Source organism: Electrophorus electricus, chromosome 12, assembly GCF_041902795.1.
Source record: "Electrophorus electricus isolate QZ-2024a chromosome 12, ASM4190279v1, whole genome shotgun sequence".
Lineage (NCBI taxonomy): Eukaryota > Metazoa > Chordata > Actinopteri > Gymnotiformes > Gymnotidae > Electrophorus > Electrophorus electricus.
Genome location: NC_137508.1, coordinates 2981390 through 3122892, shown reverse-complemented (window position 1 = coordinate 3122892; position 141503 = coordinate 2981390). Strand labels below are relative to the sequence as shown.

Here is a 141503-nt window from a genome sequence, read left to right as displayed (position 1 = left end):
ATGTCATATAGGAAGTCATTCTAACTCAGGGGGTAGTTGGCCAGACCTGTGAATCACACCCAGAGAACCAGGATGTGAATAGAAGTTAGACTACTTTAGTGGTGCTCCTTACACATCTGATAGTTCTGGGAAAAGTCCCCTAGCTGTGTTGAGGGCACTTTCTGATTGGGCCATGGAAATGTTACAAGTACTGCTTTCCTTCTCTGCTCTGTTTTATTTGCCATGAGTTGGACTAGGGTATGCCTCTGGTTTTCCCCGAGGTCGTATTTAAACTTTGTCTCACATACTGTCACACACTGTGTGTTTGCGTCTATGGGTGATGCCTAACCTCATTAATTGGAGCGGTTATGCGCCTTTAGTAAAAGGGTCAGCCAGGCCTTGTGAGTTGAGGTGAGGAAGCTTTGGTTTGAGATGAGGGAGAATGCACTGTTACCAGAAAACTCTTTTGTTTTCCAGGATCAGCTTTTGTCTCTGTCTGAATAGCTTTATTGTGGGAAATTGTTCTGTTTTCCTGCCTCCAGTCTCACTCATGCAGTTCAGTCAAAATGGTTTTTTTCGTTGTTTTTTTTTTTTTGTTTTTTTGTTTTTTTTTTTCTTTTTCTTTTGTTAACTTGCGCATACGGTATCAGGCTTGGTTTCAGTCCTCCTACTGGGTATTATCTCAGGAAGCAGGCTTTCCCTTGTGCTGCAATTGGGGGAGTGGATGGAGCTGGGGGTTGGGTTGGTGTTTACACGGTTCAGCATGTATGGTTCGGGCCAGCGTGGAGTGGAGCAAGGCCTGGTCTGTTGGTGCCTGCTGCTGCTTCATCCGTGCCCGAGGCACCTGCTGCTCTGACATCACGCCTTCTGGAAGAAAAACAAAGACGTATGTAACTCCTTACTGACTGCAGAGCCCATTCCATATGACAGAAGCTCACTTCTGGTCATGTGTGTCCTTCAGCTTGTGTCAAAATTATGATCTAACTTTGTGTAAAGAATAATGCAGTATTAATTCAAAGAGCATGAAGAGTTGAGTTGGTTCTTAAAACAGTAAATGCTCTCTACTATTTGCAGTCCCAGGATATTAGGCTATTTGTAAGTACACAGGGTTTGCTGCTTGAATACAGAACTGATTCTGGTTTTCTCTGGATTGAAAGGCTTATACTCACACATTTTAACCACAAGGGAACCTGGACCTCTGGTAAAAACCAGTGCTGCTGTCCTACACTGATGGGCTACAGAAATGGCCCTCTTAGGCCTTCTGGGACCCCAGAATTGATTGGTAGGTCATGACAGTGACTGTATGAGTCTGTTCCATGAAAGAAGAACCTTTAACATCTGCCGGGGTAAAGCTCTGTGAGAACTTCCACACCCCTGTGAGTTCACCAAAAAGCAGCCATGTCATTCTGAAAGTGTTCAGACTGATTTCACAGCTTCGTTCTCTTTTATTCATCACAGTAAGTACTTCACCCTCTACTGATAACTGTTCATCATCTCTATCGGCCAGCACTGACCCATTTTTAAATATTTATTTATTGCATTTGTATTTACCTAATTTGGTTGTAGAATTGGTTCTCTCCTCTGTTCTCAGTTAGAGAGGAAGAGGATAACACTTACCTATTTTACACGTATAATAACCCTCCAAAAACAAATTCTGTATGCAAGCAATTTCTCTGTAAGATCTAATACATTGGTTTTGTTGTTTGCTCTCCATTTGTTTTGATGCACCCTTATAACATTTAAGTTTTCATAGGAGTCAAACTTCAGCTTCCCCCCCCAGAGTGTGAGTTTTCAGTCATGGGTAAAAGACAGGAGCTGCCAGTTTGGCAACTCGCTGCATTAAACTTTAACATACAGTTACAAATAATTGGCCTGCTTATCTCTGGGTGGAGAAAGAAGTTGTGGCACAAAGTGTTATTTTTTCTTTCTGTCATTAGTCAGCCAGTAAATGGTTTGGGTCTCTGAAAATTGCGGCGTTTGGAGAATGAGTTTGGTGCTTAAAGTCTGTCTTTAAATTCAGGTTTAAAAAAAAAAGTTTATATATATATATATATATATATATATATATATATATAATATAGTGTGTGTGTGTATGTAAAAATTGTGTGCTGAGTGAGAAATGTAAACTACTTTTCTCCTAAATTACGTATGCATCCAGATTGAATAGATTACACGCCTTGTACTATGAAAGAGACATCGGCTCAAGCTACATATGAGAACCAAACTTTGACACACTCTTCAGATCACGTCAAGTTAATAACACTCAAATCTATGTGAATGCGTATGTATTGATTGATTTTTTTTTAACTTTTTTTTTTAGCTGCTGAATCAAAGATCAATATTCTTTGTCTGTCAGACCACTCGTACATAGGACATTAAAATTAAACTCTAAGAAGCGTTACAACCATAATTAATGTTAGAAACAACCCTATTAACCTCAGCTCTAAAACAACCCAGTGTAGCTCCCACAGTAGGCTTTCCAGATAGCACGCGCATTGTAGCGTGCGCTCCGGCGTGCAGGGAGCTCGAGCTGCAGGTAATGGCGCCACCCCTCCCCCAGCCGGTGTTGAGCGCGCGCAGTAATTGGCGTTCTGCGGTGTCTAACGAGTCTAACGGTCACAGCCGAGGGACTGAGGCGGGATGACGACGCGGTGTCCCGGTCATTAATTGATCACTTTCATCGCAATTTGAATGGATAAGCCTGAGCTGATCTCCTTTTAGCCGTGGTGGTGGGACATTCACAAGGGAGGTGGTTGTTTGGGCGACGCTTATTGTTCACTCAGCATCCGAGCGGCTAGGAGGCTTTGCGCTACACGTACTCGGGAAGTTTGTGGTAAGCTGACGTTCGCTAACCTAGTTAGCGTGGACAAACTGTTTTTTAGTTTGTTTTTTTCTTAAATGGACAACCCTGACGAGGTCTTTTTTCCCCACAGGGACAGTGTGTATAGTAGCTAGCTATTTTGGCGGAGGAGAAAGTTTATAGGAGATGCTCTCAGCTTGATTCCGCGCCGAGGTTAATCGGTATGCTTTGACTAAAAAATGTCAAATGAAACCTTTATCGCCGGCTAACTGTGTCCGTCCGTTTGCTCCGCGTAATCGATTGAGATTCGGGATATTAATGACGCTCCTCGTGCGGGAAATGCCTGCACGTGCCTGCTTCTTCTCGCGCTCCAAGCGAACGCGCAACTGTGCAGACCACTGACGAACAGATGAGCCTTCGAAGCGTAAGCAATTTAAAGTGTCGTTTTTACAAAGAAAACACTTGTGTATTTAAGTTTGAGTAATAAATTGTGATACCCTATATCTGCTAAATTTTCACTTTACATTTTGGGCAAACTGTAATGCTGCAAGTGGGCACCTTCAAAGGATTTACACCGTGTAAGCGTGGATGGCAAAAAATGATCTCACGTGGTTTTTGGACCACGGCCGCTTAATTTCAGTCCCACGTTACGACAAGAAACGTGGGCTTTATTACTGGCCTATTATTACATACATGGCTAATCCATTAAGGATAACTCGCGCTCGTATCCTCAGTCCGCAGGTCTCCCTTTCCTCCTATTGAATCTTCTGTTGGACAGAGGTCTGGTTATTTTCTTAATAACTGTTACATTAGGGTTCAAATCAAAGACGGGAGTCCATATTCTTAATCCCATTTATGACAAGGCTTCAAATCACAGGTTATTTCTCAGATGTAAAAACAAAAGGGGTAGGGCAGTTTTGTTCCTTTTATGCTGTTACAACTTTTTGTCATTTTTACACAAGAATAATGAAGTGCATCTTAACAAAGTGCACGAGAAGCATGTTTTCATCCAGATGTAAATATCCTAGATAAAGAGTTTGCTTTTAAGAGATAAATGGCTCAAAACCACATTTTTTGGAGCGGTGTGGCTATGTTGTGGTACCAAAAAACTGATCCGCTATGGTCAGTGCTGTTCCAATCCAGTGTTTGCATCTTCATTATATAACAGCTTGCACTATCGCTGGAATGCACCACAGGAAGTACTCCTGCAGCTTTCAAGTTAAGGTGTTTAAGAATTGCAAAGTGCACAGGGGCCTTCAGTCCAGACACTTGGAGGTCAGTGTTGGTTTAATTGCATTGTCATGGGATCTGGCTTGAGATCAGAAAGATCTGGCTAACCGGCTTTGGCACACACGAGTGAGCAATCTGTGAAGTAATCTAAATCCTGTTTTTCTGTCTTTAACGAGCATCACGGATGTCATGCTTCTGTTTTGCTTCTCTTTTTTTATTTTTGGCTTGTGGGCTTGCGTGAAGACCTCTGCCTTCGTTTTGATTATCACATGGCTAATGAATGTTAACTAAGGGTGCCTGAGGTACATTTTTCCTTCAGCCTACAGGGTAACTGCTGGGATATCAGCAACTCTTTTATGCCTTTAAGTGTTCTCTCTCTCTAAGTTCTGCTCCCTCATTCATCCATTCGGTCCTCGTCTTTTGCCTTTTGACTCCGTCATCGGTACCAGTTGCAATATTTTTGCACAATTTTTTTTGTTACTTGTTGGACCCCCTACTAAGAGCATTTTCCTGTGAGAGGTGTTCTCAGCTGGTATTTATTATGGTCTGGCTCTGCAGTCAGCATGTCATGGCTTTATCAAGCAATGTAGACTGAATTCCTCACAGCATGGTGGCAGTGTGCTGTAGGTTTATCACTTCTGCAACATTATTTTTGAGATGCAGTGTATATGGTCAGGAATTGATCTTATTTGAAGATGTTGATGTAGCATTAGTTTAGCATAGTTTAGTTTAGTAACTGGTACTCAGAGTCAACTGAGTTTTCCCCTTGTTTTAATTCTTTGGTATTAAAGCAATGTGCCTTTTAATTTCAGCACAAATCTCTGACTACATGAGTTTGCACCTCACCCTGTCATTAGGTCAAAGTCTCTATGGCAACCAGTGTAGTCTTTGTGGCCTTGGAATCTGTATGGTGTAGTCATGACCTGTACTTGCACAGCAGTTCAGACCTCAGCTAGTGTGGTGATGTCATTGTAGATCTTGGAGGGAGAGTCCCTCAGGACCAAAGCCCTTTTCTGTTGCATATGTTCGACATAGTGTAGACATGCTGTTGCATCATAAAATACAATAAAAAATTGAGGTGACAAAATCATTCAAGGGGACTAATGCAAAAATTGACCTACCTTACGGGTTTGTTCTGTGGTAGTTTTTGCGGACCAGTTTTGGTGTATTTTAGTTTGATTGCAGTAATGTTTCCATGCATTATCTGACGCTTTCTGTTGAGCAGACATTGTCTATCTTCAGTTTCTGCATGGGTCCATCATGAACTGCAGAGCTACAGGTCCCTTTAGACCTTCTGTTGGCTATTTACTTACCCCTGAATTAATTAACCACAGTGTTGCAGTGCTGTTTTTTTTAACGGCAGGCTGTTTTCTGAGAGAACCTGATTGATAAAGTAGTACTTGGAATAAAAAGTTGTTTTTTTTTTTAAATCCTCTGTGCTAGGTTAAGTGGTCTAATCGGACTAAAAAAGAAAACTGAAGAACTTTTAAAAGCTTGTAAAAACTGTTGCTAAAATGTCGTCATCTGGTAGGATTTGCACACTTGAAACGGATCTGTGAATAATCCAGAATATTAGGTTATTTGATGTTAACTAGACCATTTGATCAACTTTTTTCTTTTTTTGCACACAGTATTATTTGTGATTTAGGCCCATATTATTATTTTAATTGGCCTTGTAGGCTACATTCACAATCATATTAAATAAATTAACCTTTGAAGTATCATTAAACCAGTAGGGGCTTTCAGAGATATTTAAAGTCTTTGTGCAAAACTCATGCTGATATTTCATTATTTAAAAATATTTTAATATTCTCATGAATATTCATATAGTATTTTTGGTTTTTATAGTTCTCACTCAATTTCATTTGGCACATTGCTCAAAAAGGTGGTAATAAACCCCTAAACTTCAACTTTGTGAAGCTGATTTAAAAATAAGAAATAAAAATTTAATTTTTTTATTTTAAGAAATAAAAAAATGCTTTGAACACATCCAGCTTTCCACCAGTCTGTTTCCAAAGCATGACTGGCTGGAGGCCTGTCTGACAGCACTGTAGCTATTTATCTGCTTGTCTGTATCAAGCTTTTGTCCCTGTTGGATATTTTCTCACTGTTGCTTCGAGTGAAGTTTGGCAAGAACAGAAGCTGTTGGTGTTAGACTCGGGTGTGAAACTGCATGGTGGTGAGGCATTACAGATTTCATTAGTAGTGTAAATGCCAGTAGTGTACATACTATGCCAGTGTGAAAATGTCAAGATGGTAGCGTCAGAGGGTGTGTGGGGGATGGAATTCTCACCTCTGATGGTTTAAACAATCTCTTCTGTTCCCAGCAGAACTGATTAGTCACTGAATAGCCCATTGCATCCCATTGGTCTCGTATGGCTATTTAAAGGAGTCATCGTGGTCTCATTTTTAGCCTGTATGACGTGTTTTCTCCTGCCGGTCGTACAGTCTTTAGTGGCACCGACACGTTGCTCTCTTGGATTTGGATTCAGACATGCCAACTAAATGGTGACTGCAGGGTTGTAGATTCCTTCCAGAGGGGGTACCATGGAAAATTGTCCTTTCTCTCCTGCCAGTCCATCATGTGCAAAAACAGGGTTCTTCAGGTTTGCAGCCACTATCGCCGCTTGCCCTGGATTTGTGTATTCAGGGAACATCTGAAGGAGCTTTTCCTGTTGGTCCACATGGGGTAGCTTGGTCTTGTTTCTGGTGTTAGTGGGCTTGGATTGTGGGGTGGGCATCACCAGCAGCTGTATGTCTCTGGAGCCCAGCCAGACTGAGGCATTTGAGGTGATTAGGGGCGTGTAGTGGGCTATGGTGCCAAGCATGTCTGCAGTCATCCATATGCTGTCATGTTGCATAACTGCTAATAGCTGCAGTTCACTGGGAGCAGTCGGAAGCAAAGATTTAGCTGCATGTTCTGTCTCCCCAGATAATAGGTTAGTATAAGTTAATGATGTGCTTTTAAACACCAGATTCCATCATGAGGGTTTCATTTTAGCTTTACTCTAACCTGCATTATGTTGGTACATAAACAATCAAATTAATTATGTCAGAAGAATAGTCTCTCAAACTCAGTTTAAGCCCTTAAAACGCATTTGCCTCATCAGTGTATTTCTGACTTATGGCAGGACAGATGCTCTGTACCTTAAAGTCCATTAATATCTTTATACATTCGACTTACTGATAATAGGCCAACATAGTCCATTGCCACTGAAATTGTCTAATTGGCCTGTGCACTTTAACTTGGTACATAAATTTATAAACTTTGACACTGAAGGCCTACATGTTTGACTTTAATTGCTGATTACTCTGTATTAGGAGAATTGGTCCCCTTAGACCTATGCAGGCTATACTACTTTAGTGCACAGTAATTTAGCTCGATGTGGGGGAGTTCTTAAGATTGATGGACAATACCCATGTGGCTGGACTGTACCAGGCTAGTTGAACAGAATCTTGTTGTTTCCTGTTCATAGAGGTCATGGTACACGGGGTCAGGCTAAACAGTGCTGAGAAGGAGGCAGAAATTGCCACAGTAAACATTTCTGAGGACTTGGAAGTGTATAAGTGTATACATGTGTATGTGTGTGTGTGTGTGTGTGTGTGTGTGTGTGTGTGTCTGAATGGGTAATGTACTTCCCTACTTGGAACTGTGAGGAGGCGATCTTGTTTACCCACATCTTGTGGCTTACCAACAACCATGTGACCATGCTTGCTTGTTTACCACAGTTTACATTTGGCCCATAGACGCTTGCATCCTCCTCTAGAAGAGGGACCTCCTTAGTTCCCCACATGGCTGCATTTTGCCAGCAAGATTCATCCCCACACCACAGGACCGACTAACCTCCCATCCCCCCGTCTTATCCAGCTAATCCTTTGGCTCGACCTGTCACTCATATGACCGCATTCAGTGCAGATCAGAACAGCCCACACATAGATAAGCCAAGCCAAATTTCTGATCTGTAGACATGTTGTAGACTGTAGTGTAGTCCTGCTCTTGGTGTATACTCACTATTCCATAGCTTTTTTTCTCTATTTACTTTTCCCATGATGAAAAGAGGTTTGTAATGAATGTTTGTTTTTTTTTTTGTTTTTAGGAATACTAAAGACCTAAAAACTCATTAAATCTGTCTGACACTCACTCTTTCATTTCAGGCACCGCTCCCCCAGTTTTTTCTCTGCTGCTCCACTGTTCATGCTACTCTGTCTATTTAAGCTCTAGAACACTGTCCTCAAGCCTGTCCTCATTTAAAAGCACATCAGACATTGAAGGACATAGTCAGATTTGCCAAAACTGACTTGAGAGGAGCTCCTTGAAGGTTCTGCTTTTGCGCATCGATCCTTGCAACCGGAGGTAAAACTGAATGGTAAATGGGATGAATAATACACTTTTGAATGAAGAGCCAAACCCTCTGCCCTGCTCTATTTGAACTTGCCAGGGGAGACGTGGCTTAAGAGCCACATCCATTGTGTCGTCCTTTAGTGCTGTAATGACATCTCAGGGCCTGGTTCCTAGGAGGCAGGTGTTTGAGCTGCCAGCCCCGTCCTTGCTGGCGTCAGACTGGGCCGAAGTATTTTTCAAGTGTCCTGCAGTTTGCCAACAGAGTTTTTCAGTGTGAGGTTGCAGTGGAGACCGGCCATGTTTATCAGCTGACGGTGAAGGAGAGGGAAGTTGGCTTTGTGTGCCCTTCACCTGTGAGGGGAGACAGCTACTTTGAGTGGTGCTGGGATTAGACATGGAGCCAGACGTTAATGTTTTCTTTATCTCCACTCTCTTGCAGATGTGTTGAAGTGTGAGGATTCACGCCCCATTGACATGTTTACCATCATGGGAAGGACAAGGACGACCTCATCCCCCTGAACCTGGCTGGACAGTGCTGCTGCTGTTTGAGACTGTAAGGTCTACAGTGGGTGTAGTCACAGCCACCACGCAACCGAGGCATCCCTGACCAGAGCTCCGAGAGAGTTAGGGCGTGGATGACGGAAAAGTGTGAAAAGTGGAGGACTAGTGTGTAAGTTGGTCTGGATCAACTCCAGTGCAACTGTTGGCACCCATCACAGTCTATTTCTGATGCCTTTCTGTGAGTGTGAGCCTCTGAAAACCAGTGGAATCCAAGGAATTATGTCATACTACTTTCTTAAATAAAATAAAATAACAAAGTTGGGTTTTTTGGACACAGTTCATTAATTAAATTTTTTTCGTGGGGCACTTTTTAGAGTATGACACCCTGGCTGGTATTACTGGGACAGACCGGTTGCTGAAACCAACTTCCACCATGTCGTGGAAAAGGAACTACTTTGCCTCTGGCAGCAGTGGGCTGCAGGGCATGTTCACCCCACGGACCATGAGTTCCATCGCCCCCAGCAAAGGCCTGAGCAACGAGCCAGGGCAAAACAGCTGCTTCCTCAACAGCGCCCTGCAGGTAGGCCAGCTGTTTCATGCACACTTCCCTTCTCTAGCACACAGGCACGGTCCTGCTGACACTCCGCTGAGAGCATGATAAAGTAGCTGATCAGCTGAATATGTTGTGATGGGTGCCAGCGAAGGGGGTCCTACCTGGATAGATTAACCCCAAACGAGCCACGCGAGAAATGGCAACATGTCAATAACATAAGATGTCATTCATCGAGTTCACAGGTGTTTCGCATCAGTCCCTCTCTGTAAGTAGTACAGGAGAGGAGGAGGACCCTGCTGACATGCAGGCTCCCTGTTCTGCTAGCTCCTTACATATTTGTTATTTTTTTAGGGATACTGATTATTCAATAGCTTATATAGATTGTGAGGTTCCTAATTATGGTGATTATGCTTTCTCATGATTGGTTAGTATAGCTGGATCTTGTTAAAATGTAAAGCTTTTAGTTAACCTTGATTATAGAGCAGTTGTGAGGATTTTTTCTTAGTGACGGATTTCACAATATCAACACCGTTTAGCCTAAGAGCTACCTAATTAAAAAAAAAAAACACTTAAATGTTGGGAGGGAAGAAGCTACTCCTAGCATGGCTGCATTGTTGGAACAGTGGTTTCAGGAGAAAACTCCACAGCTTCTGTGGTTATCTCAAAGGCAACATTTTACCAGCCACCAAGAACTTCAGATGATTTTTTTTTTTTTAAAGCACAACTGAGAGTCCTGTTTCCATTTAAAAAAAGGAAATTATGCCTGTACGAACAACACAACACGGACTTGTCAGTTGAACGTGAGAAAGGGAGAGACGAAACTGCTGAAGTTGAGCCAGCTGTAATTAGATTACAGCCTAGTCTAACAGCTCCGTTTCACATCTGACAGGAGAGCAGACAAACGGCACATTCCTGTTTCTTGTTGGGTTTTGTTAGCTGTTGTGATGTGACCTAGTAGACATGCAGGAGTTGAGCGCCGTGGCTCCACTTAGCCTAACCACTGTTCTTCTTTGTAATTGTGAGCTACAGGTAAGAAATATGAAGATTGAAGCATGTTCTTTGCATTGATACATGGACAAGATCAAAAATGATAGATTATTTAATAAATAGCTGGATCTGTATTATATTGGCCCTTGCACTACTGTACTAAAACCTTGATTTTGTTTTTTTTTTTCTTACACACACAAATGAGACGAACCTCATTTTACATTGTTTTTGGACGTTCATAAAAAGGTTTGCAGGTGCATCATCTTCTCTCTCTCTCTCTCTCTCTCTCTCTCTCTCTCTCTCTCTCTCTCTCTGTGTGTGTGTGTGTGTGTGTGTGTGTGTGTGTGTGTGTGTGTGTGTGTGTGTGTGTGTGTGTGTGTGTGTGTGTGTGTGTGTGTGTGTGTGTGTGTGTGTGTGTGTGTGTGTGTCTTTGTCTTTGTATGGTGGCTAAAAGTTAAAGGAGTCCTGAAGGGTGTGCACTGACTAGATGCTGAGGAAGTAAACATGAGGAGCTTTTGAGAAGCCCCCCCCTTCATGTTAGGCATTCAGACTTGAAATACCTCCTTTGATGAAATTAAGTAGGGGTGTAACTAATGAACTTTTGGCGATTGAATTCAAATTTTGATGAAATGGTTTGTGAAGTTTTTCTACAGCCAGGGGTTTTATTTGGAAAGATTTGAACCGTTCCAATACACTAAAACAATTCGGGAGCAAGACAATTTTCACACTTCTAGTTGAATTTTACAGTTTTGCAGGCTTGTTGGAAGTGAAAGAAATCTCGAGGTCCTTCACAACTTTTAACACATTACCAAGATGAGAATCAAGCCATTGGAGGGTTTTTTTGGAAAGAGGTTTTCTGGGAAGTTGCTCCATGTGGACTGACCAAGTCACTTATTTCACCTCTCCTGCCTGTGTCAGGAACGACATTTCAAGTTGACTCAACTTCCTTAGCAAAGGCATATATTCTGGCAAGCTCTTATCCATGCTAACCAGCCATTGACCTAACTCTAACAAAACAAGCCTTCACAGTAAGCCTCTCATCAGTGTTTGCATTTCAAGATTAACAAAGTGTTCATCTTGTCGTTTTCTGGCTTCACATTTTTAACCTATTTATTTGGTCATCCTTTGCAGAGTAAAAGCATGCACTACTTTGCTGCTCCAGGCCCTTTGCAGTAATGGGTTTCTGGCTGGGCATGGCCAAGCCCTGGCTTCCTGGGGATTACACGGAGACCCTGCTGTTCTCTGTCCTCCACCCCCACCACCCACCCATTTTAATTTCCCTCTTTTCTCTGCCTGTCAGCCTGATAAAATTCATTTTGCTGAATCGATGAGATCTCCGATAAGTTTCAGCTTTGTGAAGAAGGTCATTTTATGGTTAAAGTGAGGGATCAGATTACAGATATTGCAAGTAGACTCTTGCTGGCATCATTTCTTTTCTTGCCTCATCCTTAGTCAGTATTTGGTAACTTGGGTCCTGCCACCTATGTTCATACTTTCTGGTCTGCGCATCGCTGAATACATTCACCTTTTGTGACATTCTGTGACCTGTGACATTTTTGCGTAGAGAGATTTGTGCAGAGCAGTCCTTTCCTGTTCTGTGTTCATGGTTCCATTCTGTTGATTAAGTGTACAGACCCGAAGGAAGGACTTTAACTGAATTTATAGAATGCTTATAACAGTTTTACAAAGGAGTTTTATGTTTAACACGCATGTATCAGTCAATATAATGTCTTGACATGTGCTTGAGTCTATCTTTGTCATAATCCTTTGGAGAAACATGGTCCTCGAAGACACACACACACACACACACATTCATGCTCAATGGGGGGGGGTGCCTTGCCTCTAGATTTTCTTTCATGCATGAGCAGAGCTGTGTGCATCTTGCCTGCCTTTTGTTTCCCAGTAGTGCCTATGATGCACTTAGTGATGACTCAGACCCTGTCTGCAATAGACCCCACAAACAACTGTCAGACAGTTGCCTGCACAGACAATAATTACCATGTACAGCAACCTGCCATTAGGTCCCCTCTATTTTTGGATTACAGTATAATCAGCTATATGGGGGGGAAAAAGCAGCTTAGTTGTCTGATAATGCGTCCAAAGCTACAAATTAGTGTCAGTTATGAGTATGTGGGGGAGGGGGGGGGGACTGTTTTGCTGTATTGTCTGCTCCTTTAAGCCATGACATGGTGTCAAGACAGCAAATCGAGAGCCTCAAGGGCGAAAACAGTAATTTCTTTGACTGGTGTTAAATGCAGCACATTAACAAGTGTTTATTAATATTTTTTTGATGATTGTCTTTCTGCCTGCAGTGGGTTATTGTACTTAAATGTTGGGTCCATGAACAGTTTTGGTTCTGAGTCCAATCCTGGTCAAGAAGTGCTGAGCATGACTCTCACCCCAGGACCAGCTCCAAGGTGACTAATAGAAAGCTGATCCACACATGTTTTATATTTATGGGTGAGGAAATCACAGGTGAAATGAACTTTGGAGCATTGCAGTGATTCAGAATTTTAAAATTAATTTTTTGTTTATTTTTTCCCATATGGAAAGTTCAGGAGAAGGTGTGTGTGTGTGTGTGTGTGTGTGTGTGTGTGTGTGTGTGTGTGTGTGTGTGTGTGTGTGTGTGTGTGTGTGTGTGTGTGGGTGGTGAGCGTCACTTGTTAAGGAGGAGTTCTTTACTTTCCTGAACTTCTCAAGTTTCTCCTACATCCACTCTCGGAATGTTCTAGAAGGCACTCAACCCATTCGGCTGTCTTCATCCATGAATTAAGGACCTTTTTGTCTTAGTCATTTCTAACAGCCTGTTTCCATTTTCAGTGGGTGCATTTTGTCTCTAAACATGTTTTTTTATTTATTTTAAAATATATGTTAATAAAATGACTTGGATTTTAAGCAATTTCAAGTGTCCAAATACATTGTTTTTGTCAAGATTAGTCCCTCCCAGCTTCCATGTTTCCCCTGTCTTGTGTATTTTAGTTCCATGACATAGTTAATTTTCTCCACCCCTTGTTTGATTTGCTCACACCTGTCCCTCCTTCATGTTAAGTTCATGGATTTAAACGCTGTCGTGTTCCCTGTGTCTTGGCTGTTTATTTGATGGTTGCATTTGTGTTTACTTCATTGCATTTATGCGTTCATTGTGGTTGTTAGGCTTCATTGCGTTTGTGTTTGATGAAAGTTTTTGAAAGCCTGTATATGCATGTATTTAAGTTTGTATTCCATGCCTTTTGTGTTTAGACTAGCTTTCATGTTTCCTATCCTTTTCCTAACCTATAGCCTACTTTCCCTGTTTGTCTTCGTATGTTTTGTTTGTTTGATCATGTATCCCCGTAATCTCCGTATTGGCTCAGTGACCCTGGACTACCCTTACGACTATGACTCTGGATTTGTACTTAATAAATCTCGCTCTTCTCCGCACATGCGTCTGCCTCCTTACCACTGACCATTACAGTTTGTCATTTTAAAAGCTGTCATTGGAGCCTTTCTTTAACGCACTTGTTTGTGATGATGATATGGCAGCAGTACTCTGCTTGTGAAATGCTGCCCCTTATGAATGGACCATAATCAACAGAAATGGCCAACGTTAAGTCTTTTTCCAACACGTTCATCTCCTTTTTTTTATCCAGAAGCTGGTTCTCTGAATCTAACCAGTGTTTGAGTCATCCATGTGCTAATGTACTTCTGGAAATGAGAATGAATATTTTTGGTAAACCCTGAGGACTCTTGAACACCTTCTGCTTACTTGGAGTTTGCTGAACTGACTGTGGTTGTCCCTAGTGACCCCACCTCTCTAACCTGTCAAAAAAGATTGCTCACAGATTGCACAATAGAGCACAGAGAAGAGGAGGGTGGTGGTTATATTCGCATCTTGACGCAACCCGCTGTCCGAGGTTCATCTCAGTCTTACAACACGTGTATGTATGGAGAACAGGTGTACGTATGGCAGCGCGTTGGTCATAATGGCACAACGAAGTTGATCTGATATCCATGACCAGAACAAACTGGCCTTTAAAATCTACAGCAGTCTGAACACGGAACTGCCCCCAAAGTGAAAGCAAGGATGCTGCATGAAGGACTAAAGGAAGAAGCAGGCTAATGGCAGGGAGTGGTTATGACTTGGCTGCTTGTATTTACAAACAATTTTCTTTTCTCCTACTGAGTCCAGGGCTGGTGTTGGCACAGGCCAAGTCAGGATGTGGAATCAGCTCTTTCCTGTTAAAGCAACCACAGAAATCTGTGTGAAGGCAGAAGGACCTGTGGCTTTGGTGGCTTTCAGGCTGTAGGTAAAGTACAAGCTCTGTCACAAACCATTTTTACAAAAAGGTTTTATGTGATTACATGCAGCAGTGAGCCTGTCCTGCAAGCAGGCAGACACACACCTACCCTCCCTCCTTCAGCAGATGTGGCTTAGGAGAAAAATGAATAAGCTGGCCTTAGCTCTTCCTTCCTTCCTTCTCTTGCCGTTGTTCTTTATCCCTATATCGTTCTCTGAGTGTTTAGTGTATCCAGCATGATACGTGTAAACGCATCTTGACGGTGGACTGTCCTTGCCGTCGTGCCTGTAACAGCGCTGTGCATTCCTATAGTGGTTCAGGCCTCAGGATTTGTGCAGCCCTTCTGAGTCGTTTCCCTGAGTCATGGAGCAGCAGACCTCTGGGAGTGCCGGACCAGTTAGGTAGTAGCGGCTGCCTCAACCCGTGAGCCACTGCCTTGTGCCTCTTCACTTCCTCTCGTTTGGCCTGCCTCATTTTACTTTTAAAAAATTACCTTTCTTTTCCATATATTCCTCTCAAAATGAGCGATTCTCCGTCTCATTTAACTAGTTAAATACATTTTACTCTTGTAATGCAAAACTACTTCAGATTTTTTTTACATTTTTGAGCTCCTTTGCACTGGGTTTCATTTCCGCGCCACTTTACCAGCAGTGCTCCTGAGCAGAGTTGCCACGCATCTTCAAAGATGGACCGGGACACCAAGCAACAGCCGAGGACGACGTCACTATTCAGGCTCGCAGACAAAAACTGCCATTTCCCCATGAACCCATAATGAAGGAGCTCTGCTTTGTGGTAGTTGGATTTTTAAAAATGTTTTTTTTTAAAGCTAAATAAGTTTCTTAATTATTGATTCTTCTTGGCAGGTTTTCTGAAGTTTCAGTCTTTCTCGGTATGCTGTGTTTGGTTTAGAACTAGACAGACATAGAATTTAGTTTGGCTTTTGGTTTTAAATTTGAGCAAGTCCTTCTTTTGATGATGTGCTGCTTTTAACTGTCATGTATAATGACCTTTTTTAGCTGTCGTTTTTACAGCCTTTTATGTTTGGGGCTGTTGGGTAACCCTATAGATGCCTGCTCTTACTGCAGATGTTCGCTATCAGTTTGTCAGTAGCTGTTTTCCAACACAGCTACAGCATTCGTTTGGAGCCCAATTGTGTGTATGGTCCCTGCCAGAGGTTGGCACTCTTCTGACCCAACTTTTGAATATTTATCGGGACACTGACAATGATGAATTCGTGGCAAAATAAAAAAAGATTCAACGAATGAGAGGGCCTTGAGTATGTCGAGGTCGTCTGTGTTGGCTCCAGGCATGCAGTGGCTGCTGGTTCCAGTACGTCACGGGACATGGCGTCACCTTCAGAGGACGGCCCTCTCCGCTTCTTGCACTCGTGGATCGAGCGGACGTGCAGCCGGTCGGGTGGCCGACACTAACACAGGGCTCCCCTGAAGCCTGGCACACTACCTTCTCTACTCACAACTGTTCTGTGCTTCACTCGCAACTTTAGCCAATGGAAATAAAAGCTGTGGTGCTCGTGGAACTTTCCATGTATTATCTGCTCATGTGTATGAGATTTGGTGGCAGATACAGGACAGACACTCTTGTTTTTCCACTCTAGCTTGCCAGCTCTTTGCTAGTCCTGTCCTTACTGGTGTTGTGATGGTAGCTTCAGTAGTCCGTTTCAAACGGTCATCAGTTTGCTGCTTGGCCCAGCTGTATTTCTCAGCTTCTTTCTCATGCCAGTGTAGTGACCCGCAAAGGAGCTGAAACTCCACATACATAGCAAAAAGTTCAGTGCTTCTCAGAAGATATGTTTTGTCTGATTTGTTTCATTGGTATCTTCCATTAAAATGTACATAAATATTGGAAAATTCAACAGTCACTGAAGAATAAAAGAAAAATGGATAAATAGAAGTAGAATTTAGTTATTTAAACTGTTTCCAACTTCATTGATTAGCAGAATATTCTAAATAACGCATATCTATAGAAACCTGGTGAATTTCACTTGTAATTGAAAAATAAAAGGATTTCACTCCATTGACCTTGATGTTTTGTGTTCTACTTTTTCCTATGTGATTTGTGTAACTCAAACAGGGTGTGTGAGTGAGAGTGTGAGAGCGCAAATGCCAGGATAGTTATTGTTCACAGACACCCTGTATCATACTTCACCAGGAACAAGGCTCCTCACTTTTTTCACCCACATTACTTCATTTAATTTCTTTCCTCTCTCTCTGTGTCTCTCCCTTCCACCAAGCCCCAGGCTGCTTCACCCAGAGGTGTGGTTAAGTGCATAAGACATCTGACATGCAAGGCCCCTGTCTGTAGCTGTATCAGGCCTTGCACAGAGCTGCTGGTTTTAGCTGTGTCACTAGGCACTAGGGCAGGCCTGGCACAGAGCTGCTGGTTGTAGCTGTATCACTAGAGCAGGCCTGGCACAGAGATGTTGGTTGGTTGTCCCTCTCCCCTTTCGTTGTAGGAGATGTATCTTCCAGCACGTACGCTACTGCACACACTTTGTTCTTCTCAACATGCTCCATCCCCTTCAACAGAACCTGTTGTGTTTTTAAAGCTGCTGCCTGTTGAACATCTTTCCTGGCACAGTAACGAGTGCAGTCAGTGTGGAACGTTGACTGCCACCACGCAGGGCAGCTCATGGAGCACGTTTGTGTTTTTGATGGTTGAAGCTGCCGAGATGCTTGGGAGGCCAGTGGGAGAGTGTCTGGAGCATGACAACTCCTGCTCATGTCCCAGAGTACCCTCCCTACTGCAGGGTTCCACTGCATCCGTCCTGCAGTGACTCCCTGACGGCTTCCTGAGGGGAAATGCTGCTGTTCTGGAGCCGATTTGTCACATTCCTTTGTTTTTCTTCCCTGACAGGTCCTTTGGCACCTGGACATTTTCCGCAGAAGTTTCCGGCAGCTAACGATACACAAGTGCATGGAGGACTCGTGCATCTTCTGTGCTCTCAAGGTGAGGGAGACGCACGGTCTGACAGGTGAACGAGCAGCCCACCACTTGCTAATGATTTAATTGGCCACAGGTATTTTAGAGTGGCCTTGTTCCTTGTGGTCACTGCGGGCAAACAGACTCCTCTGGGTTCGTGTCTGTGTCTTTTTACTGCTTGAATGTCATTGGGTGTCTCAGGGCCTGCTGGATATCTGAGATCTACTTGAAGTTATGTAGAGAATGACTAGGTTGTCATTTTGGCAGGGTTTGGCTTTTGTGGAATAGAAGAGTACACTTCTTGTGGTAAACCATCATAGTGTCCATTTACATGTAACATAGATCAGGGGGACAAATTAGTTTAGGCAGCTTTCTCACACTCTCTCTCTCTCTCTCTCTCTCTCTCTCTCTCTCTCTCTCTCTTCTCTCACCTTAGTTTCCATTCCATTTACTTTTTTGGTACATTCCACCTAATCCATTGGAGTGCCGTGGTGCTCTCCATCACAAACTCAGTAACTTAACTGGAACTGGTAGCCTTGTAGGTACTGCCATGGTGCACTCGGTCAGCTTTCTTTCTGCCTCCCCCGCAGGCCTGCTGCCTTAGAGGCTGCCTGCCTATCAGAACAGGCTCCTGCATAGAGGCAGCTACTGTGAGATGACCTTAGGGCTGTTTTGTACACGTTTTATTAATTGTTCACATCATCCGCCCTTTACCGAGGCATTCAGATCCCTTACTGTAAAGAATCGATTTATAGATCGTGATAATAGTAGAGTGTGCGTGTAGTGAGGCACCTTCTCCCTTGGTTGCATCAAGAATCATATCTGCAAAAGCTGTGTTCCACTGATTATAGAGTATTTGAAGAGCCTATCATGTGTGTTTTGTGTTTTTCTAAGCACATTTTACTAGAGTGGTATCGGGATTTGTTTGTGCTGCCGCGCTGTGTATGGTCTTATGCAGTATGTTTATACAAGAGTTCCTGGTGCTGCTGCCACAGCTAAAAGCAATCTGGCCAACTGGCATTGTCCAGAGATGGAGGGAGGGAGGGAGAAAGAGCCAGAAAGAGAGAAACTGAGGGAGAGGGTGAGTGGGAGTGGAGGCGGGGGGGGTGTTACACATGGAGAGACGGAAGGAGAAGGATGGGGAAGGGAGGGAGGAAGTGAGATGAATAACAGAGGGAGAGAGTCCCATATGTTTGCTCTGCATGTAGTGTTACAGAACTCTGCAGTTTTAGCTGTTCACCTGCGTCTTCAGCAGGGTAAAAATTTGCCATTCGTCAGCGTCCCTTTGATCGCCCTGTGCTACGGAAGAGCATGAGCTCAGCTTCTGTTCCTGTTGTGTCAGTCTTTGTCCGCACTTCCCTCTTCTCCTATAGGCCAGATATAATTTCATCAATGTACATGGAAAAAGTAACTATATTAGCTGATAAAGTAGTATCAGTGTTTCTGCACTCTTTATAGTTGCATTCTTGGTGCCAAATCTCTGTCCAGTCCTGTGCAGCAGTGGGTGGGCATGTGCGTTAGCTATGTGTTTGGGTTTTGTCAGGCCGTGACCGGGCCATGTGCTGCGCTGTCCTCTTGCAGAGCATCTTCGTGCAGTTCCAGTTCAGCAGTGAGAAGGTGCTGCCGTCGGACGCCCTGCGCACCGCCCTGGCCAAGACCTTCCAGGATGAGCAGCGCTTCCAGCTGGGCATCATGGATGACGCCGCCGAGTGCTTCGTAAGTGTAACAGAAGCACTGTGGAGGTAAAAGCAGATCAGTAGGAGCTCCTGCAGAAATGATGTCATTCCTATAGCAGCTGCAACCTCCCAGGCAGCTGATGCGTGCACACACAGTCCTGCTTTAGGTTTAAAAGCTACACCTTTCCCTTTTCTTACTCTCCACTTCTCTTCCTCTCACAGAACTGAGATGCTGTGTTTGCCATTAAAGATTTGACATTAATTTCAGTGAGCGAAGCATGGTTCTCACTTGTTGTCATTATAGACCAACACACTATAAGGACAAAAGCTTTTTTGTTGCATTTTTAATCAGAACACCTGGGAGAACTTTGTTGAGGTGCTGATATGTAGGCAGCCAGCTGGAGAGTCGCTCGCTAGGTGTGTCTTAATGGGCTCCTGGCCACTGAGTGAGGAATGGTGGTCATGTCTGGGCGCAGACACATCTGTCTCGCGCTCCCTCCCTCTCCCTCCCTCTCCCTCTGCGCACACACACACACACACACACACACACAGAGCCCTGCTACCGTCCTGTAGAGCTCTCACTGCCAAGAAGCACTCAAAGCCGCAAGAATCGATTTGCACGCGACCTGAAGGACAGGGCCTCTGCCTCTCCTCTCAGCTCATCTTTCACCCCAATAACTTACTGTTTGATAGTTTATTAACAACATTATTCTGCATCTGTAAGTCCAAAGAGTGACTTCTTCAGTCATGTTCTCATGGTATGCCTGCAGGTCCTACTGTAACCAGGATTTTATTATAAATCTTAGTGTGCAGTATGCCAGCGATGTACAGACTGACATGTGCACTCTCATGCAGGAAAACATCTTAATGCGTATCCACTTTCACATTGCTGACGAGACCAAGGAGGACATCTGTACTGCCAGACACTGCATTCCTCACCAGAAATTTGCCATGACTCTGGTTGAGCAGGTAAGTTTCTTACACCTACCGTTTTCTCTCTCTCTCTCTCTCTCTCAACTGCATGTTATTGTGTAGAGGAATACTGGCAGGTCAAGTCCCTCCTCAGCTTCTCTATAACTATTGTTTCTCTCACTCTTCAAGCAGTAAAATGTTTTGCCCATCTTGTACCCACCTCTCTCCTCTCTGCCTCCCCCAGTGTGTATGTGGCAGCTGTGGGGCGGCGTCAGACCCGCTGCCCTTCGTGCAGATGGTGCACTACATCTCGACCACATCCCTTTGGTGAGTTCTGTCTGGCTGGCCAGCCATGTCCAAGCCACTCTGGGCCGATCAGCCAGGCCGGCGTGCCAACAGAGCGCAGCCTGTACCATGGAGACCGCACAAAGTTTCTCTGCCCCTCTACCTAAAAAAAGTTTAAATGTTTAAAAAAACAAACAAACAAATAAACTACTCTTAAATAATGTGTTAGACACTGAATAATTGAATGGGTCATGCAATAATCATTGTTTGCATGTGACAGTTCAGTGTAGATTTAAAGGTAATTGTTAGCTAGCTGAATCATTCTTCTTGGTGCAGAATGTCGTCATCTTTTAATTAAAAGCTATCCAAATGGACAGATGTGTTGTGGGTGAAAGAAGATTGGAAGGGGACTTCCAAGCACAAGTGAGACATCAAACGCTCCAGAGCAGGAAACGCTCTTGCGGTGCAGGGAGGAGTATTTCAGCTTCCTGGCATTTATTACATTAATTGAAAGATTTTACCTAGTGTTAGCCTACTTAAAACCTCCATGGGTCCTTGAGGTAAATAATTAAGTTTGAAGCATCCAAAAAAAGCCGAGGATCCCTGTATTAGAGGAGAGTAACTGAGGCAGTAGAGTGTTGGAGAGGGCCAGGGGTGGGGTCATGAAGGACCAGGGGTGGGGTCATGAAGGGCCAGGGGTGGGGTCATGAAGGGCCAGGGGTGAGGTCATGAAGCAGTGAGAGTTTTGGGGCACATTTGAGCAAAGTCACAGTTCCTTATGGATGGACGGAGGGAAGGAGGTAGGGAGGGGAAGAGAACGGTACACGGGTAAAGTGCTGGAAAATATTTTGCAGTGCAAGTAAGGTGGGTGTGTGAACGTCTTCGTTCAGAATAATGTGAACATGCACTAATACACACCTACACAACAGGAGGGGTGTATCCTGATAGCAGGTTGCCAGCATAATGCATCTGTGTCTGCAGAGGTAGCCCAACTCTGAGAGGGAGGGAGGGGTAGTAGTGCTATAAGGGTGTTTGTGTGTGCGCGTGTGTTTTAGTGCATGCATGTGTATGTGAGCACATGTTTCTTCAAGGAGCTTACGGCATGCGGGGGGAGGGAGGATTCTTGCAGGTCACCTTACGGGCGGTGCACGCACATGCAAATACTTGTAATGTTTTGAGTAAAGTTGTTTTGCTATCAGTTCTAAAATTAATGCATTGTGGAGGTGGTAATTGTATTAGGAGATGAGCTCCTTAACGTCTCATCTCAAAGTATCTACATTGAACATATTTAAACATGACTAATAAAAAATGAGGTGGGAAAATAAAGAGGTGTGTGACGATGTGCTGCAGTAACCAGGCTGTGAGAATGTTGGAGTGCCGAGAGAAGCCGACTCCAGTCATGTTTGGAGAGCTGCTGAGGAACGCTAGCACCATGGGAGACCTGCGCAACTGTCCTGTGAGCACACGTGCACACGCCCACCCACCCACCCCCACTCCTAAGATCAAATTAATGAACTATGAATGTAGTGCTGCCGTGTGTTTGTGTGTATAGTACAGTATTTCTTTTCATATGTGTTGAGAGTGTGGCTGTCCGTAATAAATGGGTCAAGGTGAAAAGGATGGGAGGAAGTTTGTGTGGTTCCCTTGGGGGATTCATCTGTATTTTATCTTTGTGTGTGTGAGGGAGAGAGAGACACACTCAGACACTCATCTCCTTTCCTTCACTCTCACGCATATTAGTTGTTAGTAAGAACACCCTTGTATTGTGGCGTTAGGCATCAATGAATGAGGGTGCCCAACAAATTCTGATACTGCTCAAAGCTCTGCATTGAATATTTAAACCAAAAACTAAAAACCAGTGTGTCATAATAAAACAATATTTGTCATTCTGTATTGTTTCATCCAAAGTAGATGGGGTGTTCCTCTCCAGATGCAGTGAGAGTGGTGAAATACCAGTGCTGTAGTCTTTGGGGCTGACTGAGCTGTGTTAATGGGGGAGTTCTTCACTCTTCACTGCAGATTTGGCACAGACCCCCTACTAGCCTTTTTTTCCCTCTCCCTCCCTCTCTCTCTCTCTCTCAGGGTAATTGTGGGGAGAAGCTTCGTATTCGGCGTGTGCTCCTGAACTCTCCGGAGATCATCACCATCGGCCTGGTCTGGGACTCGGACCACTCTGACCTGGCCGAGGATGTGATTCACAGCCTGGGCACCATCCTACGCCTTGGAGATGTAAGACACACACGTGCACACGCACACGTGCATATATTTATATAGCAATTTTGCTGCATCCGATCCCACGTTTTTGGACAGAAAACGGCCAAATGGTTGTATATATCCAATGAGTCTAATTTTAGAAAGAGATCTGGGACAGAGAGAGTGGTCTAGAAAGAAGAGGGAATTTATGACCACGACTGAGTTGACATCTACTGTGTGTGTGTGTGTGTGTTTGCGCGTGCGTGCACTTGAAGTGCGAGATCAGGATCATACACTGACCATGTATGGCTGGCAGAAAAGGTGATTTCTCCTGTGTGTCATGCAAACACACCTAGCTGAGATTCGAGTGTGTGTGGGTGTGGGTGGTTGTTGGGGTATGTAAATAACCCCTGCTGTCTGCAGCTCTTCTACAGGGTGACTGAAGACAAGGCCAGGCAAGCGGAGCTCTACCTAGTGGGCATGGTGTGTTACTACGGCAAGCACTACTCCACCTTCTTCTTCCAGACCAAGATCCGCAAGTGGATGTATTTTGATGACGCACACGTCAAAGAGGTGATGCACAGTGTGAATGCCTCCAGCACTGTAGCAGAATGGATGCCTTTAATGACCGCATAGTAAATGCTTTTGGTTTGCTAATCATGCTGAACCCATATCATGCTGCTGTGTCTCTTTGTCTGTTCAGGGAAGGTTGCTGTTGGGATTTACAGTAGGCTAGACACTGTTTTAGTGTTAGTATGGTTGGTGTTGGTGACTGTGTGTGTGCGTGTGTGCGCGCGCGCGCGTGTGCACGTGGTCTGTGTGGGAGGTGGAAGGTCTGCGGAGCCAGAACTGCTGTGTTCACCGTGCTCCCCTCCATCAGGATTAACAGACGGCCCTGCCATGTTTTCATACTTGTGATGGTGCCGTCTGGCTCCTGGCCTGCAGCTCTGAAGGTCCAAGGAGACGAGTTGGCCTTAGAGCGGCTCTGTGGTCGCAAATTCTCCTGGATGAAGGCATGTGTGGCGCAGAGCTGGGCCCAAGGCCGCACATGTCTGTCGGCAGCCGTCACACGAGCAGGTGCCAACCCCCTCAGCAGATGGCCACAATTGGATCACGCCTGCACGTTGAAACTAGGAAGCAGCCATCCCCTGCGAGCCACTCGACTCAGCTCAAGGACGGGAGCGTCCGGGAGGATTCCCGCACAGCAGAGGATAGGGTGTGGCCACTGTGGAAGGGCGTGGCCGATCATGGAAGCCGTGAGGTAGCGTGACTGGCGCGTCGGCAGCAGACGAGCTGCTGGGTGGATGAGGCGTGTGGCGTGCACTCGAACCCACCCCTGCTCCGGCGCATATGCTGCTCTTACTGTAGCAGACCACAAAAACACGGGTATGGCCGAAACCCGACAGATGGGCACATAACGACACCACTCAAGATGTCTTCCTGCGTCAGAGCATCTCACAGCAGGCTGGGTCTCCTCCCTAATGCGCACTGTCACTGCTTTCCACCTTGGTGTCATTATGTGACTCAGTGGTGTTAAGAGTCATTGGCTCAGTCCTTGTTCAGGCGTGTGGGCCAAAGAAAGCTGCTGCACAGCGGCTCACGCACCGATATGTCTGGAGATCACAGTTGGATTTTCTGATTACTTATTTATAGTTACCACTACTAGTGTTTAAAAAAAAAAAAAAAAAACTACTTTCACCAGGTGAAAAAAAGTTTTCTTTGTTTTTGCACTGGTGTGGGTGTGTGCATGGCAGGGGCAGGGGCAGGGGCTGCAGATAGTGTGCTATTCTGTGCTGCAGTGGAGCCCCACAGGTCTTTGGACACCCAGAGGAAACAGTTTTGTATGTGTTGCGCTCCGGATGGAGGAGTGTTGCACACAAAGCAGCTTTTGCAGCAGGCCTCCCCCGGCCAGAGCACGTGAGGTGCACGGGGGCTGCACAATGTGCACAGAGAACAAGGATATCCCTCTATTGTTATCCTTCCCAGCTGGACAGGGGCTGGGTGTGGCTAGCAACGAGGCTGCAGCCGTCATAATGTCCCATCTCTCTCTCTCTCTCTTTCTCTTGCACGTGCGCGCGCACACACACACACTAGAGCTTTCTCTCATATATTTTCTCACTCACACATGCGCATGCATGTACACACACACACACACACACACACAATCTAGCACATTCTTTTTTTTCATGATGATCGGGTCAGGTTGTGTGGATATCCTGTCTCTGTGTGTGAAGGAACTCAGAGAAAATCTTCAGTTTAGGAAATCGGCACTGGGGTAAGAGCTGGTCGGAAAACTGTGGCGCCCGCCTCGGAAGCGGCGCTTGTGAAGGTTTTATTTTCATTTTAAAACCGTTCCAAGTGCTGCTTCCGAGGCGCGGTCCACAGTCTGCTGCTCTCTGTGGTCTGTATGTGGCTAATCATATTGGTTTTGTCCATGCAGATGTTAGTGAGCAAGAAGCTTGAGTTATGAGATGTTAAATGAATTTGTTTCCTGCTCCTGTCTTTCTTTCTACTTCTATCTCTTACTCTGCTGCTTCTCTCTCTTGCGCTCTAAGATTGGGCCAAAATGGAGGGATGTAGTGTCTCGCTGTATAAAGGGCCACTACCAGCCGCTGTTGCTGCTCTACGCTGACCCTCGGGGCACGCCGGTGTCTGTGCAGGACCTGGCCTCTCGCCTCACCCTGCACCACTACACCAGAACCTACTACGACAGCGAGGACTCCGGTAGCCTCCCCGCTAGCTGCACGCTAGCTTCCACCTAGCTTGTTTCTTTATGTGTTGTTATATAGTAGAGAAAATCTGGATTTGTGTACTGAAATGTACTGTTGAAAAGGCATTTCTGCTTTTTATTGCGAAATGTATAATTTGATTAATGTTTCAAACTTCCTTGTCATTCATATTAAAATTTGATCTAAAACTTTAACTGATGCTGATCAAATGTTGGCAGCTACAAGGGTTCATTTAAGTTAATTTTTTGCTGCTTCAAAATAATTATATAATAACTTTATTGCTGTGAATTGCATCATTTCCAGGCATGTTTTTTTATAAATACATGGCACTCTTTCTGCAGTGTAGTAACCCAGTTTAAAAGTTCCTCTGCTTGTTGCTGTCTCTTCTGCCTGTTTTTGTGTTGGTGGATTTAAAAAGGCTTTTTTTTTTTTTTTTTTTTTTTTTTTTTTTTTTGCGCCGTCTAAGTTTGGTTTGTGTTTGGCCAGGCCGTGAGCCCTCCATCTCAAGTGACACACGGACGGACTCGTCGACGGACAGCTACAGCCACAAGCCCTCACAGACACACCACGAGTCGACGGTCTCACACTTCTCCTCCGACTCGCAGGGAACCATTGTGTGCAGTGCCGACACGTCTGCGTCCCATGGCAGCCTCGACGCTGCGGGTGCGGCTACGTCCAGACACGCACGCGCACAAACACACGGGCATTTGCAGATTCTTTCTAAAAGTGCACTTGTTTGGTCAATCTTACTGTGAGGCATATTTGGATGTTGCATGCTGCTGTAGTTTTTGGCTGGTGTAAGCGTCGGGGGAGAGTTTGAAGGCATGTGTGATTGCCCAACGCTGCTCTTTCCCCTCGTTCAGGCCCTCTGACGGACAGCGAGTCCGCACAGCGGCACGTCCTGCGGAAAGGCAGCCCGGCAGACAGGAAGAGCGGGGTCCTTGACAGGAAGAGGAGCGCCAGTCGTCCCCGGCACTTCGAGGAGAGGAGCCACGGCTCGAAGCCTGACGAGGTGTCTTCCGCAGGATACCACAGCGAGGGTACACAACCACCCAGCACACAGGGCCTGTGCTCGGCTCAGCTGGCTGACGCCTGCAGCCGGCCTCTTCCGCTTAGCTCCGCCCTGCAGAGCTCCGCCTCTTTCACTTGTAACCACATCTCACCAAGGGGTTCGAATAAGTATCGTCTGCAGGCTTGGCCCTAAAGCCCTTGTAGACAATGGGCCTTCAGGTGAAATGCCCTGACTGCCGCCACCACACAGAGGCTCACACTGCCGTTATTAGACAGGGGAGAAAGGAACTGTGGAGAAAAGGCGGGAAAATGATTCTTAACGTGTGAGACGACGGCTCATGTATGGTGAGCACGGAGCCTGTTGAGTTGCTTCGTGTTCTGACCCTTCACCTTTTTGTCTCATGCTCTGTCCGTGCCTGTTGTCCCTTCCCCTCCGTGTGTGTGTGTGTGTGTGTGTGTGTGTGTGTGTGTGTGTGTGTGTGTGTGCGTGCGCGAGAACAGGGGAAACCCTAAAGGAGCAGCAGGTCCCGCGCAACGGCCCCAAGCCCCCTTCCAGCCGCCTGCGCGAACTGAAGGACACCGTGAGCAGCATGATCCTCAGCCGGCCCCTCTCCGCCTCCTCCTCCTCATCTAGCTCGGTGGCGCTTTCCGACGGCGGGGCCCGGCGCCGCGACGGGGAGGCCGAGGCCCGGGGCCGACTGGCCTGGCGGCCGCGACGCGAAGCACTCAACATCGACAGCATCTTCAGCCGGGAGCGCCGCCGACAGGCGGGCTACAGCCCGCTGGGTGTCCTGCCGGGCGAGGACGTGCAGGCCCCGCCGGGCGAGACACCTGCGCAAGAGTGCCACCCACCGCCGCACCCGCCCAGGCTCATTCAGAGGATGGAGAGCGGCTACGAGAGCAGCGAGAGGAACAGCAACAGCCCCATCAGCCTGGACCTGCCCCTGGGCGAGGGCGCCAGCAACAGGCCACACAGGTGCGTGAGCACATCTTTCACCCGCCACCAACGTTACCATGGCCTCGTGCACGCTCGCTCACCAGGCTCTTCTCGCCCTTCTCGCCTCAGGGTGACGAGCGCGGCCTCTGGGAAGCCTCCGTCTGCAGGAAGCCCCACCTGGAAGAGCGTGCACCAATCCAAGAGCAGCAGCACCCTCCTACAAGACGTCAAAGCCTCGCTCCAAGGGAGCAGCCATGTGAGCTTAGGTGTGTGTGCTGCGTGAAATCGTGTGTGTGTTCGTGCAGTTTTTGTCCCTGATCCCTTCCATTTCCAAAAGTGAGACTCATGTTTGTCTAACCAACCATTCGGCTCTCACAGTCACTGTACATAACGTGATCTGTACTTGCAGCACACACTCTGTGGGTGTGAGAAGTGTAATTACATCTGTGTGTTTTATGACCACAGTTTAACAACATCCTGACACTGTTGTCCAGTATATTTACGTGTGTGTGTGTGTGTGTGTGTGTGTGTGTGTGTGTGTGTGTGTGCGTGCGCGCACTCGCAGCGGGAGAAGGCCGGAGTGAACTAGATGAACTGCAGGAGGAGGTGGCCCGTAGAGCCCATGAGCAGGAGCTGCAGAGGAGGAAGGAGAAGGAGAGGGAGGCAGCCATGGGCTTCAACCCCAGACCCAGCAAGTTCATGGACCTGGATGAGCTGCAGAACCAAGGTAAGAGCCTTGCATGCTGCCTGCTGTGAACTACCCAGAGGGGCCTTTTCAGGGCCACTGTGAGGGGCCGCACGCTTGCACAGGGTGGTGTGTGGGTGTGACGCAAGGGCTACCCTTTGTTAAACTGGGATTGAAGATTTTTTAAAAAATTTTTTATTTTATTTATTTATTTTTAGCACTAGTCACCGGGCTTCCTGAGACAAAACGATGAAGGTTTTGAGCCTGCAAGCCTGCAGTTGTGATCCGTTTCTTCTTACAGCATGTTTACAGATTAATAGGAGAGGTGTTTGTGTAGAAACGTGCAGTGAACTATGACATGAACGGGGATCTACCCTGCACATGCTCTCGAGCTGCACTACAGTATTTCTTCAGACATTTTTTTGTTTTCATTAAAAAAAAAACAAAGACAAATAATGTGCACCAGCTTCGGTAATTGGACTTCAGCTGATGGCACTTTGGCTTGAAAGTAAAAAATGCAATTTTTACATAAATATAACTGCTCCTATACCTACGTTTGTCTTGTGTGGAAGCTAATGGTTTATGTCTTCCTAGCTCACATGACGGGGTCAGGCCGCGTGTCACTGCTGGGATGTGTGTTTGCAATCGCATGCCATGCACGGTGAAGCATGTTCGTGGACGCATGCGTTAACCCGCAAATGCCTGCCTCTGCATGTGGGGTTGTGGGCTTCCAGTCTTGCTTGCGATGCATTGCTTTTGGGGTGTGTGTGTGTGTCTGCAGGGAAGGGGGACTTTGAGCGGTGTGTGCTCGAGGCGGAGGTGCTCTTAGATCAGTCTCTGAGGCTGGAGCAGGCGGGTGAGGTCGCTGCTGCACTCTCTGTGGTAAACGAAGCCGTGTGTAAGTAGTCTTAACCCACGCTCTAACGTCTGCCCTCAACTGTTACCATCTTCGTCATCTCCACCGCCTCTGCCATCTCCACTGTGTGTGTGTGTGCGCGCGAGCGAATGAGAGAGAGAGATGGGCAGAGGGAGAATCTGTGTGAAACTTTTTCCTAACCCAGCCTTGGCATGGTGTGTCTGTGTGTGTGTCTGTGTGTGTGTGTCTGTGTGTGTAACTGGACCTGGGTAAGACCTACTCCTCATATTCAGGGTTTCTTTACGATGACCAGTCTGATCAGGCCCCCACACAGTTTCCACCATTGTGCAAAAACTATACCCCGACATCACTAATGCTGAAAAACAGGTGCTGGCATCAAACAATGGAAGCTAAAAACATTTTTTCCCATCATTAAGCTAAACTCTCAGAGTAGAGGGGAGCTGTCTTCTGACAGCTTCAGAGTGTACGTTTGACTGGTTTAACAGAGTGTTGCCAAAGGTGTGTTCTTGAGCTGTACTTTCCTTTTACATGTTTAGCGTTTCCAGTGACTCTCCTGAGTCACCTGTCAGAAAGCAGAGTCACAGGCTTCCAAAATTTGAGTTCTAGTCCGTCATATCTTTAGAAATCGGCATATAATGACACTCCTTTCTCCTTGCTTGCATTACCCACGCTGAGCTGTAGTGGGTTCTGTTGTATACACCGTGTGTGTGTGTGTGTCTGTGTGTGTCTGTGTGAGCAAGCGCGCGCAAAGTCATAATAGTCCACCAGGGACCGGCAAAGCTAGGTCCCTATACATCTCCTCCTATGTGTTGACGTGCTGTCAAATCCAGCACGGGTGTGTCCAGTTGAGGAGTGGCAGGCCCATCTGTGGCCTGTTTCCCAGTCACCATAGAAATGGCAAACTAGGGAACGGGGGCGGGGCCTGCTGCTATGGCAACCTCTTCATAATTGGATTGCTTGAGTCTGCGTTGGCTTGTAAATGCCAGCAAGTCACTTTTGGCGGCTTGGCCATGTGCCGGGGGCCGGGGGTTTTCATCGTTGCTGTTTTTTTTCCCTGTGTGTGTGTGTGTGTGTGTGTGTGTGTGAGATGGACGTGCCAAAGCACCTGAGCACATAAACACCTGGTTTTCTGCTCTGAGTAGTACGTTTTTTGCTAATCGTGGTGATGTCACCTCAACCCTCCCCTCCTCCTCCTCCTCCTCCTCCCCTTTCTCAGGACCCCTCGCGCACTCATAGGTATCACAGATTAGATTTATCAGGTCACCTAAGCCTAGAATAGTACTGTCCTGTCTCTGGAATTATGCAGGAGCTAGGCCTGCATTGAAGCTCGGATGAAGGTCTATTTTAGGTTTTTTCAGTTATTGCTTGCTTATTTATTGGTTTGCTTATTTATTTATTTTGATGGCTGAACTGTTTGTTTTCATTTAATTCCATGGCTCGATGTTGGACACTTTATTTGATGAATTCAGCACTTGTATTAATTTCACGGTTTTGTCCTGACACAGTTACGGTTCTATTTGGTGCAACATTAGCATCAGATTTCTGTTCCACATCTCACGGTCTACCTTGTCTGTGTTTCTAGCCGTATCCCACCTCCCATATTATCTAACCCACTGTCATGTTTTTCTACACAGTAAATGTGTTTGCATGTATCCCATGACACTTTTTTCCCCTACATCAGTTCATTTTCTTTTTTTTTTTTTTCTTTTTTTTTTTTTTCCTGTATTTTTATGTTCTTGCTGTCAAAGCCAAACTGCGGCACCCTGTGCATGAGTGCGGTGTCCCTGGGCAAGGCCGGCCGGTGGCTGACCCCCTGCTGCAAAAGTGCATGAGGCGAGCACGAAGCCTGCAGCAACACATGCAGCAGAGACACAGGCAGCAGCAGCAGCAGCAGGAGGAGGAGGAGAGGGAGGAAGAGCAGGAAGGAAAACTGCCCACCAGGTACCCGATACTGGCTCTGGTGTGTGTGTGTGTGTACATGCGTGTGGAGCCGGCCACTACACACACACACGTTTCCATCAGCGCGGTGCACAGGTGATGGCGAAGGGATGATAATGTCAGGTGTGACTGAGAGCTGAGAGCTTGCCAAGGGCTTTGTCTGTTCCTCAGGTTTGATTGACCTGCTGATTTGTGTTGGAGTGTAAAATATCTCATCACATCATGTGCAGATAGATACTGATCTACAGCCTTTGCTACACTCACTTCTAAACTTCTGAGAGTAACTGAGCTCCTTACCCACAGACTCAATTTCTTTTTTTTCTTTTTTTCTTTTTTCTTTTTTTCCCCTGCACAGTGAACAGCCTGTCCAAATACTTCTGACAGGCAGTCAGGAGGAATTTATGGAAGCACTTCCGGAAGCTTCCTTAGGCCTGCCGTCACCCCCCACTTGCCCTGCCTCCACTGTCCCTCGTACTGATGTTCCCTCTCCCAGTGCACGGCCGGATGCACCTGCCCACCTACCCGTTGTCACAGAGCTGGCTTTTCCCCCCACTGCCATGGCGCCCGCACACCAATTGGATGTCATGGATTTTATTTCTCCCACACTCAGAGGTCCCACCCCCTCACCCACACTCACAGGTCCCACTCCCCCTTCTATGGTACCAAGTCCTGCCCACACTCCCACACTCAAAGGTCCCACACCCCTTCCCACACTGACATGTTCTGCCCCCCAAGTTGGCTCCAAAGACAGTCACAAGTGCGCTGTAGCCTCCGATGACAGGCAGCCTGAAGAGCTGTACTTGGACTCTTGGGAGCACCCTGCCGGGATGGGCTCCTCCATGCGCTCGGCCAGCATACTGGGCAGAATCTCCACAACTGTGCTTGCTGTCAACGGCTACATGGCACCGGCAAGCCGTGAAGGCACCACTGTGCTACTCCCCCAGTCCGGAGCTGGAGCCAGCCCCAGTACCATCACACCCTGGGACACTCAGAGCCTCCACATGCCTCACACACACTCGCACGCGCTTTCTTCCTCCTCGTCCTTCTCCCTCCCAGAACCCTGCAGCCCAGAGGAGAAGGGGCAAGGCTCCAGGCTCCACGCCCACCCACCTCTGCTCCGCATGCACAGCAGGAGTCCGGAGAGCCCCCACACCAACACGGCCACCAAGGACCTTGTGCGTGACCCCCCTGCACACTCCTGCGTCTCGTCTCGCTCCCCCTCATCCCCGCCGCAGCACCGGCTACACATGCCCGTGGAGCGCTGGGCTGAAAACGTCAACAGATACTACATCTCCCAGAATGCTTTGAGGCCACGGTGTGGCTCACCCTGTGAGGAGCTGTCTGAACTCGACTCGCTGTACAGGGCCAGCCTGCGGGCTCCCAGCATGCCCCGGAGCCCCTGTGTGCCCAGTCCACACCCTACTGGTAGACAAGGTATTCACTTATTTAAAGTAAAGAAATTCTGTGAGTCATGACACATGGGTGAAACTCTCAGAGATGCTAATGATGTGCTACTGAGGTAGTAGCTCTAGCTAAAAAAGGAAAACGAATCTGAAAGGTAATGTACATGCTAGGAAAGAGAATGGAGTGATCTGATGTCGCAGGCTTTTGGCCACCTGTTGATCCCATGATGAGCCCAGCCACTACTATTGTGTAATATAACTATATACCATAAGTGTAGCTATCGTCCCGAGAGTACTAGGGTATGATGGTGATCTTAGCCGGGTTGTGGGAAGCAGTTGATGTGACCTATGTGTTCAGGCCCTGCTTCAGCACGTAAGCTGTCAGCTGGACCCCTGGGCCGCTCCAAAACCCCCACCGCAGAGCTGGAGAGGAGTGCCTACAGCAAATCCTCCCACCCCAGCAACACCGCATACAGAGTGGGTGCTCCATGTGTGTGTGTGTGTCTGAGTGTGTGTGCATGTTAAAATGATATACTTGAGAATAATGGGTATTGAAAGTGATAATGTTCAAGGCTAATTAGTGTATGAAATACTAAGTGTGTGTGTGTGTGTGTGTGTGTGTGTGTGTGTGTGTGTGTGTGTGTGTGTGTGTGTGTGTGTGTGTGTGTGTGTGTGTGTGTGTGTGTGTGTGTGTGTGTGTGTGGTGGTCAGCCTGTGTCTCCTGCAGTGTGTGCCATGCCGCTAGGTGAGGATGAGCAGTACAGCGCTGAGAACATGCGCCGAATCGCCCGGAGTCTCAGTGGGAGCGTGATTGGGGGACATGCCCAAACCTTGCCCTCCTCCCACAGTCTCAGTGGCAACGTGATTGGGGGGCAGGCCAACACCAGCCCCTCCTCTCACAGTCTTAGTAGGGGTGTGATTGGGCGAGAGGCAGACACCACCGTCTCCTCCCGCAGTCTCAGTGGGTGCATCGTTGGGGGGCGAGCCCAGACCATTGCCTTCTCCCACAGCTCAGTGAGTTCCATACAACCCCCCCCCCCCACTTCCTTGCTGCAGTTGCTATGCTGTTCTGATACATACATGATCTCTCAGATGTGTGTTATCTATACACCCTGCCATCTACACTTGTCACTTTTTCCTTTATAATCCCCTCTGTCTTATTGGTGCTGTTCTCAATTTCGTGCCCCATTTAAAGGACCACGCTGGCCCGCGGACGGTGAAGCACGCGGACGTGCACCACCTTAGCACCTCCCTGAATGCTCCACCTTTCCCCCGTGCTCCTCCGCAGTCCAGCCGTGAACTCGTACACCAGCGTCTGCGTCCTGGCCAGCCGATGTCTCTACCTCGGACGGCCTTGTGGCCCTGTGCGTTGGGGCCCTCTCGTGGACACCCAGGTAACCACCCCCCTCATGGGCATCAAGCTGTGGGCAGGCACACAAATGTAACTTTATGGCATTTTGCAGGCACTCTTATCCAGAGCAACTTACAAAAGTGCTTTGTGATTCACTCACAGAATGTATCCTAGCAAGTACAGTAGGTTAGAGTCCAATATACTATTGAACTAGAACACTGTTGAAATACAGGGATCACTGCTGATGCCTAGAAATACAAAACACGTATCAGCTATATAACAGACAACAACAAGTGCAATAACAAACAATATCAAGTGCAGCTCTCACGGGGACCAGGCAGGGGGTGCTGTGGGCCTCCATCTCTGTTGATGTCCACTATCAACACCCTTTCATTTCCGTTACAGGACAGAGATGTCGCTTATGTTTGATGTTTTGAATTTTGCTCTGCTACAGGCAACCCTCTATCTTGCAGTTGGGGCCTAATCTTAAAAAAAAAACTGCCCTTAGATTAATGGTGAAGTTGAATTTTGCAGGGCAGTTGGTCACCAGGAGCAGGGCTGTACGACTCCAAGCAATAACACCTAGATTTCTGCTGCAAATTAAACTGAACTACATTAGTGTTTTAATTTGCTGACATCTGAGCTGTTATCATCTTGTTTATGCTGAAGTGTGAGCATTTGATGTGAAAGTGACAGCTGGTTCCTTCTACAGGAGAGTCCCAGAAAGAGCTTCTGGCTTTGCCTGACCGGGGTGAAGCTGCCTCCCGCCAAAACTGCCACAATGTTGCACTGAGCTATGGCACGTTGCCGCGGGCTACACGAAGGCCCGCCCCCTCTGATACTACCCTGCCCCATGACGGGGCAGGAGCCGCCACTGCCCCCGAGCTCTGGAGCCACTCGGTTGCCAACTTCACCTCCCTGGCTCACCCCCGCCGCTTGGTCCCCATCAATAGAACCCTGGAGCCCCCCCATCCGTGGCTCCAGCACCCCACGCGGCCTGCTCCAGCTGCCCAGGGTGCTCTGCCTCCTGCCCGGCCCCTGCGTCTGGACATGCCTCCGGAGGGCGACTGGAGGACAGTGGACTACAGGGCCGGCCCCACAGAAGGCCAGGTGTTCCCTGGACTTGACCCCCGTGCCAGAGCCCTCCGGGGCCCTCCGCCCCCGCTCTGCCCTATCTGCCAGCGGAACCCAGCTGAGGCTACTCGTGGCTGCTGCCACGCTTGCGCCGTCTACGTGAGCCGCTGCAGAGCGAGTAGCTAAATCCAATAGTCCCCACCTTCAGTCTCCCCTAACCACTTCCAACAGTCCCCAACTTCAGCCTGCCCTGTTGCCTGATGAAGAATAGCCTCTAGACGGAGCTTTAGGGCTTCACATCTATGCCGTGTGTGCACCAACATGGCTAATAGATGAGACTTTTTAGAGCATTATTAGTTGTGATTTTACTGATTTCCATGTAAGGGGTAGAATTTAATCCATTCCTGGAGTGGCTCACCAATGTGTGATTTGGTATTTAGTGCTTGGTAACAAAGCTACAAGGGTTGAACAAGGGGAAGAGGACATTCCTCTGCATTTTTAGGAGAACAAAAAGCACATGTCTAAAGACTTAGAAAGATCTTTCTATTTTTCGATTACTGGCTCACAGGCCTCTACTTCACAGCCGATATTTCCTCCTATAGTACGGATTACTGAATGTACATGGATTACTGTACATTCAATAATCCGTACTGTAGTATGGATTACTGAATGTCAACCTGCTTAATGATGAGCAGAATGTTAAAACATGAACATGAACATTTAGAAAATCTTGAGAAACATTGTTCTTAATTAGCAGTAGCAGGGTCGAATGTTGCACTGTGAAGAGAGATCACCATAGTTGTCCTAGAACTGGAAAATGCCTTCATTTTCAACCGTGCTTGGGGTGGCACTTGCTTTTTGTACCATTGTCATGAGTTTCATGACCAGCCAATAGAGGCCACATCTAATACTTGGTCTCTTTCAGTGTTAAAGTCCTCGATGTATTCAGGGTGGAAATAATCACCATTTAAAGGTCTTACTGGAAAAGGCATGATGAATCTTTTTTTTTTTTTTTTTTTTTTACATCAGAATGATGTTACAGCTCTGCACACACAATAGAGCTTTTTCTATTTTTACAGTATCAATGGTCAGAAAGGTCAACATGCGCTTAGCTGGAGTTTGTACAACGATCATGTCTGTTTTTTTCTCTTATCATGTCACAACACTAAACATTTGCTTTGGTGCATTTATGAACATGACTTGGATTGTTCCAGTAAACATTTATTTATTTGGTGTGAATGCACATCTTTACGTGTTGTCCTACCAAACTCGAATTATTTCCTCTTGAGCCAAAACCAGAAGACAGTAAATGGCCAAGACACTGAATTTGGTCGATTTGGTTAGTGGTAATGACGGCAATAAAATGTCTTGCGGTGATTTTATTCAAACACAATTTGAGAAAAATCACCGTCATCTCTGTAACAATAGCTACATGATGTATATGCAATGTCACAAAACCTGCATTCTTAAGAACCAGTGCTGTTTGCTAACCACACTTAGCTTTGCCATTTTGCTTAACTTGAAAACTTGGTTTAGTGCACTTCACAAGTGTTACATTAGAAATGTGCCTCTGTTGTAACGCCACCCATAATTTAATGTTTGTATGTATAACTGAGTAATCTATAGCTCTGTATCGTAAATATAAAGCCTTAGAAGAGATTCCAAAAGTTTTCTATGCTACACTGGCACTGAATATTATCAGGATGTTCAGTTTTCATCAAGTATTGTACTTTAAAATATAGTTGTGTAAAGACGCAGAAGTGAAAAGCCTCACTTGGCTGTTGGGTTGCTCACTCTTTACCCACTCTGAGAGAGATGAGATCCAACACGTGGACAGCTGTTCTGGAGAGAGCAGTGCTTGATCTAATGGATTATACTTCTGTAGTTCATAGACAGCTTTGTTTTATGCAGTATACCTTGTGATACATATAACTGTGAAATGTTACTCTTACTACATTTTTAAAAAGGCAGGAAGGGAAGTACTGGGAGGCACAGTGACGAGATCGGTGGTGGTCTTTGGACGTCATGCCTTAATATCAGCATTTCTGGTCTTTCGCATTACATGGATTAAAAAATATTTACACACTTAGAAGGCGTTAGGATTCATATGAGAATTTAAACTTTTTTTTCCCCCAGTTAAGCAAATTTAAATCTATATTATTTCTGCATTATTAGAAGGTCTTCTGTTTTTTTAAAAACACCACAGAATGGTGTTGTGGAGTGTTCAGTCCAAGTGAACTGAAGGAGGGTCCAGAGGCCCTGAGAGCGTTGCGCCGATGCTGGGTCCACGCGGCCTACACCACGCAGTGGTGCTCAGCACACCACACAGATGCGTCTACTTTTTCATTTTCTTTTCTTTTTTTCTGGAATGAAAAACAGACGTGGCAAAAAGGTGAACAATGTAAATATATGTACAGATATCTATAGTGTTCAGGCTTTAACATGGAGAGAATACTTTGAACCGTTTGTAAATGCTGTGGTAGAAAATTAAACTTGTATTTTTCCAATAAAGCTAAAGTGATGTGCTCTAGTCAGGAGCGAAACAGAAATGTGTGAATTACTGATTTTTTTTTTTCTCCCTTCTTCCTTTTAAATGTACCTTCTGTTTTTTTCTGTGCTTTAGTGCTGAATGTTCCCAGTAAACCCAGTGACTAACACTTCCCGAGGTGTTCTGTGTGCTGCTGTTCCTGATCTGAAGCCAGTGTCGGCGGCTCACAGCTGCTGATTTTGTCCGAAGTGACGTACATGGAGCAGAAGAACCTCCCCTCTGAACTGTTCTGGGACCAGTTTTATTTAAAAACACGTTGGCAGGAACAGTATTTGCAATTGCCCTTTTGCTGAATGATTTGTGCCGTCTGAGTAATTCGGTTAATCTCGTCTGTTGAGAACTCATTAGCCAAGGTTCAGAATGTTTGAAATTGAAACGTTAAATCTCAACAGAAATCCAATTTGTCTATGTGGTACGTTGCTGTTTTGGTGACTAGTTTAAGATATATTACATGTAGCCAAAGTCATTAAAAAATATATTGTTGCTTTACAAAATAATTGTCACACAGCATATAAAAGGGAGACAAATCTAAACACAAGCATACTTGTATTCCGCTCTAGTTACACAATTTGGTAACTACCCTAAAGAGAAATGGCAGCTGTCTTCCCCCATCACTTTGGATGTAAAGTTGAGAGATGTCTGCCCTGCGGGAAACTAGACAGATTACGTCCCGTTCAGGACGGGGCGTCCTTATCGGCACGTTTCTCAGTATGCGACATTCACAAGGAACTTAAGTGATCTATATGGGTCATGAAATAATTTATGGCGAGCAGCTTTTGTGTGGGGGGGGGCGGGTTTCACACGCACACTGCTCTGCAGTGTAACTGAAGCCCTGCTAAGAGGTCAATACTCTGCAGCTTGGACGCATCAAAGCGTGCGGATGTTGCATCTCCCTCCCGGCCTCTAAGCGATGCGATTTAAATTGTGAGCACCGCAGCTGCCTCTGCGTTTTCTTCATTATTCTACAGCGAAAATCTTTTAATGAGCTAAACTGTGAACCTGAGGCACGAATCTTTCCCTGCAGTCTGCAAAATGACCCGGTCGTTACTGCATCCGTTATCGTTTCAGCAGTAAAACGTCCACTAGACAAGTGGATCTCTCAACTTGAAGAAGGCTGCAGTAATCGTCAATCACCACTAGGTGATGCTGTTGTCTATGCGCAATTACTACACGAAATACACCCTGTGCTTCTCCGCTTGGAAAAAGGACAGGGAGGTGTAGTACGAGATCCCAGAGGTTAGGTCGGCAGTCTCTTTCGGTGGTATCTCCCAGTTTTTTTCATCTCGGTGCCAGTTTTAACTGTTCAAATTAGTTGGGCAAATCAAATAAAATCCCTGATACTCCGTAAATGCTCTCGCTAAACACACCGCCTCGTATCTGGCTCCAAACTATGGTTATTTCATTTGTGGCATAACTGCCAGTAAAATGTATATGTTGTATGCATACGTATGATATTATTGGAAAGATGTTGTATCCTTTGATACGAGCCTTTAGCTCGGTAAAGTCTTAAAGTTTAAATGTTTCATCGAAGATATGATACAAGATATTAACAAAAATATAAATTATAAATAATAATGGTCATTGATTGATGAATTAATTATAAATAATGTCACATTATCAATACTGATCAATAGTATTATAACATTTCAACTTTGTAATAAAGCACGTTACCAACACAAAGATAAACAAATTAGCTCTGTATAATCACTTACATTGGACTGTTCCTGTCACACCGGCACTCGGCAGTACTCACGCTGACCACCAGAGGGCGTCTCTGCACCTGTGTCTTGTTAGTTTTTCCACCCTTATGTACCTAAACTCCTGTATGTCACCACTGTACCAATCTTTGTTTGTGCATCTCTGTATCTTTTCTGTGTTTAGACTATGTTTTTGCGTTTCATGTTATCTCGTTTGGATCGTCCCCATTTGTACTTTTGCCCTGACTGGTTTGGTTTTCTGGTTGTTTGATTTCCTGCTCTGTACTCTCACCCTGTTTTAGGATTTACCCTTGCAGAGACCTGCACACGTCAGTCAGTATCTATGCACACGCAAACATATATGCACACACATTTTGGCTTCATAATTTTTATTTTGCAGAAATCTTACATAAAAAAAAAAAGAAAAAAGTTCAGTTTTGCCAAGGTTGTGTGCGCCAAGCTGGCACTTAGCCTCACATCCTGGGTCAAGGACCCAGATGAGAACTCTGCCTTTCCATCTGCCCACATCTTCTGCCCCTGCCCTATTCCAGAGGTCGTGGGGTGCAGGGAGCAAGCCTGATGTTCTAATGCCTCAGTAGCCCTCTGTACCCTGTCTACTTCAGTACAATTACCTTCTATTACTGTAACAGGAAACGGGCCAACTCATCATGGACTTAAGGTGTCCAGTGAAACGTATATGACACCTGACAACATGTTTTAGCTGTTTTCTAGCTCCTAAAATGAGGTATTTTTTTTTAAATCCTTTTTTGATTGGTTGATTAAATATAGAGCAGTATGACTCATGATGGAGAGTAATCACGTCTACAGGCATAATTGGGAAAATGCTGCTGTGAACCCCAAATCACTTTTGGAGAGTTCAATCAAGCTTCTGTTAATTCTTCACAACAACCAAGAAAGATTTGTGTGACAGAAATCACAGTACACCGAATGTCCGCACCACTGGCAGTTGGCAGCACATCAGAAACCGACCTGTATGGCCCCAGAACACATCAGCACACAAGCAAGGAAACAACCAGGCAAACAAAACCTTGAGTACCCAGATCAGTTACAGAAGTAATAATGTAAACAGATAAGTTTTGCATTTCGAGCATGTATAGTAGTAAGAGTAGTAGGAAAACTGGAATCCAGTACCAAAAAACAGTTTTCTTTTCGATAGATCCTTCGTTAAAAGCTACTACTAAATTTATTTAAATTATTTTTAAGTTTTTTGAAAAATCTGTATCAAATTGAAATGTATCTGGAAATTGTTGTTGTGGCAGTATGTATTTCATTCAGATGGTAGTCTTTGTCCAGGTAGAGCACAAACTATTACTTTAACCTATGGTAATTGCTTGGTGGTTTGGACCCTACTGTATGATGGTATGGCTATATAATGGTTTTGTCTGATAGTTGTGTGGCTCCTATAAACACACATGTGCATGCACACAGGCACACATATTAGGTAGGGGGCAGAGATCACCTTAGTCTGCTTGTTGCCCGTCAATCAGAATAATGTATCTTCCAGTTTTACAAATAAAATCAACCCTTTTTTGAATGCTGATACTACTAGCAAGCTCTTAAATACTGATTGCTGATGTTAGCTGATCTAGTTGATCTAGTTATTGATCTATTACTGATCTTTTTTTTTTCTTTTTTTTTAAAAAAGCTTTTTACTATATACAGTTTGATTACCTGTGACAACCAATCCCACACATGCTCATAAAAAAGTTATGCAATTGATTTTGATATTAAATTAATTCATTTTCAGGACTGAAAACTGCTAATGTTTAAACAGGCTAAAATGTTTTAATGGTTGGACTGTCAATATAAAGTGTTGCTTCTGAAGACAAAACCTTTTTCATTCCCGGTAAAGGAATCCTGAATTTCCATTCTGCTTAGCTGTTTTGTGAGGCGGATATTTTGAAGCGCTTGTGAAGTTGTCCAATGTCACTGGCTCCAGGCTGCGGTGTGTCTCTGATGGAAAAGCAGAATCTCACCCTGTTCAGGCCCACATTTAAGATGCTGTACATGTCAGCACTTATCTAGGCATGAATCTGAAATTCGTTCAGCGCCAGCATGGAGTGACTCACTGATTGTGTGCACATCGTGGCCCTGGATTCAGGCAGAGTCTCCCAGTGTCTCATAGGGTTCAGTGACTGGTTGAGTACGATTGTCGTACTCCTGGGACTAAACAGACTGGAAACATGTCATTCAGATTTATTGGCTCCTGAAATTAATAAAGAAGACTGAAATCAAATGTACTTCCTGTCTCGCAAATGTCTGGCATAATGTCATTTGGTAAGATAAGGTTTTTTTGTTTGTTTTTTTAAATGCAATATGTTGGTTACAGTGGCTGAATCATACTTGACCCACAAGAAAGCAATCAGTTAGATAGCAGAATAATGCCTTGTTGTAATGTCCCTGAGTGTGTCAGTGTGAAAGCATAATCCAAACTGGTAGGGCACAGAACAGGACAGAGGCTGGCATCGGGCCACTACCAGTATCTCCACACCCTCCTTTCACAATCATACTGTCACGATCAGTCCCTCCCAGGTTCCATGTTCCGTGTTTTCTTTGTCTTGTGTTTTTCAGTCCCGTTCCATAATTTCGTTTTCTCCGACCCTCGTTTGATTTTCAACACCTGTCCCTCGTTTAGTTGATTGTATTTAAACCCTGCCTTGTAACCTTATTTTGGCTGTTCGTTGTGCATGTTTCTTGACTCCGTGTGTACATATAATTTTGAATCATGCTGTTTGTTAAGTTTGTACTTTGTGTTTCTTAGCCCGGAGTTTTCCTAGCGTCTTGTTATAGCCCGGTTCCCGTTTGCCTTCGTGTGTTTTTGTTTGTTAATCATGTATCCCCGTACTCTCCGCATTGGTAATTTGACCCTGGGCCGTTATAGTGACCGTTTAAGTGATCGGCGATCACTTAAACGTGGTGAAATCAGATCGTAGAAAAACCACAGTAGAACTCAGGGATATGTTTAATAGTGAAAGTAAGAGCATTTCCACACACACAATGCGAAGGGAACTCAAGGGATTTGGACTATACAGCTGTGTAGCCTTAGGAAAACCACTTGTCATTGAGGCTAACCAGCAAAAACGGCTTCAATTTGCTAGGGAGCATAGAGATTGGACTCTGGAGCAATGGATGAAAGTCATGTGGTCTGATGAGTCCAGATTGACCCTGTTCCAGAGTGATGGGTGCATCAGGGTAAGAAGAGAGGCGGCTGAAGTGATGCACCCATCATGCCTAGTGCCTACTGTACAAGCCTGTGGAGGCAGTGCTATGATCTGAGGTCGCTGCAGTTGGTCATGTCTAGACTCAGCAACGTTACGTGCCCAAAGAATGAGGTCAGCTGAGTACCTGAATATACTTATCGACCAGGTTATTGCATCAATGGATTTTTTCTTCCCTGATGGCACCGGTATATTCCAAGATGCCGGGCTCAAATTCATTGGGCTCAGATTGTGAAAGAGTGGTTCAAGGAGCATGAGACATCATTTTCACACATGGATTGGCCACTACAGAGTCCAGACCTGAACTCTATTGAGAATCTTTGGGATGTGCTGGAGAAGACTTTGTGTAGTGGTCCATATCTCCCATCATCAATACAAGATCTTGGGGGGGAAAATTAATGCATCTCTGGACAGAAATAAATGTTGTGACATTGCAGAAGCTTTTGGAAATGATGCCACAGTGAATGCATGCCATAATCAAAGTTAAAGGCAGTCCAACGAAATATTAGAGTGTGTGACTTTTTTTTTTTTTGGGCCAGGCAGTGTATGTTGAAGTATAAATCACCAAGTGAACACTTTTAGTAGTGTTCTCCACTTAATCATTCAGGCTTAATCATTCACAGCATTGCTGAGTTTCTGACTGTTAAAAACATCTATATCCATATGCAGCTAATGTGACTTGTAGTGACTAACACAAAGCTTGATTTGTCAGAAAAATCAGTGCATTTGCTAAACTGAATCCTAGTCTCATCGTGTCATTACCCTGCCAGTCCTCCTGTGACAGGGGTGATGCATCAGTGGCTAGTGTACAGCTATGTGGACTTCAATATGCCCTACCGTGCTACAGATGCCAATACTGCTGAACTCAGTGCCAGAGCATCTCTCTACTGACCCTTGTCACAGAGAAGGCTGGTGCCCTCTCCTGGGTCAAGCACTCGCACATTTGTGGCTATAATACCTGACACTGCTTCCAAAAATAAATGTCCTGAGTCATCTCCTGCCCATATTTCTTTATTTCTAAACAAACATGTAAATAGACAGACACTGCAAAATCAGCCTGTAAATAATGTTATGTTATTGCTAGTTGCTTGTTGTTGTTGTTGGTTGATTTCTCCACACAGTCACATTGGCCTTTATAGTAGAAGAACACTTAGGGTCGTTTGGGGAGGTTATGGATAGTTTAGGGTTGTTAAGAGTGAATTAGGGAGGTTTAGAGTGGATTAGGGTCATTCAGGGTGGTTTAGTATGGTTTGCAGTGGATTGGGGTTGTTTAGGGTGGTTTAAGCGTCGTTCAGGGAGGATTAGGGAGGATTAGGGTAGTTCAGGATAGTTAAAGAAGGTTTAGGATAGTTTGAGATAGTTTAGGGTGATTAAGGCTGTTTTTCTTCTGGATCTCTGTATCCTATTTTCTTCATTATTTTGCACTTTTTACTAAAAAAGGGGGAGTGGGATGGGGAGAATTTCCCATCTGATATGACAAAGTACAGCAGTGCCCTGTTCCAATCTAACATTTGTTTGTGGAGTTCTACAAATTATTAGACATGATACAGAAAATTAGTGGGGATTAGCAACCTGGTTGTTGTTACTGATTTTTCTAAACATTGTCTAAATGTTCACTGGTTTTTATCCTAAACATCCCTTGCCTTAGAGCCTAAATGTTTTAACAGAAATTTACAAATATCCCCTCAAATATTCCCACCAATCAGAGCTTCTGAGATGAACAAAGACAGTGGTCACTGGTCAATATGTCAATAAGAAGGGGATGACTATGATGAAAATGAAGTACAGAAGCTCCACAGCACGACAAACCTCTGTGAACACCTGGTCCATCCAGCACTAACACCTAACAGACCACAGGGGCAGGAGCGACTCTGAGACACAACAGAAAAATAGAGAAAGAACTGCCACAAATGCAGCGAAGGCCGGAGTGAGAGGGCCAATAAAAATAACTCTGTTAACAAGTGATGTTAAAATTGTGAAATATAAAATTTCATAAAAAAATAATCCAGATTCTTTTGCAGATAATTTAATTTTCCAGTCTGGATTTGATGATTGTGAGTGTGTCTGAATCTCGTCTGTGTCGGAATTTCATCTGAAGAAGGAACAACTCAGGAACTGCTCGTGGAGAGAGAAGCATGGTCAGGTGGACAGACCTGAGTGTGTGGGCAGTGAATGATGGCAGCTTCCACATGTCAGAAAATACATTACATTTATACTGCAATATACAACAGATAAAACCAGTACATGTCATACAACAGTACAAGTTAACTGTAAGCCAGTGTTTATGTGTGAAAGAAAAAAAATGGCAAAGCCTTAGCAGTGTTGAACCAAACTGGCTTATTTAGAGAGATGATATTCAGCCTCTTGATATCCTTTGTCTTTTTTGCTGCTACCTGTAAAAAATAATTTAAATATGGACCTGATATCCTTATGGAAATTGTAAAGTGTTTACTTCTGTAGGGAAATAATTAGATAATTACTAATTAAGTAAAAATGTATAAGATAAAAACTAATTAAGATGCTAGATGAGATATTTTCTCCATGTTGTCTCTAATCATCTCACATCTATGGGTAGAGATACCCCGCAATATTTTGCCTAGTGGTTAAAAGTTATTTGGTTTATTTAGATATTTTATAATTCTATATCATTCTAATCTAATAATAATTTTAATCCTGATCATTTTACTGTAATGTTTCTGATTTATTTTTTTATTTTTAATATGGGGGGCATTCTTTGTTTCTAGTCATTGGGTAATTGAAGTTACCTATTTGAGTTACCTATTTATTAGTCTGGCAGAATATGAAAAAAACTAATATTTGCATTATTACATGTTAATTTGCATTTGCAAACTTCGGAGTTAGCGCAACTGGTGGCCTGGTTCAGTCATGGAGGCGCAACTCTGACCTCTACTGGCCATAGTGTGAACTGCTTGTTTCATTACTCACGTAGACCCTATGTCTTAATTCAGGAATATCACGGCTGTAAATCTTGAGCAAAGGCGTTTAGCCTCCTCAGAAACCATTCTATAGTTGTATGACTGAGTTTCAGTTTCCCAGTTTCATTCTATTTTTTTATTCATTGGGTCGTGACCCCTCAATGCAGCAACAGAATACCAGCCTGCAGGTCAGTGAACTGAAGGGTTTTCTAAGATAGCAGTCTATCCACTGCTTTTATGGTGGTTTCTATTTTGTTCTCGCTGGAGCAGTGAAAACTCCAAATCTCTCACTATATTTGCCATTCAAAAACCATATATGAAATCTTTTCTTGTGGGCTGACGTCTGTATTTTTATAACTCTTACGTAAAAATACATATTTAGATGCCTTATCATAGTCTTTCTCTCTATGATGTGTATGCATTATCTAGTGATAAAAAATAACAAAATGGGTTTCCACCTGAACTTTGATGTGTCACCCTTTAATTTAATATACGATTAAGGCTTGGTTTGGTTTGGCATTGGCTTGGGCTGAGAATCCACAATAACGCTATAACAGATTTCATTACCGCTGCCCACACACAATATTTGACAATATGCCAGTGGCAGCACATGAAGATTCCTCAAATGTTTCAGATAGAATTTGAACAAATTGCCGCAAGTGTACAAATCGAGGACACACTAATTAAAATAGGCCAATTTTTCTACCTTAACCAAAAAGTTTAGAAAGGAAGAACGAAAGATGCAGACAAACTTAACTTAGTAAGATGTGATAAATGCATAAAGGCACACTGGGAACAGTGTCAAGCCACGTCACTGATAGTATGCTTATTTAAACATAAAGCCATCTGAAAATAATATTTAAACAAAAAATAAGATAAAAAAAAAAGTTTAGTCAAGATGGCTGAAACTGAAGCAAGCATGCTGAGGGTAGATGGAATCTGAGCAAGAAGGTAGGAATGTGACTTTTTCTAGAGATATGATTAATTCTAATGAATAATTTATTATAATCATCCTAATTTTAAAATGTTCAAACTCCAGATGGCTTTTCAGAAGTTTGTCTGTTTAAAGGGAGAAGTAATTCCTATACCTTCAAATCCACTGGCCAATTCATTCTTCAGAGTCATCTGTAGTCTACATTTAGTACGCGTTCACCATAGACCGGCGATGTCAAACAGTGTTTGTACGTTTTATAGACAAAAAAAAAAAAAGGTAAAGATATTTATTCTCATCAAAACAATTTTCCTTTTCCTCTTCCGACGCACCTTATAACCGACCCAGGACTGTCGCTTTAATAATCCTTATTGAACCCCCCCGCCTGCGTAGGCAAGGGTCCCGGGAGGCGGACCGAGCTGGTGTGAGTGCCACCGCTTACCGGAGTTGAAGGGAGGAAGATGCGCCTTTCTGTACGGAAACTTGTCTTGGCTGCGGCAATGAAATGTACGCTGACCGAGTGAAGTGATTTCAGCAGTTTTTGCACTTTCTGAACTTTTGCGGTATGGCGGAGGCTGCGCGAGACTCGGGGAATAAGCGCAAACAGGACGTGCACCGCGTTCGTTAATAGAGCTAAAGACGAAAGGAATAAAAGCACCTTACGTGTCCCGCTCGCAGTTACCCTGGTTTAAGTGCGGAAGCCCTTTTTTTAATTTCTTATGTAGACAAAGTGCCGACAAACGGCTTGTGCAGGCATGTGGAAAAGACGGACAGGTAGCCAAATACCATGACAGGTGGTTGACGGGTTTAAAGTCTGCTTTGGAACACGCTGGCAATGAAGGACCACCTGATTATCTTTGCTACAGAATTTGCTGTGAAGCAGTAGTCTATTTTCCCCCACTAATTTGTTAAATTTGTTAAATTATTCATATGACCATTACAGTAAACTTTGTAAACATTTTTAGTGTTGGGTTGATAATGATTGTTATTTACCAGTATAAATACTTTCAGTCTGCATTATTTGTTTTGGGTTAATTTTGCTTAATTAGGTATTTTAGTTATATTACCTACCGTTGGACTTTCGGTCACATAACAATTTTCCTTTTTTATTGTAAACCAGTAGACTTTGCAATAATGGTCTGTTTCATTCGCTTTGACATAAATGTCTTTTTAATTAACACAAAGGTATTATATGTATTAGGTTTACTTATAACCAAGTTTACCTCAGATACTGTAAGTTCCCTGTTATGCCAGATACATTTCTTTTTCAAGGCTAGATCTGTACAGATCCCTCAGGATCCCTGTCTCTTTGACTGCTCTGGTCCTTCTGTGGTAAATATTGCAGAGTAGTGTGTTCTGTGAGTTCCCCCTCTAGATGTGTTTGTTCTGGTGTTTTTTTGCATTGCTGTTGTAAGGGACTAGAATGTCAGTGGGTGTACCCATCTGGTAGGTTACCTTTAAGTGTATATGTGTGTGTGTGTGTGTGTGTGTTTGTGTGTGTGTGTGTGTGTGTGTGTGTGTGTAAATGAGTGAATAGGGGTATTCTCAGGTGGGTGTGTGGAATCACTCCCTGCCGACGTACTGTTGATAATCAGTGACTTACAAACTCATTTTGCAGTGGTCTCAATGATCAACTGAGTGTTATGTTTATGCAAGTTATGTTTTCAATAATAGTGGCTTAAACTTGCCATGACAAAGCTATGTTGGTAGAGCCAATCTGAGATTGCAGTCAAACCGTCTCGTGTAAAACCAATAAAAATAAGACAGAGGGTCCCTTACATTAAAGTCACCACGCTAGAAGGGATTTGTTCTGAAATTCACCTAAGCCACAGTAACCATATTTTATTGCATGCAAGCAGATGTTTACTGACACATCCTACTATCGACCCTGATATCATACTGATGCAATAAAAACCAACTTGACAGCATCCATGCCAACAGTGACGCCATGCACAGGATGTTTCTACTTTTGCCACATTACTGCTCATGCTTGCTGTCTGTAATCCTGCTTGTGACATTATCATGGGCGCTTGAGTTCAGAACACTTGAGTATTACTTCAAATTCTTCCACTGACAAAGAGTTCTAAATTTAGCTACTGGAGAGTAGGGCTTCTAAATTAGGCCGGGGGAACAGGCTTTAAGCGATCAGGTCCCTGCCTCGTATCATGCTCTCGGCCCTCTCACTTATCTGTGTGCAGAGAGGAGTGAGAGCAGCAGGATCTCTCACGGACTTACTTCTGAGGAACCGTTGCTAACCTCTTACAGTGCAGTACAGCTTAATTACGAAGTGAAAGAACAATTTAGGTGAAAATAGAATAATGCTGCTAGAATAATGCTGCTAGTTTAAATCACAGAATTAACAGCATGTGTACATTTGGAAAACTTCACTAAGTCCTGAAGCATGGCAGGACTGAGGTTGTGGGAAATCGCAAAGCAGATAAAAGTAGCAGATAAAGGTTTAATAAAAAGTCTCAGAGTACATTCTTGGAAACTTCTTTTGTCTGTTTTTGGTTCTTTTCCCAGTCCAAGTGATGTCACACTGCTTATGTCATGTTGACAGTGGGGCTCGGCTCTGCCCAGTATGTCTTAAGTCATGTTGTGGGTGGGGCTCGGCTCTGCCCAGTATGTCTTAAGTCATGTTGTGGGTGGGGCTTGGCTCTGCCCAGTATGTCTTAAGTCATGTTGTCAGTGGGGCTTGGCTCTGCCCAGTATGTCTTAATTGTATTATAATGTTTTATTGTTCCTGTTTCCCTAATTGCTTTCCCTAATGCAATTACCACTGAATATAAATTCTATGCATAATAGAATTCTATCTATGTTAATATAATTCTATTTGTATTTTATAATCTATGCATCTATTGATAGCTTGGAAATCGGATTCGGTCATAACACTAGACTGTCATAATGTCGCGCATACGGTGTGCTCCAAAATAGCATTTACAAATGGCATTATAGCTTCTTCCTAATCACTGTGATGGAGACATTTTGTTTTGTTAATTGCCTTGATCACATAACCTATTTGCTGCACTGGCCACTGTGTAAAGTGGTCTAGAAACATCCTTAGGCCACAGAGAAGGCTATATTAGCCCTGTGAATCATGGGAGGCCTGACATTGTGGGTGTCCCCTTACACACCATATAAGGGCCCCCCCACCCCACCCTACCCCTCACCCCTCCCCACAATGCCTCAGTACTATCATTTTCTGCAGAGAGGCCGCTATTCTTAGGCTGTCACTCCAGCTCATCTGAGCAGGCAAGATCTCTCTTTCTCTGTTCTCTCTGCCTCATTATTTCACTCTAGCTATAGTTTGGGTGGGCCAAAACTGATTGTTGTGGCATACATTTTTACTTATCCTGTCTACTTGCTGTTTTTGGTGGTGGCGGGGGGGGGGGGGGGGGGGGGGGGGTTGTTTCTTTTTTTTCTCCCACCTTCATATTTTTTACATCTTTTTTTCTCCTTTCAGAGGCTACTTGGCACCTGCCACTCCTGCACCTCCATTTTTCCTGTCCGTTTGGAGGCCGAAGTTCAACCCAAACAAACCAGCTGCATAGGTGTTTTTGAACAATGAGTGCTTACACTGTGACTCTCGCCGGACCTGCGCCTTATGGCTTCCGCCTGCAAGGAGGCAAGGACTTCAACATGCCCCTCACCATTTCCCGGGTAAGGTCCCCCAGAAGCCTGGGCTGCCTAAGGCCACTTTACAGAAGCCCCTCAGACTGAGAGATTAAGCCTGATTGGTTCTGCTCAGAGCAGTCTGTGGCCTGCGTTTGAATGAGAGCTGCATAGGTTGCGCCACTGACCAAAGCAGATAAGATGTATAGTGTACACATTCCCACAGGACGCTCTGAACGTACTGAGTTTGTGGCTTTGGTTTGGTTCGATCTTGTTCATTCATGCTGTGTGCTTGATCCAGGGTGTATGAGATGTAGGCTTTATCCTTCATGTAGTAATAACATAATCAACAGTTATTCCACTGGCTATTTCATGTTTATGACTCTTAGTGCGTGCGGGTATAGACTCCTTTTCTGTGCTGCTTTATTATCTGTCTGAAAAGAATCAGTGGATCAGGATACTGATCAGTAGGAAATTGAAATGTCCACTAGGACAATAAGTTTATTTTGTGACTTCATTTTGGTCATTATATGAGACAGGAATGAAATTCTAAACTTCAGAGGAAGGCGTTCTCATTGTGTTCTGTGTAAGAGACATTATAGCTCTCCACATATGATCTGGAACTATGACTTCAGGCCATGACCGTGAGATGTAGTTGATTACAAAGCACAGAAATACATATATGGGTTATTTACTGTATCTACACTCAACTGTATGTGTTGTGTGTGTGTGGGGGGGGGGTTTGTGTGTGTATCCATGTGCCCGTGAGTTAAAATGCTAGACTGCACTATTCTCAGCTCTGGTGAGAAAAGTCTTGCCACTCAATAGTCAGGCTGACATTAAAGGGTTTCAAAAAACCAATGTAGAAGGTGGCAGAATGTAGTATCTGGAAGCCCGACACGTGGTGATGATGCATTCCTATTCTGTCACCCTGCCTGTCATGCCTCATGGTCAGGAGAGACTGTATGTCCACCCGTCCTCTGGTTAGGTCTCCACATATGTCACTCCCATGATATAAACCCCCATTTGCGGAGTGTCATTTTCAATGGTCCTACCAGTCATGTTCAGTAGAAAGTCATCATCACACTGCTTTTGTGTATGGGTACAGAATTCTGCTGTTACATCCAAACATAGTTGGGTCCACCACTGTCTTTAGGCTGCTTCTGCACTTTGGCCGGAGCTTGGCGTTAGAGTTTGATTGTGGTTGAGAGTAAGCCCGGCTAAATGCAGGAGTGTGAGTCAAGTTCGAGGCCAGAAGGCTTTCCCCTTGCAGTAGGAGAAAAGGAACAGAAGGCCTAGTCTATCACCGTGACGACAGGTGAGACCCAAGGCGGCCTGGTCTGACAGGCGGGGGTGTTCCTCTAAAAATACCCCCAAATAATGACAGTTTTAACTACAGCCAGGCGGGTGTGCTGCTGTTGGACGCCAGATGTGAAGGAGACAGGTGGAAGTGCGTGTGTGTGTGTGTGTGTGTGTGTGTGTGTGTGTGTGTGTGTGTGTGTGCATGCATATGTGCTGTTTTAGATGGGGAGTATCATTTGTAAGTGACCAAGTCCTATACCTTATGGTACTATGGTATGGTACTGTGAAGGATGACACATGATAAAACAAATGTTTGTCAGTGCTTGAAGCCTTCAGTAACCGACACACTCACATATGGTGCTACAGTTATAGGTACATAGTAAAACTGGTCAGTGTGATCAGATATTTTTTGTATTTTACATTTTATTTTTTCAGATTTGCATATCAATAAAAAATGTTTACAATATATTGTGATGTAGAAATTTGTACACAGCCTTAGCTGGTGCTAACGCTGTATTCAGTGAGTGAATGTAAAGGATGGTATGGCTGTAAATCTCTTACCTGATTTAACTGGATTATGATGTTTTAGAAAATGATTCAATACATTATTACATTTCATTATGTTCATTGCCATTATTTCATTAAGGTTTAGAATTAATTAAAATTCTTATGCTGCTGGATATAGAGATGGCAAATATTTTTGCTTAAATCCAGTTGAAATAATTGATTAATTACATTTTATGTTATTTGTATCAAGACCCTTTTTAGATCACTATTTTTATATTTTAAACAATGAAATATGTTTTATAAGCTAAATATATATGTTTACATTTTTAAAAATATTAAAATAGCATATAGTCCAGGCCTAATAATCTTGATTCTTTTTTTACCACCTCGCCCCTGAAACTTCAGATGTTCGAACACTAGTCACCCAGCACAATAAACTGCTATAAACAGAACTGTATTAACTGCACATTCAGAGTAATGCATTGCAATAGATGAGATGTGTTTGTCTAAATACGCCGTTGTTTAATTCCATGCCTGCACTCGTATCCATGCGCCTAACTTGACTTTAGTCTGCAGTTGGCCAAATGTCAGACTGGATGTGAGCAGCTAGCATTAGCCATACCCAGCGCGCTTCTTTGCTGCCGCTCCTGTGACACGTCTCCTTGGATTTTTATGCTTATAAAAACTCTATATTTTGTTTTAATTTTCACTTTGTTAATATTATTTTAACAGATTATAATCACTGTTATCATTACAAAATCAGTGCAGATGCATCGCTACCTTCAGATTAGATTGTTTGATATTTTCACCCCCAGTGCAAGTGATTGAGCACGGAGGGTCGCTTTGTCATGTTCCTGCGGCCCACCTGGTCGAGCAGGTAACACGTGGTGCTAGTAACGTCACGCCACTCGTACAGTCACACTGATAAATATGTAGCACTGTCGCTCATAATAGGTGCGTCCGCCAGACGCTGTGAATGTAATCAGCCATTTCAATCCGTAACCAAATAAAGTAACTCGCTTAAATCATGAGTCCACTATGAGCTCAGCATGCTAATTCTTACCATGTAATGCTTATTTAATTCTTACCATGTTTTTTTGTTTCACATTTCTGATAAGGGCAAACGAGTTAAGATCTTAATAATGTTTTTCATAATAAAATAAATAAATAAATAAAAACTTTTATATATATATATATATATATATATATATATATATATATATATATATATATATATATATATATATATATATATATATAATTTATTTATTTATTTTTTTAAAGGACAACTGACCCTGTTCCCATATTGACTGACTAAATTAGTAAATTAGTACTTATTGTAGGGTACTGTTTGTGTTGTTTAACAAACTCTAGCACTTATTGTTTATTGCACTTATCATTGTTTAAGATAGACCTTATGTATTTTGCACATCTAGGTATCAGCATTCATCCCTGTATTCTACACTGTTCTAGTTCATTGCTATGTTGGACTCTAACCTACTGTACTGTACTAGGATATATTCTATGAGTAAACTACAAAGCACTTTTGTCTGGATAAGACCTCTGGATAAGAGTGTCTGCTAAATGACGTAAATGTAAATGTACTTTGCAAAATTGTCTGTCATCAGGAACTCATGAACTCATGAACTCATGAAAATGTGGCACTGGAAATGAAGACTTTTTCTGGGGGAGACCAGTAAAAAAAAAGAAGAGAAAAGAAACAGATGGCATAGAGAAAGCACGAGCTTGCAACTTTCTTATAACCGAAAGCAGCAGATGAGAGATATAAATACCTCCGTGTGCAGCGCGGATGAAGAGCGAGTGCCAGGGGCTTTAGAGCGCTGCAGTATCTTGGGGCATTTGAGTTGAAATGGAGACTGAAGCTAAAGTAAGATTGGGCCAAAGCACTGTGCACAAGGGAGGTAGTGCCATGATTTGGGAAGTTCAGCTGTGCAAGAAACCGGATGTTGGCTTCACTGTTTGTTTTAAATTTTGATTATCCTCTCTTTAATGTTACTGGCATGGTTTTCAATTTTGTGTTCTTCACAGAATAATCCGATTTAATCAAGGAATAAAAATAAGACAGAAATGGTTTTTATTTATTTATTTATTTTTATATGCGGACACTTTAAAGTAGCTTTTAAGATAAATTCACCTTGGACTAACCCATAGCCTAGTGAATTTATTCCTCACAAAATTGCCAGGCGAATAGGATTAACTTCCATTGTAATTACTGTTTATGGTATTGTAGTGGTAACATCTTTGGTATAGATGTTGTATAGCTGGTCATTAGTGAGCTCTGCTGAACAGGTTATGTATTGCGTTGTCTTTCTGTTTGGACTGGATTTAGCTCACAATGTGGTGGGGTTACGTTTCCTGATATTTTGTGGCCCTGTGACATTTGATATAACACCACTGTGCCATCAGAAATTCTTTTGGCTTTCAATGGGTGATAGACTGAAACATCAGCCAGGTTATTCATAATTCCTGATATAACACCTTTGGAATGCTTTATTAGTTATGTGCTTCTACAATAGATGAACCATTATAAATTAGCCGTTTGACTCTGTGTGTGCGCACATGTGTGTGCATGTGCGTGTGTGTGTGTGTTTGTGTGTATGTGTGTGTGTGTGTGTGTGTGTGTGTGTGCATGTGTGTTTGAACTGATGATTCAAAATAGTTTTTTAGTATTTCACCATGCTCAAACCATTAGCATATTTAAATATACACTACTGCTTATCATTCAGATGACATTTATTGATTGATCCCTGTTCCTCCCAAAACCATTGAGTTTTCTGCATTGCCTGAATCTGATCTGTATTTATCCTTGGGTTTTATGCTATGACAGTTTCCAGTGCTGGCTTATGAAAGTCTTAAGGCTAAGGATTGGTGAGCCCCCTGTTGGGAGCTTTGCTTCTGCAAGGAGAGTTTTCCTGGTTGTGATGGTTTCTGTCCTGTCTATATAAGCCAGTCATATAAGGGCTGTGCAAAGATTAGCATGCATGTGCACAGTGAATATATAGTGAATGATATGTCTGAATCTTTGTTCTTATACATATGTGGTGCATTTTTGAGATCACCGAACTGCCTGTCCCCTCCTGCATGCACCATTTGAAACAAGCGGAACAGAGCTAACATCGTATCACAATTGACCTTCTGCTGTTTATGCCATTTGACACTAAATGATACCAATGGAGCTATGATACTATATACTGAACATGTAGCAGCATCCGTTCATCCATCGGCAGCCCTAACCACCTGTTTCATTCCTCTGTCTGTCCAGCCGTCCATTTCCCCGTTCACTTCCACCATGTTACGTAAGGTTCATGTAAAGGTGAGGATCTCCCAGTGGCCAGTTTTATTCAAGAGTGAGTTCTGAAGGTTTTTATTCAATTTTTGGGGTTTGAATTTGTGATTTTGCGGTTGTAGACTTCAAATAACAAACTGTAACTTGAGATTTTTCAGACTACTTGAATTCACTTTTAGAACCATTCGAGCTGAATTTTGCCTCCTGTACTGCAGACCAACACCTAATGACTCTTGGGCCTATGCATGTGATGTAGGTATTTTGGACTATCAACATCCCGGGTGACGATAACATACGCCAGTCACGGTGCATGCTGTGACCTGTGCTGCACATTCTGGATCCCAGCCACCCATCAGATAACTTGCATGTGGGCTCATGTGGGCTCTTTGTGGTCAGATCACCTGCGTACCAGCAGCTCTGGAGCCCCCATCCCAACCCCGCCCTGCCCTGACCTGGTCTGTGGCGTGAGAGCCAGTGGCTGAGTGTGCTGACAGGGCTAGTTGTTTTTAGCGCACTGCTGAAGGTCAGGTCAGAACTATTGGAGAGACAGTGAGGGTTATATATACCATCAGCACCCTCCCACACCCATCCAAACCAACTGATGTTAAACACTTTTGTAAAACCTGAAAGTCACCCAGTGGGTACAACATCATATTTTATCTTAAAACTGGGAATTAAATTTACTTGACAGATTATAAACTAAAACCTTTCGGACACTAAAATTCAAAACCATACTTTTTACACAGTTTACACAATTTCACAATGTCAGTCTACAATCTGAAATATTCACTTATGGATTACGCTTTATGTAGTTATCTGACAAATGCTTACTACTTTACTATTTGGGGAAATGAGAAATATTAGGCCTAATTTATTTATTTTTTTTAAAATAAATAAATCATTTTAGAATAAACCATCTTCAAGCACTACAGTATCAAATGTAAGTGCTGGCAGTTATTAGTGCTCCCTACTGAGAGAGTGTGTGAAGTCTGTGTTGATTCAGTCATGATGTTTCATTTCCACCCTTCATACGGTACATCTTGTGCTGGTAATAATGCTATGACCAATGACAGGAGCAAATCTCACTCTCTTGGCTTTCTGCTCCAACCATCGCCTTTGTCTTCTCAAATTCTCATCACTCTCGTTCCCTTCCTCTTAGTGGCCCACTTTCTTGCTCTCTGCTTTCACTGACCTACAGAACAGGCCTTTTGTGCAAGCAAACAGGAGATTTGAACTGGCATATCTGCCTCCCATTCACCCAGGCATCAGCTGGAATGAGCTGATAGCGGAGCGTCAGAGTGGCGTTTGTGAGCCTCTGCACATGTCCGCAGAGCCTCTGTGGTCTCATGTTCCGTTTCCTCTCCCTGGTAGCACGGCGCACAGGACAGGGCCGCTACTGACGAAGCGCCGAACAGCCTGCGTCTAGTTCTACATATTCAGCCAAATAACTGTAGCCCCAGATAAATGGGCATCTAATACTTAGGTTTCAGGCAAAACAATTACTTGTCCTTATGTTTGATTTTTGATCAGGGTGATCCACATTTTGAATTGGTAGAAAGACCAGTGCTCATTTGAAGCTGTGCCCGGTGATAATGAAAAAAAAATGGCAGAAGTGGTAAGAAGCAACATCTCCTCATAGCTGCTTTAGATAGTTCAGTGCTGGAATTGTGAGCAGCAATGCCCTGTTTCTGAATGGGCCCCGACTTTCAATACAGTGTGGGACGTACTTGAGTGACAGTAGGAGGCCTATGGGAGGCCTAGCCAACCTCAGAGCTACCGGCAGCTGAGCAGAAAACCAGGATCTTGCACTATGCAGCCAAAGGTCAAATTCTTTTATTAAGGTTCCTCCAGCACTGCGGGTCGCCAAGTGGGTGGCATCCCTGCAGTCACTGCCACTGTTGCCGATGCTAACCTTTACGCTGGTGTCAGGACTGTCCCATGGCTGCAGTAGCCAATCACAGCTGCCATTTCCAGAACAGTGTGAAGAGTGTCTAAGAGCCCTGTCTCCTGATCACGGTGGCCAGTGCAAAGACTCGCCGTACGATTTCAGCTGTCGGGCTGGCAAAGAGCCGACCGGCCCCCACCCACAGCGACAGCGACACCCTCCAACTTTAAAGTTGGAGATCGCCCTCAGCTGTAGATATCTCAGTGTCTCTTGTCCTAGCCAACCTTTCAGCCCTAAAATCCCAACGCCGTTCAACTGCATGCACTCTGTTGTAAGAGAAAGAGTTCAAATAAGACCACCCTCTTCTAATTAGCAAGGTTTATCCTGACAGACCAGCACCAGAGTCAGCATATGATACAGTCAAAAAGTATCCGTGAGTAGTGCCAACGGATAAGGTATCCCGGGCCCTGGGAGGGTCATTACAGAACGATCACGATCAGGGGGCTCGAACCTGAGTCGGGTAATTAATAGCGACAAAAATGGGCCCAAAGCCAATCATAAACCACACCATGGCACTGAGGGTGACTATAGAGCACTCTGCCTGTGGTATACTCTAAATAGAGGTATGACCCAGCTCAGTCTGGTATGAGTATGCACTATGGGTATAAACCTCAGGATTTGGCTTGCTATGATGGTATGACAGTGTGTAAGGCCACAATTGATATGACTTTTGCACACAAAAGTTTATCTTATAATTCACAAAAAAGTCTGCTTGGAGGTGGACATTCATTAAGCTCTGCTTGAATCAGCTTCATAGAGAAGAATCATCTTTGACCACAAAACAATGTGGAAAACATGTGAATGAACTCTTAGTAGTTGCACACTATATAGACAAAGGTGCATACTGTAACAGCCATGTGTATGCAGTGACACAGGGCGTTTGCATGTTTGAAAGCTGTGTGTCGTCACTGGCTGTACTGACTAATCTAATAAAACCCAACTTTAGAGAATAAATGGGCCCTCTGGACTGCCTACACAAGCCACCTGTGTCACTGCTCATGTGCTGTGTGCTCTGAAGCACTGCTCTCCTTCACTCTAGGTAGAACTGTTACAGTACGTTGGAAAGATGAAGGCACAGCCTTTAAAATCACTGCATTGATTCACTGTTGCATCGCCGCCGTCAAATCTATGCAGAAATATATAAATTTCTAAAGGGTTCACAATCTTTCAAGCACAACTGTATATGAATAGGTCAATGTTTTTAATTTACTTTATTCATGAAATATTTTTATATTTCTTCTGTCCACTTTTCTGACGGGTTAGAAGGGTGTGACTACACACCACTGAGAGACTCATCTGTTGGCTCCAGGTCGAGTTATGACATACAGCGGCTCTGCATGCTAAAGTTCTGTTTCAGCTGTCTGCACAGCTGCAGCTGGACAGCCCGTGCTCCTGGTGCCTTGTTCTCCTTGATTCCTGATTGAATGAGATGGCTAAATTGGACCAAGTGGGTGGGACCAAGCCAAAAATACACACTTACAAAGCCTGGCGATTTTAACAGACAAAAAGAAAAATGTCAACACAGACTTCCGGACTGCTGTATGTAAATATGTGACTATCCAGTTTATCTGTCATGGTATGACTGGGTCAGCACAGGATGGCATTTTGAGTCTACTTTTAAATGTTTCTCCATCAAACGTGTGTCTGTTGTCTAAGACGTATGGAAACATACTGATGACTCAGGACTGAAGCTGGAGTGATGGGTTCACTGAAGCTAATTTTCTCTGTATTTTTTAAACCACTTTAATTGGTCTTCAAGGAGGGGAGAACGTGCTGAGACACATGTTTTGCTCAGCTGTTAGAAGACTGAGACCAGCAAGCAAACTGAGTGCTATCCAGTCTACATCTGCCTGTTTGAATACCTGCTGACCTCGCAGTCCTCTGTAGACATGACCGCCTCACCTTGTGTTTTTAAATGCACGGTTATGCAAATATTTTTGATTAAAGGTTTGTCTCGTATGTCCACAGATCTCACCTGGCAGCAAAGCCGCTTCAGGGAACCTGATACAGGGTGACATCATTGTAGCCATCGATGGTGTCAGTACCGATGGAATGACTCACCTTGAGGCTCAGAACAAGATTAAGTGTGCCAACTTCAACCTGGCCCTCACCCTGCAGAGGTACAGTGCCCTACTGCACCTGTGGGTTTTGTGAGCGTGATGTTGTTCATGAGCCTGTGAGGGGTGGGGGAGCATGTATGTCCTTGTAATTCTTGCAGTGTGCAAATACCTTGTGTCACACCATTAAACCTTCATACAGTATAGTGTTGCCAATATATACAAAACAGATAATGAATATATTACATTCACACAATATAAGTTAACTGATAGCTCAATTACCAACAGAACAATAGAAGATTGTTAGTGCCAGTATATAATAAAACATTTACAGAACAGAAACATATACAGTTTTTTCATAGTACATCTGTGACATGACAGCACATAGATGAAGAATGTTTTTAATTGATATAGTGAGACAGGTTACACTGGTTTTATTGCTCCTAGTACTGTAGACCTTTACTGTAGGTATTCCATCAAAACATATAGCCCAACGTCCTGATGCAGCAGTGATCTCTGACGGGCGGACATGCTCTCCATGAGCCAGTGTCTGTACTGTTTATTGTTTCAGTAATACAGGGACGCTGTGAGCTGGTTTGCTGACCGAGCTGGTATAATGTGCCTGAGGGACCTTTCTATAATTTCAGCAGAATAGAAGTTCAAATTTAAATTCGAATAGATTTGTACAGTGCTTTTTACAATCGATGTTACAAAGTAGCTTTAGAGATATTTACTTTATAGAGAATCAAGTGAAAGGTGACAGTGGCAAGGAAAAATAAGTGCTATAACCTAGAGAGGCCCCAAGGCTCAAGGAGAACGCATCCTCCTACGGTTGACATTGGACCACTGAAATATACAGTGATGGATTGTAGCAAAGGCAGAGGGCAGAAACCATATGGCGGGGCAGGCAGAACACATGCTTACCCTCGAGAGCGATACTGCCTTCTCGTCACACTGCCTTCTCCCTCAGTGGGGACAGTCACATTGGTCTCGCCCTCAGAGGGGGACACTCATGGTGTCCTCGCCTTCAGTAGGGGATGGTCACACTGCCCTCTGTCCTCAGTGGGGACAGTCCCTCTCACATGGATAAAGAAGCTAGGTGAGCATAATCAGTAGGCTGAAGTATTCAGAAGAATCAGTAAGAACCACAGTCCAGGGTCAGAGGGCCAGCACAGACAGTCCGGGAATACCTGGCAACAGGGAACAAGATGGAGCCAAAAAATGGAAATAGGTTATAACAAAATAGCAATAACACAAGCAATAACAAACAAGGCATGGAGTAACACAGGGTACATATACAAGTACAAACACAGGGTAGAAATAGAAATACAAACAGGGTGTATATATACACAAGTACAAACACAGGGTATATATAGAAGTGCAAACACAGGGTATATACACAAGTACAAACACAGGGTGTATATACAAGTACAAATGAAAACTAACTAGAAACAGGTGAGAACATTGAAGCAAGGTGGGCGGGACACACCAAACGAGGGGCGTAACTAACAGAATGACAACAAGAGAGCACATGGAAAAGAAAGAAGAAAACAAGGACCCAATGGTAAAAGAGTTACCATGGAGACAAGACACTAGGAAGGGCCAATCATAACAGTTATAGTCAGAGTCTGCCCAGGAAACATATAAACACAGTCTAGCAAGAGTGCAGGGGGAGGTGGAAATTATAGGATATTCATTAAAGTCTCCATGACGTGGCCCAGGCAGGTGAGCCTGCCAGGCACACCTGGAGGGTCTGTGGCACATGTTGGTGACTCCATATTGGTTAGACTGGTCTGGGTGGGCATATGAGTAGGGGAGCTCAATTTCAGCATTGAGCTTGCATCGTGCATCAGATAGTACAGTTTGCCAAAAACAAAAACAAACAAACAAACAAAACCCTTCCTTCGCATGGATGTGCTATTAAATCTCATGACCAGTTTGAGTACCATTGCTGTTTAAGGGAATCAGAAGGTCCAGACGCACTGAGCAGTGGCAAACATCACCGGGTCAGATGAAGCCAGATTTCTGTTGCACCATGCTGGTGAGAGGGTCAGAATTTGGCATCAATGGTGGAGGTTAAGTAATGATGTGGAATGTTTTCTTGGTGTACTCTGGGTTTTCTGATCCCTGTGGATGGATATTTGAACAGTAGGGTTTACCTAAGCATTGTGGTTGACCAAGTCCATCCCTTCATGGTAACTGTTTACTCTCTGGCCTAAGGAAGCATTCAACAAGACAAGGCACCATGCCACAAGGTTTGTATAGTCATGGATTGTTTCCAAGAGCATGACAGTGAGTTTTCATTGTTTCCCTGGCCTTCATGGTCCGCAGACAAGGTAGAACAGGCTATTTATAGCATGTCAGTACCTCCATCTAATTTGCAGCTACTGCTTGAGGCAGTCCTGTCTGCACGGGCCAAGATTCCTTCAAAAACGATTTCAACACCTAGTGGAATCTATGTCACACGGGATCGCCGTGGTTCTGAAGGCCAAATGGCGGCCATCGCACTACTAAATGAGTGTCTATAATAAAGTAGCCAATCAGTGTATACATTCAGTGCAGCAAAGACCCCAGCAAACGCAGAAAATTAAGAGGCAGAATGTAACCCCAGTATGAGGACTCCCTAAGACATCCCCCCACTGTCACCAAACCTGTCTGAACTGGGAATACACCCTCCTCTTTAAATATTGACCACCTTCTATCAAATGGTGTGCAAGACAAACTTTCATAAGGAAATAAATGGCACAATGTAACACGTCCCTCAGCAAGTTTAAAGAACCAGGTAACCTAAATCTGTGTTCATTCGTAATTGGGTTAATCATACTCTTCTGAGAACACAATATTCGTGTACAAATGTGTCCTGTGAATACCATTCCAAAGTCCAGTTGATTTCACCAGAATTTCTGCCCTTCCTGTGAAGGATTGGTTGTACTTATGTTGCAGAAGTTATTTTTCAGTGTCTATGCAAGTCTATGTAATTTTTCATGGTTCATGGATCTAGCTGTTTGTGCCTAGGGCTATAGTTACATTTATATCTGGATAGAAAATATAAACCTATCAATCCATCAGTACTAGTGCATAGGGCTTATGTGGTGTCTGAATAGAATTATTTGCAATGTTATTCTCGTTAAGTTAGGTTCATGTACAGTATTATATCATTTCTACATCCTTGTGTCAGTATATTTAGCAGACAGCAAGTCTGTAATAGCAGGCTGTCATTCAAGCAAGCTCATTTGAATACTGGAACCATGCCCATATTCTCAGCTAGGACTGAACAGCAAATTTGATTGGTATTTGAGCAGTATTTTATCACGTTTCTGTTCGCTTTTATAAATTGAAAAATTTACTGCATGTTTAATGTACCACAAGTTGCTGCATGTGTAATTTAACATAAGTTGAGAATCCTATAAACTGCTTTAGTACCTTAAAATTGGTTTCTTGGTTCTTTAAATGTTTTCATTTCAGAGAACTATGAAGAATCAGAATGAGAGCATGGCCGCTGTGGTCGTTGCATGACATAAACCATTTTAATGAATATACAGTATTTCTGGTAGTTGGCAAGCATATTTACAGCACTTTTGGAGTAGCTCTGAAGTGGAAAGCCATTGAAGACATTTTATTTTCTGTGTTCTGCCATGTTCCAAGCCTCAGCCTGACTTTTTTATTTTTATTGCCTCATAGTTTGTCATAAATGTCACTAGTGCTTACTGGTATTTGTGAATTTAGTAATTGGTTTATGTGTGTGAGACATTCATTTGCGCGAGTGCACGTGTGCGTGCGTGTGTTTAAGTGTGTAGAGAAAGTAGCACAGTGTCTAGCCAGAGAAAAGGTCACGCTGCTTAATTTCCCTCATGCTTCCTTTCAGTCTGTTAGTCAGTCTGCAGGCAGTTTTGCCTAATAAAACAGATAAGATGTGAAACCAGACACACACACACACACACACACACACACACACACACACACACTGCTGTACTGGATTATGGTGATATGGTAGAGTGTATGGATCCTGCAACACTTCCACACATAAACCATTTCAAGGAGCTTAGAAGGCAGGAAGCAGCTCTGTATGGCTGCAAAAAACCCCAAAACCCAAAGCCTTTCCTGTCAAACTAAGGTGGCAATAAAGCTTCTGGCACCACTTCAGAAAGGCCTGAGGAAAGGCCTGAGCATGGATGTGACAAAGAACCTCCATGGTAACTCTGCATCAGTGACTAAGCCCAGGTATTACCATCTCTGGTACTCCAGGTGGTGTGTTCGGTTTAAGCCGCCTGGCTGCTTTTTTCTCGTTTGATGCCAAAAGTCCCCCGCCAAAAAAAACCCTCTTTGCTTGATGAGGAATATTTGAGAAGGGACTCAAGAACCAAACAGGACTCAAGAAGCCAAGGGGTGTAATAACAACCCCAGGACCTGCCACAACATGAATTTCACTTGTAAGCTGTAAATGGCTGGACTGAATCTAATCATAACCCAAAACTAAAATGAAAGGCACACGGTGTGTTTTTTATCACTTAGTATCTACAGATTTACAGTGTTTCAAAAAACTTATTATTAATTATTCATTGTATCAGTGAATGACATTTACATGGCATAAACATTATCATAATCCAGTGACTAATGCAAAGGGTTTTTTGAACCTGTGGCATTATTACTGCACGAAGGACAATATATTGGCACATTTCAACACTGTTGTTTGTTATAGCCACCGCTTACAATACATGTAAAAGTTCTTTGGATTGGTTGTTTATGCACCTCATACAAATAAAAAACAAAACAAAAAAAACCCAGCATTACTCTTGAGAAAATAAGATCATTATAACGTAGGATTTCCTGTGAAGCTGTAGACTGGCTTGTCTGTGAATTTGTAATGTTAAAATGTAACTCATCTTTCACTTATAGGTATGAAAAATGCCAGATGATAGCCAATCTTAATCACACATTTTGAGCATCTTAAAATCCATTTTTTTTACACCCAGCAAAGTGAAACATGTTGGATTGATAATATATTTATTAGATAGAGTTAACAATTCCATTTAAGGATCCGTTGCATGAATTATTTGAAAGTAAAAGCTGGTGTCTGAGGTGAGAGAAGGCGGGTGGTTGGCGAATGTAAGAGCGGTAGAAACGGGTGTTGGGGGTTTGCAAAGGCTGCAGCTTTACTGCTTGTGCAGTTCGGCCTTAGAGGCTGTAAGCTAAGAGCAGTTGTGTCTGAGGAGTCTGGAGCTGTACATCAGAAGCCGACAGGGCTACTTAGCAGTTGTAGTTAAGCAGAACTCACCCTAGGTGAAGTTACCACACCGTAAAGGCCGAGATTGTCATGTCACTGACCAGGCGTTAACAGTGCCGGCTTTAGCCACTGGGGGGGCCAGGATGGACCTCTTGTGTTGGAGATCGCTTTCAGTTATAATCAGTAAAATCCATGTAGAACTGGTGACACTGAGTAGGCATTAACGGTGCCAGTGTCTTGGGATTAATTCAGTGAACCACCAACAGAGGGAGGTGCCTACCTGCTGAGCCCTGAGAAGAGGGTCTGTGGTTGGCATAATGTAGAGAATAAACTGAGCCATGTGTGGAGCTCTAATGGAGTAGGATGTCTTACATCTCATCCTGTGTACAATTACCATACTACATCATCACAAGCATGCAATATAAGCTAGTATGTTAATGTAAACTATCTCTATCACATCTCTACTATCTTAACTGTTAAATGATTACAGTAATATTTAAATTTGAGGAATACACACCCACATGAACTGACACAACTTTTTGATCTATGTCACTCCGCAGTGAGTTCATCCCCTCTTTTTGATCTATGTCTTTTTGATCTATGTCTCTGCAACTATCCCAAAATGAAGCAGATGTGGATTTAGTTTTTGAGCAAACTCCACTGGTGATCACCTATCAATAAATGTTCCTGGTATCTCTCACTGCTTGCTTGCTAGCTAGCATTAATGGGTCTGAAATGTGGTTTGCTAGACCCCCTGCACGTGCATGTTTTGGACTCAGTCCATCAGAGAAAATGCCTCTTCTAATCCGGTCTGCAAGGCAGTGAATCCTTATATCAACCAATATGTTCATAGTGCATTTAGGGTCTTGCTGTCAGAGCTAGCTTCAATTTTTCATACTTCCAAAAATTTTGCATACAGTTTGATTCAATGCACAGTTAGGCATGATATGCCATTCCATGCTTAAAATCGATTCCAAGTTATTAACATTTATACTCGTATCTAGAGCAACTTACATGTTTTTAAAAATGACAGTGTGCACCTTACTTTACCTGCCCTACATGCTTTTTGGTCATTAGAAACTCTTTCTCTTTTAACTTTGAATGTCCTCTGTTGTGCCACAGGTCAAAGCGTCCCACCCCCGTGCCCATGACTGCAGCAAGAATTGAAACTCCAGTCCCAATCATCCCCCACCAGAAGGTATACCCACCCAGGCCAAGTAATGGAACACATTAAGAAGCCATATTTCAGTCCAAGTGCAAGTCATGTTCCCTAATCTTCTTCTATAATGTGAAGCTTACATGGACCAGAGCCCGGGTGATCTTCAGCCAGTGTTAGGGAGAGTGTTATTACTTGGCCTTACATGAAAGGCATAACTCTGAGGAATCCTCTAAATCCTTTTGCCTTTCTGTAGCATTTTACCAAAGACTCCTCACATTCTCAGGGGGACGACCTACTTTTTTCATTTTGAAAGTCTTATAATGCCCCCTAGTGGCATCCAAACAAAAAGCCACGTGTTCAAGGAATCAGCCTGACCATTTTCCACAGATACAGTCGTGTGTGGAGCTTCACCCCCTCACTCCATCCTCCGTGTGTCTCCTCCTTTAAGGGCCAGCCTAATCAAATCAATGGTGGCCTTTCTGCCCCTGCTGAAACAAACTCCCGCTGCACCAGCAAACAGGAGCTTGGCCTGCCCCTCCCCACAGCGCAGCCCAGCAGAGGAGGGGCCACATCACCACCTGCCTCAGGGGGCCGGTCAGCCTCCGCCCAAAAGAGACAGCAGTATAACTCCCCCATTGGCCTGTACTCAGCTGAGACGCTGAGAGAAATAGCCCTGCAGCAGGAGAGAATTAAAAGCCAGGGTCCTGCCGACCCGCTGGGGTACGTAAGCAGGATGTGAGCTACTAGTGCTAGTGCTAGTGCTAGCAGCCAGGTGTGGTAAGCCCCTCCAAATCCCACTGAAAAACAAGCCCCATGCTCATCACCTGCAACTCAGTGATGAAATTCTTACTTTTGACCAGCAGAGCGAGATATCATGGGCTCTCAGTGCTTGAAGTCGTATAGCTTAGCCAGAAATTAAATTCATTACAACAATGTTTCAAGCAAGGATACACACATGCATTAAATGACACAACATTTCCATGGTTTGCATGGTAGACATGGGGTTGAGGGTCCTCCCACCAGGCTGCTGACTGGCATCTGTTGCATAACAGAAGGATGACAGCAATGAAAAAGCAGTTAGTCATCTGTTATCACAGTGCTGCCCAAAATATCTTGCGCATGAATCTCTTTGGTCAGTAGAGTTCAGGAGAGTCCACAAACCCCAGGGGCCCATGGACGCATGCACCAGACACTGTGACTGCTTCTCGCTGACTGGTGTCACTCTAAATTTTGACCATTTGTAATTTATAATTTTTTTGGATTAAACATTTAGAACACTCAAAAAATATTTACAAATACTGTAAAAAACAATGAGCCCATATATTTTGCAAATTGTGAATATATTTGACCATTTTATATATTTTGGTGCAACTTGATGGGCCTGAGTTTGGGAACCACCACGTCATCTCCAGGACACAGACAGATCTCGTAAAGTCTGTGAGCCCTTCTGGAACATGTGAGGAAGCCAAGTGGCTCTAAGCTTTCCAGTGCTGCGCTCATGGCCCTCCTGCAGGACATCCGAGCAGGCTTCAGGAGACGATAGGGCCACCAAAAAGTTCACATTTAGACACTGACCCCTAATCTAAACTAATACTATTCTCCAAAATGTGACTAAAAGTATGTTAACATAATTTGGGCTTGATGTGGTTCAGAGTAACACAGCTTTGACACCGACACTCACAGGGGATGTCTGCAGTTTCACCCAAACATAGCACAGATAAATATCAGCATTTCAGAGCAGTGACAGGGCATTTGAGTGCAGTTTAGATGGCTGCCAAGCGAGGAAGCTGAGAAAAGCCAGAACAAGACGGAGGAATCTTTCAGCCTGCTCAAACAGACCTACGTGGTAAAAGACGGGACAGAGAAATTGTTTAAATGTGTTGCATACAGCGCAGTGGGAGTCCCATAAGCACAGGGTGATACAGTTACACTGTTGCCATGAAGGCTGAGGTGAGGGAGAAGGATCACCTGTTAGTGCTAAAACTAAAAAAGGCCATGGAATGCCAGGGCTCAGGTTCCCAACTCTCACAATCATCCATCTTCCACTTCCACTGTTCACCTTCTGCTTTTCACCCTTTTGCTAGAAAATAGTTGAACATTTATGGAAGAAATGGAATTCACTTGGAGTGCTTTATTTTGTGGAGGGCGTGATGTTTTCAGCTTTCCTCTTGGGCATCTTCCAGGGTGCTCATAAGACATTCATTTTATGTGAGAGTCCATTGTTGGAGTGAAATTTGTGTATTTTTAAACCAGTACCCAGTAGCTGCTGGCTTTGGTTTATTAACATGCTCTCTCTGACAGGTGCTCACAGGTTTTCTTGCTCTGCCCTCTGTTTTATCACTCTTCTTCTTTTGATTCTCTTTTGCTTTTCACCATAGAGGAATTCCACATCCTGACATCCTTAAAATCAGAATGTGACCAAGTTCTTAACGGTTCTCTCTCTCTCTCTCTCTCTCTCTCTCTCTCTCTGTCTCTCTCTCTCTCTCTTCCTCATACTCTCTCTCTCTCATTTTTCATGCATAGGTTATTACCAACACACCTGCCAAGTTAGTACAATGGCTCTGGGTGCTGTAGTGTGGTGTGTGTGGTTTATATGCATGGTCATGCACTGAATCTGTGCTGTGTAGCCTAGCATTCCATACATACTCAGCTCAAAGCTGCTCTTACCTCATTTCTGCATCTGCCTACCAACACTTACGTTTGCATCGCAGAGTTGAAGTGGCAGAATTTGGCAGGCGTCCGCTGGCGCGAGCTTCGGGACTCCGTGTTTATGTGGAGGTCTGGCACTGTGCTGTGCGTGGTGGAGTCAGGAATGAAAGGCTTGCAGAAAGACTAGCCTGACGATCTGTGCAGCTGCATGACTGTCATACTCTCAGCTTGCGTTCACAGAATGGCCAGTGGACAACATGGTGAGGACATATGCTTGTCACCATAATCTTGTCTGTAGTTGATGTGATGTGCATGTCCGGTTAACATTTTCTGGTCTTTAAAGGAGCAAGTTTGATTTGAAAGTAAAGATTCTTATAGTAGCTTTGTAGCCCATCAATTTCAGGCCTTAACTGAGAGGTGTTAACCAACATGCATCATCTTACCTCGCTTCATTGTCTGTCAGTTGCTTCTTCTCTTAAGTCCATCCAACATGCTGGGCACTGTTTCTCCTTTAAAGCATGCCTGTTCTAACAGTGCTTCGTCGATTCCTCCGGCTGTCTCTCCTGCAACACTCCTCTGGCCGTCTCGCCCCACAATTCATCCTCCCTCCCTCTCTCTTTCCCACTGCCCCACCCCATCACAATAACTCCAACTGCCACCGCAGTGAGTTCATCCCCCCTTTCGACCCCATTGCCCTGAAGGACACTGCTCTTTCCACCAACAAGCCCATAGAGGTGAAGGGGCCCGGAGGCAAGGCCACCATCATCCACGCCCAGTACAACACCCCCATTAGCATGTACTCACAGGACGCCATCATGGATGCCATCGCTGGCCAGTCTCAGGCCAGGGGTGCCGAGATGTCTGGGTAAGGCGTCCACACCTCCTCGTGCACCTCCTCGTCCTCCCCTCCCGCTTGCATGAGCCGCACCTCCCCTCTGTGCTGGTCAGTTAGTCATGCTCGATCCGGCTGCTGCCGTGTGCTAAGATTGGCGCCCGGATGTCTAACTCAACATGTCTGATTCTCTGTCTCCTCCCTCGTTTTCCTGATATGGTCATAGTGGAGATTTAAAGTGCTGGGTGACCTGTAGGTGCAGCTTGGGTCCGTAAAACAGAAAAGCTGAGGGTATTTATTTTTCAAGGTTTATGAAGGTTTGCTTTGTGAATCTGTGTGGATATTGAGAGAACATTTGTTGTCAGTGGAGCACGACAAAATACATTCTCTTATCACCTCGTAATGAAGGCTGAAGGCAGCCACTCTCCCCGAGACTCGAACCCTTCAGGACTGACGGGAGGTAAACATGAGTTCTGACCACCAGTCCAAAGCAGCCAGAGCACCTGTTTAACCTTCCTAAATGACGTCTCCATCACGCTCCTGTATTATAGCTTATGTTCTTTCTCGTGTTTTTATGCGTATTAGCTTTCATCATTCATTACCTTTTTTATTATTTATAGCTAATCCTGCAGTGTTCCACCTTTCTATCATATCTATGAATTTTAGATTTGTATAATTAAAATGAAAACTGACAGAAAGGTCTCATAGACAATCACAACTTCTTTCTTAGGGAGCGCTAAGGTGGAACTTGTACTGAGAGGTCTTATAGTTGTGTTTTTTTGGGAAATACTGCACATTATCATATGTATTGCTGCTTTTATCTTGAAAATCTAGTTCATTACGGGACGTTGGTTTCCTCCTGCGAAAATGTGCTCCTCTGTCCATCTCCCTATTGGTCCAATCACCTGCCCATCACGTTGCACACTCTGCCCCTCTCCTTCCGTTCATCCATGGTATTGTCCCACCCCTGTCCCTGTCTGTGCTCTCTGGCTCTTTCTGTCTCCCTCTCACACTTAGGCGTATCCGCTCACCTCCAGAGCTCCTTTTTCCACCCCTCTCTCGCTTTCTCTCTTATTACTTCCTTCTGACTGGTCACAGAGAACCTGGGTTGGCATCCTGGCCTTGATATTGACCAGATATCGGTTACCCTAGCAATTTTGTCATCGATTATTGAAGGAGGGTCTGCTGAGATGGGCGTCGGTCTGCCTGTGCCTCTGGTCTAATCAGTCATTTTGCGTATTCATTTAAGATCTTTTGTCTTATATGTTAGATGTATCAGTTGACTCTGGAAATTGCTTTCTGCTCTTCTCTGTCATCCTTCTGGGCAAGAGATTGAATGTTTGTGTTTGTAGTGCTGCGTTAGGCAAGCTTCTGCCGTATAGAGAGCTCACTTCCCACGCCTTTCTTATTCTGTTTGTGAGCTTCTGCTAGAGGGTGCTGCCTCTTCTCCTTGCACCATAAAATAAGCTTCTTAATGTGCAGTCTACAACCCCCCCCCAAAAAAAACAAAACAAAACAAAACACAGCAACAAAGCGACAAGCACTAACAGTTCACCTTCATCAGCACAGTCACTGTTACCCAAGTAACCACCACACTTTTAGCTGGCATATTTATTCATTATTACATATATCACAATAAGATCGTTCCACAGTTAACCCAGCCAAGCAGTGCACTCACCTAGACCTTGAGCCGTGCAGTCTGCGGCGCGCGTGCGTGTTTTACGGTTGCGGCTCTCTCTGTGGTTGCAGTAGGCTGCGCGTTAAAGACCGTGTTATAGACAGTGCTTCCCCAGTGTGTCAGGCCGTGGTCCCCAGGGAGGACCAGGAGATGGGCCCTGCAGAATGGGCCCGAAGAGCTGCCCATATGCAGTCCAGATCCTTCCGCACCCTCGCCCACGTCACCGGCACAGAATACCGTGAGTCTGCTGTACGCGCAAGGCTAGACTCATCCACCTCTGTTCATTCACCACTCACAGATCATGTATCACCTTGCTGGAAGGCCTGCATCTCATATGCCCCTTTCTAAATGATCCAGGTAGTTATTAAGTTTGAACAGGTGTGTCAGGGCGGTGAGAATCCAGCTGGGCAGTGCTACCACAGGGATTCAGTTTCACAACACTGGGCTGGATCATTTAGAACTCAGCAAATGAGATGGCAAACAGGTGAGACAGTGAGCAGTAACTAGCTCACGGTGAATATTGGTGAATATTGGTGAAGTTCTTAGTTGCTGGGCTAAACGCTGTTGTTCTAATGATCTTAGCCTTACTCAGCAGTGAGCGCATCTCTAATACTGTTCTCTCTTTTCTCCTAATTCTGCTCCTCTGCAGTGCAAGACCCAGATGAGGAGGCTCTTAGAAAGTCCAGGTAAGCAGCTAGCAGCAGCATCTGGTGGCCCGTCAGTAACCCTGTACACCGCTTTAACTGGTGAGGGGCTGAGCAGAAACGCTGGTGTTTGAACACAAGTCCTCCTTACCCAGACCTCCTTGTCTGACTCCTCTCTGTGCTGAACTTGAAGCATTCAGGCTAAATGACAAAACCCTCACATGCTCCACACACACGGATTTCCCTATTCTTGAGCTTCCCACGCTGTAGCGTGCAATTCTCACACTAGAACTCGTCACATCTAATGTCATGCAGTCTCACAAATGTCAAGTGTAACTGTACTGGGGCTTGGACCCAGACATGTGTGAAGCTGCTTTGTGCCAACAGCTGTTGTAAAAAGCACGATATAAATAAACTTTTCTTTGTCTTGCTTTGCGCTGTGTAAGGTAGCGGTAGTGGGGTTTCTGCACAGCAGCGCAGGTTCAGGTTGAAGCACACTCTAGGAGGCTCTGTGCATTTGAACCCGCACAGATCTGTGGGCAGGCACGGGGAGGTCACGGCAGCTTACTCATTTTTCTCCTTTTTCTTCTTCTTTTCCTCTTTCCCCTCTTTCTCTCTGCACCTCTCTTCACTGCCACAGGGAAAGGTTTGAGTCGGAAGCGAAGGGCCCCCGTTTTGCTAAACTGAAACACTGGCACAATGGCTTGTCCGCCCAAATCCTTAACCTAGCTGGGTAAAACGCTCCGTACAGGCAGGCCACAGTCTGGAAAGCAGACAGGCAATGCTTGTGTGAGAGAAGAGCCTCTGACAGATGAGAAACAGGAGAGAGAGAGAGAGAGAGAGAGAGAGAGAGAGAGAGAGAGAGAAAGAGACTGGAGTGTTGGCAAGAGAGCAGCGGCTCACTGATCATCACATGGATAGAGTTCGGATTTAAGCTCGCTACTCACACTGTGATGTGTTCTGGTTGTATTCTGTTCTGCTGAGCGTTGTGGCGGCCATGTCTTCTCCTCCTCACGCTGTCCCTGTACACAAGTCTGAGCCATTCAGTGAATAAAAGCTGTCAATGAAACCTGTGGGCACGCTTGTTGGCATTTTGGTTGTTCTCCTTTTCTGTTCTTTTGTTCTTTTGTTTGTTTGTTTGTTTATCAACTGGCCAAAATTGGAACAGCCATATAGGTCTGCAAAAGTGAACTGGATGAATTTAAGAGCAATTGGTGGTGGGGTGAAGCTTCTAAACTCTTGCAAAAATGCTGCTTTTTTAAAATTCTACAATGCTGAATTAGAGAAGCAGCCCTATCTTGATTTGGCTTGAAAAATATAACAAAAATATTGATCATAATCTTCCTCTGGTTTCCCACTAACAACAGATGATCAATCAAACATGAACATCCATAAATGGGCCCAAATGCTTTTATAGCACATTAGCTCTATGGTCCATAGCATCTATGGTCTATAACACTATCTTAATGTCATTTGCATAATGAATCTGTTTGACTGTATTGTCTTTCTTTCTCCACAAAAGTCTAGTCTTGCAGAAAATAACGTTGACGTTTAGCAATAGAGCAGAATGAGTGGTTGTGCAGCCCGGCTCGGCGCTGCTGATGTGGAGAGTGTGTTCTGCAGACCAGCGATCGACCACTTCCACCTCCCTCTTGCAGATACTAAATAAAAGTTACTGCCATCATCTAAATTGCTTACATTTAAAGCACAGATTGTTAAACGGAGCTTTTGAAAACTTTAGGCATCTCTGGTTCTTCAAGGAACCCGTAGGTGATGCCCTGACTTATGCTGAGACATAGTACTGACATAGTACTGTTTAGGTGAAAAAACTGACCGCATGGTCTGGAAGCGTTTCATTTCAACATTGCAGTACTTCTGGGGAAGCATTTCCCACCTTTTTCAGTTTCCTCTGTGTCATTTTATACAAAGGAGCTAAGCTTAAACATTTACGTATTAGCAAGAGTTGTGGCTCAGAGGACATATCAGAGACGGAAACCATAAGATCTCCGCATCGTTGGACATCTGTCCGTCCTTCCATCCAAAGACACAATAAAAGCAAGAAGGAAGTCTGTAGGTGGGAATAGAGACAGTGGTATACGTCCCAGGACTTTTTCACTAAGGTAATTCTGCCTGTGGATGTCACATAGGGCGATGGTATTGGGCTGTACCATGAGCTGTTGATGGCTAGACTGTTTGGTGTTTGGCTAAAATTGCCAGCTCTGCTAACTGCCTGGCCGTCCTCATGGCATTCTACCATGGGCTTTTCTCCACTTCTTCTGAGCCTCCCCTACACCACCTACTTGCATGCAGTGCATGCTGGGTAGAGCGTATGATGTCGCTGGAGTAATTGTGCCTTTTGATGGCTGGCCCCCTTCTTGCCCTTCATCTTGCTTTCTCTCCCTCATCCCATCATCTTCACACACATTTACAAAATAATAGGCTTCATCCTTGAGTCATCCTCATCTTCATCTGTTCTTTTGGCTAAGTCATACTTCACACTTTAGATTTATTTTCATCTCCCGTGTGACTAGTTGACTAAGTTCACCACTATAAAGGTTTACTTATTTAATATTAGCAAATATCAACAGAGAATTTAACTGTTTTCTCTCAGTCGGTTCTACTGTTTTCTTGCGTTAAAGTTTGGCATGGTTACTGTCTTGTCAGGTAGCCCAAGTTTCATGCAGCTTGTAGAACAGATTGGCAACTATCAGTTGATACATAGTGTTGATTTTAGGATATTCTTATCTGTTTCAAGTTTTGTCATTGGAAAATCGAAAATTTATGCTGTCCATGTGCATGCGCCTTAGCTTCAGTGCCTAGTTTAGTGGGTTTGTTCATACTAGAGTTCAACTAGAGTTGAACTAGAGTTTAAGTAGAATGCAATCACAGTGAATTTGCCTAAATAATTATCCCAACTTTATTGTGTGTTATGGACAGGCTTACTCATATAGTTATGGTTAGGGCTACAGTTACGCTAGGAGTCATCAAAGTTTATGGTTAACATTTTGATTTGGGTAGCCTGGTCTTTTATGGAAGTGTGTGTGTGTGTGTGTGTGTGTGTGTGTGTGTGTGTGTGTGTGTGTGTGTGTGTGTGTGTGTGTGCTCTGTGAGGCCTTGGCTAGTTAATATCTGTAAATGTATGTTTTATAACATTTCTTTGCTAATCACCTGTAAAGAGGTGGATTTAAAGGCTACAAAGTTTAAAGATCAGTCAAAGTTTCTTTAAATGTTTTAAAAGTTCAGATGTAACCTTCAATTAACCATCAACCCAACACCCATTCTTTAGGCTTTAGACTATGCCAATAAACCTTTAACTCCACTTTAGTCTAACTAGTGCCAGCTTTTGTTCTGTTGTCAATATGTTAAATCTTGTCCTTTTGTTCTAACACTAATTCAGCATGAAGAGTTATAATATATGTTAAAAACACACTCACAAATGTGGAAAATATTGATAGAAAATTCAGTGTCAAAACTAAATAAAAATCTGGGGGTTTGCTAACAAGCTGAATTAGCCACTTTGCTCTAGCAAACAGGTACTGGTACCTTTCAAAAACATTTTATTTACCATTTACAAAAATTAACTTAAATTTTAGAAGTGGACAAAAAATATATAACAGATCAAAACCTGAGCCATAATACAGTTCCTTGTTGCTGCCTAACTCCTGGTAACACCACTGGGTGTTGTATAAAGAGCCACTATAGTTGATCAGAAGAGCACATTTTAATGTAATGTATCATGATAACTATCTTGGATTTTAGCAAGTTCATTGTTTATTCAGAAGTTGAAATGGAAATGTGAGTGACTTTAGTAGTAGGTTTAATGTATTGTAGCACCAGAACAGAGGAAGATCCAGTAAATGGCATGATCAATACATGATCAATACATGATCAATACAGTAATTGTGCTGATTTATTACAGCAGACATGTACAGGGGGTAGCGCCTCCTAAACACTAAACACGCCTAGTTAACACTAAACTAGGACAGGGCTGTGTTCCTCCCCACTCCCATGTCCCACCTCTACTACGTAGGCTGGCAATGATCAGCTAACAATTAACTTTGCTCTAAAAAATAATTAATAGTTAATCATTAAACCAATTAACTAATTAATTTAAACCTCTGTTTCAGACATCGGTCTTCTTTCACAAATCCAGGTTCCAGGTTTACTGAACTGTGCACTGTGTCTCAGACAATATGAGCAGAGGTAGATGGAGATTTTCACTGTGCACTGGGCTGCTTTTAAAGCTTCTCAACTCTAGAGCAAAGGAGCACCTCTGCCCTATATTATGGAGTTTTGTCTCTGCAGTAATGCCTTTGTTGTAGCTCATGAAGGCCCAGTTAGTTCAATACTTGAATTCGGTGTTCACACCAGGAGAAATCATGAAGTCAAGGGCTTCTTCAGATCTGAGAAACTGTGCATAATGGAGTTTTTATTTCAACCAAGTAGTACTCCAGAGCCTGTACATGTTTGCTGGAGCCATGCTCAGTTTCTGATAGAGAAGTGAGCCTGTTAGTGAGATGAGGGTGGAAGAAATGCCCTGTGCCCTTCATTCAGTGGCATGGCGGTACACTGTGAGCTCGCTTCAACCGCCATCTGAATCTGTACTACACAGAGATTTTTCAGCAGGTGGCAGCACTGTGCCAAAAATGACTCTCCCTTTCTGCACTACCTTCAGCTTGCAATGTACCATAAGTTGCTTCCTGATACAGTGGTTATGAAGTGTCTTCGTATTCTTTAATGCCCAACGTGCTTGCTATCTCTTGTATCCTTTTTCAGGCATTTTTGTTTGCTTTCATGTATGTGTGTGTGTGTGTGTGTGTTGGTGTGTGTGTGTGTGTGTGTGTGTGTGTGTGTGTGTGTGTGTGTGTGTGTGTGTGTGTGTGTGTGTGTGTGTGTGTGTGTGTATGTATGAGAGAGAGAGAGAGAGAGAGAGAGAGAGAGAGAGAGAGCTGGTGATGGTATAGTAGTAATAATAAAGTAGTATTAGTAAGCACACTGCGATCTTCAGAGGCAGAAGCAGCTGTTGGCTGTTGGTGCTGTGACTTGTGTTCAGTATCTCCTCATGTCCTCGTTGCTGTCTGCTTTCTGCCTCCAAAACCACGAACCATGACGCACTTCACACAAACCGCACACACCTAGTCAAGCACACTTAGATGTTACATGCAAATAACATAAAAGCACTGGGCAAGTTCACCACAGAAAGTGATGAAGACTTCATAGGCACCTTGCAACCACTGACTGAAGAAAGACGGATGTACCCTTTTACGTCTGTCTGGGATGTTTGGGAGCTGGGGGAGGAAGGGCATTGGGAATTTGGAAGGGCGGTTGTGTGTGTTTGAGAGAGAAGGGGTCAGCCATCAGTCCACCACCAGGCGTCTGCTGCTGCTAGGTGCTTGCCTCTTACCGTCTCCTCTCCGCCAGGGTCGCTTCCTTCACCAGTATCACTCACCAAATGTTTGGGTATATCAGGGAGATCTTAAACTTTAATGTTTTTATGCCACCAGGATTAAAGTCTATAGTCCATCTGTCTGCGCACTGGGGAAATAAATTGTTTTCCTGTGACAGTTTTCCTTCTACTGGTCCCCACACCCCCCCAACTACATCCACTTTTGCTGTTTCTGCATATATATATATAAAACATTTCAACATGCACTGTTGAGATGTACTGCTGTATCGACGTGGTGAGAGTGCGTCAATATTTCTTGTCTCCTCAGTCAATTCAGTTAAGCCATAATTTTAGAAGCTTTTTAGCAAGAGTAGATGCATCTCTAAGAGTAGATGTAACTCTAAGAGTAGATGCATCTCTAAGAGTAGATGTAACTCTAAGAGTAGATGCATCTCTAAGAGTAGATGCATCTCTAAGAGTAGATACATCTCTAGGAGTAGATGCATCTCTAAGAGTAGATGCATCTCTAAGAGTAGCTACACAGCTTCTGGAATTATTGCCATCTTTGTAAAGATGAGCCATGGAATAGCCATGGAAAAATGCTATTATTTATATATAACCTGACAAATGGGAGAAATCTGACCATTTAAGCATTTTACGGTAAAATGTTTAAAATCACTGGAGATGTTAAGAAGAAGCTTGGAAAAGGTCATGTGTATTTCTCCCCCGCACGGTAAAGAGCATGATTTGAAAGGCAGAGCAGTTCTCTAGTGGTCCCAGTTGTAGTAATGTGTGTGTATCACCACTGAATCTTCCACCAACACACAGCGCCCCGGTCGTCCTCCGCAATCTAGCAACAATGGCTCAGTGAGCAACAAATCAGGTTTTTTCACTGACGTGCCCAGTACCCTGACTGAACCTCCCAGAGAAAACCTGTGAGGTAAGATCAGAAGTCAATCCCAGAAGCCAGGGCCAGGAACTCTCAGAAATGTGGACATATTGTCCATTGAGAGATGATATCAGATACCTTGCTCATCAAATATCATCGTGGAAGATTGTTGCTGCTGTTTTTGCAAAGGGAGGATTTGCATAATTTCTAGGTCCAAAAATTGGGATGCACCTCTTTTTCAGGACAAAAACATCACCACTGATTTCACAGTATCCACTGATATCCACTGATATCAGAGTATCCACTGATATCCACTGATAGCACAATACCCACTGATATCCACTGATAGCACAGTATCCACTGATATCTACTGATATCACAGTATCCATTGATATCCACTGATATCGCAGTATCCACTGATATCCACTGATAGCACAGTATCCACTGATATCCACTGATATCGCAGTATCCACTGTTATCTACTGATATCACAGCATGATTACCACGGACACAACAGTAAACCATAGAGTAAACCAGAGAGTTCATCACCTCAGTCCACCCACACATCCTAGGGTAGCCAAGAGCGTTCCATCATCAGATCAGTGGTCACCACTCTCCTCTAAGTTGTGAATATATTCCTCGATTAGGCTACCAAATTTATTCTGCGTTGGGTTGGTTTTAAAATCCGCAACAGAGCTCCTAGCCTTCCTAGAAAAATATTATCTTGTGCTCTTTCCTGGGTTTCTGCTTCCTTGATGGACATCCTTGTACTGGGCTGAGTAACACTGATGCCTCTAGTTTGCATGGGCCTGAAGCAGCTGCCTTTCCGAGTGTCTTCTGCGGAAATGACCTCTCTTATCTGAGCATGTCAACTCAAGCGTGCGGTGTGATTATGTGACATGGAGGCTGATGTCTGTCTACACACGTGACTTTATCTTTCTGTGTAATGTGTTCTGTGCAACCTAACCTCCTCTCCAGTGTGGCGGTCAAGCATGCTCTTTTCTCCACCAGCACAGCGTCTGTCGCTCTGCCTAGTACCGCAGCTTTGCCCAATCAGCTTGCAGCTGAGCCACAGCTAGCGAATCAGGTGCCTGGGCCTGATGCTGAGCAGACTCCAGAACCTGCCTCTAGAGACCTTACCCAGGACAGGTAATGCCGCATGCTCTCAAGATTTCTTGCTATGTGTGCTGCCATGTCACTGATTGCCTGACCTTGGGTATGTTTAGTATGTGAAAAAGTTCATGTTTGATATTGGTTTTCATGGTTTTTAAACTTGTGAAGTGTTTGATAATGTAAATATTTTCTTATGTGTACATATGTTTTTGACCTGACAATGAGAAAACAGTGAGTATTTAATCAAGTAGGTAAAGGATGGAATGAATCACAAAACCCATGAATTCTTCTTTAAAATGCTAAAATATATTAGACATGTCTGTCATTAATGTCTTGAATAAGGAACGGTATTCTAAGTATGACTTTATGATTCCATGTGATTCTAATTTGCTCTGTAAATAGTTTCTTTTATATCTTTGCATTCTGTAAATGTAGTTTTCCTCTGTGTTTTCCAATCGAGAGAAGAGATTTAATTAGGAGTTTGGTCATTGAAATTGCTGTTAGAACAGAGAGCATCTCCATTGCAGTTGAAAGCTGTTCCTCCAGTCCGATTAATGCTGTAACCTTTGACCTATGCCTCTAACATGTTTAGCATTAACTTTAACAGCAACGATTGGGTCAGTTTGCTGCTGCTGCGCTCATGCCACAGACGTCCTACGCTACAGGTGCTCCGTCTCATTACTGCTGCATCAGTGGCGGGTTCTGAGTTGCAGGATCCACTTACGTTCAGTTCCTTTTCAGTTAGATCTGCACCTTGCTTCAAAGCTGATGCGGTGTGGTGTCTTTACAGGAATCAGATCATGCATGCAGCAGAATTAATCCACATCTTTTCAGTTTTGTTTGAAGGAAGCCAGGAGGAGAAGGTGCATTACTGCTGCACACCTTTTCAAATCTCATGCCACACGACACGCCTGGCCGCCTTGGTCAGGCTGCAGCATGTGTGTGCATGCGCGTGTAAGACAATAGGAGGCCGTAACACTGCGTTTAGTGAGCCCACAGGTGCTTTCCTCCCAAGCCACCGTTTCACTGGCGTTGATGACTGTACTCCATGTTCTGCAGCTCAGTGGCACCCCCTGAGCCACAGCCTGTATCTGTGCCTGAGCCACCCCCTGCCCCTGTGCGCCCTGAGGCCCCCGAGACCCTCGAGATCCCTGCAGCCCCTGCTGTTTCCCCTGGGGTACCCCGCCACCTGTCGCTTGCAGCCTCAACTATTTCAACTGCATTGTCTGCTCAATCTAGGTACAGCAAGCCCATCCCGCCCCATCCCGCCCCATCCCGCCCCATCCCGCCCCATCCCGTCCCATCCCGCCCCATCCCGCCCCATCCCGTCCCATCCCTCCCCATCCCGCCCCATCCCGTCCCCTCCTGTCCCCTCCCAATCTCCATCCCTCCTTCATCCTAGTCAGGACATTGTCTAGAATGATCTGACTTGCTATCACTATTCTCATTCTCTTGTTTAAGTGGAAGACTAATGCAAAGGTCCACGCATGGCTGCATCTGTTTTAACACTGCCTGGATGGCAGTAAGGGTGCAAGAAGGTTCTTAAATGACCAGACTTGGAACTCTAAATTGAGATTTAGAGAGAATTCTAGACTTGATGCCACTCCAGATTACTCCAAATGTCAAACACTTCAGAACAGCAAAAGTTGTTCAACATTAAATTATTCACAAAATGTTTGTGAACACAAAATATATGCTCAGATCCATTTGCTAATAACTGATAACAATGCCCCAAATATTTCTTCAGCTTTATCAGCTAGAGAAGGATGTGTTGATGTTGGTCAGGTGAAAAAGCTAGGTGACCCTGACTTTAAACCCCAGTCACTCTTTCATGCCTGTCTCGCTGGCTGCCATTAAGAAACCACGCGTATAAGAAAGGGACGCCTCCTACGTCAGCGCTGGAGGCCCTGTCTATCACCCCACACTTCTGCGCCAGCGCCTTGCCCAAGCGCAAGCCTGCTCTTCCCTCAGGAAAAGCCAAGGCTCAGAGGTACCGACGCACGCCAGGCCAAACACACTAGAGGGGTGTGCAGAGTGGCCGAGGATGCTGGGATACGGGGCTGAGAAAGCTTGTTTTCTACTATCTGTGCTTCTTTTCCATCTGCTGGGTGCAAAGTATGTGTGACTTGAGAAGCAGGATGCAAATCTCGTTCTTCTGACTTTAGTCAGAGTTGTGCCTTGTCACAGTCAATCTTCCTACATTTATGGTCCCATCCTGGGACAGCGTTTGTACTAACCTTGTGTTTAGCAAAGAGAAGGACCCATCGATATGGAATGCCAGAATTACATAAGCCAAAAACTCAACAGGAGAAATGATTCATGCACTGTGCATTTCTGCCTGCATATTTCCAATGACCAGTCCAATCATAAGAATAAAAAACCCAAATTTATGATGCTTCTTGGAACACTGAAGTAAAGCCTTATGCATTGTCAATCTGGCGGGTTGTGTCTGTTAAGAGCTTTGACTTCATGCTGTTCTTTCCAGGGAGCCCAACACACCAAAAACAAGAGTTTATCTTCATGGTCTTTATCTTCATGTCCAAGTGCTCCATTTGACATATTTTATACGCACCCAGAAACACTCTTTAAGCTCGTAACCTTCAGGTCATGTTTTTATGACCAAGAAAGAGCACAGCAACAATTTTTATGATGTGACGTCTTTATGACATAATGTTACCCTGGCTGCTTAATGGGGCGGAGCCGTACAGTATTTCATAGTGGCCATATCCAGTGTGACAGTGAGAATGAATGTAGTGCTGAGGTCCTCCATCCCATGCTCACCAGCGTTCACTCTGCACGTCCTCTGCACCCTGCATGCTCACCCAGACTTTAACCAACACATCTCCATGCACTGTAAAAACCTATTCGTTTAAATATATACGGTGTATGGAAAACAATTGCTTTCGCCAAGTCTCATCTGACTTGTCCGACCCCAGCGGCTAAATACATTTTGCATTGATAGGTCAGATGAGTCAAGCCAACATCTCTTACTAGCTTTTACAGTGAAGCTTCACTTATGCAGAAGGCAGTGTTTCCCCGCAGGGGTTCAGCCTGCATGTTGCCGTGGCGCCTTTGCCTTGCTTATGGCACTCTGCTTGATGCTGTGTGGACTGGAGTGAAGATTAAATTGCTGTGGGGATGATGAGACTTTAGCAAACATATACACGCATTTGTTATATTCTTCATATCGTGTTAAATTTGTCAGTCTTCAAAAGTTTCATATACGGTAAGATCTGAACTGGGTGCACTCTCAGTGGAATTCTTTTTTTTAATTTAGTAGTTTAGTTTTCTTTATCTGGTATAGAGCTTCGCTGAAATTAAAAATATGTCTTTAAATCAAACCTTTTCACTTCTTATGACCTAGCTCTCAACAATATGTTTTTATTTGCAAAAGTGATACTGGGTTAATCACGTGTGCATGTGCCGTTAGTTCAGGTTTGATCTGCCGTTGCAGGACTGATTCGGTACAGTTGTTCTGCAACAGGGCTACTGCCAATTTCCATCGTGAAGCAGATTTCATTACCATGAAAGAAAACCGCCGTGTTAGATGACATTTCACATATGACTGAGAACGAGGCCATTTTGTCAGCATGCCAGGGATGAAGTGTCCTATGTAGTCTTCAGGCTCAAAGCTTAACTCTCTTATGTACATGGACAACCCAGTATATGTTTGTTCAGGTATTGTTGAGGGTGTGAGTATGTGCACGTTATCTCTACAGAAGGTGGTAATGGTCTGTCGTGATCTGTTTATTGCCATGTTCACTTATACTGTAGCTTAGTGCAGTGAGCTTCACATGTGCATCTCTCTCACTCTCTTTCTCTCTGTCTGGATACCTTACTCACATCCCTCACACTCATTTTCCTTCTTACTTTCACGTTGTAGCTTCATGATGCAGTCTGCCTCTGGTTACAGGTCACAGTACCAAACCTTCGGCCCCAGGTACTGGAGAGACCCAGCTTCTCTCTCTCCCTCTCCCTCTCTCTCCCTCTCTCTCCTACTCCCTCTCTCTCTCCTACTCCCTCTCTCTCTCCTACTCCCTTTCTCTCCCTCTCTCTCTCTCTCTCTCTCTCTCTCTCTCTCCCTCTCCCTTTCTCTCCCTCTCTCTCTCCCTCTCTCCATCCCTCTCTCCCTCTCTCTCTCCCTCTCTCTCCTACTCCCTCTCTCTCTCCTACTCCCTCTCTCTCTCCCTCTCCCTTTCTCTCCCTCTCTCTCTCTCTCTCTCCCTCTCCCTTTCTCTCCCTCTCTCTCTTACTCTCTCTCCCGCTCTCCCTCTCTCTCCTATTCCCTCTCTCTCTCTCCCTCTCTCCATCCCTCTCTCTCCCTCTCTCTCTCCCTCTCTCCCTCTTTCTCCCCCTCTCTCTCTCTCCCCCCCCTCTCTCTCCCTCTCTCTCTCTCTCTCTCCCTCTCTCCCAAACTCCTCTTTTTCTGATCAGTGGCAGAGTAACTGCCTTGTCCGGAATAACCAACCTTTTCTTATTTCTGTTTCTAGCTCACTGACTCTAAGGACAATACTTACGCTTTTATGATAACCTTTAACTTTTTGTGTTTTAACCCTTTCTGATCTTTCTGTATGTATAAAAGAATTGTGCTGTCTATTTCACTGTGGCAATGGAGGCTCTCTCTTCTATCACTTTCTCTTTGATACCAGGCTGTCTCTCTCTCTCTTTGTGGGTCTCAGGTGCTTAAAAACCACACTAACTTATACTTTAACACATTTTTCTGATGAAGGGAAAAGTCAGTTAAGGTATTGTCACACCTGGACTTTCTCTTTAACAGATATCCTTCAGAAATCTTAGCTTTGTGCTTAGGGAAAACTAGTGGTAGAATTTTAGGATGTGCAAAGTCAATAATGTATTTAACCCTGAAAAAAATACATAAATAAATAAATGTTTCATTTGGAGCTGCTTAAAACATATCTGGCTAAAACCAATGGCATTTTGGATTACAAGATTTTAATTCAGACTGAAAGGAGCTCACACGTTCTCAAAACCTTTCTTCCAGTCCATATATGCAGCCCCCACCCATGCATCCACATATGCATCAGACTCCACCCATGCATCAGGCTCCACCCATGCATCAGACTCCACCCATGCATCAGACTCCACCCATGCATCAGGCTCCACCCATGCATCAGACTCCACCCATGCATCAGGCTCCACCCATGCATCAGACTCCACCCATGCATCAGGCTCCACCCATGCAGCACAGTTCCATCCAAATCCCTGTCGGTCTACCAGCGCCTAAAGTGGTCAGCACCGCCAGCATTGTACCTACAGCCTATCCTTCTGCTCCAGGTAGCACAAATACACAGGCGCATACACACACATACACACATGCAAACATCAACACACAAGAATTTCTGATGGTTGTTTTGTTTATATATTGCTGTACTCCTGTTGCTCTAACCTTTCTATGTCTGTCAGCTCCAGCTCCAGCTCAGCTTTTTGCCCCTGGCACCCCTGCTGCCTCCAACAGACCCCCTTGGGTCACAGATGACACCTTTGCCCAGAAGTTTGACCCCAGCAAGACCACCACCACCAGTGTCAAAGTGCAGCCTCTTCCCACGGCCGCGCCACCTGCTCCTGTCTATAACCCCAACCCTGCTCCTGCTCCCGGCCCACCCGCTGCACCCAGCCCTGCCTTCAACCCTGGCCCTTTCCCACCTGTGGCACGTGGGGTGGCCCAGAGGGCAGAGCGCTTTGCTGGCAGCAACAGAACACCGATGTGTGGCTTCTGCAACAATATCATCAGGTACGATATGAAGGACACACCCTACACAAACACTACGTGTTCTAGAAATAGCCGACTCAAAGAGAACCCGGAGCTGGACGTGGTCTGACCTATGATCGACCTCATTGGCTAGCAGACCCGGCCTTCACTTTCTCACGCACTTTCCAGTGATGTTCACAACTGCCTCAGGCCATCCAAAAATGATAAGCTATTTATCTGGCCAGGAAGTGTTGCATAATAAACACTATATAAATATAAACATGTGTAGGTAAACATTGATAGCTCAGTGGTTAGGGTACTTGACTTGTAATCAGAAGGTTTCTGGTTCTACCACTGCCAAGTTGCCACTATTGGCCCCCCTGAGCAAAGCCTTTAACCCTCAATTGCTCAAGCTGTGCTCAGTCATAACTGTAAGTCACTTTTGATAAAAGTGTCAGCTAAATGATGTAAATGTAAACATACAATAAACATTTGTACAATACATTTAAAAGGTTATTGATATCTTGTGAGATGCGCAAAGGTTTGGTTCCCCAAAACATCAGCTGGGTAACACATTGTTCAGACCTAAAACAAAAAGAGCTCTGCCCTCCACACACCTACAGGTGTGTGGGAACACTAGAACAGGACAAAGCTCTAAAAGCAGGCAGTTTGACAATGAAAGAAGTTTGGGGAAATGTACCACTGCCTTACTTCTTGTAGCAAATGTCTCACTGCCCTGATAAATACCTTTTTAAGCTTAATGTAATGGGTGAGGTTTTCGCCAGCTGATGGCTACTCTGGGTTGTCTCCTCATAGGGGGCCCTTCCTGGTGGCACTGGGCCGATCTTGGCATCCGGAGGAGTTTAACTGCCACTACTGCCACACATCTCTAGCTGACGTCAGCTTTGTGGAGGAGCAGAATAATGTTTACTGTGAGAACTGTTACAGAGAGTTTTTCGCCCCTACATGTGCCCGCTGCAACACTAAGATCATGGGGGTGAGTTCAACACACACACATACACACCAAGAAACACGCTCACACACACACACACACACACACACACACATAACACACCAAGAAACACACCCACATACATATAAACCAAGAAACACACTCACACACATACAGACCAAGAAACACACATACACACCAAGAATCACACTCACATGCATACACACCAAGAAGCACACACACACATAACACACCAAGAAACACACTCTCATGCATACACACCATGAAATACACTCAAACAAATACACACCAAGAAATACATTAGCTTGCATACACACCAAGAAACGCATTCAGAAAAATACACATCAACACACATACTCAGTCAAATACATACCAGGAAGCAAGCTCAGACACATACACACCAAGACACACACTCAGACCCTTAAACATGCACATGGTCATATCCACATGCAAGTGGAGACGTGGCGAATGTGCAGGCAGTCACATGCCCACTGTGCCCTAAACAGGAAGTGATGCATGCATTGCGGCAGACCTGGCACACCACCTGCTTCGTGTGTGCTGCATGTGGGAAGGCCTTTGGAAACAGCCTCTTCCATATGGAAGATGGAGAACCTTACTGTGAGAAAGGTAACGAACATCAACTGTGCATGTCGTGGTCATGACCTTTACATCTCCTGATAGTGGAAGACCTTAGGTGTGCAGTCATCTGTCACACTGCACTGCACATCATCATTTTTCCATGCAGAATATTAAGTTTGAGACACCTAATTTTAACCAGCTCTAAAAACCAAACTCGCCCTCCCTGTATTGTGCATGATGAGATCAGGATGTGTGTGGTTTCTCCATTTTTTCTCCTGGTTTTTCACCATCATTCCCTTTTCCCTAGATTATGTTGCTCTCTTCAGCACAAAGTGTCATGGGTGCGACTTCCCAGTGGAGGCTGGGGACAAATTTATCGAGGCTCTTGGTTATACATGGCATGACACTTGCTTCGTTTGCACGGTAAAGGCAAGAACGCTCAAAGTGCCTGCGTGCGTCCATCTTCACAGGAATAATCCCCTCATGTTTCTTTTAATGCAGGTCTGCCATATAAACCTGGAGGGCCAGCCCTTCTACTCGAAGAAGGATAAACCTTTGTGCAAGAAGCATGCTCATGCCATCAACGTGTAGTCCCGCCCACAGCAAACTGACCCTGCCCCCGCTCCACCAAACCCTGCCCTGCCGGACACTGTGTCCATCTTCCCATTGGCAAGAGCTCTTCTGAGGAAGAACTTAATGCCATATAATGGAATATATATATATGTGTATATATATATATATATATATATATATATATATATATATATATATATATATATATATATATATATAACAAAGATTACATCGAAATGCTAATGTAGAGAAAGAGCTTAAGAAATCATTACTTTCTTTTTCGTTACAGAACTGAACAGTTTGTGCTTTTATTCATGGGCACAAAATGCATTTTAATACAGGTTTTAACTGAGGTTACCAACACGAATTGAGAACTCAAGGAGTAAAGTGTGAAGGGACATAGCATCTTAAAATGATTGTATGAGTAAGTATGTTGTATTAACATACATATGCAATGTGCTGATATAGGTGGGTGAGATTTTGTTTTCACTTTTTATTGAACTAGAATTTGATAATCCTGTTTTGAGGTTTTAGGATTGTGGTTAGTTGTCATAGCTGAATTTGTGGAAAAAAACAAACAAACAAACAAAAACCCAACAACAACAAGGGAAATGCTACTACTTAGAATGTATTTTAGAACGTGGTATGAGATATAAAAATTGATTTGTAATTAAGGTTGTTGGGTTCATTTTTAAGCAAAATATACTGACTGGTGTCATGATTATAGACTTTAAACCTATTGAACGTCTGAAAAGTACCTATGTGATTGGATGTGCCTTAAGCCAGAAATGAGAACTTAAAATATCTTATTGTTATTTTGTGACCTTACATTATTTGTATACATGAACACTTTGAGATGTGATAGTTATCTTTCTCAAACTAACCTACACACAAACACTAATAACACAAACTCACTTGGCTGAGGCAGTAAACTGAAGAGTAGTCTTTATATTGCTGACTGAGTCATTTTTATACATGCTAATGTACTCCTTTTTTGTATGTGTGTGATAACTTTTGCATGGATTTCCTTGTGTATGCGTTTGTAATGTGCATGCATCAAATGTTCTTTTTCCCATGTGTATGTCAAATAATTTCACATAGTCACACATCTGGTATGTTTACCTTTGATCCAATATACAAACTGCTATTAAATTTAATCATGCTGCCTCTTTTCTGACAAGAACTGGAGAAACAAGTAAAGATCAGATAATCTCGGCCATATAACAAGGTCAAGCAGTACTTCAATGGCTGATTAGGCAACGGTATCATTCATGATATACATCATAAATTATTTGAACAGTTTCCATTCAAATAATGCACTGAGGTGCATTTGTGTACCATTGGGTTTTAGACTAGTTTTTGTACCTTTATTTATTGTGTGTTCTGGAACTACTTAATCATGAAACTAAACTGTGCACTAAGTATTGTGAAATTTTGCAACAGGTTTATGTGTGGAGCAAACTGCTGATTATTTTCCAAACATGATTTTCAGGAAATCTGCCAAATGAAAATAGCCTTTTAACTTTTTCTCTCAAAGTAAGATTGATTTCTGCTTCACTGAATTGCAAGGTTTAAGACAAGTTATTACCTCAACTCAAATTAATTTACTTAATCAATTTGCTTCTTTATTTAAGTGTAACTTGAGGTAATAAATGTTGTTCTTACCTAATTGCATTGTGTCATTGTGTATTTATTACTTGAAGTTACACAAACTATTTACTGCATGAAAAATTCAGCCACAGTATAGTAATAACTGGAGCGAATTCAACATCTGAACTTTGAGATACTGTTTAAAATTAATTAGGTAAAGGAGACTTGTGGAGTGCACCTATTGTCAGGCATGTATTTGAAGGTATGCATTTATATATAGGAATTTACAACCTAATTGAGTCAAGACTGTCTAAAATTTCATGAACTGTATGCTTATTCAAAGTTTTTTTTTAACTACACAGTTTATTAAGACAGTTTAGTAGTTTTAGATAGCCAGACATTGTGAATGTGTGCTTTTTGTTTTAGCAGGCTTATTTTCAAGGTTGGGAACGTATTGTTTTTATGTCAGAAATGATAAATACCTTACCATATGTGTTTTCAGAAACTGTACAGTTAGACTGATTTTATAATGGTGGCACTTTACTTGAGTACATCCTGCAGTTATGTTTTACTTGAATGCCTTTAGTAGTTTTGGTTTGTTACATGTTTTATTGGTTACTGATTGGCCAAGAGATTTCTTTTCAACCTTCGGTTTGTGACCGAATTATTCTGCCCAAACAAGCCTACTTATCTGAATATCATTAGAGACACCGTGGTCTAATTTCACATCTACTTCACATCTGCCCTGATTTTATTCATTTATTTTAAACAGCAGTCTGTTGACGAATTCTTCAGTTATCCATGGCTAAATCTTTAACTCTACCCCATTAGCAAGGAACCTGAAACACATGAAAACACATGAAAGCACATGATGTGATATACAATAAGGACATATATATATATATATATATATATATATATATATATATATATATATATATATATATATTTTTTTTTTTTTTTTTTTTTTGTGTGTGTGTGTGTGTGTGTGTTGTTTTGTTTTTTTGTTTTTATTTCATGTGGTTTTTATCCATTGTGTTATTATTAAACATATTTCGCAGTACGTAGTATTGGCATTCTCGTTCATAGTAGGGAAATGGCTGCAGTTCAACGCAAGTGCACCGATGAGACATGTGAAGAGCTGCGGGACATCTCACAGGGGGGCGCTGCTGAGTCCAAAACCCGCAAAGGTGAATTCTTAAATGTCTCTCCTTTCCTGTGCCACCGCCGTTAAGAAGTGATTTCTGTGAGGATACTGGCAGGTTATTTTAATTTCGCTGCGTACTGGATCGAGAACCTGGTCGTAGGAAGGTAGGTAAGCTTGCATAGGGAGCTTCGCCGTTAGAGGTGTTAACGGCCGCGTTAGCTGGCACCTCTTACGGAACCTGTCCGACCCAGTCATTCCAGATTTGATAAATTTTATTTTATTTTTTTACAATTATCGAAAAGCCATTCAGGCTCTCTGGATATTATCAGAACCTCGGGTAAGTGATGACACGAAATACAGTTTCGCAGGTTTTATCTAGAGCACTAACTAGGTTATATAGTTATCTAACCTGTACGCACTGCTTTGTTTTCCTGGGTGCCTGTGAAAGTTCCGCTGCGCTGTTCTGTCTCAACTTGAAGGATTGTTTTGCTCAGCTTAGCTAACGCTACGGTAGCTAATCTTTTACTTATACTCTTTGATATAGTACTCCGTTCATCACTTTTGTGTGTGTGTTTTTCAGACATGAACTTGCGTGATTTTACCGTTTGTGTTCAAATGCCGTTACCAACGTTACCAGCGCGAGGGGAGGACAGACCGCTGCTCGCTAGCCTGGTGCGTGCTAGCCAGCCTGCTAACCTCGGTCTCTTGGCTGTGTCGTTTTTGTTGTTTTTGGCTTACTAACCAAACTTTAAATAATATTGGTTACTCTTAAACCTTCTCGTTACGACTAGAAATATGTTAATTTTTGTTTTTTGTGCTTTGCTTATAGCCTTAAGTTACATTTACGAGTAACGTCGTATATAGCTAGCGTTAGCTAACTTACGGCTATACACCAACGTGCTCGGTAACGGTTTCCGTCGGCTGGCTGGTGAGCTAACCCAGGTTATCCCGGTTATCCAGGCTGTCCCGGTTGTGTGAAGTTAAAGACCCCTCTCCAGCTAGATAGATTTCTTGCTCCCCATCCTAGCTAGTTTTGTGCTTGGCCACCCAGCTCCAAGAAGCGTTAGCTAAGCCTGCCAGCCCGGCGACTTTCGCCGCTTTCGACCACCCAGAAATGTTCGCCTGCTGCGGTCATCAGCAGTCTGTGGTAGGAAACATCTTCTTATTAGTAAATTTGGCAACTTTTAAACATGCACATGTCAGTTTATGCTCAAATAAAAGTGTTTGACACTTTTGCCTGCCAGTTGGTGACGACGCTCAGGCGCTGCTTGTGCACCGTGTCGCCGACGCCGCACTTTGCTCCCGTAACTCGTGTAGACAACGTCCCTCCTCTGCGGCTGTGCCTCTCCTCCTGGCGTTGAAAGCTGCCTTTCATTACACGGACTGGGGGACGGAGCTCTGCTGTTGGCCTACTGTCTCCAGCCTAAAGCATGAGCAGCCAGCGGGCTCCAAGCCGCTCAAAAAAAAAAACCAAAAAAAACCAACAACAGATGGTTCATAATACAGTGAAACTCGTTCAAAACGACCGCACACGAGCATTTCATGAAGAAAACAGGTTTATTTAATATGATATTAAAGTTGAACTTTGCTGTATGTCCATGCCAAAAAGATGCAACTAAGCTGCGTTACCCCGCTTTCCATAAACGCTCCATTCCGAAAACAACACTGGCTAGTATTTGGGTACTTTTAAGGAAACAAAATATGAATAAGTATGAGAAAATAAAACGGCGTTAAATAGATGGAATTTGTGTGAATATTTTTCCAATAAGTGACTACGACTGCAACGTGATGTCAAAAAGATTTTGCACCGCAGGAGTGAGGATGTCTAGTGCCGTTTTTCTGGGTGAGACTGCCTGAACTAGTGACAGGCTTTGCAGATTCCTTGCAGTCTGTTACTGATTTTAGATCATGTGCATGAATTCCATCTTACGGTAACTTAAGGGTCAGAGAGTTGTTTATTACATTTCACCTCCCCATGATGGCTATACTGATGTTAATGTTAAGTTTTAATGTATGAATTCAAAGCTTTATACATACGGATACACCTTATGGAATGCAGATTTCTATCTGGGACCAACATGGTTATCACAGAATAGACTACAGCTATTCAGAAGTAGGAGTGATGCAGGTTACAACAGCTTTAACCCAGGAGAACACTGATCTCATATTCTCCAAACACATTTCATAAAATTAGGCTTGTACATCGGTCCTTCCTATTGTTTAGTATGTGCATTGTTGTATGCGTTCACTTAAGGTAACAGGAAATCTCACTTTATTTAAAGATCTCCTTATGTTTTATGGACATTTGTAGGTTAACTCATTTAAAACTGCAGAAGTTTCCATTTCTGACGCTAACTAAGCCGGTGTTTCATCCAGCAGTTCTGAAGCACAAACGGCATGCACTGCAGTGACTCCGAGTTGTTTGTGAAATGGGAATGTTTTCCCAAACAGTATGAAAGTTCCCTCACCGTCTCAAGTTCTACCTCCATATACTCCGTGCAGCATGTATGTAAATGAAAAGATGTGAATTTAGCAGTGCCAAAGCAAAATGCTGTTGTTGGAGAGTACTGAAACCTTTGTGTTGAAAGTGGCAAAGAAATGCGCACACACGTGTTTTGTTTTTCCTGCCTGCCAGTTCTATTACAGTGTCTGTCTTTTCCAGCCCAGACTGAGTTGCCCTGCAGCCTTCCAGGAGCGTATTTCAATCTGAGCAGGATAGAGGATCAGATTCCTCACAGAGTCTATGGTGAGGTGGAACCAGAGAGAAGAGGTGGTTGTTGTTGGAGGTGGGGGGAGGTTCGCTAGATCAGGTTTCACATCCCTGCCTGCCTTCTTCAGGCTGCTGCACCTTCTAAAGTCAGCACCCCCCCCCCCCCCCCCACTTTACTCCAGCCCACCACTCTGACTAACCATGGAGACAGGATGGCTGAGCAGGAGAGGAAAACATTCACTCCCCTTCTTATATCATCTGCCTTAGACCTGAGCGTCCAGCACAGCGTAAAAGTATTTCCCCAGAAACCTTGTTCTCTCCCTAGACTGATGTGTTATTGATTAACTTTTTGGATGGTTTGTAGTGAAAGGGGAAAGGTAAGTGGGAATTTTTTTTTTGGTCTTTATTCTTTAGCATTCATCAGTAAAATGAAACAGTATGAGAACTTGTGAAGCTGTGTATCTGAAGGCTGAAGCCCTACCTCATCTGTAATGAGAATGTTCTCATTGTGTTGTGTAAGCCCCCAGCTGTCCTTTAGTTGTATTGATCTTTCTTTAAATACTCTCAGTTATCAGAGTAAATTATTTAGAGCGGCACCAGATAGGCAATATGCAAAGATAGGTTGAAACCTGGAAGAGTCCAAAGGGGATTCGTGATTTTTGTCTGTTGCCAAGAGAAACGGAGGTCTCGCTGTGTTATTTAGGGATGCCTCTCTGATCAAGGTGCCCTAGAAAATTGAACTCACTGTATGTTTTTGAAGGAAATGTCACGTGACAACTTGAGAGCTTTTGTTCTGTGATGATTTTTTAAGTTGCTGCACGTCTTATAGGAGATTGTTGTAGGTTTTGAGTACTGCAGCCATCAGAGATGAAGGCTAAATAGTACATGTGGGCCTAAAGCTTTACTTTCTATTGCTTCTACTTTTTATTGTACCAATGTGGTAAGGTAGGCAAGTATTTTAACTGGCTGATTTGTTTTAATTGTTAATACTTACTTGTATATTTAAATCAACAAGCACAGTGTGATTTTTCACATTAGAGAGTGACATTGCAATCTCACAGTATCAAGGGGGTTAATGGGGAGTATTTTTTTTTTATGTGCACTTGTACAATGTACCTTGTCTTTTTTTTCCTCCATGTGATCTTTCTTGTCACTGTACTTAGCAGCAGCAGTCAGTGGCACAAGGCCATGGTACATTGCTAAAGCTCTCAAACATAACTTAGTGGAGAAAACACCTTGTATCAAAAACTCATGTTCTGTCCCTGTGTTCAGTGGGCCTAATGGCTTATTAATTAGTGTTACACAGATTAGTTGACCTTAGGGATTTAAAAAAAAAGTGTGTGTGTATGTATGTATGTATGTATGTATGTATGTGTGTGTATATATATATATATATAAAAATGTATGGCGCCAGTGAACTCTAATGGTCCAGTAAGGTATAATGAAACTCTAAACTATATTTTATTGTTGTGTTGCAGTGTGGTATACACACAGTTCAGAAAGGTGATTGTGAGATTACCTTTTTGTCCTAGATAACAAGTTTTTTTTGTCTTTCAGCAACTTGTTTATGGAAGGAATAACTTTTACTAATCAGTTAAGTCCCATTTAAAATAAGGAAGTAGAACATCTGTAATTCTATTCCATTCTAATATACTGGCACATATGGATACCTAATTTAGGTAATATTACATTCTAATTTATTCTACTTTATTCTACTGAATATATATATATATATATATATATATATATAAGATTTTCATTAGTGCAGTGATGTTGTGTACGTGACTTGTGGGTGTATAGTGTGAGATGTACAGACCATGTATACTACTGTGCATTGTTTAGTGTTACATTTGGGGCAATTCATTGTGTTCATCCACAAATAAAATGTGGAAAAATATTAATTTAGAATTTGAAATTTTCACCAAAAGTCAGCATTAATTTGATAGCCATTAGCTGGCTGTTTCCTTAATTTAGTTTACATTTATGGAATTTATCTGACACTTTTATCCAAAGCAACTTACAATTATGACTGAGTGCAACTTGAGCAATTGAGGGTTAAGGGCCTTGCTTAACAGTGGCAACTTGGCAGTGGTGGGGCTTGAACCAGCAACCTTCCAATTACAAGTCAAGTACCTTAAACATTGAGCTACCACTGCCCCATGAGTGCCTAGCCACCTGTTTGTGGTAGCTGGACACACGAAAAGATACAGATGAGCACATTTGTAAAAATCTGACCTGTGATGTAGACACTGAAATGGGAGGAATGTGTAGTCCTGGCACACCACCGCAGCACTGGGTTCTGCAGCACACTCTCCAGTTAAGAACACGTGGACAGCAGACCTGCACGGGCCTTTGGTGTTAGGCCTGTGGTTTGTGTTATGTGAGATTTTTTTAGCTCATACCACTTGTGTAATTTGTTGTTCTTTGGTTAAAATTTAAAAGGTGCAGCCATTATAGATGTTTTATTTGTGACTTATCCCTGCATACAACAGAAAAAGCCTCAAGAGATATTTGGGGTTCAGTACTGCAGATAAAGAGGTGGTACTGGTGCATTTGTATCTAAAATTGTTTTCGTTTTGTTTTTGCCTTTTGCAGTGGGAGTCTAGATGTGTGAATGACAACAGCCACATGTCCCCTTGTGCTTGGTCAGCATGGGACTGAGGATTGGATGTGTGATTACGGTACGTACACCTCTGCTCTGTGGCACAGCTACTACTGGTGCTCCACGTTAATCTTTTTCAGAAACATTCCAGCAATGTCTCAAAGCATTGTGCCTGCCAACTCCAAATGGAAAAACTTTCGGAAATAACGATCATTATAAAAACACCTGTCCAGTCAAAATTAAATGATTAAAGTGTTACTTACAGTCCCACCTTGTTAAGTCAACTGCTGCTGCCTAATATAATAATTTCTGCTTTCTTTTATGTACTTTATAGACATTAAGTGTTAAGCCGAAGTGCACAGCGCTTCCCAAAATAGATAATGTCCTGTCTTTCTGTCGGCTCCAGGAACGTCAGCATCACATTATTCTGCAGTATGTTTGTCTTGGCCATGCTTAACTGAAATGGATTTCCAGTGCAGGAAACAGTAAAACTTTGGTTCTCAGATTATATAGAACAGAGGGTTGTTTGGTGCTTCATTTGCATGGTCAGTTCCTCTGAGATACCTGGGGTGGGGGGGGGGGGGTGCAGGTGTTGCTGTTTTACTTGGATATACAGGATTTCCTAGGATGCCTAGGAATAAAGACTTTAGCTTCAAAGGTTATATACAATAATATATGGTATAACTGTTGGTCAAAGAGCATTTTCTGTTTTTCTTGTTTTAGGGAATACAGATGCAAAAAATAGCAAGTAGCCTGACCAAAAAATATTGATTGCAGTATTTATAGCAACTTGACATTGTTAGTCTCCAAGTAATTACATTAGAAGTAATATTCCAGAAATCTTAGTAGTGAATCGCAGCATAATACACTAACATTCATGTTAGCTGAGATTATATGTTTGCTAACACAAATATTTCTTGGATTAGCCAACAGTTAACTAGTTAACAGCTAACTTAACTACCACTTGTTATATTAGCTGTGTATATAAGGTTTATCTGGCTTTGTGGCAGAGAGAGACTGGCTAATCACCTAGCTAGTATACACATCAATGATCAGTATCATGTAGTTAGTGTGTAAATAGTGCATTTATGACCTGTGGACTTTTTATTGCCCTGGTTGACCTCACCGGAATAACAGTTAGGTGGAGTTTTACGCTGGCTATGATCTAGTCTCTTCCAGTTCACTTTGCTTCTCAGGCAGATCTGGCCCAGAGTTAGCTGCTCCACGAATGAACTTCTCTTCTGATAGACTACTGAGGGCATCATTACGTTGATTATTTGTATTGGCTGGTAGTGAAATGTCAGAGATCAGAAGCAGAAGGAACAGAGGAGAAGGATGTAGAGAGCGCTGGTCAGCGGGACACATCTCAGTGGGCCTCGGTATTCTTATGCTAATCCATTCCCAGGATGAGGCGCAAAGCGGCCAAGCAGACAATGGCTCTGGAGCCAGAAAGTCTGCCCTGCCATGCAGCGTGCCTTGAAAGCCATGCCAGGCGGGACGCCGATACGGAGAGAAGGAAGGCGGCAGCGCACGCTGCACTGCCTACAGGGAGGGGGCCCCCAGAAGCAGTGGGGATCCAGAACAAGCCGGCCAGGAAAGCAGGCGCCAGCCAAATGCCAGGCTGCGCTGGGTAGGCAGGAGACTGGCAGCTGTATGAGCTGTGATGATGGAGGGCTGGTGTTTGACACACTGACTCTTCTCTCCTCGCTGTTTTGCTGTATTCTCATTTACATTTTTCATATTTGGCAAGCATGGTTTGAGGTAGGCTGGTTTAAATAATATATGCTTATTTGCTACCGTGTGTGTGTATGCACTTTGTGTAGTTGACACTTTCTCAAACTATATCACTGATTGAAAGGTTTAAATGTAATTATATGGCACATATAGTGATGTACGATTGTTAGCAGAGAGGCCGTTCAAAAATGTATGTGAACCACCGTTAATGATGTTATGCCAGCATGTACAAGTGGTTAACTGATTAGAGGTACTCCTGTATAGTGTGTCCTTTCAAAATATATTCCTTCTCCAGAAATGGCTAGACATCACTGACTGGCTACAAGTGTCTACACAGGTGCACCCTGGTTTCACAGTACAATGTCTTCTTTGATACTTGTGACATTACGTGACTGTATGGCGCCAGTGAACTCTAATGGTCCAGTAAGGTATAATGAAACTCTAAACTATATTTTAATGTTGTGTTGCAGTGTGGTATACACACAGTTCAGAAAGGTGATTGTGAGATTACCTTTTTGTCCTAGATAACAAGTTTTTTTTATCCTTCAGGAACTTGTTTATGGAAGGAATAACTTTTACTAATCAGCTAAGTCCCATTTAAAATAAGGAAGTAGAACATCTGTAATTCTATTCCATTCTAATATACTGGCACATATGGACACCTAATTTAGGTAATATTACATTCTACTTTATTCTACTGAATGGGACGAATTTTGGCCCGCTTTCCCACGTAGTTGTTTTTGATGTAAACTTTGAGGACTGTTACATGTAGGTCCAACCATGATATTTCAGTTGGACTTGGATTAGTGCTTTGATCATATAATTTGTATAGTTTATGCTGACATATTCCAAAGGGGGTTATTTTATTGTAAAAGCCCCTTCAAAAATCTAGGTTTGCTACTCGGATTAAGCGATACGAGGTTTCTGGATAAATTCATCCTCCTAACACCCAGACATGTGTCTCCCACATACTGTAGGTGTGAGGGTTTGTTTTCTTTACTGTATGCTCTCTCCAGGACCAGTTGGGCCATGTCTGTGCTGCCTAAGCTGCCTCACGTTTCTGCATCATCTCAGCACCAAAGTAATAGAAAATAAAATAAATCCATCAACATTCACAGATGGATTCCAGATTTGCAGGCCTGTGCCTTCTCTGCAGACTTTTCTCCCCTCCCTGTTGGTAACCACCTGTACCTCTGTGTCTCTCCACCAGCAGTGTAGTGCACGCGCACACGTGGGCACGCTTGGCTTCGCTGCTGTGCCCTCTGTGTAGGGGTTGTATGAAAAGTGGGCAACAGGTCATGGCTCTTTGTCCCTCTTGGGCAAATCAGAATTGACAGACACTGACCCACTCTCTACTAATTTGCCTCCACCCTTAACAGAGGCTCTGCTCAGAGCCACTAATTGCGGAGAGACCTACAGACCTGCAACGCACCAGACACGTCACACTGTTAACGCTGGATCCAGCCCATGTGGCTAATTGCACAACATCTTTCGAAAACCATTTGGGCATGTTGCCGTGTTTAGGAAAAGTGCTGTTTTGACAGGGGTTGTGAGGCCAAGTCTGTGGAAAAAGTATTCTAGCATGAGGGAGAGTTGACTGAATAGTCCCCCCAATAGCCTCCCTGCCAGAGTTCTTTAGCTATAATAGTTTCTGTCTGTGTGGTAGTTTCAGTAATTTTTTTTTTTTAATATATTTACTAGACAAGGGACCTACATAAAATGAGAAACTAGGGATCTTCCTTATCAGTGAAAGGTCATTTAAATGTTTCAAGTTTCAAGTTTGGTTTAAATGTCCTGTATCTGTCTTTCCCCCATTGGACTTTTTAGCCGGGGACACACTCAGCCATGGCTATAGATTCATCCCATATGACGAAGAGGAAAATCATTTCAAATACTAGCAAAAAAAAGTTTCTGTATTCCTCAGCACTGATAAAACTGAGTTTGTTCAGTTCCACAGTAAAAGAAGTGGTTAAGTGCGGGCATCTGTGGGTCTGTGATGGCCGGTAGTGGTCATGTGGTCAGTCCTGGAAAACCTGTGTGTGTGTGAGAGAGGTTAGAGGTCAGTGCAGCACAATGCCTGGTGCGTCTCACATGAAAGCTTGTCTGTTGGACATCTAACCAGCACCACTATCTCTATCTTTCTTTGTCCTTCTTTTTTTGTTTCCCAGTTTTAAGCAGTAATGAACTGTGATGTATTGGCTGTGATCTTATTCACATCTTGCCAAATGTACACCACCAGTTAATCCAACACCTCGCTCAGCAGTTCCATTGAACTGATAGTCAGAAATTGTTGATAACGTACAATTGTTACTTTTTAAAGATCTGTAATCATTATTGAAAGAGTTTGTGTGCAGTGAGCAGTGAAGGTTGAATGTACTGCATAACATCTCTGGATTGATGTGCCTAATGTGCAGCGTTATTTCCCCTCTTTGTCCTCTACAGTGCTTTAGAATAGAGGACCTTGTGAGGACAAAGGTCTGAGTTTCTTGTGCCATTGCGGCGGCGTCTTCGCCCTCTCTGGTCCGGCCTGCGTGTTCCCCTCGCCCTCTCCAGTCTTCTGCCTGGGACTCCGCTATTGCTCCTCCAGACACTTCGAGCAGCTCTGGCACAGAGAGGAGTACCGAGGCAGGCGGCTTGCGCGTCCTGAAAGTTACTACGACGACGTTTTGAAATGAGCTGCTTTTATTTTTTCGCAGTCGTTCTGGTTGGAGTCTGCGTTGTTTTTCTTCATGGAGCTGAAGGTAAAGTCATTTTCCTATTTTTTTCTTTTTCTTTTCTTTTTTTTTTTTTGTGTGGAAAATTTCTGTTCAGACTTACTCTGAATCATTATTCATTGATAAAGGGGATTAACTATAGACTGTCAGAATAAGCTATTGAACTGTCAGCTGTTGGCTGGCCATTCTCACAGGGACAAACCTATTGGACAAATACTGTCATGATTACACTTTTTGTTCAGTGTACTGATTAACCAGCTTTGACTGAAGGCTAATTGATATCAAGCTAATCTTCCTTTTAACTGCCTCGCAACCTGAGATGATCCGTGTCACACAGTTGCTTTGGTGAAGATACTCAAATACCATTGGGCCCTTTGTGACTGTTATTACATGACTGCAAAAGCTGTAGGCACGTAGTTGCCGGTGGAACCGTCAGATTTTAGGCTGCATAAGTTAAAATTTCACGTTGACATTGAACCTGACACTGAGTATGTCTTCGTTTTTAAAATGGCATAGTAGATTTTGAGAGATAGGAATGAGATATGGTTGGAGTTTAATGCCTCAAGGTTTTTTTTGTTTTGTTTTTTTTTTTTTTAAATGCGCACTGTGATGAGTGGCGTAATTGATATCGTTTGCTAGAGGTCAGTAAAAACGTGCAGATTCTGCTACCGGTCTTGGGATTGATTGCACACGCGAGCTTGTTCACTCACTTGGTCCCATAAACTCACCTGAGCCTTCTGTAAAGGAGTAGTTTATGAACCTTGTAAACGAGTCCCTCTGATACCTCCGCAGCCGGTTGCTTTGAGCCTAGAAAGGTGCCCAGGTCCTGTTCAGGGTTTCATAAACCACGACTCTCTGGAGTCCTCCCAGCCACACCACAGCAGGAAGCTGTTGGCTGGTTGTTGCTGCTCTCTCTTCCTTTTTCCACATATTGACTATTTCCTGTATAACACCGTCAGACCTGCTCCAGGAAATTGGCTTTTCAGAACCATTGTCCTCAGGAAGGAATCACTCTCTGTGCTTTCACTCACTTCCAGGTCACCTAAAAACATCCAAGATTAGGGCTCATCCCATCAGAAACGATCTTTTGATTGTGCTGTGACATACTCAGCATTTTCTCCTGTCTGAGACATTAGCTTGTCTCTTGGGCTGTTTTAGTGCACTTTGTGTGTGTTGTGTGGGATGTTTTAACTAGCTGGTGCTGTAACACCTAGAAAAAGGAAGCTGCCAGGTAGCACTGTCCCTACGAGCCTTCACTTCTGGTGTTCTACAGTTGTTCAGCTGACAGGACCTCTTGTAATGTTACTTTGCCCAAGGAACATGCGACAATCCCTCAGCCCAGGTAGATGATGATGATGATGTTTAAAAGTACTAAGCTAGCTGCCTTTAGAGATTTAGGGCAAACCCCAAAGCAGGTGGCTTATAAGTGCCCCCTTGTCTTTTCTGGTAACAGAGATGTGCAAATGGTTACCACTCTTTTTGATGTATCCTTTTTCCCCCTTACTCATCAGAAACGGCTCAGGTGAAATTTCAGCAAGCTCTTTGAATGCCTGAAACTTGATCATAACGATAGTGCAAGGTCACCACAGGAAACCGAGAGCCCCCAAATTAGCTCCTGCCTCCAAACATTATAGGACTTTTTTGTCCATTCTTTTAGCGTGATCAGGTGGGCTCTTCAGGCTAATTGGCACTTTCTCATGCACCATTAGTGGTAAACAGTTTGACTAATTTGTCAAAAGTTAAGGTCCAGACAGCTGTATCTCTGAATCGCTGAAAGCTAGATACAAACCCATTAACTTTAAGAGGGACTAATGATATACCTACCTGTCTACACATTGATTTATTGTTTGTCGGCAATAGTAGTTCATTAGTATTAACGTGTGGGCCACAATGATTTTATGAATGTTATCATGTTTGACACACAAGATTTAACTATGAGAATTTTCATAACAGAGGTATATTCCCAAATTAGAGAAAAAATTAAATGGGTCCAGGTGGCGATGTCGTTGTTGCTATTTACCTTTACTGTTGGCATATGTGTTTAGATGTATGTGTCCCATTACCAGTGACTTAGTGGTTTGTCCCTAATGTTCCCTATGCCTCTCTCTATGTAACTGTTGTCCCTGTAAGACACACCATTTGGTTTTAGCATGCATAGGTGGGCTTTGTGCAATATTTGATGAATATCTAATATTTAGTTTAGTAACTTTAACATTTACAGGTGATTTTAGTAAATACACACTACCAAAGTACCGACGTTCCTGATTTATACATTTAAAAATATCATCTCAAATATGATAGAACTAAAACAATTTTTAATTGTCCACAGATTACTAATCAAACTTTTCAATCTGTGTGCCTCAGGAAATCTTTGGAGTTGTAGTAGGTATGTGTTTGTGTGTCCCACACCGAAGCCTCACACATGCTCTGCCCCTTGTTGCTTTAAGAGAGCGGCAGTAGAGTGTGTCTGGCAGTAAACGCAGGGGCCCGTTACGGGGCGGGCGGGTGCCTTGCCAGACCTCAGACTCTGCTGTAACTAAGGACAGAATGAAGCACACATGTGGATATGCAGACTGGGAGCTCAGGCGTTTCCTGGCAGCCCGGCAGAGACCTGGTCCACTTGCTATGGTCTTTGGCCAATCACGGGCCTGTGACTGGGGACAGAGGCTTTGGCCAAGCAAAGTGTCTTCATTATAAGCTTGAAGAACCCTGATGGGTTTGGTGCTGAGACATGCCAACTTTTTAAAGAGCACAGCCATCCAAATGTCGACAGCAGCACTCACAAGGGCCTTTGGCATTTCAAGAGGGTGGTGGTGTTGTCTGCCTCTTTGCTGTTCAGGAAGATGCCGGCTTTTCAGTAGCTGTGAATGTGACCTTCGCGGCATGAAAAGCTGCCCAACCATGTCTCATTTCTAGGTGCTTTTGGCTGGTGACTCTGCGCAGGGACAGAGGCAGAGGCGAGGAGCACCGAATGGCAGTTCATGACACTGAGGGCGTGCGAGAGGCCTTTCTGGTTTCTATTTGAGGCTTGGCTCCTTTGATCCCTGTCCAGGCCCTTCTTTACCCTTAACTTTCCACCCGTGCTCTGTGCTTGGGCCTGAAGTCATCATGAGGGCCGTGCCTTGCAGCCTGGGATCGAGGCCATGCCGCCACCTACGTGAGAGTTATTGGTTTAGATCTATTTCAGAAATGACCTCATTTACATTTCCTGAGCGTTTGTAATATGTCTAGACAATCTTGCTCTACTTGTGAGTTCATTTTCTGTAATGTGAAATAGGATGTCGTATGCAATTCAGAAGACCAGAGTTGGAGAATGGACCAAATGTCCATTGTAAGAGTTTGCTTCCCATATATGGAAGATAAACTGTTGGCCGGCATTCTTGCACCGAATGGTCTGATGCCTAGGAGCTGTGGAAGTTCTCCACAGCTTTAATGGTTCCTTCTAGCATGTCTGTAAGGTCTCCTTGTTTCCCAATGTTCTGATAGTGTACACTTCAAAGGCAGACCAAATGTTATCAGGGGATATAACTGCTTCACTTCCTTTAGGCCATATTTTGTTAGGGTGTTTCCCCTGATCTGTCATTTGTACTTTGTGTGTGTGTGTGTCTGGGAGTAGCTTTGGGTAGGCGAATTTGCTCCACAGATGTTACCCTATACTGTAAATTATAGCTATTTGAAAAGCTAAGCAGTGCATATTTTTATTAGTAAGTTATTATTATTTTTTAAATGTTTTGCAGTAATAGTCATGAGTAAATAAATTATTTTTATCTGTTTACTGTGATTATCCTCTTTGGCATTATTCCACTGTTTATATTTTCAGATTCAAGAAAGGTAGGCTAGTGCTGGTGTTACGTTGCCCTAATTACTTACACTAATCTCATTTTTATGCTTCTGTGTTGTGTGGTCGTTATTGCTGTTCTAAGAAGGAGACAGGCTAGCACCATGCCTCTCTGACATGCAAAATAAAACGTCTGCACAGATGCCGCTTGCTACATAGCTAGCTTCTGGCGGCACGGGATAACAATTATTTAAGATTATTGTCCAGAACCAAAGTGCTTTTTATTGAAGTACCTTGGACCTCTGAGTATTGCGTCCTCGTTGTGTGTACTCAGAGTAAAGTGAATTATAAAGCCAGCCACTCTGCACTGAGCCCCCTTTATCTCCCTCCGTCGCAATTTAATCAGCGAGCCGTAATAGAATTAGCCCTGAGAGTAGAATCCAGACAGAATTCCAGATCGGCCGCGCGAGCGGCGCACGGGTGGGCAAGCCGGAATAAAGGAGCACAGACTGGTAATAAGATCTGAGGGTGGAATCCGGCTGATAACCAGATCTCCGTGTTGCCGAGCCTCTGAGCTGCTCGCGGAGCGATTAGCCGTCTTACCGACAAGTCTGGACTAGAACGACTAGAGTGGAGTCATGCTCCCCCCCCCCACACACACACACACACACACACACACTCTCTGTCTGTCTGGCTGCTGAGCTGCCACCTCACTCTAGGAAGAGAAAAAACAGGAGGGAAGTGAAGGTAAAAGTTGAACTGGGCAGAATGGGAGCGACTGTGCTGGCTGTGGTGAGGATGGATGTAATTAACGGATGAGCTCGTCCCCTTTACGTCGTTGAAGCTTTGTGTTGTAGTCCGAACACAACCACCTCTTAAGGACTGGTGCTGGAAGCAGCTAGGTTTCACCAAATCAGGTCTACTAGTCAAGAGAATGTTAACAAGGTTAGATACTTCAAATGAATACTCAGCATCCTGCCCACCTGTTTGAAACTGAGTGGACTGACATAATGAAGTAGTAGGTGTTGGGTGTTATGGCTGTGGGTGTGGTGGCCTCTTTGAACATAGTGTTTGTGTGTGTGTATGTGTTTTGTTTTTGTTTTTTGGTTTTTTTTTTTGTTTGTTTTTTTTACTTTGTCTTATTTATTGTTCATTTATTATTTTTACATTGGTTATCAAAAACGTTCCAGTTGCACTTTTACTATTGCCCGTTCCAGTGCTCCAAAAGCTGGAATGCTGTCTTGTTCCTATAGTCGGTGTGACCTGTTCCTCTCATTCCTGCAGCCGGCCAGAACCCAGACCACGTGCTGCAGGGCACGGGCGTAAAGCATGGCCCAGACTCCAGGAGGCCAGGGCCCGACTCCACCGTCGAGCCAGAGGACGCAGAACGCTTCCTCAGCTGTTACTGTTCAGGCCACTGCCCAGAGGGCGCCAAGAACAGCACGTGCATGTGAGCTGTGTGAGACTGTATATGTTGGTGAGAGAGGATAAACTGAAGGACTGGATGAGTATTGTAAAAATCCAATCAAAACTCATCATTGATATTGACAGGACAAATGGCCAATGCTTTGCCATCATCGAGGAAGATGAAAATGGAGACGTGTTTTTGAGCTCTGGCTGCATGAAGTATGAAGGCTCACATTTCCAGTGCAAGGTAAAGGCAAGCGTTTGTTATTGTTTATGAACATAAACATCCAGTGGATTTCGTATTTCAGCAGACTGTTAAACAACTGTCATGGTATGAGGGAATAATCGAACACTATTTCCCAGGATTCACAGTATGCGCAGACTAGACGAACCATCGAATGCTGTCAGTCGGACTTTTGTAATCGGGATCTTAAGCCTGAACTGCCTCCCGAAAGCACAGGTGAGGTCCTGAACTGCTGTTGGCACTGTACCAGGCCAACAGCAGCCCAGATTTTGTTTGTGGCATCAAATATGGATGTTTTGCCTTCGCTACAGATAATTAGACAGCTGAGATGCAAAGAGAATTCTTGAAATTGGGCGATGTAATGCTGAAGCCGTATAATACTATAGAATAACGCTGACTTGTCGTTGACCTTGGTTTACAGAGATGCCCTTTGGCCCACACTGGCTGGCCTTCCTCATCTCAGTCACTGTGTGCTGCTGCACTCTCCTCTGCATCAGTGTGGTCTGTTACTATAGGTAAGGCCATCTGACATGACCCTCGAAGGTTACTTTTAGCGGGTCAGTGAGATTCTAGAATTATCCTATTTTGTCTGCAGATGCATCATGTTTAGATTCAAATGTGCATCGATTCAGTGATTAGGTCTAATACTCCTTTTCCAAATAAAGAAAGAAAGAAAATGTAAATGCACAGGTGCTGGTGTGTATTTGGACATCAGATTTGAGACAAGGCTGCCCACATCATGGTACTGATATGTAGATGAAGGCTTGAGCTGTGCAGATATTGAAGGGCGCAGATTGTGGTCAGTTGGTGAGATCGCCGTCAGTTGTGGGAATGGATTTGTTTGTGTTGCTCAGGTATAAATGGCAGACAGAGACGCGGCATTACCACAGAGACCTCGAGCAAGATGAAGCCTTCATCCCATCTGGAGAATCTCTCAAAGACCTCATCAACCAGTCCCAGACCTCAGGCAGTGGTTCTGGGCTCCCCCTGCTGGTGAGCTGTGGCACATGCATGCTCTGCCATCGAGAACCCATAAGACCAGTATCTGTGACTCATCTGGGCTGATCTTGCTCTCATGTTTAGGTGCAGCGGACCATCGCAAAGCAGATCCAGACAGTGCGCCTCATCGGGAAAGGCCGCTACGGAGAGGTGTGGCTCGGCCGCTGGAGAGGGGAGAAGGTGGCGGTGAAGGTGTTCTTCACCCGCGAAGAAGCCAGCTGGTTCCGAGAGACTGAGATCTACCAGACTGTTCTGATGAGACACGAAAACATACTGGGTGCGTGCGTGCGTAGGGTTCATTCACACTGACGCCAATCAAGTAGTTCAGAAGATATCTTACATTAAAATGTAGCCCGGTAAACTAAACTTAATTCCATTGAGTCCATTAGTTGATACTTTTTAAAATTTATATCCAGCGGCTCTTGTGGTGCGTGTGTAAACTGGTGACAGCTGATGTTCCATTCATTGCAGCATTCGAATGTGGGTTATCCCTTTGTGCCGTTTCTCTCCGTGCTTCATGAACAGGTTTTATCGCGGCTGACATAAATGGCACGGGAGCTTCCACTCAGCTGTACCTGATCACACACTACCACGAGAACGGCTCCCTCTACGACTACCTAAAGCTCAGCACCCTGGACACGCAGGCTCTGCTCCGGCTGGCCTACTCGGCAGCCTGTGGCTTGTGCCACCTCCACACGGAGATCTATGGAACGCAGGGAAAGCCGGCCATCGCGCACCGCGATCTCAAGAGCAAGAACGTCCTTGTCAAGAAAAACGGCACCTGCTGCATCGCTGACCTGGGCCTGGCGGTCAAGTTCAACAGGTTTAACTCTTCCCCCCCTTTAGGGTGTAGCTCGGGCTGGGAGTGAGAGGCGGAAAGCTGCCTTTTTAGGTTTGGCTTGGTGTAATGAGACACCGATAAACTAATTAACCCAGCCTCAGCCTTACAATTCATGCTTGGTCTCATTGCGTAGGCCTCAGGAGTCCACCATGGTTTCACTTACCTGTCCCAGCTATATCTGTCCAGTTATGTGATGTGATGATGTATAATATGGTGGTGTCAAACCATGTCCTGTGACGTCATCACATTGAGTTTTTTTCTCGTTCTGTCCATCAGCGACACTAATGAAGTGGACGTCCCTCTGAGTGGTCGTATGGGGACGCGGCGTTACATGGCTCCGGAGGTTCTGGACGAGACGCTGAATAAGAACCACTTCCAGGCCTACCTCATGGCCGACATCTACAGCTACAGCCTGGTCGTATGGGAAATGGCCAGGCGCTGCGTCACAGGAGGTAGTGATCACACAACCGTAAACTGGCAGCAAGAAAACTGCCTGGGTCACACAGTGTTGCTGGTTGTGATGAATGGTGCAGATGATTAAGGTAGGAAGAGCTCGGAGTGTCAGGGCTGGATTTCTGCACTCCAGAAGCCAGGACTTGCTGAAGCCAGAGACACTGGTTCTGTGTTGTCCTAGTAACCAGGTTTCGGGAGTTGTGGCCATGTTCCTCTTTTCAGTACTGCTGTATTGAGCAGCTCACCTGACTCCATGGGGTGCGGCATAACCTCCTTCACCTCCATCTTCTAACCTACACCAAAAGTGTCCATCTCCTACACACAGCGTCTGTAAAGAGCAAGACCAGTCCTGTGACTCAACCCCAGTGTGCCTTATTATTCTTATGCTCTTTTTAGGCATGGTTGAGGAGTACCAGCTGCCATACTACGAGATGATCCCCTCAGACCCTTCCTATGAAGACATGCTGCAGATAGTGTGTGTTAAAGGCCTTAGGCCTACTGTGTCCAACAGGTGGAACAGTGATGAGGTGAGCGTTTTCTCAATATAAATATTTGAATTAGAATATGTAGATCATATGTGTTAATGTAGGGCAGGGGTGCCCACCTCCAGCCATGGAGGGACAGAATCCAGCCCCTTTTGGTGATTTGCTTGCTATAGCACGCCGGCTGGAACTAGTAATTAACTCATGGATCAAGTGTTTGAGCAAGAAAGTCACCAGACTGTGCTGGATTCCTTGTCTCACATATTCAGTTGTGGTTGAGATGGTCAGGTGCTGAGTGGTGATGAGAAACTGACCTTGCTTCCCTCCTCAGTGCCTGAGGGCCATGCTGAAGCTGATGTCAGAGTGCTGGGCCCCCAATCCCGCGTCTCGCCTCACCATCCTGCGCATCAAGAAGACCTTGGCCAAAATGGTGGAAGCGCAGGACATTAAAATCTAAGTCACGTCCTGACGTGCACCTTTGACAAGTGCAGTTAGCGCTGTAACACTCCTGAGCGTTAATGTTTCCTGTCGGGTGTGGAGGTTGGAGCCTGGCGCTCTGTCCCGGGGAGTGGGAAAGACGGGGGCCAGGAGCTGCTCTTTTTACCGTTCGAGCTGTGGATCAGACAAGGAGCCGTGTGCTTTCTGTGAAAGCTGTGCGATTACAGGCTTGGGAAGAAGGTGACTCGGTCAGATCCCACCTGCTGGGAGGAATAGTGTAGGAATAATGGAGACATGACCTTTCTGCCTAAGTGAAGCTCACACCAAGCCAGGTCGTTTTTGCAGCAGCTCTGTATGCATTCGTGTCCCTTTATTTTCTGGGATGAACCTCACTTCCTGCCATATGGAAAAATACTAATGACTCTTTTCACCGAGTAAACTTAAATATACGTTGTTTTTGCTGTAATAATAAATATGTAAATAAAATTGTAATATTAGACTATATGCAAAGTAAAACTCACAGTGGTGTTCAGTGGTGGTCCACGGGGCTTCGCGCTGTGACAGGTTTGAGATCAGAGTTATTCCCACTACGTGTCCCGTTTAGTTGTTAAGGCATGTGTACATTATTCAGCAATCAGAATTTTACACTGGTTGCCATGAGATGTGTCTCAAGAAATATTAACTCCTACTATAAAGCGGTATTTCTCATCCTAAGGGGATATTTTTTATCATGACAGTTTAAAAATGTATCTCCTCACGATGTTTTAGGTTTATGTTTAGCTGTCAAGCCTTTTTGTGTCAATCTTACCTACTCTTACTAATCTAATCAGTATCTGGCTGCAAGAATTCCAAGACGACACCAACCTTAGTTTACCAAGTGTGGTGGTCAGGAAAAGCAGATCTCCTTTGATTTTCTGTTCTGTAATGCCACACCTTTATTATTTGGTGCCAAGTCCACCCCCCTAAAAGAACAACTTGAATACCAATGTTTGTGTCCTGCAATTGAATGGGTTTATGCACACATGAAGTATTATGGGACAGTACTACTTTTAGTGCCAGACTAATTACACTGCTGTCAAATACTGCCAACTTTTCAAGACATACAATCACAGAAACAATTCTAAAGGTTTTTAAAATAAGAATTTGTTGTCATAAAATGCTCTTTGGAAAAAATAAATTATGTGATTACATAAGCATTAGAAAACAGTGGCCCAAGTAAACAAAGTTAAGGCATGGAAGTCATAAAATTATTATTTTTTTTAAACTTAAGTATTTATGTGAAGTCCTTCATATCAAATGGTTGCTGTACAGAGTAATCTGGCACAAAGCTTTGTTCTCTCAAACTGAACCTTTGAAAGGGGAATAAGTAGTGGTGTCTGTTCCAACGTGACAAAAGCATCTGCCTCTTTTCGTCTCGTGCGTTGCAGCAAAGCACCTGGGTTCCTAGGGCTTTCAGAGCTGGCTTCATGATGGCTTCTCTTCAGCAGCCTTGCCCTTTACTGTGTGACTGATGTACGTGTGGAGTGAGAGAGTCTTCCCAGTCCTCAGTAGAATGGCTGACCTCTAAAAGCTGCATAAAGGAATTTGCATGACCTCAGAACTCCCTTTTCTCACATTAACGTCTTTACAGACATACTTGAAGACTTTACAACCGAACGGTAGCATCTGTGACCTGATGTAGATATTTAAATGTTCTTTATCATAACATTACCAAGCTTTCCCTGTGGTACTTAAAGCATAGCTAATAAAACATAATCCCTAGTATGTCATAACATTATATGTGTTCTGTAGCTCCTGTTGTGTGCCTTATGAGTTTGCCAAGATTATACAAAAACCATGTGTATAATACTTGTCCAATGTATTCCATTTAAGTAAATTGCATTTTACTAGACATGTCTGAAGAGTGGTTGTGGTATCTTGAGCTATGATGTGTGGAAACAGAATCTATTACTGAAGAGTAATGACTAGTGAGTAGTTATCTTTTCAAATACAATATCAGTATACACATACATGGCCCCTACTCTCACTGCACTCGTCACTGAAAGACCTGAATCAACAGTGTTTGTCTAGAAGTAGCATCAGCTATTTGTATGTAGCATGTAGTATACTGTAACATAGGATACTGTAAAATAGGCTCTATACCTGTAGGGAAAAGTTACACAAAAGTTGGCCAGTCTCCCAGGACTGGTCAATCTTTTAAAGTTGGAGCGAAGAATGCATTTTAAATCCTCTTTGATTAACTGAATACATTAATTTGTCTTAAGTCATTACAGAGAAAAGGTGTCAAAAGCAAAACATTAACAGTTATAAAAACAAACTTGATACCTTTATGTGCCTAATCAGTGATGAAAGAGAAATCAGTATGAAAGTTCTATTGGAAACTTGCAGGGAACATGAACTTCTGCGTGTCATCTGCCTGTTGTCATCCCAGCGCCCGTCTCAGTACTTTCTTGCAGAAGAGCGCCCTCAGGTGGTCTGTAAGAGCAGAAGTCCTGCGAAGGTGTTGTCCTGTGGGTTGTGCTCCAGGGTCCCGCGTACTATTTCCAGCTGGAGCTCCTCACCCTGCTCCAGCTGGAGGAGGCAGACCCGAGTCGCGGGTCCTGCCAGCCTCCTCTGGCCCTGCTGCAGGGAGGCAGATACCTCCTCCCCTCTCTTCAGACGGGCTAAAGAAGGCCCCGGCCCAAAGTCCAGTGTCAGCACAAAGAGGTAAACCCCCGGTCTAGGCGCTCGGAATGTGCCCGTCTTGGGCGAGTACATTTGCCCACGGTTTAGGGTCACCGTCTCGAACACAACCGTGCCAGGCGTGTTGACGCCATCTTGGCTGCTCGCCAGGAACATCAGTGGGCCGTCAGGTAGCTTGCTAAACACTAGGAAGACATGGAGAGCAAAGAGTAACTAAACAGTTTTGTTGCTAAATCACTGTGTATACTTCAATATACCCTTTAATTAATCCACTAGAGACCAGGTTGTGACTGCTATATGAAAACTAAAAGTCAGTCTCAAGCCATACGAACAAGTTGGTTTAAACTTTGTCTGCTCTGAAAATGCTGTTAAGTAATTTGCTAACCAATGTATAGTTTTGTCTCCAAGTTAAATTGCCAATACAGGTTATAAGCATTATTTAACTACGCTTTTTCAAAAAAGTTTTAAGGCAGGCTAAATCTATGTAAGTAGTCTTCTGCACACATCCAATGAGAATGAAGGACCTTGAAATTGCAGTTGCAACTGTTGTTCACTAGAGGGAGATGTGATATTTGAAAACGTGATAGACATGTCCAAAACCTCCCTTATCCTGGGAGGATAAAGTTGCATGTTAGTTCAGTAGAAGTATTCCGTTTCCATACTACCTTCCTCCTCAGAATTACTGACACCTTCACTAAAAATTAGGCAAAGAAATGTTAAGGTTGATCTGTTATTTAAGCTGTGGGAGAAACTTCACTTTCAGTTAGAAATATGTCAAAATTATCTTCACATTCTATTTACTTTTCTAAAGTTCATCTAAGTCTTATGAGGTTATTTATGACTTGTTTCACTGGAATCTAAATCCGAGGCGACATGCCCTTACCCATTTATCAACACAGGCAAGGTCAGAGACCACACACTTAAACAGAGGGTGAAAGGTTGTTAACCCAAAGCAGTAAAGGAAAGGCTTAAAATACCCATCTCTAGAGGCAGTCATAGAGGCGTTTAAAGCTAGCTGATGATGTCTGCAGCATGAAGTGAGGTTTCCCTGAAGTTTCAGTACAATGATTTGCAACGTTCTTCCAAATTCACAAACGACTCATTGACCACAGTATCGACTTTTTACGATCACGAGCCCTAACCTAAATTTGAATAAAAGCTGTGCTGTGATTTCACCTTATCGCATGAGATATAATTACAGTCCTGAGAGGAGCGTAAGTCTGTGCATTCCTAAAAGTGACTTAAAATGTTACTCTTTTACTTTAGAATTGTAGTAGCAATGTTTTTCTGATGCATTTGCTCTTTTCTTCTGCATATAAATGTTTGTTTGTTTTTCTCTTACCTGCAGTTTCCAGTGATGCGTCCCTCTTGCTGCGAAGGTCAGCATGCTCCTTGTGTTCTCCTCCTCTTGCACCTGCTCTCTTCTTTCCCCTCTTTTGTTGCTGTTTGGTTTCTTTTTCCTTCATCAGAGAAGACAGTCTGTCCAGGTCTAACGTTGCTTCAGACTCTAGCAGACCTTCTGTATTGCTGAAAAGTCTGCTAAACATCCTTAGGTGCTCATCTAGACTCTTGCGCACAGTAGTCAGCTCTGTCTGTAGTTTTCCCTCCACACCATTGGGGGCAGCACCTTTGGTACAGTTGCAGCAGGATATGCACTGCTTCTCTTCAAGCCTGACTACTTGTGCTCGAAGCTGTTCTACTGTTTTCTCCAAAACCAAAAAGTTCAGGTCTGTATTGTCTTCCTTTGAGGATGGTTCCAATTTCTGGGCACCCTGTCCCCATTTGAGACCCGTTGAGATCCAGTCGGCCAGCACCGAGGGCTCATCACCGGCCGTATCGGGTGGCGCAGAATTCAGCACAGAGGCCAGGCTCCGGGCGTGCCCGTTTATCTGTTCCTGCATGTCCCTGATGCTCTCCTTCAGGGCGGGGAGGGAGTAGGTCTCTTGATCTTGCTGAGGCCAATCTATAAATTCTAGCACCTCCTCGCCAAGAAGGATCCTCACTATTTCGGTATGCCTTAAAACATCGTTCAGCAGAGAGTTGAATGAGCCATACAGCTCTTTGATAGAAGCAGTCTTTGTTCTGTCCAGTTCCTGTAGCGCTTCGATGTCCATTTGGCTCCCTAAGACAGCCTTACGGAGAGTGCTCACATTGTGGTGCAGCGTCCTGCTCTTGCTTTGCTCGAATGCCAGCGAGTTTTGCACGTTCAGTAAATCCATCTTTAGTTCATCCACTGATGCACCGCTGTTAGTATCACCCCAGTATAACCCCTCCTCTGCTTTGTCAATAATCAGCCTGTTTTTGTTAGCGAGCGCTGTGACATTAGCCAAAGCCTGTCTCAGCTCTGCCACGGATTTGCCGAGGGCCTCACAGTCGCAGTACGCACCACTGGAGCTTATATTCTTATACAAACCTTTGTATACATAGTCCACGTCTTCCTCCATCTCCTGCAGCATCTCTTGGAGTATGGTGATATTGGTGGCCAGGTCATGGACGTTCTTCTGAACCACCTGTTTGGCTCCATCCACTTCAAGGAAAGCCTCGTAATACCTGTCCTCATTCATTCGATGGGTTTTGTCTATGCGTTTCTCCAAGGTCTCCCAGTCCCGCTGAAGGTGTTCAATGTCCTTTGATGTTTGGGCTTGGCCTATGTTGAGGGCACCGAGTGTCACGGTGTTGTTGACCACTTTATTGTCCAGGCGGGCAATGGCCTCCCAGACGGCTACGTCTTCCTGAGGTTTTTCCTGTCTGGTTGGCATTCTTGCATGTGCCAAAATGCTCCCAAGCTCGGTCTTCAGCCAGTCTTGCTCTTGTTTCACCTCCAAAAGTGAGGAATTCAGGAACAGGATGTTTGTCTGCGGTAGAACAAAGAATCCTATTCGTATTAGACATCTTACACAACCAAAACATCATGCAGTACTTTATAAAAAGACACAGTGTTCTCCTGTTACAGAGCATCTCCACTTAGTAGTGCCCCCTGCAGAGAATCATGGGTGAACGGGTTAAAAGAGATGACCGTGGGTCCCTTCACATCGGAAAAGTGTCTCTCCAGAAAAATTACGATCTCTTATGTTTAAAAGACATGAGTGTGAGTAAAGAAAAACAAATTCTACAAAGTGATAACTCCTATGACAACTCAGACTGTTTGGCAAATATCTTGATTTATCACTTTTTTATGATATTCAAAACATAGCACTGGGGCAGTGGTAGCTCAGTGGTTAAAGGTACTTGCCTAGTAATCAGAAGGTTAAAAGTTTAAGCCCCACCACTGACACGTTACCACAGTTGGGCCCCTGAGCAAAGCCTTTAACCCTCAGTTGCTCAAATTGTGTTCAGTCATAACTGTAAGTCGCTTTGGGAAAAAGTGTCAGCTAAATGCTGTCAGTGTGAAATTGTAACATTTTTATATTCATTGTTTGTTTCTGTGCAAAATGTAGCAAAGAAAAATGCCCCCTGCAACATTTGTCAATGTTAAATTAGAATGGGAAATTCCAACTTTTTAAATGTACATGTGACTTGGCTTTATACAGTAATGGGCAAAATATCAGGCCAAATGCAAGGATGTTTACAGCTATATTGAGTGAACTACGAATCCCTTTTTTACGTGATCCTGCCACTTCTGAAAAGAGTTTGCAGTACTGAACACTTTCATATGTGTAGTGCTAGATTGCCACAATTTGCTGAGATGTTGGTGTTGCCCATTTCATATCAGGGTTACATATGGCTGCTTCCCATGTGTAATGTTCACGACAATTTTGCCAGTGCATTCGAACCTGCAGTGTCTTTTGGTTGCGTTTAATTTTGACGTCCGTGTCTTTCTTGAAGTTGGTCAGGTTGTACTGCAGCGTGGCACGCTCTGCGTGCAACATCTGCATCATCTCATCTTGCTGGAGCACAAGCTCCACCTTGAGGTCCATCAGTTGCTGGAAGCTTTCAGGCAGCTGCTGCAGTCCGTCGCCTAGACCACCCGGCACGCCGGGCTCCGTCTCCGGCCTCTGATGGAGCCGCAGGTAGTCCACATCCCTCTGAAGGTCCCTCATCTCCTCAGACAGGCGTTCTAGTGTCTGGTTGAATGCGTCGAGTACTGGCTGTAGGTGAGACATCATGATGTCTCTCAGGACAGACAGGAGCACAGGGTTTGGGTCTGATGCTTCAGGTAGGAGATGCCTGCGTTCGTCATACACATTATTGGGATCTGAGAGCAGAAACAGATTGTAGCCAACTTAAAAAAGCACAGAGCTTTATCACTGAAATCTCATCTTGAAGAACATGTTTTCTTTAGTTTCTACTCCTATATTATATATTTATATAAGTGTCTATTTATTTATAGCTAGTTAAGCTGTCCAGACTCTATGTCTATATGTCTGTGTACATGCTGGTCAGGGGTACATGTAGAGAGAAGCAGGGGATGGAGTAGAGCTATGAGTAAGTTGAGAAGAGGAGTCGGTCTTTATGGTTGTGTGTGAGTCCCTAGTCATGCTTACAGAGTCCAGTCTTCCTTTCTGGACACCCAGTACTATTTTCTCTCCTTATGTGGCATGTCAATTGTCTAGTGCCATTTCCTCTGACTGCTTTCCAGGTGTCACTCTTCAAGACCTCCCTTAAGACGTCAACTCCCAGAGCCCTGAGAGAACTTTTCACCGCCTTAGGGAGTGTTGGGAGTGTCAATGCTTACTGCTAGTTCAAGTGGAGGACGTGAACTTGGTACGTATACACTATTGGTGCAGCGGCTTCAGAATGGCCTCATAGTCCTGTGTGTGTGGTGATGGGATGTGTTTACATCCTATATTGGAATTAGTGTGTCAGTCTATTGCATCATTCTCAAACTACAATGTATAGAGGGACTTTTAATTCCCAGAGAAAGAGCGGATATCCTTGTCAGGAAGCTGTAATGAGAGGGGAGCAGTGTACAGGAGGTATCAAGGCACAGGAATCGCAGTGTGGAAATGTAGACAACAAAGCTTTTCCCAAGTCTCAGCCTTCTGGTCCTCTATGCATGTAAGGATATGCAAGAGACAGGCTGTACACCAGAAAGCCCATAACAAGGAGTGCCCCCAGCAGAAGCTGGTGCCCTGTAATACAGAAGTGGAAGTGGCTAATATGTCGTGTGTATAAATAAGAGGACTAGAGCAGTTTTCAGCAGGTTTCAGGAGGTCTCAGTAGTAGTAGTAGTAATAATACATTTTCAACAGGTTCCAGGAGGTCTCAGTAGTAGTAATAATACATTTTCAGTAGGTTTCAGGAGGTCTCACTAGTAATAATAGGTTTTCAGTAGTTTCAGGAGGTCTCAGTACTCGGTACCTACCCCCTCTTTCATACTGCTCTTGTGGGCTATTGGCATAGTCATACATGTGCTCTTCTGATTGGTTCTGTCTGGAGCTCAGGGCCTCATCTTGATGGTCATTTTGCTCATTGTTCTGGTTGTGGGTTAGTGTCTCATACCCTGGAGAGATTTGGAGAAGATGGTATAATGTAAGGAAAAATCTAGAACAATAATAGTGAATATAAATATTATATAATTATATAATCTGGAACAATAAAAGTGAATATGACTGTTGTTCCGAACCTTTTCCTTCCATGGTATGTCCAATGATTAAACACTCTGCTTTTTAATTTATCAAAATGTCCTCGATTTACATTTCCTGAGATATTCAACCAAATCAAATTCTATCAGTCTTGCTTTTAAATCTGTTAAAAGCTGATTTTGGCCCAACTGCATTGTTTGATAAGATATCTCATAAGTATAAACCACAGTCAGTTATTTGGGTTTATGCAGTGATATGAAAATTCTTTCGTGCATACTCCTTTCATTGTGTTTTAAACCACCCTAAAGGCTAAGATGTCTAGTTATAGGCCTGTGTTATTAGCAGGCCCCTGTGAAATGCACCATTATTTCAGTGAGCTTGTATTTGTGCTTTCTGGAAACACGTTTTGTTTTGAGCACATGAGAGCTGGTTAACCCAGAGTGGCCTTGCTTCATGCCAAGGGAGTCCTTTCAGTTCACACACCCTTTCCGCTCTCCCAGGGGGGTGACGACCTTCCCAACACCAGCCACCATTTATACAACCGCATTTCGTCACTTCCTTAGTTTGTTTCAGGGCTGAGCACCAATGGACACAGCCAGTGGAACAAAACAGTGAAGCCTTCCAGCCCGCTTGCCTGGAGCAGGTAAACATGTAAGCGGTACATCCGAGTCGGGGTCTGCACCTGTGTGCAGGAGCTCAGGGCCTGCCGGGTCCAGCCTGCGGGAGTCTTCGTTCTCTGGGTCACGGCTATCTGCGACTGAAGGGCAGAGAGAAGGAGCAGGAGGAAGATGCTAGTCTTACTGGTTTCCCTCCCCCACGTTTTGTTACACATGGCCTTTTCTCCACAACAGTTAAGGGCCATGTAACACACAAAGAGTCTGGTCTAAATTAGCTTTTGGAAGATCTGGCATATATCTGTGCTGTGAAAGACAAGTCGATGTCATGAATTTCTATTAAATACGAAAGCAAAAATACTGTTAGTACTGGCATGTTTGCTAGTTGTGTGGTATAACTGCTGTTGGTGGTGTTTTGAAGCTATGACCTAACCTAAGTTTTGAAAGTCTGTTGTTCTTTTATGACTGCTCAGTACCTAGTTCCTCGCAGTTCTTTCCCCCGTGACCTGGGCAACATCTCCACAGGAGAGCAGTGAAGATCTTCTGTTTCTCTCTGTACACCGGTCGTGTCGAAAGTTTGTACCTGAGAAACATGAAAAAATAACCTAACAAACGTGTCCAATTACAGCTGCATTTCAGATGCAGTGTTTGCCTCAGCAAATGGCTTTGCACATAGTGGTTTCAGTCTCACTCACATGACTAGCTGACAGTCTGGTGTTCCATTCGGACAGGGGCTGTGGGACTTGATGGTGTATTTCTCAGTACCACAGGACACTGCCACGGTAACCATACGTTTGTGCACAAACGCACACCAGTTCCTGGAAGAGAGAACAATGGTGGAAGCCCATTACACAATACAGTGCCTTCAGGGTGTTTTTGAGAAAGCCTGAGATCTCGGGTCAGACCAGCATGTGAAAGGTATTCTGTGCCAATTCATTTCTGACTCTGTGTTGCATGCTTGTAGGTCAAGGACCCATTCCCTGTCACACAGGCTAGAGGCTAACAAAAATGGATTGCCCAGAGGGACATGATTGTCTTATCACTCTTACCCTGGGGGTCTGTGTGTGTGTGTGTGTGTGTGTGTGCGGGGGGGGGGGGGGGGGGGGTTCGTTCTGTTTTTTTGGGAAAACATTGAATCCAGCTAAGCTTATTCAGTCCATGAGTGGATGTTTTGCTTCAGTAATCAGTAAAATCTTTTCATAGTGCCTCAGTTAGTGTATTGGTTACAGTGTTCACATGTGCTCAACACCCATTTCATTAGAAATGGAATCGTTTGCTATGTTATTAGGCTACATTAATATTTACATTTACATTTACGGCATTTAGCAGACGCTCCAGAGCAACTTACAAAAGTGCTTTGTCATCTACTCATAGAATGTATCCTAGCCAGTACAGGAGGTTAGAGTCCAAGATACCATTGAACTAGAATGCTGTTGAAATACAGGCATCAATGCTGATGCCTAGAAGTGCAAAATTCGTATAAGCTCTATAACAGACATCAATAAGTGCAATAAACAATAAGTACTAGAGTGGGTGCAGGGTCTGTGGTCATTGAAATATTCCACAAATAGATGGGTCTTCAGTCTGAGTTTGAAGACTGCAAGGGACTCTGCTGTCCAGACAGCAAGCAGGAGTTTGTTCCACCCTCTGAGCCAGGACAGAGAGTCACGATGCTTGCAGTAGGTGGTGGTAGTTAAGTCTCTGCATGGCAATAGCAAAGACATGGTAGTGACACTGTAGTGGACGCTGCACTGGTATGAATGCAACAGGACCAGCAGCGTTGCTCGAGGTTTCGAGGTTTAACGCCTGTTACTGTCACAGCTGGTCTGCCATGCAAAAACCGTCAAGGCTGCAGTAGGACTGTGGGCAAACCCTGCAGTAGGACTGTGGTCAAACCCTGCAGTAGGACTGTGGTCAAACCCTACAGTAGGACTATGGTCAAACCCTGATGATGAATTTTAAGGTGGCCAAAACTAACACGCGAATGTCAACATGTGATCTGAAGCCGAGCTCTTCAACTCTGCACCTAAACTCCAGCATTCTAGTCCAGGGTTTTGGAATAACTAACAGTTAATCCTGCGCTTAGTGTAACTGGCCACTCATCATTACACCTGACTCACAGGTAAGGGGAGGGGAAATCTGGAGTCCTTCGTCCTCAGGGGCACTGGATTTAAATCAATGTGCTCTGACCAGCTTCCAATCATTTAAAACTTCAGGAGCAGATTTTGTCCAGAGATGAAAACAACTATATGTTTTGGGGTTTTCTGCATAACACTACTTCTCTAAACCTCTTTTCACACTCTTTTCATCCCAGTGGTGTTCCAGTGCAATAATGATAATTTTATGGTAGTAATAATATCACTCCGTAAATAAACATGTTTAGCAAACTGCTGTGCTTTCTGCATGTCAGCAGATATGCAAAGCTCTGGTCTTTCTGAAACAATCTGCCGAAAATGTTTTTTTTCTGCTTTTTTATGTTGAGGTTTGCTGAGAACACGTTCACCACATCTGCTCTTGTTCGAATGTTTGCTGAAAACAGATGTGTACTGTTCTTTCACCTGTGCAGACTTGCATCCAAATACGCCACTCAGGAAGGCGAGAGGTGAATGTACGGGTCCCTGCTACATGGACTGAACATAATGGGGTCTGTGTTGCCACACATATGCAGGGCTGGCTACTCTTGGCTGGCTTTTTACTGTTATGAGTGTTTATATGTTAGCTAGCCACAGCCTGAGTGAAATCACAAAGTCTGCTGCAAAGTCAAACTTTCCATGTGTGTTGTCATAAATGGCTAACATAATATAACATAATTATATTTTAGCGGATGGAGATCACACTCAGGAGTCTTTTCTCAGGAGTCTCTTGAAAGCCAATCCAAATGAGCCAAGGAGGACTTCTGATCCCACACCGTCAGACTGACTAGACCTGTTCCAGTGACATGGCTGCCATGGGACATGGAGAGGGGAGAATCATACTACTACATGTTGGTTTTACTTTCGAACTCCTCTGTGAGACCATGACTAATGCACAGCACAGAAAAAAAGGTCATCTTAAGCTGAATCTTAAGCCAAATCATTGTCTTCTGCCATATAAATGTATGTTTGTGTGTAACTGCTCGGTAACTGCTCAAAGGTGAACCTGTTTCGTGTGTGTGCGTGTGTGCGTGTGTGTGTGTGTGTGTGTGTGTGTGTGAGAATGGGCATAGTCATTGTTCTCCTCATATGTGGGTGTATATTTTAGATTCAAGCCCATCTTCATGTAAATCTTTATTTCGGTCGATCCTTATGTTGCACACAGCTGTGAGGCAGTTCTACTCAGATGTGTGGGTAAAAGAGTGGGCCAGCACACACGCTGACCACATATATGAACTGTAGTGGGAGCTGCCTCTCACCGTAGCAGTACAGTCAGCAGGGCAAGCTGGTGGGCAGTTTGTCCTGGCAGCACTAGCTAGTTAGTGCAACAAATACAACATAACCATGAAGACAAAATATTTCTATGACCCCACCCCCACCCCCACCCCCAGAACACACACACACACACACACACACACACACACACTGCTCATTCTCACCAGACTGTATAGCAAACAAAAAAAGCTGGTCTCTCAAATCTACCATTTCCAAGACGTTCCAGAGAGCACACAGAGGTAAGAGCACACAGAGAGGGTGTTGCTTTCTGCCAGCATTGTTACTTCTGCAGTCCAGTTTGTTTCTTTACAGAAGCACCGCTGAGAAAGGTCCGCTCTCAAGTGTCTGAAAACCAGATTCACAGCGCTGTTTTTACACAGAGCAGAGGTGTTAAATTTTTACCCTCAGTAAAGAATTTAATTTTTCCCTCTTCCAACATAAAGAATTGAAACAGTATTTCAGCCATAGACTAGTCATTCCAGTTGGATCTTATTACAGTGCTACACCGTTCTCACACAGCAAAGCCGTGGGAATGTGATGGGGCGTTGAAAGCATTGTTATGTAAGTCATATTTGGGCACTTTGGCTGTTAAATGCAGTATGAGCACTTGCATTGCAGCACATTTCTTATTGACACATGTCTGTGAGTTTTGTCCTGGCCTTCCCCACTCCGCAGCCTGACGTGCCGAACCACCCCGTGTCACTTCCTGTTGCTCAGCAGTGATGTCACAGGAAGGAAGCGTCTACCAGTCTCCTGAGGCTGTGTCCCTCTGAAGATGCCCACCGATGTTCACACGCACACTTTGAGAGCAGTGAGACCTCTGACCTTCAGGCTGTCTGTGCCGGAGACACCAGTGCAGGTCTCTTCTCCACAGTACATGCTACTCCCAGTTTGGTCATCACTGTCTGATCTATGTCTCCTCCCCTGTCCATGACTCAAACGCAGTTCCCTGTGGACTACTGTTCAAGGTTGTTGTAGGACAGTCCAAAGAAATCCTCACATAACATATGTTTTATCTGCACTATCCTTGGCCTTCTGTCCAGAGAATGATTAAGAACCAGTATTTTGGTTTGTTTTTTTTTTTTTTTTTTGAGGGGGGCGGGGATGTTTATTTAGTAAGTGATTCTCACTGATTCTGACTATAGAAGTCCATCTGGGACTGAAACTGCTCTGTTTTGTTTAGGAAAGACTGTGTTGCATTACTTGCCCTACAGAACTCTAAAATAAAGTGGCATGTGTAATGTCTCTAATGTTGGTTTAAGGAGAAAAGCATATAGAGCAATATGACCAACAGTGTGTGAGAGACTCTGAAAATAAACTCAACGCTGTAATCTCTCCCTGGTAGCTGTACAACTTCAGCAAGTCTAATTAAGAATGAGGGATTAACCAAAGCTAAGGTGAAGAATTCCATGAAGAGGGGATTGGGAACATAGCAACAAGGTGCACAGCCATGCGGAGATCTAACAGGAGAGCGAGATTATGATCACCCCACCCCACCCGCTTCCAGGAGGTCCAGTTTGAGCCTGTCCTGGAATAGCTGAATAGGTTAGACCTAATCATTCTTGGGTCCTTTTTCCCCCTCTATTACAGTTTTGTTCCTTATCACTGATAACCAGCACTCTTTCTCTGTATCCTCAGCTTTTCAGAGTGACCCAGGCGTGACGGTCCTTCCTGACAATGCTCCCTAGCCCCAAGGGCCCTGGCCTGTCTTTACCGCTGGCTGCCTTTCAATGGCTCTTCCCATCTTAACTTTAATGATAAATGTTCTGTATTCTGAACAAACGCCAAGCCTAGCCTTGTCCTAAATGGCACTTGTAATGAGCACAATCAACTGGGAATCATTTGGTATTAAAGCTTAGTCGCAAATCAGTGGGGAACCGGATTTTAATATAGCCGAAATGAGGACCTGGAGAAGGTCCTGGGCTGTAAATCTTCCTATAGCGAGCGTTCGTGGTTCCAGACGAGCGTGTCCTGAAGGGTCACTCGTTTCCCTGCTTTCCCTCAATGTCCTTGCACCCTCCGAGACAGCACTGAACTGCGTGCCCCTGCCCACATCCCCACATCAGTAAAACCAGCTGATGAAACTGATCAAATAGCTCTTTGTGAATGCCATCTTCTAAGTTCTAAGTAGCTTCTCTTCAGAAGGTCTAAGTGGTTGGGTTGGGCAAAACCCCATAGGAACGTTCTGTCAGGGAGCCAGGTTTGCTACACAGTGCTTGAGTAGGTAACGGATATGCCCGAGTTCAAATGGTCACGGCTGGCAGTAACAATGCTCTAGTGCAGAGATCAGCCTGTGCCAAGTGCAGCCGTAGACTGGTCTCAGCGGAGAACTGCCTTCCCTTTCTGAGCAATTAGCATGAATTACTATTGATTAGCTCTGACTAAGAGGAAACATGTGTGTTTCAGACATTTTGGGCACATGGCAAGGTCCTGCCAAGTGAGGGAAGTTACATCATGAGAGCTGCACTTGTGTACAGGGCTCGGGGCTCTGTGGAGGGCACTTGGATGTGGTTGCTGAAAGTTTTGGCCTTTGTTTAGTTTCCCAGTCAGTTTAGCAGTGACTGTGAGAGAGACTGAGATGATGGTCGTTAGCGCGGGGACATTGACCAGACTGGTACAGGAAAAGCGTCCTGTGAGCACAGAGCCCATGTCTGTTTTTCTCCCTGTCTCTCTCATTCTCTATCATTATCAATGTCTTTTGTTTTCTCTCCCCCTCTCTCTCTCTCTCTCTCTCTCTCTCTCTCTCTCTCTCTCTGTTCTTACAGCTCTTGCTTCGTGAACTGCTGCTTTGCCTATAGCTGTGTGGTACTCCAGTAGAAATAATGAACTTCAAAGCACATCAGCTTGTTCTCTGTTCATCCGTTTGTCCAAACATGCCAGCTCATGCCAGCTGGTTTAGTGGTCATGCTCGGCTGGGTGTTCGGTTAGCTGGTTTTTCTCTATTCCCTATCTCCCAGTGTTGCATCGAACCCCCTTCCCCATTCCATACCCAGCCTAACTGGTGTGCATGAACCAACAAACGAATGCCAGTGATGAAGTGAGACTGAACGAATCCCAGAACCTTGGAAGAAAGCGGGAAAGCACGTGGCTTTGAGTGGAGTAGCAGGGAAGAAGCACTCACCCCGTGCGTGCCGGCATGGCCGGGCTGCCTGTGTCTGCTGAAGTGTCCGGCGTCTCCTCCGGCAGTCCCTGCGAGGGATGCCTGCTGCTGCGTTCTCCGTGCCCCTGCTCCTGGGCCGGGCGGACGTCTCCAAAGGCATGCGGGCCCTGCCCGTATTCCCCGGCGTTGGGGCGGCTCATTCCGAAAGCTGGCTGTGTTGGCGCGTGGTCCCAGCGGGCACGCGCTGGCCTCTCCCTCGCGCCCTCCTGTGGGCCCCGCGCTCCGAGCTGGCAGTGTGTGGCCAGCAGCATACCCTGTAGTAACGCGACCACCCTCAGCACAATCATGTCTGTCCGCTTGCTTCACTACACACACACGTGCACGTGCACACAAACACACGTGCAGGCGCTTGCTGCTAAAGCATGTGAAGTCTCAGCAAGGGCTCCACTTGTTTAAAAATTGCTGCTCTGTGTTCATAGGAAACTCCCCACCCCCTGTGTCAGAAAATCTCCGTTACTCTCTCTCTCTCTCTCTCTCTCTCTCTCTCTCTCTCTCTCTCTCTCTCTCTCTCTCTCTCTCTCCCCTACCCCCCTCATCCCCCGCTCTATTCCCACCTCCTGTAAGGCCCCTTGTGCCCCCCTCCCGTCTCCTCCTCATAATATTTTGAAAGACCTCCAACAATCCTCGGAAATGAACCTCCCACTCACCCTCAGTCAGCTCCCAGTGGAAAGGTCACAGGGCTCCAAACAATGATCCTGGACCACTCTCCTGCCCCCTGACCCGCACCCCCACTCTCATGGAGGTCTGCGAGACCAGTGAGGAAGCAGCCCATTTCTTTTGGCAGGTCTCTGGAGTTCCTCTGCCCTTATCACGTCTTCTCCTGAGCTGGCCTCCCCCGACGTAGACCAATACAAGGTCACAAAAGGAAGAGGATGAGACTGGACATATGGAAGATTCCATAGTGTGGTACAGGAAGAGACAGACAGAACAGCTTTCATTGGTCACCAAATCCTCCGTGTTCTGCTTAGCTTTCTGATTGTCTCATTAACTTTATTTGGGTGAGGTCATCAGGAGTGAAAACCATAAGGAAGTGAACGTCAGTGTTCAGCTTCCAGGTGGATCACTGTTTTAGTTGAAACTATGGAATTTTTTGTGAATTTTGACTTAGAACTAGAAAACGATGTCTCCAGCCTCTTACCCTCAACACACACACTCTCATACATACACACATACATACTCTCACACACACACACACACACACACACACACACACTCTCACACACACACATACCCACACGGGGTTGTGTCTGTAAATAATACTGTATTTCTTTTTATGATTTTGATGTGAGTGGATTGCTGAAGTATTAATGCTAGAGTGAGCTCTGTTCTAGTTTTGGAGTGGTTTGTACAGAAAGTAATCTTGTAGCCAGACTTCAGTGTGCCCAGAATAGTTTGCTTTAGTCTGAAAAAATGCCAGGAGTGAAATGAACAGTTTGTGGCCTTGTGAGTTACTGTAGGAGCAATTCCATGCAGTGAACAGCAGGTGGCAGCACTGTTGCACACATCTCACAGACACACTCAGGGAATATGAGTGAGAACAGGATATGCAGAGAGAACACATTATTAATCCCCAGAGGAGTTCTCCAGCAGTGTACATGCACAACAAACATAGAGTACACAATGTGTAGGTGGACATAAAAATAGTGAGAAACACTAGACAATATAACTACATCTACATATGGTGTGTGTAGGTGTATATAGAATGCAAAACTATATGTAAATACATGTATAAATACTGCAGCAACAGCAACTGTTACAATAATGTCACAGGTGTTGTTAGTATTGTTCTACAATAATAAATAGCCACTAACGATTCAGTCTGTCTGTAGAATGCACAAAAGAGCATGACCGTTGGAGAATAAAGCACAGTGCAGATGATATACAGACGCACAGAAGTGCCGGAGGAGCAGATGAATGAGAGTGCAGGGTTACCCAGTCTGACCTCCGCAGGGAGAAAAGACCCACGAAGTCCTTCCTTCCTGTAGTGGTGCTGATCTGAAATCGAGAGAATATCCACCAGCGGTCAAATACGGATGGAGAGAGATTAGAAAGAAGAGCTCCCATCTACTGACTGGAGCACTTACCGTGAGAGTCGTCATTGTTTTATCACGCCTAACACCTTTTTTATTAATGTTTTCCATGATGTACTCAGTATGAGAGAACTATATGGAGTCTGTTATTAAGGTCTTGTTAGGCCTCGGTGGTCTTTGTAAAGGCCCCTAACACAAGAGCCGCAAACTCCTGAATGTAGTGAACTGAGGGCGACTTTCTTTTACTTCCCCCATAAATAACAAGATCTCTGTGTGCCATCTCACAATCACCACAGGGTTGCCTGATGGTTTGAAGCCCAGTCCAGGCCAATCGGTGAGCTGCTAATCAGAGATGCTCTGGAGCAACGTTGGGAAACACTCGCCAAGCCAAGGCACGCGCTGCTGGGACAGGGAGTGTTTTATGCGTACGACCTGATGAAAGCTGCAAGATTGCAAGTCCGGAGTTGGTTGTGGGCCACAGGGCATGTTTTGTACCACACGTGAGCCACAGCTAATTTGTATCACACAGTTAGTTTGGGCTGTTGTTGTTGTTTGGCAAACACACACACAGAACAGAACGCACACCTGTAAATGATGGCTGAAGATGTTGATTCCAAGTGTATGAAGAAGAGATCCTTCAAAGATCCCACAGCACAAATCTCATTTATGTCTTGCAATTCATGTATTTATTTGTTTGCTTGTTGTGTTTTATTTGTTTGTTTGTTGCGAAGCTAGTGGCTAACCAAATGTCACAAGCTCTTCCAACACACGAGATTCTTTGTAACAAGCTGTCTTTGTTGCATCCTTTGGGCAGAGTGTGGTGAGGGCCGGAGCTAGGGGTGGGGGTCCGGGCGGCATCTACCCCCCACCAGCTCTTTCCTACAGCACAGCGCTCGCATGCCCAGAGACTCAGCGGACAGCTCGCCTGCACCGATATGTCACTGGAATTTCATTATGTTCTAAAGATGATATTCAGTAATTATTTACATTTACGGTATTTAGCAGATGCTCTTATCCAGAGCAATTTACAAAAGTGCTTTGTCATTTACTCATATAATACATCCTAGCCAGTACAGTAGGTTAAAGTTCAAGATACCAGTTCAAGATACCAATGATACTGTTAAAATACAGGGATCAACGCTGATGCCTAGAAGTATAAAGTACATAAGGTCTATCTTAGAGAATGATAAGGGCAATAAATAATAAGTACTAGAGTTTGTTAGTCAACATCAGTGTAATAAACAATACCCTACAATAAGTATTAGTTTCAGTTAGTCAATATAGGAGCAGGATTAGTGGTCATTTAAATATTCCACAGATAGATGGGTCTTCAGTCTGTGTAGGAAGACCGCAAGGGACTCTACTGTCCAGACAACAAGCAGAAGTTCATTCCACCATCTAGGAGCCAGGACAGAGAATAGTCTCCATATGTGCCTGCTCCACCCCTCCTGTGCTCCACCCCTCCTGTGCAGGGAGGGCTTGTCAAGACACCCGACAAGGTACTGACCTGACAAACATTAGCTTAAAAAACAAAACGAGTTGAAAAAAAGTGCTACAGAAAACCAGCCATGAAATTTGAAGCATTTTAACTGTGACAGGCAGTAGGGACACATCCATCAGGTTACCACACATGCCTGCGTGCCATAAGGGTCATTAACAGATTTCCACAGTGTGGGACAGAGAAGTGCTTGATTCAGGAGTTCACACTGATATTCATTTATGGGCTCTTAGAGTGAGAGCCAATCAGGAAACCACTGCCAGTCTATTGGGTTTTAGTTTTAGATGAGTGTTTATGTTTGCTTACTTTGCACTAAGGTCAATATAAACAAATCAAAACATAACAATAATAGTTATTTGTTTTGGGCATACATAAGATAGAATCTAATAGAGGTTATGCATATTTTTAGGGTGTTGATCTACCACTTTCAATACCCCTCATTGTAAACTATTAAGAACACCAAAAGTTCAGCACTAAGGCAAACAAACAATATTACTTAATGAGAATTTCCCCTCTCAAACACAACTGTAGTGTCGTGAGCTGTTATTGTTATTGGCGGTGGCGTCTGAGCACAGATGGCTGCTGCCCCAGGGCCAGGACACGCTGTGCCACTGACACCTTCCTGCTAATGGGTCCTACTCTACTTCAGGATTCGGAGGTTGATACAATTGTGCCTCTGCTCGCCAAGATCCATCTCATCTCTTATTCTGTAGGGACAGTTGACATTCGTAAGGCAAATGACTTCATAAGGAAAATGCATGACAGCATTCAGAGAATGCTTTTTTAATTTCTAACTCCCTATCTACATGCTTGAAAGATTTTAATTGACAAATCTATTTTTTTTATCTGGTAAATAAAAAATTAGCTCTTGAATAACTGCTGTGTGTCTGCACTTGATGTACATTTTTTTAAAACTAGGTATGACTTCTTGTTCTGTAACCTGAATCCTGAGGTTATGTAGGAATTTTCTCCATTTTTCATAAATGGGAGGCCTGTGTTGGGAGCAGTTCAGAGACACTCTGTGTCCTTTGATCTCATCCTCCAGTGATCTTCTGCCTGTGAGTGGTTGTGTGCCTGATTCTGAGCACGTTGTGGGGGCTGAGGTGTTCCCCTCTGCTTCGATGCACCCTTACAGTGAGGGCAGGCGGTTGCTGTATGCACTTAGTCACAAAACCTCCTGCTGTTCAGTGGTCTGAGAAGAAGGGGAACTTAATGTAGCACAATAAGGGCTGACATAAAATGAGACAGTATGAGAAAATGAGGGTAACATGAGAAAATCGCTAAATGTAAAATAGTAAAAAAAGAAGCCTGTGTGTGTGTGTATGTGTGTGTGTGTGTGTGTGTGTGTGTATGTATGTGTGTGTGTGGAGGGGTGGGGCTGACGAGAACGCCAGGATAAAATTATTGCACCATTTTGCTTTGCCAAATGTGAAGTGAACCATTACACAGAATAGCATGTTAATGGTTTTATTCATTGAAAGCAGGCGTGTTAGTTTAGTCAGCGTTCTTCGGAACTGAATCAAAGTCAATTAAAAACACAACCGGGGTTGTGTGGACTGGACCATAGAAGCTTCAGAGAAATTAGTTTGGTTTTTTTTCATATATGTATAAATATGAAAAAAAAAAAAAAAATTTCTTTGAAAAAAAAAGTTATGTGCAAAATAATAGTTGTTAAAAACAACTGAGAAAAAAGTCAATCCTCATAATAGTTTTTATTTCTATATACACAACGGCACTGGGAGCACTGTGCATTCAATTCCAAATGAAAACATGAACGAAATATGAATTTTTAAACTGAAAATGAAGAAAAAAGAATAATTGGCTGTTCAAAAAAATAGCAGCATCTTCATTTTCATTTACAAACTTGAATATTTACAGTATAAACAAAGTTGTTTATAGATTTAGCTTTTCTGTTGATCACTGAACTAGTATTTAGTTGTATAACCTTTATTTCTGATAACTGCTTTACATCTGTGAGTCAACTAACATCTGACACCTGTGAACAGATATTTCAGCCCAAGCTGACTGGACTACATTCCACAGTTCTTCTTTATTCTTGGGTTTTGCATCAAAAACAGCATTTTTGATGTCACTCCACAAATTCTCAATCGGACTGAGGTCTGGGGTTTGGGCTGGCCACTTCATAACATCAGTCTTGTTGGTCTGGAACCAGGATGTTGCCCGCTTGCTGGTGTGTTTGGGGTCGCTGTCCTGCTGAAACATCCATTTCAAGGGCATTGCTTCTTCAGCATAAGGCAATATGACCTCTTCCAGGATTTTGATATATTCAAACTGGTCCATGGTGCCTGGTATGCGATAAATGGGTCCGACTCCAAAGTATGAAAAACATCCCCAAACCATTATGCTTGCACCACCATGTTTTACAGTCTTCACAGTGTACTGTGGCTTGAATTCAGTGTTTATGGGTCATCTCACAAACTGTCTGTGACCTTTAGACCCAATAAGAACAATCTTGCACTCATCTGTCCATAGAATGTTGTGATACTTCTCTTTAGGCCAGTCAGTGTGTTCTTTGGCAAACTGTAACCTTTTCAACACTTTTTTTTTTTTTTCTTCAGCAATGGTACTTTACGAGGGTTTCTTGCAAATAGTTTGGCGTCTTCTGATTGTTGCAGTACTCACAGGTAACTGAAAATCATCTTTGATTTCCCTGAAGCTGATCATTAGATGCTTCTTTGCCATTCTTGTTATTCTATGATCTACACGGATGGTAGTATTTCTTTTCCTACCACGTGTTTCGGGTTTTGTTTGCCATTTTAAAGTTTTTGAGATCATTTTAGCTGAGCAGCCAGTTATTTTCTGCACTTCTTTATATGTTTTCCCCTCACCAATCAACTTCTTGATGAAAGTTCTTTTTCCTTCGGTACAATGTCTGGAACAGCCCATTTCACTCACTGAGCAAGGGCTAAAACCAGCAGGTACAACATTTGCTATCCTGCTTCTTTAAATAAGGGCCATAACTGACACCTGTTTATTCATAGAATGAATGATCTCACTAATTGAACTCCACACTGCTATTAATTTGAACACACCCCTTTCATTAAATGAGTCAATTACATCCAATTAGCAGCGTGCATGTCATGACTGTTGATTCTGTTGGTTGCCCATTACTCGGCTACACCTAGTCATGAATTTTTTCCCATGTTGTATTATCTTTTCTGCCAGAATCAGTAATTAAATACTTTAGTGATGTTAGACTGCTATTATTTTGCACGTAACTGTGTATATATAAAAACCTATCCATTTTTATTCTAATCTCGTCATTGAAGCTTGTGCAGAATCCTTTAGCGTCAGTATATAAAGCGAAGGTGTGCTTGTGCAGATCAATCCTACACTACTGCTAATTTCAACTGCTAATAAAGCTTAGCTTAAGATCATTATATTAATGTTGAGTTTGCGCAAGCCCATGGACAAGGCTTGGCCTTGGTGTGTCTCATGAGAGAGTGGGGACTGATTTTCACAGGACTTTATTAGATGCTTGGGGCCAGGTCCCGTGCTGCTGTGGCCACCATCTCTGCTGCATCCAGGAACCCGACAAGCAGACTGCTGAGAGCTTCAGCGAAGCCAGTAAACCCAGTAAACCCAGGATCCATTTACACTTTCTCATTTTCCTGACAAATGCAACACTCTATATATAGCTGCATGCAGCCTATCGTCCAATTACCTTGGGCAGCGAGTGGCCAAAGACCCTAAAATATTTAGAGGATATTTTTTGCTGGCTGAGCTTGTTGTCCAGACTGAGGCAAGTCTGACGTGCCAGAATAACCCTGAGGATTTGTGTTGGACTTTTTGAGAAAATGCAATGAGATACGATGAGTTAAAAAAGGAAATATTTAATTACATGAATTAATCTATTTATCCACATTCCCCAAAGCAGCAGACCTCCTGCTCTTCAGACCATACAATCCAGTGAAACATCCAAGACCCTCTGGTGTGTCAGGCTTTCATACATTCAGAGCTGGACCTGCTCATTCAGAGATAGCTCATGAATGGGTGTACGATGTGTATGCTACACATCATAGAAGGCATTCCATTTGTTGAATACAATGATGTGACAAGACATGAACATATTTATTTGTACTTTGCTGTCATGCACAGCTTTAAAGGGTCTAATTATGGCACAGCAGTCCCTGATTCACTTCCTCAGCTTACACAATGCTCTTAGATCTCATATTAATTAAAGGAATAACTGACTTTATACAAAAGCATCTTTAGTTACAAAGCTAATGTGTAGTGAAAAAGGCTTCCTCCCACAAATGATCATTGTGCGAACTGCATGTCTAAGTCAATACATGCTTATCTCAAATGGCACCGAGTGCTTAAAGGAGCAGTAAGCCCTTTTTGCCAGTGATTCTTAATTAATTATGAAACAGCTGTTATACTAACACCTAGTTGCCTGGATGTGTCAAAGATTCTGTACTAAATCTATTTTAAACATGGCTGCCTTCATGTAGAGCACCTGCACTATGGAGCATAAACTAGTTGCATTCAGGGACTACAAATTTCAACTGCACTTTATAGAAAAAAGTTACGTAAAAATAAAAAATAATCCATTTCATAAATATTGTTTGATACTTTTTGGTGGTAAAATGACTGATTGCCCCTTCAAGTAGACTCAGTTATGTGTGTGTTTGTTGGTTTTTAATTCTATGACATATTGTTAGCTATGATAATGGACCTTAAGATGGTTGCTTTTACTGGTTTCAGCTTTGCAACATGCATTCCTCCATTCAGGTTTATATAAACTATAAAGGTTTATTTGTTAACATTCTACCCTTGTGAATCCAAGACAAAACTATGGATTTCTGACACCAAAGAAGTGTTACTTTGTTAAGGTACAAATTTGGGGCATTTTTCTTTTTCTTTTCGCTAAACTATGATAGATTTACATTAGATTGAAATGAACAATATTCATCCATTATACCCTTTAAATTAGATATGAATGTGCCCTGTCATTGGCATTACAGCTTCTGAGTTAAAGTTTAACATAATAATGAAGAATTGCCTATTTATGAACCTGGCATTTCAAGTCCTGAGAGGGTCACCAGCCTGCAATAATCACACTTGATTTTTATTAATTGTTTATTGACAAATTTATAGAGATTTGTAGGCCAACACATTAACATTTCAATGGAGTGTTATTCATTATAAATGCTAAAAAGAGAACAAACAATGTCTTTAGCTGTTGTTTGCGCCACTTCCCTACATTCCTTTTAGCCACTTGTTTACTTGTTTTTACCCCACCCTCTCTCTCTCTCTCTCTCTCTCTCTCCCTCCCTCCCTCCCTCCCCTAAACTCCACTGCTCTCCTCATTAAGGGCGTCTCTGTCTGTTTGATCCTTAAGTGCCCAGCCCAATCTCATAAGACCGGATCCCATTGGCGCACAAGACCACACACACTTGCCAGGAGCCCAGCAGACACTCGCGCAGCTCCAGTGAGCAGCTCCAAGACGCAGTAAAGCCCCAGCTGAAGGACACAGCTCAGACCAGGTCTCAGCATGGACGTGTTTAAGAAGGGATTCTCCATCGCCAAGGAGGGCGTGGTGGCAGCCGCCGAGAAGACCAAGGCCGGGGTGGAGGAGGCCGCGGCGAAAACCAAGGAAGGTGTCATGTATGTCGGTGGGTACAGAGCCTCTCTAACACCTACATGTAAATATCACACAGTGTCTGGTGTAGGGGTTACTGATTTAGAACTAAAATGTTTGTGTTAGATAATTGCATTAAAATGATCATATAAGTTATTCTTGATATAATAATTGCATTAATCTCAATTAATTTTTGATGAATTAAAGTTTTTTGGATTTTTAAAAAAGATTTAGATAGATAGATAGATAGATAGATAGATAGATAGATAGATAGATAGATAGATAGATAGATAGATAGATAAAGATATATAAAGACTCTAGGAACGTAATTACTGTAGTAAGGGATGCAGAGATATTCAAAATATGTAGTGAAGTACAGAGAGTTTCCAGAGAAATAGGATGTTTAGTTTTCCATTTCTGATAACAGAGCTATTAGTTGCTACCATCTACAAAGCTGGTGGTTTGATATCGAGAGGAACAAGAGGAACTCTGTAGTTGAAAAAAAAAGACCAAACCAAACCTCATCAAAGCCTGTTCTAGGGCGCCCACTCTCATAGCCTCTTTGGACGCAGACACTAGGGTCTTTATCTGAGCTGGAGTGTGTTGTGACCCTATAACTGTGACATGAACAGCATGAATGTGACAAATTAAAAGGGGGGTTGGGGGTTAGTGCTGTGTCCACCGCCACACAGATCAGTGCCTGATTAGTCAGCACAGATTAGTCAGGCCTGGGTAATTTAGATATTGACCAGCACGCACACACACACACACACACACACGTACAAGCACATCCGCAAGCACATGCGCAAGCACATGCGCACACTGCCAAAGGCCTGATGTATTCTGCAGTGTCATAGCGCATTTGCCCTGGTCCCTGTTTAGCTCCGTGCCTCCTACTGACCGCAGTGGGTGGAGAGGTGGAGAGACAGAGAGATGCAATCGATTCACGCCACAATGACCAGGATGCAGCCGCCTCAGGGACTAGCAGAGACCAACAGGCTTGGCTGGGCACAGTCAATGAACTTCAGCCCAACAGCCTCAGTCTTTATTTATTATGTTATTATTGTATATTTACTTAATTAAAAGCAGGTTCTAGAACATGCATTCCTAATGATTTTTTGTGTTTTATACTGTTGAGAATAAGGATTCCCCACAGCAGCGATGTTCTCCCACAGTAAGTAGTAATAGCTGAATTTCATGTCTCTGTGTGATTAGACGGAGCATGAGGTTGTCTGTCAGTGCAGGACTCAGTGCAGGACGTCTCCTCTTTCAACTACACAGCTGCATCAGTCTTACATGCATCCACTGCATCAGGACGCAGTCACTCTTTTCTGTTTCCCAGAACATATTTCCGGAGCATACTCCCAGAGCATACTCCTGGAGCATACTCCCGGAGCATACTCCCAGAACATACTCCCGGAGCATACTCCCAGAGCATACTCCCGGAGCATACTCCCAGAGCATACTCCCGGAGCATACAGGCGCTGACCACTGGTCAGCAGTCGATGCAGCTGATGCAGCATTTGTCAATCCAAGTTACTGCAGTGTGAGTTTGATGATGAAATTTGTGTTCATGCAGCAGAGTGCCTGGGGACGTGAAGAGCCAATCACGGAGTTCCCTTCACGGTGTCATCAGAGCCACATGCACTCTGACGGACTCGGAAACATTAGACATGTCTAATGTTACTGAGCATTAGAGCTGAGGAGGTACATTCCACACCCGTGGGCATATTCTCCAGTGCTCCGCCCGTGGGCATGATCTCCAGTGCTCCGCCCGTGGGCATGATCTCCAGTGCTCCGCCCGTGGGCATGATCTCCAGTGCTCCATCTGCAGGCGTGTTCTCTAGTGCTCCACTCCTGCCGTATTTTCCACTCTTTCTATGTGGTGTGGCAATGGGGCATCGTCTTGGTGTACATCATCACACAAGATGTGTGCAGACACACAACAGAAGTGCCTCCTCCATTTAATCTAGTAGGTGGCGTAATCTCCAACGGCTTCCACACAGCAGCATCCTGCTGGCTTAACATGGGTCCTCTCGTGTTAAGATGGGTCTTTTCCACTGAACCTGACAATAGGCCAGCAGGAGGGCTAGCCTTCCTGTTACAGGCTAATATCAGGTTAATTGCTGGCTAATTACTGATTAATTACTAGCTAATTAATCGAATCATTATACTATTACAGTACACCTCAGAAGGGTTCGCAGGCTCAGAGCAGAGAGGGGAAACTGTGAATTCTGGGTAAAATAGAGTGGCTCGCTTCTGTGCTGCTTGAACTGTGGGAGAGGGTGTAATGGGCCTATCTCCCCCAGAGCGGAAGGATACAGCAGAGAAGAGAAAAGAAAAGGAAGAACCAATCCCAGCAGAGCACGCTGTTTCTCCCACTTTAAACAAAAGATTTTGTTATATTTAAGGTTCAATCTGAACAAAAAGAAGCCTTGAAAAATAATTCTTTATGCTTTTAACCTTTGCGATTTTATCATAGGAACAAAGACGAAGGAAGGGGTGGTTTCAAGCGTGAACACAGGTGAGAAAGACGCCCCATAGCCAAAACTTTGCCTTTCACTGCTTCTCCAGCGTGAGTACAAATAACCTCTAATGTCCGTAGTCGCACAGAAGACGACTGAGCAGGCGCAACTTGTGGGGGAATCAGCAGTGGCCGGAGCGAACCAGGTATCAGAGAAGACTGTGGAGGGACTGGAGTCTGTGGTAGCCTCTACTGGACTGGTCAACCCGGTAAACACCGCACTGCTCTCTTACTGACATGCCGGTGGTTGCCTTTTCTTTGGGATTATGACTTGAATTATGTTGTTGTGAATGACGATGTTTTTTAATGGTTTCTCTTCCTCTTGCGCGGATGTGGCCAGGATGAACAGCTCTACACGGAGGTGCTAAAATGAGCTCAGACTTTCAGCATGATCCTATGCTTCATCTTAAGACATGCCATGCACCTAATGGAAGGCTTCAAAACTTTAACTTACATACGCCTGCGTCTGCCCGCCGACATGCTTGCAAGGGTTCATTTGAGGCCAATTAACCAATAAACACGAAAGCAGGACTTTTGTCAATAAATTCAAAGTTTAGTCTGATGATTAGACTTTCAACTTTAGAATGGTGATAGTGAAGGAAGGACAACATTAGAATTCCCCTCCTGTCTCCTAGACAACTGTCTGGGTACTAACTACTGGCCAGACAGGCAATTGAGAACAAGGGTGACCTCTGGCAACCTACCCTAGCCAGCACTGTTGAAAGCCTCATTCCAGCATGGTCAGAATATGTCTAGGGCCCTTTAGGCTCCAGGTTGCTGGCTTGGTATCAAGGATCAGCAAGGCATTGGGATAAAAGGAATCCATTTATGATGAAACAGTCTGCACCAGGGAGCAGAACACAATAAGTATAGCTTGCCATTCACTATTCAAAATACTTGGTTGGTAAATTCAGATAATGGCGATATTATTTAACTCTAATGCTGTTTCTTACTTATTCTCGCATCTTTAAGTACTCATCTGCATGTCTAGCCATACAAATTGCATTCACATTTATACTACATGCAACCTGGACAGCCATCCGACTAACCAGAATGGCCCATGGATGCTGCAGCTGTTAACATGATTGCAATCATTGTAGTTTACCACAACCTTACAACCAGGAAACACAAAGGGCAACAACCTGAGCAATTGAACTACTTTTATAAAATAAATAAAACCAATAATAATAATAACAACAACAACAGTAGTAGTTAGTATAGTGGATAATAGTAAATGATTCTTGCTGCTGTTGCTCCTTGTTGGTTGTAAAGAGACTGTAGTTGGATGTGAGAGGAGGTGCTGAGGTGCTGTTCTCTGTTCTTCCTCAGACAGCAGCTTCGAAGATCGAGGAGCCCGCAGAACAGGCTACGGACGCAGGCCAGTAGGTGAGAGAGGGGGGGGGGAGAGGGAGAGAGAGGGGGGGGAGCAGAGAGGGAGAGAGAGAGGGGGGGGGAGAGAGGGAGAGAGAGAGAGAATGAGAATGAAAACCAATGCCACGGTTAAGCAGAGAATACCAAAGATGTTTTTCCAAAGGAAGGTTAAGACACTTGGAGATCCATGTACTCTACATTTATATGCCATCTAGAATGTTGGCTGGCTAAGTGATGTAAGCGGCAAACACTTTTTCTACCTTAATAAAATTACTTTCATATTCTCTCTCATTTTCTCATTGTTGTTGTTTTTCAGGCTTGCCATCTACAGGACCATTGTCCCCATAACATGGTCTTCTGGTTGCAGCAGAGGAGAGCTGTTGTGAGCTGCTGTCTGTCTCCCACCTGTACCTGTGTCCTGACCCCTCCACCTGTACCTGTGTCCTGACCCCTCCACCTGTACCTGTGTCCTGACCCCTCCACCTGTATCTGTGTCCTGACCCCTCCACCTGTATTTGTGTCCTGACCCCTCCACCTGTATCTGTGTCCTGACCCCTCCACCTGTATCTGTGTCCTGACCCCTCCACCTGTACCTGTGTCCTGACCCCTCCACCTGTATTTGTGTCCTGACCCCTCTACCTGCGGAGACAATAGTGCATTCTGAAGCTTTATAATGAGATGTGATTCAAAAATGTTCCACAAACAGTTCTATTCAAATTATTGGAGTTGGAGTTTGGAGTAGTGCTCTGTAATAATCAAAGTTTAGGAGAAATGCCACACTTGAGAGTCCCCTGGTAAAGACACACACAAACATGCACGCACGCACACACACGCACACACACGCACACACACACACACACACACACACACACACACACACACACACACACACACACACACACACTTAGATTGAGAAGCTAAGACATTAACCTCCTTGAATATTTTCCTTTCCTTCAGTTATTTACCTTTATTCAGCAGTCTGTAAGAACCTTTTAAAGTGTGTGTACATACACCTGCTTGAGCTTAAAGGTTCTCAGAGTGTGTGTCCTACTACCTCATGTACGAGTTAGTAACACCTCAGAGAACAGCGAAGCCTGTCTCAGCCACCTTTTACTCTGAATGCAACTAATATCGTCTTAAGTGCTCTTCTAACCAAGAGTCATAGCAGACTAGAGCAAGACTAAAACAATGTGATGGGGAAAGTCTGGAAACACTGATTATCATTGGCTCTTTCGGCTACCTTAGACTGCTCAGTGCTATTGGCGTGACCACAGTCAGTATCGTTTTAAAACGGCGTTTTGAGTGAGGTTCTGACGCTAAAGCTACATAACTGATGGTTGACTAAGCCACCAGCTTGAGTAACAGTTGTGTCCCTAACCTACTGATCCATTTTCTTCTGGAGCTTTTGGAGAAAGGATGTGTTTTCCTGTGAAAGCCTTGCGTGTTGCCTTAGACACAGTACACCAACTGATCATAACAAAGGTTGTGACTCATCATCTGACACTGGCCTCCAGGCCTTTCTCTTTTTTTTTTCTCTATGAACTGTGCAGTCAAAATAAATGTTTTGTTAGAAACAAAAATGGCTACTACTGTTTTCTTTTAAACAAATCACAGAGCAGAGTTGGTCAAATATTAATTAAAAATAGCTTTTAAAGCAACTCACACTGAACTGAATTAACGAATGAAGAATACACACTCCAAATGACAACTGTGCTTGGCCAATACATTTTGACACCATTTAATTTGTCATTTGAATCATCTGAGTCAGTGTCTAAGATACTGACCACACCAAGCCTTTACCAAAAACCGATTGTCTCTATATATCGTCATTGCTGATTGTGTGCAGAGAGTTGCACCTGACTTCACAAAGGCGGGACCTCCCTAGCTCCAGGCGTCCTTGTTTCTCTGTGCCTCTTACCCTTGATCCAGTCCTCGCCTTTCTGCCAGTAAACACACAGTACAAAGGAAAATGAAATGTAACAAGCAAAAGCAGCATGTATTCAGTCATGCAGCATGTCCTTAAACAAGTAACAGGACTGAACGCAGCATTCGAGGGCAGCTGGAGGTTTGTGAATGTGCTGTCCAATGTGTCTGCCACTGTTTGGTCAGAATGGCAGATTCCTGATATTCCAGCTGAGGGCAGAGTCAGATCAGACTGACAAGCCTGCGATCATCCACCCACCTGGACAACACACTCACCAAAACAAAGAAAACCAGATACTGGGCCAAATATACGATTGCCCTCTTTCTTCAAAACATTTTTGACAGCTGAATATGACCCCGACCTTCCAAACTTTTACCATCAGTAAAAGGTTTACACTCCCCATATTTAAATCCACCACCAGGAACGAGACAGAGCTGTTTAATTTAAACAAGCTAGGATGCTAATTTGCAGAAATATCTTTACTCCATTGTTTACAGGTGAGAAAACAGCTTGGAGTCGTTAGGAGAATGCTTATGTCAGTTGGTAAAGGCTGAATTCTGTGCTCAGAGGCTGAATTTTTTTGGAGATAAAAATATACTTCTCTCCCCCAGTAATTCAGAAACTCCAGGGCTGGGACAACCATTATATTGTTCCACAGCCCCTGACTGTGACTTTAAATAAAAGTGAACATCATAAATAGCTTGATACTGAGACAACTAGAACCAGCAAAACCAGTCTAGCTTGATCCCTCCAGTCCGAAGACATTTTTCACTCCACCCCTCATCACAGCAGCCAATTGAGTGTATGCTCGGAGAGTCAAAGGGAAAACCTTCATAAGCATCTGTATTCACCTGTGCAGCTCCACACTGAGGACTCAAATTCTGCAAGCATGAACAATATTGTTGATACTGTTGTTGACAAAGCAGGTGAGTGAATATGAGTGTTTTGATGTTAATGGAGCAGAATGTGTTTTGCCATTTCTACTTTCACTGTCGGGATCTCTGTTTCATTTGTAAAGTGATTACCCTCTTGCCAAGCACAAATAGAGAAAATTTTAAAATATATTTGTGAAGTTTAGTAATATTTTTCTGTGTAATTTAGAAGATTTCATCTTATATTTTCTAAAACCTTAATTTATTCCTATTTAAATGTAATGTGAGGAAAACTAACCTAAATTGGCTTTGTTGTCTGTTGAGTTTTAGTTTTCTGAAAGTTTTCTCTCAACTAGATAAACAGCAGTTTAAAACTTAGCTACCACAAAGCTTTTTTTTTTTAAATCACATCACACCATCTAGCCCCGACCAAATAACTTTGTAAATTCAAGATACTTTGAATAATATTGGATCGGAAAGCTCCGCTAATCTCAAATTTAACATTCTCACTGTTCATGGATTCCCATTCTAGCGTCAGGGATCAAATTGAAGGCAAAAAGTGTCTTGGGAGGTGGAGGAAATCAGAAGCAACCCCAGTCTGGCGGCATAGGGGGCCTCTTCCCCTCAGCAGGGGACGGAGGCTCCAAGGGTGGGAAGGGCAAAGGAGGAGGTCTCCTGGATGGGATCATCTCCTTTAACAAGTCGGAGCCCAAACCGGCGCCCAAGCCGGAGCCCAAGCCGGAGTCCAGACCTGAGGCAAACCCAGCACCAGAGAATGACCAAGCCACAGGAGGTTCAGCAAGTATGCTGATTCAAAACCATACACCATACACTATATTAGGCTGACACATTTCAGGTGTGGTTTCCAGTATTGGAAACACACACACACGCACGCAAGCATGTGGATGCTCCACATTTTTGTGGTTCTTACGTATACACCTTAGAAAGCTGATGGTCAATCTAGCATTAACTACAGGGAACACAATCATGTTTCAGAAAGCAGAATACAGAGAAAATGTAGTTTTAAAAAAAAAACTCAGACTTTCGCTGCTGAATGATCCAATTTCACTGGAATAAAAACATCCACTCTATTTCAGACCATTTGTACAACATTTGCAAAGTGGAGTGTATCGGGAATTTAAAGACAACTGTTTAGTACTGACGAGTTGAATATTTTGCTTCCAGATAAGGAGTTCGACAGTGCTGTGGATGAGCTTTCTCAATTCTAGGCAGGAGCACATCCCTTAGGAAATATAGCCACGCATGACACTGAGAAGCAGCAATTCTCTCACTTCAATACTGCGATCAATATACATCAGCTTAACTCCTGATTGCACCCTGAAGGACTGCATACGACCAATGAAGAACTGAATTGTCTCATGTATTTATGAAAGCGCAGAAAATAAAGCTTAATATTTTTAATTTAACTATTGCAATATAAAGTTCTCAAATATCAAGCTGTTACATATTCAGCTCTTACTGTTTTGAGGGAGTATATTTTTAAAATCTACATATTCCAAATACAGAGGAACTGTGTCTTAAATGCTTTTTATTTGATCATGCATTTGACCAGCGACCAATGAAATCATGTTATCATCTAAAACATTTTGCAACAATTGCAAGCTTTTCGTTTACCTTACAAATATTTTTTTATGTATTTTAGTTATTGGAAGATGCATGTACCATTAAAATACTTAAATGAAAATGATTAATATTAAAAGGACAGATTCTCTGAAGCATTCATTTGAAATACCAGCCTGATTTACAGTAGAACTATATATTTTGAGTTTTGAAACTCACTGTATGTAATATAATGGTGAGATTCCAACTACTCTAAAATGCTAATTCACCAAAGTACTGCTAATTAAGGACACTAACATTAACACACCTTCCAATCACCCTCGGACACAAAAATATATTATGGCATTTTCCCCCCCAATTTTATTCACATCACTGGTCTAAAATTTAATATCCCCATTCATCACATCCTTAAAAATAATACCAGTGCTGACGTGGGTTTTCATTTTATTGTTTTAGCTCGTACAAGGTCATACAAAATCTCACTCCAAAAGAGTCTAAAGGCTGTTTTATATTCAAATATTCAATGCTAATGTGAAAGATAAAGAAATTAAAGCCTTTGGTATGGTTAACACATTAAACGTTGTTAAAAACAATCACACACACACACACACACATATATATATATATTATTGCATAAATTCTGTGGTAATCATTAAGACATAAGTACTAAAGATCACCAGAATTCTGTTTCATTCTTCAAGTGCAACTAAAGATGTTTCTGTGCAAGTTCAGTAACATGTAAAGGCCTGAGAAAGTTGCACTGATTTCCTTACTGACCACCTGCAGATCACTTGGTGCTTGGCCTAACAAACAAACTACAGAACTTCCGTGATACAGGATGCATAGTAGGTATTAAGGCCTGATGGGTGTGGAGATCTGATATGCTCAAACAACTGGTGCTAACACTTCCCAGAATACAACCTTAAGGCTTAGTTTTAAATGTGTCCAAATTAAGGTATTAAACTAGCAATATTTGGCATTTTCTGACAAAGCAATGTACGTGGAGCAGGGCGGCAGTGACATCCAGATGAGAGGCACAGCTTTGGCTTCATGCATGACCAGAAAAGAAGAATAACTTCAGAGAAGAAAATCACTAAATAAGCTAAAGTCATGTGTGCGAAAAACAGTACATGGTGATATATGAACTGTAAACATACAGGAAGCGAGCATATTTGGTCTGGGGAGAAGGCGAGTAGGATGTAGTGTCTGCATACAGAGACAGACAGATACTCAGAGGTAGATGTCTATGTGAACGTGAGGCCGGCTTCGTTGTATACTTTGAAGACTTTCTCGATGGCGTTGACGTACGCAGCAGTCCGTAGGTCCAGCCCGAGGTTGTACTTGTTGGCTGTGCGCATGATTTGCTGTGGGCCAAATATCCACAAAAAAAAAAAAAGGTAC

The 141503-nt window shown here is 43.8% G+C and overlaps 7 protein-coding genes across 63 annotated transcripts in view; 5 read left to right on the top strand and 2 right to left on the bottom strand.

Annotated features, from left to right (window-relative positions):
• usp54a (ubiquitin specific peptidase 54a) overlaps positions 1–37229 on the top strand; it is a 44770-nt gene extending 7541 nt beyond the window's left edge. For 3 of the 12 annotated variants that reach the window (XM_081724415.1, XM_035531419.2, XM_081724416.1), the window contains exons 2-23: positions 8791–9021; positions 9227–9432; positions 17544–17636; positions 19191–19325; positions 20141–20254; positions 20442–20524; positions 21833–21938; positions 22565–22711; positions 23099–23248; positions 25231–25399; positions 25891–26067; positions 26268–26444; positions 26917–27391; positions 27482–27618; positions 27918–28079; positions 28819–28935; positions 30663–30855; positions 31208–32286; positions 32614–32732; positions 32967–33269; positions 33451–33649; positions 34319–37229. In XM_081724415.1, coding sequence (XP_081580541.1) covers positions 9286–9432; positions 17544–17636; positions 19191–19325; positions 20141–20254; positions 20442–20524; positions 21833–21938; positions 22565–22711; positions 23099–23248; positions 25231–25399; positions 25891–26067; positions 26268–26444; positions 26917–27391; positions 27482–27618; positions 27918–28079; positions 28819–28935; positions 30663–30855; positions 31208–32286; positions 32614–32732; positions 32967–33269; positions 33451–33649; positions 34319–34866 — 4830 coding nt within the window. In that variant the 5' untranslated portion in view covers positions 8791–9021; positions 9227–9285 and the 3' untranslated portion in view covers positions 34867–37229. The other 9 variants (XM_035531417.2, XM_035531418.2, XM_081724417.1 and 6 more) reach the window with 9 other exon arrangements.
• A 9192-nt stretch (positions 37230–46421) lies between these two features.
• Positions 46422–87839, top strand: ldb3a (LIM domain binding 3a). 23 transcript variants are annotated; one of them, XM_081725308.1, is made up of 18 exons: positions 46427–46538; positions 49495–49691; positions 58673–58824; positions 65108–65183; positions 67668–67690; positions 68458–68658; positions 70378–70541; positions 70953–70989; positions 78234–78371; positions 79395–79574; positions 80194–80325; positions 82219–82275; positions 83338–83630; positions 83760–84087; positions 84862–85042; positions 85525–85645; positions 85905–86020; positions 86099–87839. In XM_081725308.1, the coding sequence occupies exons 2-18, from the start codon at positions 49596–49598 to the stop codon at positions 86186–86188; spliced, it is 2385 nt and encodes a 794-aa protein (XP_081581434.1). In that variant the 5' UTR covers positions 46427–46538; positions 49495–49595; the 3' UTR covers positions 86189–87839. The 23 variants fall into 23 exon arrangements, with proteins under 23 accessions (XP_081581440.1, XP_081581437.1, XP_081581432.1 ...); XM_081725307.1 differs by having other exon boundaries at positions 46430–46538; positions 70375–70541; XM_081725306.1 differs by lacking the exons at positions 67668–67690; positions 68458–68658 and adding an exon at positions 65593–65864 and having other exon boundaries at positions 46424–46538.
• A 1092-nt stretch (positions 87840–88931) lies between these two features.
• On the top strand, positions 88932–109200 carry bmpr1aa (bone morphogenetic protein receptor, type IAa). Of its 21 annotated transcripts, XM_081724330.1 has the most exons (15): positions 88950–89071; positions 89210–89244; positions 89488–89579; positions 94213–94298; positions 98650–98694; positions 103730–103895; positions 103997–104099; positions 104216–104312; positions 104518–104611; positions 104951–105089; positions 105180–105372; positions 105621–105918; positions 106213–106388; positions 106786–106916; positions 107203–109200. In XM_081724330.1, exons 4-15 carry the CDS (start codon positions 94232–94234, stop codon positions 107326–107328), a joined length of 1635 nt encoding a protein of 544 aa, XP_081580456.1. In that variant the 5' UTR covers positions 88950–89071; positions 89210–89244; positions 89488–89579; positions 94213–94231; the 3' UTR covers positions 107329–109200. The 21 variants fall into 21 exon arrangements, with proteins under 21 accessions (XP_081580464.1, XP_081580462.1, XP_081580456.1 ...); XM_081724331.1 differs by lacking the exon at positions 89488–89579; XM_027000407.3 differs by lacking the exon at positions 89488–89579 and having other exon boundaries at positions 98396–98694.
• On the bottom strand, positions 108741–123085 carry mmrn2a (multimerin 2a). Of its 3 annotated transcripts, XR_003410002.3 has the most exons (9): positions 122659–123084; positions 116826–116948; positions 116607–116713; positions 116199–116273; positions 115297–115434; positions 113765–114186; positions 111334–112846; positions 109635–110176; positions 108741–108879 (listed from the first exon to the last, which is right to left on the bottom strand). XR_003410002.3 is itself a non-coding variant. In XM_027000400.3 (8 exons), exons 1-8 carry the CDS (start codon positions 122982–122984, stop codon positions 109776–109778), a joined length of 3105 nt encoding a protein of 1034 aa, XP_026856201.2. In that variant the 5' UTR covers positions 122985–123084; the 3' UTR covers positions 109541–109775. The 3 variants fall into 3 exon arrangements, 2 of the variants coding, with proteins under 2 accessions (XP_026856201.2, XP_081580451.1); XM_027000400.3 differs by lacking the exon at positions 108741–108879 and having other exon boundaries at positions 109541–110176; XM_081724325.1 differs by lacking the exons at positions 108741–108879; positions 115297–115434 and having other exon boundaries at positions 109541–110176; positions 122659–123085.
• Positions 123086–131586: 8501 nt separating this feature from the next.
• Positions 131587–137305, top strand: sncga (synuclein, gamma a). Of its 2 annotated transcripts, XM_027000523.3 has the most exons (6): positions 131589–131864; positions 134313–134354; positions 134436–134563; positions 134695–134715; positions 135684–135740; positions 136042–137305. In XM_027000523.3, the coding sequence occupies exons 1-5, from the start codon at positions 131744–131746 to the stop codon at positions 135738–135740; spliced, it is 369 nt and encodes a 122-aa protein (XP_026856324.2). In that variant the 5' UTR covers positions 131589–131743; the 3' UTR covers positions 136042–137305. The 2 variants fall into 2 exon arrangements, with proteins under 2 accessions (XP_026856325.2, XP_026856324.2); XM_027000524.3 differs by lacking the exon at positions 134695–134715 and having other exon boundaries at positions 131587–131864.
• Positions 137306–138416: 1111 nt separating this feature from the next.
• zgc:193505 (uncharacterized) lies at positions 138417–140257 on the top strand. The gene is made up of 3 exons (XM_027000432.3): positions 138417–138575; positions 139054–139323; positions 139707–140257. The coding sequence occupies exons 1-3, from the start codon at positions 138539–138541 to the stop codon at positions 139748–139750; spliced, it is 351 nt and encodes a 116-aa protein (XP_026856233.2). The 5' UTR covers positions 138417–138538; the 3' UTR covers positions 139751–140257.
• Positions 140258–140529: 272 nt separating this feature from the next.
• Positions 140530–141503, bottom strand: part of glud1a (glutamate dehydrogenase 1a) — a 9983-nt gene continuing 9009 nt past the window's right edge. The window contains exon 13 of the mRNA XM_027000430.3: positions 140530–141466. Coding sequence (XP_026856231.2) covers positions 141347–141466 — 120 coding nt within the window. The 3' untranslated portion in view covers positions 140530–141346. The remainder of the gene's footprint in view (positions 141467–141503) is intronic.

What these genes read in the sequence shown, in the direction of transcription:
- bmpr1aa (XM_081724336.1), top strand. Translation starts at nt 94,232, where the DNA reads ATGACAACAGCCACATGTCCCCTTGTGCTTGGTCAGCATGGGACTGAG. An exon ending in GGATTGGATGTGTGATTACG is followed by an intron (nt 94,299 to 98,649) that starts GTACGTACACCT and finishes ATTTTTTCGCAG; the next exon opens with TCGTTCTGGTTGGAGTCTGC. An exon ending in GTTCTGGGCTCCCCCTGCTG is followed by an intron (nt 105,090 to 105,179) that starts GTGAGCTGTGGC and finishes TCTCATGTTTAG; the next exon opens with GTGCAGCGGACCATCGCAAA.
- sncga (XM_027000523.3), top strand. Translation starts at nt 131,744, where the DNA reads ATGGACGTGTTTAAGAAGGGATTCTCCATCGCCAAGGAGGGCGTGGTG. An exon ending in CTACTGGACTGGTCAACCCG is followed by an intron (nt 134,564 to 134,694) that starts GTAAACACCGCA and finishes GGATGTGGCCAG; the next exon opens with GATGAACAGCTCTACACGGA. An exon ending in ATGAACAGCTCTACACGGAG is followed by an intron (nt 134,716 to 135,683) that starts GTGCTAAAATGA and finishes GTTCTTCCTCAG; the next exon opens with ACAGCAGCTTCGAAGATCGA.
- ldb3a (XM_081725304.1), top strand. Translation starts at nt 49,596, where the DNA reads ATGAGTGCTTACACTGTGACTCTCGCCGGACCTGCGCCTTATGGCTTC. An exon ending in GGTCCTGCCGACCCGCTGGG is followed by an intron (nt 65,865 to 70,374) that starts GTACGTAAGCAG and finishes CTGTGGTTGCAG; the next exon opens with TAGGCTGCGCGTTAAAGACC. An exon ending in AGAACCTTACTGTGAGAAAG is followed by an intron (nt 85,646 to 85,904) that starts GTAACGAACATC and finishes CCTTTTCCCTAG; the next exon opens with ATTATGTTGCTCTCTTCAGC.
- mmrn2a (XM_027000400.3), bottom strand. Translation starts at nt 122,984, where the DNA reads ATGATTGTGCTGAGGGTGGTCGCGTTACTACAGGGTATGCTGCTGGCC. An exon ending in CCAGACTGTCAGCTAGTCAT is followed by an intron (nt 116,714 to 116,825) that starts GTGAGTGAGACT and finishes CATGTTTCTCAG; the next exon opens with GTACAAACTTTCGACACGAC. An exon ending in AGAGCAGTATGAAAGAGGGG is followed by an intron (nt 114,187 to 115,296) that starts GTAGGTACCGAG and finishes TTCTGCTCTCAG; the next exon opens with ATCCCAATAATGTGTATGAC.
- zgc:193505 (XM_027000432.3), top strand. Translation starts at nt 138,539, where the DNA reads ATGAACAATATTGTTGATACTGTTGTTGACAAAGCAG. An exon ending in TACTGTTGTTGACAAAGCAG is followed by an intron (nt 138,576 to 139,053) that starts GTGAGTGAATAT and finishes TTCCCATTCTAG; the next exon opens with CGTCAGGGATCAAATTGAAG. An exon ending in AGCCACAGGAGGTTCAGCAA is followed by an intron (nt 139,324 to 139,706) that starts GTATGCTGATTC and finishes TTTTGCTTCCAG; the next exon opens with ATAAGGAGTTCGACAGTGCT.